General features: G+C 43.9%; 1 protein-coding gene across 2 annotated transcripts; it reads left to right on the forward strand.

The window, feature by feature from the left end:
* The first annotated feature begins 2,364 nt into the window (after nt 1-2,364).
* On the forward strand, nt 2,365-65,892 carry GRK6 (G protein-coupled receptor kinase 6). 2 transcript variants are annotated; one of them, XM_073567204.1, is made up of 16 exons: nt 2,365-2,483; nt 5,122-5,217; nt 6,578-6,690; nt 6,776-6,853; nt 15,164-15,264; nt 15,409-15,501; nt 16,002-16,065; nt 23,030-23,170; nt 27,010-27,200; nt 30,040-30,077; nt 30,425-30,514; nt 30,590-30,798; nt 38,321-38,458; nt 40,365-40,502; nt 40,881-41,015; nt 62,772-65,892. In XM_073567204.1, exons 1-16 carry the CDS (start codon nt 2,435-2,437, stop codon nt 62,820-62,822), a joined length of 1,725 nt encoding a protein of 574 aa, XP_073423305.1. In that variant the 5' UTR covers nt 2,365-2,434; the 3' UTR covers nt 62,823-65,892. The 2 variants fall into 2 exon arrangements, with proteins under 2 accessions (XP_073423305.1, XP_073423221.1); XM_073567120.1 differs by lacking the exon at nt 2,365-2,483 and adding an exon at nt 2,499-2,666.
* The last annotated feature ends 78,287 nt before the right edge of the window (nt 65,893-144,179 follow it).

The raw sequence follows: 144,179 nt of genomic DNA on the forward strand, positions 1-144,179 counted from the left end.
TCAGCACAGTGCTTCCAAGGAGCTAGGAAGAAAAGCTTTCACAGGCAAGACAGAGAAGGTCTGGCCAGGTTTTATAGGGAGAGGTAATGACCAGATTAGAAGCAGCTGAAAATGGAGCTGCAAGTTTCCGACCAGTACAAAAATGGTCATTAACGTCTTCAGTAACAAATGAAACCAAATACATTTAATATGGACAACAAACAGCAGGAATCTGTGATTCACAAAACATAGTGCTCTTCTAAACCCACATCTCCCAGTAGGATGCGACACACTTCCTCTGCTATAGGAGATGACAGTTGCTCCTGATAGCTCTATATCAGTAATGTAGAAGTCTGTCATTTATTTTACTCATTTATATAGCGCCATTAATTCAACAGCGCTTTACAGACATTATTGGCACTGTCTCCGATGGGGCTCACAATCTAAATTCCCTATCAGTATGTCTTTGGAACGTGGGAGTAAACCAGAGTACCCGGAGGAAACCCACACAAACACAGGGAAAACATACAAACTCCCTGCAGATGTTGTCCTTGGTTGGATTTGAACCCAGGACCCCAGCGCTGCAATGCTAACTACTGAGCCACTGTGTCTTCACCGAATACAGATTTTATTCGTAAATTGAAAATTTTTAGACTGAAAGGCCAATATAGGAGAAGGAAAAAAGCAGATTTCTCTGTTGAGATATATTACAAAGTTGATTATTTTAATTTGTACTATTTATTTGTGACAAGTCAGCTGTGCCCGATAAGCACTGGTATCAACCATCATAGCGTTTACCGTCTAGAATTGTGCTAATAATGAACAGTTCATACACGATGAGATGTCAGCAACATACAGAGCCATTACAGTATATACCTGCTTCAGGTTCCCATTGACCACCATTGGACGGCTATGGCTGCAAAATAAATATTACACGGTTCCAGACACAAACACTGTAATAGTTACCACTAGTGTGGAGTCAGTGGCCAAAAACACGATTTACCGTATTCAAATCTGTGAAAACCTGCTACCTGCACCCTTTGACACCAGCTGTAATGAATAGAACCCATTTCGGCCAGGCGGGAGTGACCCGAGTTTGATGTGGGGGCGCACAATTCTGGGTGTCTACAGTGTGAGATCAGCGCTCCAAAGTCATTTAACCCTTTAAAAACACACGTTTCTTATTTGAATATGGGAAAACTGACCTCTCACTAGCTCTTTTGCCTTGAATCCATTTGGGCCCGACTTGACTGAATTGACTTTTATGTGGGGTATCCCCTCCACTGTGTTTATGATGTAAGGTCCGTGGTCCAAGGTGATTTAACCCTATAAAAACACTTGTTGCTCATTCGAATTTGTGAAAATTGTCTGCCCGCTTTGATGCCAGCTCTTATTCCCAGAACCTGTTTGGGCAAGCCTAAAGCGGGCTGAATTTCACACCCTTTTGTGTGTTAGGAGTGTGATATCAGTGGCGCAAATACATTTAACCCTTTAAAAACACCAGCTATGTACTTAAATCTGTGGAAATTGGTTGCCTGCCTGCTTTGATGTTGGCTGTTATACCCAGAACACATTTGGGCTGGCCTTCTATGAACAGATCCTGATACCATGCGTCACTATCTGTGGGGTGGTCGGGTGATACTAGTGGTCTGAAGTAACTGACCACTTTAACCAGTTGCTTTCTCACAGCTGTGAATATTGGCTGTCTGCCCAATGTGATGCCAGCAATTATGCCCAGAACCCGTGTGGGCCAGCCTAAACTGAAGCGGGCTAGTCTCGCCTATGGATCAGCAGAGACCCGCGGCCCAGTCATTTTGAACCCTTGTATATTTTTTGTAGCCGCTTTCACGTGTATTCGCTTCTGAGCTCCTCTTGCATTATATTTTATTAGTATTATGATCATTAAATTTGTATTAAAACATAAAAGACCATTTCTGCCCATTAAGAAACTGCTGAATAATAAACGTCGGGGTGAGGTTCTCGCCATTCTCCGGACATGCCAATAATGTATAATATATTATTTACAGCCACTTGTGCCTGCTGTAACACTGAGCTCCTCACTAATGTGCTGCACTCCTGAGTCCTCCACACAGATCTATGTAATATTCATTACAATGGCTCCAAACACTTGGTGGAATGAAGCCCTGCAACAGGAAAAGTAAGGTGCACAGCTTTATGTGTCAGCCCGGCCACACTCTGCACATAACAGGAGACAATACACAGCACTGCTCGTACTACCGTCATCATGCCAACCATTAGCCCTTGAAACAATTCAGCACCGCCAACCAACACATGGCCGCCGTGACGTCACGCTGGTTTGAACTGCAGCCTCTCCAAGGATTCCCACAATGACAATCCCGGTGGCCAATCATTTTCCAGATCGGCCTAAAGATCCCGCCCATTCAGGGTTGTTCTTCCAATCAGCGTAAGAGCTCAATAACACTACTACGGCCGTATGAACGGGAATACAGTTCATGCCGATTGTAAGGTTCAACCAATCAGTTGTAAGTCCGGGGGTGCGGCTGATCGGTGATTGGTTGGAGTGGGTGGGGTCTGTCATTGGCAGCAGGGTGCTGGGAGTCTGGCAGAAAGTGAGTGGCCGCCCGAGGCTCGGTGTGCCCGGCCAGGCCGTCCTATGGAGCTCGAGAACATAGTGGCCAACACCGTGCTGCTGAAAGCCAGGGAAGGTGTGTATGTGCATGCACGGGGGTGGGAAAAGTGACAGGGCTGCGTACGGGCACGGCGGTGGTCGGCTGCACTGGTGATAGTTGTGTACGAGCCTGGAGTGTGCAGCCATGGATGAGGAGGACTAGTTTATGTGCTGGGTGTAATGGGGAGGATAGCCATTACCGTGAGGGAGCTGCCCTGCCAGGTCTGGGGCCAGGTCATCACTCATAGCAAGCATTCGGCTCCATCATCTGGAGACGTGTGTGGAGGTTTCCAGCCAAAACAGCTGGAGACACAAGTGACCGAGTATGCCCTTACTATATGCATCACATGTGCCCTTATGTTCTACTGTAAGCTCAGCTCCAGCCGGTATCTGACGCGTGGAGGAGGCTGGCCCACTGATCATTGCTATCTCTAAGCCAGCCTCCTCTATCACAGTCAGTGTATAGACCTGAGGAGGCTGGCCCACTGATCATTACTATAGCCAAGTCAGCCTCCTCTATCAGTCAGTGTATGGACCTGAAGCGGCTCGGCGACTGATCATTGCTATAGCTAAACCAGCCTCCTCTGTCACAGTCAATGTATAGACCTGAGGAGGCTGGCCCACAGATCATTGCTATCTCTAAGCCAGCCTCCTCTATCACTGTCAGTGTATAGACCTGAAGGGGCTGGCCCACTGATCATTGCTATCTCTTAGCCAGCCTCCTCTATCACTGTCAGTGTATAGACCTGAGGGGACTGGCCCAGAGATCATTGCTATCTCTAAGCCAGCCTCCTCTATCACAGTCAGTGTATAGACCTGAGGGGGCTGGCCCACTGATCATTGCTATCTCTAAGCCAGCCTCCTCTATCACAGTCAGTGTATAGACCTGAGGAGGCTGGCCCACTGATCATTACTATAGCCAAGTCAGCCTCCTCTATCAGTCAGTGTATGGACCTGAAGCGGCTCGGCGACTGATCATTGCTATAGCTAAACCAGCCTCCTCTGTCACAGTCAATGTATAGACCTGAGGAGGCTGGCCCACAGATCATTGCTATCTCTAAGCCAGCCTCCTCTATCACTGTCAGTGTATAGACCTGAAGGGGCTGGCCCACTGATCATTGCTATCTCTTAGCCAGCCTCCTCTATCACTGTCAGTGTATAGACCTGAGAGGACTGGCCCAGAGATCATTGCTATCTCTAAGCCAGCCTCCTCTATCACAGTCAGTGTATAGACCTGAGGAGGCTGGCCCACTGATCATTGCTATCTCTAAGCCAGCCTCCTCTATCACAGTCAGTGTATAGACCTGAGGAGGCTGGCCCACTGATCATTACTATAGCCAAGTCAGCCTCCTCTATCAGTCAGTGTATGGACCTGAAGCGGCTCGGCGACTGATCATTGCTATAGCTAAACCAGCCTCCTCTGTCACAGTCAATGTATAGACCTGAGGAGGCTGGCCCACAGATCATTGCTATCTCTAAGCCAGCCTCCTCTATCACTGTCAGTGTATAGACCTGAAGGGGCTGGCCCACTGATCATTGCTATCTCTTAGCCAGCCTCCTCTATCACTGTCAGTGTATAGACCTGAGGGGACTGGCCCAGAGATCATTGCTATCTCTAAGCCAGCCTCCTCTATCACAGTCAGTGTATAGACCTGAGGGGGCTGGCCCACAGATCATTGCTATAGCCAAGCCAGCCTCCTCTATCAGTCAGTGTATGGACCTAAAGGGGCTGGGCGACTGATTATTGCTATAGCTAAGCCAGCCTCCTCTATCACAGTTAGTGTATAGACAGAAGGGGGCTGGTCGACTGATTGCTACAACGGTTAAGCCAGCCTCCTTGTCTATGAATCAGTGGACCAAGAAAGGAGCTGGTGGATTGGTTATTACAATAGGTAAGCCAGCCTCCTTGTCTTTGAATCTAGACAGAAGATGGAGCTGGCCGACTGGACATTTTAATAGCAAACCCAGCCCCCTTCTCTTATCACTGTCAGTGTATAGACTGAGAAGGGGCCTGGCCAGCTGATCTTTTCAATATCTGAGCCATTGTTCCCGTCAGTGTATAGACATAAGGAGGCCGATTATCCTATGTAAGTGCGCCCCTTCATGCACAGTACTGGTCGCTTACGGAAGCGGGAATCCCTGTTCTGTGTCAGGCAATAACCAGAAGCGTATATGAGTGCGCCATTACCAGTCTCCGCAGCTTTACCTGCAGGTCCTTCTTGTAGCTGGAAAACCCTATAGTGAGACTGTGCGATGCCCAAGTGTTGCCCTGTGTCTCCCCTGTCAGATGTGTTGTCACACCGCCATGATGTGTCAGGATGACAAGTGCCGTGTGAGTAGGGGCCAAGTCATTTCCATTTATTTTGCATGTTAACAATATTTTTTCCTGGAAAGCGTGCATGGCCTATTCAAACGTGGCCGTGGATTTGCCTAGAGGCCTGAAGCATCTGCTCTGCGGGATGGGAGCTGACATTTCCCACCTTTCTCTATAGGTGGTGGTGGGAACCGCAAAGGAAAGAGCAAAAAATGGCGACAGATGTTGCAGTTTCCTCACATCAGTGAGTGCGAGGAGTTGAGGCGTACTGTAGGTAAGTGCGGCAGGTCACCCCCCAAACTGTCATGTCCGCCCACACCGTGAGACTCGTGAGAAGTCTCCAGCGTAGATGGGGTTGGCTAACACCATTTCATCGCTTCCTCTTACACGGTGTGCTCACCACTTCCTGCACAAATGTGCGGATTTCACAAGTAACCGAGGAAGTGAACATGCTGCATGATAGCAGGAGAAGCTTCTGTGCCAGTCTCGTGGGATGGTTCAGGGGAGGTGGACGTGGTCCTGTGGAGCACTGAGCATGTGCTTGGTTTGAACAGTCATTCTGTGATGACAATCCCTTTAAATGGGTTACCCATAGCTGGGCATCCGGAGCGTGGACATTTCAGGGTTAAATAATAAATACAATGGATACTCGCCTCCACAGATCCGCAGTTCCAGTTATGTTGACGTTACAATTCTTGGCCGATCATATGACAATTTTGTGTCACGTGACCGCTGCAGCCAATCAGCGACTGATGATTGGCTGCAGCATGCAATACTGACAATTGGCTGCAGCGGTCATGTGACACAAAATGGCACATACCAATGCTGACACTGCAGGAACTGCGGTGCGGTGGGAAGTCATTGTATTTTAAATGTGGCCCCCTAGTAATTAAGTAGGGGGGTTTCCAGTGGTAGAGCTCACTGACTGGCTGTCGTGCTGTGGCTGTGACGACAGGACCGTAGCCAATAATGGAGACCCCATGCTGGACCGGAGGACGGGGAGTAAAGCGCGGTTTGTATTCTATAATACGATGCATATAGGAGACAAGATATTCTGACAGGATAACTCCTTTATGGATAGATTGGAGGGGTGCAAGACGGTTCGATGGAAGACCCCAGAGGAGGAGGATGACGACATGTACTAATAATTTGTTGACTTGGGGTTCAGAAAAGGGTGAATTTGGGAACTGGTTTCTGAGTTGAAGACAACTTGCTGTAGAAAAATTGGATGTGTGGTTGGAGGGACAGAGCAGAGTCAGAGCTTACACCCACGCAGCAGACTTGTGAGGCAGGGGAAAGCCCACCTCATCTCTCAACAGTATTTTTTTTTTTTTTACTTTTGTTTGTCAAAGGGAATCTGTCACCAGGCTTTTTACTACCTCGTCAGAGAGCAGCATAATGTAGGGGCAGAGGCCCTGATTCCATTGATATGTCACTTACTGGGCTACTTGCACTAATTTTGATAACATCAGTGTTTTATTTGCTGAAGACCTACCAGCCCCTCTGCCCGTTGAGCTCTGTATACCCTCACTCACACTAGTCTACACACTGTGAAATAATCAGATGGAGTATGTCTTCATGTCTTTTACACGGCTGATATTTTACCTCATGATTTCTTTCTTCGTGCACAATAGAGCGGGACTATCACAGTCTTTGCGACCGCCAACCAATTGGACGTCTCCTCTTCCGCCAGTTCTGTGAGACTCGGCCGGAGCTGCTGCGTTGTGTCCACTTTCTGGATGCTGTGGTAGGACTTTAGTGGGGCCGGAATATGACGCCATAAAAGCCACGTAGCGGTGCGCCTTTCTGAACCACGTTCTGTTTGTCTCTAGGTGGAGTATGAGGTGTCCCCAGATGAAAAGCGCAAAGAATGTGGCCATCAGCTGATTGCACAGTACCTCATTAGTACGGTAAGGAAACTGATTCAGCCACGTGATGCCTTCTAGGAAACATGAGGACATGTCACAAGATGTACCTGGTCATCTTTCCACATTAGTGGGTCTTCTGCTAGATGTAGTAGATACAGCAGATAATGGGGCAGTTAAAGGATATGGACACTTTTTGGGGAAATTATTTATTTATTTATTTTAACACTTAAAGGGAATCTGTCAGCAAGTTTTTGCTATGTAATCTGAAAACAGCAGCATGAGGTAGGGACAGAGACCCTGATTCCAGCGACGTATCACTTCTTTTATATTGCTGGAATAGAATTGGATAGAATCAATTTTCTCTGCTGCAGATCTAGCTGAACAACATTGCTGAGCCGTGTATAATCTACCGACACCACAGCTTTCTGTGTAGATTGTGTAGTGACTGAGAGCTGCTGAGTATTGCTGTGAGCAAGGTTGGACTAGCAAGCACGAGGCCAGGAGTCCTGTAGTGATAATCTTCTGCTAATAAGATTGTATTGAAACAGCACAGAAAGTGACACATGGCTTTAACTAAGCTTCTCTTTCACTACATCACGATGCTCTCTGATTACATAGCAGAAACCTGCTGACAGATTTCCTTTAAATGTGTGTTTTGTTTGGCCACAAAGCATTTATGCAGTGCAGGTTCATAAAAAAAAGTGCACCATAAAGCACTTGAACCATCTCTACACTGACCGCAAAATACATCAGGGCCTCACTTTCAAGAAACTTTCATCATGTATACATTTATGGCATTTGCGGTAATTTTGCCATAATTGTACAAGGTGGGATTACCCCTTTAAATTATTGTACAGTTTGTTGTGCTATGCACTGTGATATAAAGAAGCTGGACAGTCTAACATTTTTAATGAAACCCTACGGCAAAAATGCTTTTTCTATGCATTTTGGAAAAAAATAGCCCCCAAATTTGTCTATAGAGACACTCCTGAGTGCTCTATCTGGAACAGTTCTGTAGAACCACTGCAGCCATCTTGTCAGGATTTGGGTTTTCTTGGCATGTCTTTATCATTTTTGGGAAAAAAAAAGGGAAGCGAAGATGGATACATATGAGTGTCCAGCACTAAGAAATGGTTCTTCCTCAAGATTAATCCGATATGCAGTAGCTGCAGACATCATTCTTGTCCAGTAAACCTTTCAACACATCTGTCAGATGCACACAACCTGTGGGTCTTAATCCGTAGTGGCCCGCGACCTGTGGCTCTTCAGCCGCAGTGGCCCGCGACCTGTGGCTCTTCAGCCGCAGTGGCCCGCGACCTGTGGCTCTTCAGCCGCAGTGGCCCGCGACCTGTGGCTCTTCAGCCGCAGTGGCCCGCGACCTGTGGCTCTTCAGCCGCAGTGGCCCGCGACCTGTGGCTCTTCAGCCGCAGTGGCCCGCGACCTGTGGCTGTCCGGTCATGCTGGAAAGAAGTCCTAATATGCAGTTCTTGTATAGGATGGAGCCCTATAGCCGGTGGTGCTCTGCTGCGGGAGCCATAGTACACTAGAAAGTCGCCAGTTTAAATAAGATCAGTCAAAGGTTCTGTTAGGAGAACACAAATTCACAGTAGTTACAGCCATTTCCTCTGCGCCCAGGGTTCGGCCAGCATTTCCTTCTCTTTTTCAGTTGCATGCTGGGAGCTGCGTTACCATCAGAACGTTACAGGCCGCTCTTCTGCATGTGGCATAAAGTATAACGACCTATTTCCTGTTTTCACTGTGTGTTCAGCATATGTCGGCGCTCACTGACAGCAATGTCCTTGTAACCTGACGAGAAAAACTTTACAAGCAAGAATGTTGTGCCAAGATGGCTCTACAGCTGAAATGTCACTTGCACTCTAGTTTATAGGCTACATTATTGTAGTTTCTCACGTTTGCTCCCACCCTTCCATGGATTTTTATTTTTTTAAGAGAGCATTAAAATACATTTAAGGGGTTTCACACAAATTCCGCTTACTCTATATGAGGGAAAAAAACATAATGTGTCCTAAAGGTTTTTATAAGAAAGCAGTACTACACAAAACGGATCTAGCAAATGGGTGCAAGCCTCAGGGCACCGACCCAGTATCCTCCATATACATATGGCATTGCCACTCGGCTCCCCGGGTCTACAAATTTAGATTCTAGTTTTGCTTTTATCCTAAGTCACGTGGCAAGGCTCGTTAAAGGGTTGATAGTGACTTTTAGGATTGCTACATCCGATAGGTAGCATTAGAGCTCAAGTCCTGTTGCTCTCTGATGAGACAATATTTAATTTCCCAAAGGAGCATTATGTGGCTTATAAGTCTCCTCACACTGGCATGTCAGGCCAGGCATGTCACTCCACAGTAAGAAAAGTTACACCTTAGATGCTACATGTAATGGAGTATTTTATGGAGTTTTCTAATGGAACCTCCAACAAAGTAGACACAGCCTAAACCTCAACACTTGTACCAAATGGAGATTTTAGCCTTCTAAACAAATGTAACAGTTAAGAGCAAACAGGAGTGTTCAGTAGTGCGAGACTTAAAGGGAATCTGTCACCGGAAGTCTCTGCTCTCCTGATCTCACTGCAGAGATGTGTGTGATTATTCCTGACACATCTGCAGGTTCCTCTCAGCTTTAGCTTCCATCTCACAGGCAGACGGGCTGTAATATTGTTACAATACAGCAGAGTTCAAAAGAGAATCAAAAAATGTGTTTGCAAGAAGACAAATGTAAGTTTTCCTGTTCGGTTAGTTACTTGTCTCGCACTGGTAACTCTCCCTTCATGTAAAATAAGCTCTGGAGGCAGAGTTATCTTTCAGGCAGCGTCCTCCCCAGAGTCTGGAAGAGCTCCTGTACATAAGATGTAAAAGCTGAGTTCTTAAAAAGGCATCTGCTATTGAGGCATACAGGGATGGCTTTTTCCAGTATTCTGTAACCTGTATTAATAGTTTAAATAGGTCGAATATGGTCTCAGATGCTCTTTATTTATCTTTTATAAAATTCTGTTTGCATTCAGTGAATGAAAATATTGTTGTTTTGCTCCAGATACTGAATTCTTGTATGGTTCTAGTCCTGCCCGGAGGGTTTACTACAGTGTGTGTGAATGCTGAGCAATGTAACTCGGACAACTTAGACTTGAAGCAGTGTTCGTTTGTATGTAGTTCATTAAAGGGAATCTGTCAGCAAGTTTTAGTATGTAATCTGAAGACTGCATGAAGTAGGGGTTAACACACTGAACTCAACAATTGCATGCTCTTTACTTACAATGAAGGTTTTCTCATTAGGCCATCATTGCCCAGTGCAGTGGCCTTGTGTCTAATCATCTGGCCACGCCCCCTCCTCTGATAAGCAGCTCCCTGTCTATAGACTTTTTTACACGGAGTAGAGAACAGAGTCTACACTTGTAGTAGTGTAGAAAGAGATGAGTATAATGGGCCTTAATACATGTCAATGTCCGGCCATATAGAGATCTACCAGTGGCTTACATATTATAGAAAAAGATCAGTAGGCAATATATTTTCCATGAAATTAAAAATGTGGAAACGATACAAGAGTAGAAATGTGAAAGGATAAGAGACCCATTTGATATTCCACATCAGTGACCACCACCTTTAATAATAGGGTAAATGTCATTTTATTGACTGGTGAAATCGGTTGAATTAACGTAGATGAAACATACACGAAGAAGAAATGACCACTGGAATGCTGAGATGAAATACTCTTCTTTCCACTTTTAACACTTATTTCTATATAGCCTATGCCATACATAATTCATAGGTGGCGGAATATATAACATAACATGTTTCGGGTCTTTTGAAGAGTTTTTATCTTTGACTGTTGTTTGCCTACATAGGGTCGTGATTGCAGTAATGTTCTCTTGGCCATTCTTTGTTGCGTAATGTTTGTATCCGATTTGGGGATGAGCTGTGTAAATAGCATTTGCTTATTTTATGGAGTGGGCAGGCGAAACCTCTTTGCGTAATGCTTGTAAATATCTATTGTAGACGCCATATGAAGAAGCCATGTAGCAAAGATCTTCCTTATCCACTTTGTCCTGCACACATAAATAGACATGTTATGTATGAAAGGAGTCACAGCCCAATTGATCAGATTGCAATGTTTTCATCACGAAGACCACTGTCCACATTGCACTCCAAACTAGAATTTCTGCTGAGCAACGCTGGGTACACATTCTAATTTCCCTCCCTTCATGTTTCTATTTGTGGTCAATTGAAGTGCAACAGTTAAATGGTCAAAATCCGCAGTATTCCTATATCCAAAGCTAGAACATGACCCAGCACATGCTGATCTAGTATTGGCCCAAATCGGTGCTTCTCAAATTCTAGGCCCAGCCTCATTGCGAGGTGCCCCAAATTGTTGTTGGAGGCAATTTTGATTTGAATTTTGGCCCATTATGTTCCGGATGATGAGGCATTGGTAGAGAGAGATTCTGTATGCATATATATTTACAGTACTGTGCAATCGTTTTAGGCAAGTGCTGAAAAAAATGCAACAAATTAAGGATGCTTTCAGAAATTGAAGTGTTTTGTTTTTAGCCTTAAAATGTAAAGTAAATGAACCAAAGAGAAATTTAAACCAGATCAATATGTAGTGTGATCGCCCTTTGCCTTCAAAACTGTATCAATTCTTCTAGCTGCATTTGCATAAAGTCAGGGATTTTGTAGGCATAGAGTCGGGTGTATGAAAACAGAAACTGTTGTTGTTGTAGTCTTAGAGCTTGGTGAGGAGAAGCCAAACTTCTACAAAGGTGAGGTTGTGGAAGTTTCATGTCACAGGTCATATACATCATAGCAAAACGGAGCAAAGCAATAAGACACAACAGTTATACAGCATCAGCAAGGCCTCTCCCAGGCAATGATTTTAAAACAAGTTTGAATATGTGCTGTACAAGCTCTTTTGAAGAAACGCCAAGAACTTGGCATTGTTGGGGACTGTAAACAAAGTGGTCGGACAAGAAAACTTAGTTGAGCAGATTTAAAACACGCATCATGCTTACTTCCATTTGAAATTGGTAGATGTCCAGCAGTGCCATCAGTTCAGAACTGGCAGCAACCCGTGGGACCTAGCCACACCCAACTCCTGGGTGGGAAGCCCACTAGTACTAGAGGTTAAAGGTAAGGAAGTCAGGGAAATTGCCTTCAAATGCTCTGGTACTGACCCCAGGCTCTCTTAAAGGGATCTCCTGTATGGAAGTTAGGGCAAATCCCTCAGTGCTCTGATTCTGACCCCAGGCTTCTATTAAAGGGATCACCGGTAAGGAAGTCAGGGCAGTTGCCTTCAAATGCTCTGGTACTGACCCCAGGCTCTCTTAAAGGGATCTCCTGTATGGAAGTTAGGGCAGATCCCTCAGTGCTCTGATTCTGACCCCAGGATTCTATTAAAGGGATCACTGGTATGCAAGTCAGGGCAAATCCACTCAGCGCTCTGGTTCTGATCCCAGGCTCTCTTAAAGGGATCCCCAGTATGGAAGTTAGGACCGTTCCACTCGTCACTATGGTTCTGACCCCAGGCTGACAGGATGATGTGGGATATTAGGGGTAGTAGTCTGGTGGCTCTGGCTGACGGCATGACGTGGGATATTAGGGGTAATTGTTTAGTGGCTCTGACTGAATGATGTGGGATATTAGTGGTAGTAGTCCGGCGGCTGTGACGGGATGATGTGGGATATTAGGGATAGTAGTTCGGTGGCTCTGGCTGACCGGATGGTGTGGGATATTAGGGATAGTAGTCCGGTGGCTCTGACGGGATGATGTTGGATATTAGGGGTAGTAGTTCGGTAGCTGTGGCTGACGGGATGATGTGGGATATTAGGGATAGTAGTCCGGTGGCTCTGACGGGATGATGTGAGATATTATAGTGAATGTGGCTATGAGGAGTGGACGGGGCTATACACTCGGAGATATATATATAAAGTTAGGTCCATATATATTTGGACAAAGACAACATTTTTCTAATTTTGGTTCTAGACATTACCACAATAAATTTTAAACAAAATAATTCAGATGCAGTTGAAGTTCAGACTTTCAGCTTTCATTTGAGGGTATCCACATTAAATTTGGATGAAGGGTTTAGGAGTTTCAGCTCCTTAACATGTGCCACCCTGTTTTTAAAGGGACCAAAAGTAATTGGACAGATTAAATAATTGTAAATAAAATGTTCATTTCTAGTACTTGGTTGAAATCCCTTTTGTTGGCAATGACTGCCTGAAGTCTTGAACTCATGGACATCACCAGACGCTGTGTTTCCTCCTTTTTGATGCTCTGCCAGGCCTTCACTGCGGTGGTTTTCAGTTGCTGTTTGATGGTGGGCCTTTCTGTCTGAAGTTTATTCTTTAACAAGTGAAATGCATGCTCAATTGGGTTGAGATCAGGTGACTGACTTGGCCATTCAAAAATATTCCACTTCTTTGCTTTAATAAACTCCTGGGTTGCTTTGGCTTTATGTTTTGGGTCATTGTCCATCTGTAGTATGAAACGACAACCAATCGGTTTGGCTGCATTTGGCTGGATCTGAACACACAGTATGGCTCTGAATACCTCAGAATTCATTCGACTGCTTCTGTCCTGTGTCACATCATCAATAAACACTAGTGACCCAGTGGCACTGGCAGCCATGCATGCCCAAGCCATCACACTGACTCCGCCGTGTTTTACAGATGTTGTGGTATGCTTTGGATCATGAGCTGTACCACACCTTTGCCATACTTTTCTCTTTCCATCATTCTGGTAGAGGTTAATCTTGGTTTCATCTGTCCAAAGAATGTTCTTCCAGAACTGTGCTGGCTTTTTTAGCAAAGTTAAGTCTAGCCTTTTTATTCTTGATGCTTATGAGTGGCTTGCACCATGCAGTGAACCCTCAGTATTTACTTTCATGCAGTCTTCTCTTTATGGTAGATTTGGATATTGATATGCCTACCTCCTGGAAAGTGTTGTTCACATGGTTGGCTGTTGCGAACGGGTTTCTCTTCACCATGGAGATTATTCTGTGATCATCCACCACTGTTGCATTCCGTGGGCACCCAGGTGTTTTTGCATTGATGAGTCCACCAGTGCTTGCTTTCTTTCTCAGGATGTACCAAACTGTAGATTTTGCCACTCCTAATGTTGTAGCAGTTTCTCGGATGGGTGGTTTCTGTTTTTGCAGCTTAAGGATGGCTTGTTTCACCTGCATGGAGGGCTCCTTTGACCACATGTTTCCTTCACAGCAAAACCTTCCAAATGCAAGCCCCACACATCAAATCAACTCCAGGCCTTTTATGTGCTTAGGCCTGTTTCACACATCCGTTTTTCTGCTCAGTCGAAATCTGCCAAAATGGCAGAAAACTGATCCGTAGGCGGATTTAAAAAAAAAAAAAAAAAAAAAAAAAAAACGGGTGGCACCGGACCGTTGTTTTGAGGGATCCGTGTAAGGTAGAATTTTAAAGGAACCGTGAGAGAGAGAGATTTTTTTCAGCCGCCAGAACCGGGTTTAGGGTTAAATTTCTACCAAAGGTAATTCTTCTGGGCATGTGCTGTAAAAAATGCGGATCCGGCAAGGCAAAAAAAACGTTTCATGGTCCGTCCAGTCATGTCAGCGGACGCCAAAATTTTGGCGGATCCGTAAAAAAAGGGATCCAACGGATGACCATCCGTCAAGATCCGCTGATAATGCAAGTCAATGGGGAAAAATAACAGATCCGCCAAGAAAAATGGCGGATCCGTTTTTTTTGCAAAACGGCGGATTTTGACTGATGGAGACAAACGGATGTGTGAAAGAGGCCTTAATTGAGAATGACATAACGGAGGGATTGCCCACACCTGTCCACGAAATAGCCTTGAAGTCAATTGTCCAATTACTTTTGGTCCCTTAAAATCAGGGTGGCGCATGTTAAGGAGCTGAAACTCCTAAACCCTTCATCCAATTTTAATGTGGATACCCTCAAATGAAAGCTGAAAGTCTGAACTTCAACTGCATCTGAAATGCTTTGTTTAAAATTCATTGTGGTAATGTCTAGAACCAAAATTAGAAAAGTCTTGTCTCTGTCCAAATATACATGGACCTAACGTGTGTGTGTGTGTGTATATATATATACCGTATATATTCATTATAATTTGTTATAACTAACTGCACTTAGTTACTATGCCCGGGCAGTGCATATATGTAGTTATTTTTTAATGCACATCATATGCATCCTCTGTCCTCACTTTGCCAAGTTGTTCACCCTCAGTTTCTTATTGTATGTATCTTTTAGTGTCCGCTGGTAATGATTGGCATAGGCATTACATAATTGCTTCCAGTTACTGTACCTACAATATCTCCTGATGGTGATGTTTCTTGTTCTCTCAGAGTGACGACCATATCTCAGAGGTCCCTGAGCAGTTAGTCAGCAGATGTAAGGAGAGCTTAGAAAACAATCCCTGTAAAGAACTTTTTAAAGACTGTTCCAAGTAAGTGACCTTGAACCTAATTCCAGGCTAATGTCATTTATTTCATAGCATGACCGAGGCATAACATGACGTTAGCCACAAACAGATAAGATGGTCATGTGAAAATTAAGCCTTTCTATGGTTCTAACATTTCATCTCTTTCAGACTTGTCCATGACTTCCTCAGTATGGCTCCATTTTCAGATTACCTGGACAGCCAGTATTACAACCGCTTCTTACAATGGAAATCGCTGGAGAGGTGAGCAAGGAGGATATAACAATCTAGATAAATGGGGCAGAAAAAAATCACCGCACATTATCATATGCTACAGGTAGAAATACCTAAATATATATATATTATTTGCGTTTGTTTTGTTGCATACTCATTTATTTTTCATTTTGAAACAATAGGATGATTATGTCTGAATAGTTTCTTTTTTTTTTTTTTTTTTTTTTTTTTTATTTCCCTTTCTTTTACATGAACCCTCCTTACATGTCTTCATTTTTTTGGACTGGGTGAGATCTTATTAGGCTCTTTTAGCAAGCAGTCACTCTATATTGTCTTGTCAAGTGGGTGGCCTTGCGTATGTGTGTGTGTGATTATATATATAAATCTGCCCACACAGTATATTATATTTCTCAGCAAGTATGTTTTATGTGTGTGTATATAATATATACAGCTGTTTATAGTGTGTGTATTTTTTTCATTGCTTTGGTATCTGCACATATTATATTTAACTACTTGATCACTGTACACAGGGAACCAGTCACAAAGAACACATTTCGTCAGTACAGAGTTCTTGGCAAAGGTGGATTTGGAGAGGTAAGTTGCTCCTCTTTGCCATGTTTTTTGCTGTGCTTCATGTGTCGTTTCTGTACAGTGATAAGTAATTTTCTAGAATTATTTAATTAGTTGTACCAGTTTAACTAGTTATACCCAGGAAAGGCTACTTCTTTGTTTTGTTTCTATATGCTAACCTGGTATTGTTGACATGTGAAATAATACATTTTGATAAAAATGCTATTGCTTTAATGGAGTGTTACCAGAATTGCCACTTGTCACGTACCGTATTTTTCGGACTATAAGACGCACCGGACCATTAGACGCACCCCAATTTTCAGAAGGAAAATGGGGGAAAAAAAAAATGTGTCAAATGGGGGTCCTTCTTACAGTTCGAATTCAGCTTACCTGGGAAGGGATCCGGCACAGGTGGAAAAGTAGTCACAGGGGTCACTCAGTGGTCCAGGCTCGTGCGGTGGCGGCTCTGTGCTGGGGCAGATTGGTTGTGCTGGGGCAGCTGTGCTGGGGTAGGGGCAGCTGTGCTGGGGTAGGGGCAGCTGTGCTGGGGCAGGTGGGCTCTGCGCTGGTGGCAGCGGGCGGCGCTCTGCGGTGCGGTGGTGGCAGCGAGCTGTGCTCCGGTGCAGGGGCGGCGGCTCCGCCGGCATTTCTTCACAGCCCTTGCTGGCCGCCGCCATGTTGCGGTGGCCTCCGGGAGCATGGACCCCGGGAAGATGGCCGCCGGCCCGGGGACGGCGCATGCGCGGCTTAAGATCCCATCCCGAGATCTCGGGGGACGAGATCTCGTTGCCGAGATTTGAATCTCGTCCCCCGAGATCTCGGGACGAGATCTTAGGCCGCGCATGCGCCGTCCCCGGGCCGGCAGCCATGTTCCCGGCATCCATGCTCCCGGAGGCCACCGCAACATGGCGGCGGCCAGCAAGGGCTGTGCGGGGGCCCCCGGGCTGCGAAGAAATGCCGGCGGAGCCGCCGTCCCTGCACCGGAGCACAGCCCGCTGCCACCACCGCACCGCAGAGCGCTGCCCGCTGCCACCAGCGCACCAGCCAGAAGGTTAGTACCGTGTATTGCGACCATAAGACGCACCCCCCACTTTCCCCAAAAATTTTTGGGGAAAAAAGTGCGTCTTATGGTCGGAAAAATACGGTATTTACAGAATAAGGGTCTGTTTTGTAACACCTCCCACCAAGGCTGTGGAGTCGGAGTCCTGGAGTCGGTATAAAATGGAATAACTCCAACTCCTAAAATATATAATAAATTGGGTTCAGTGCAGTATATGCTGGAAATGTTTTCATAAGAATTTAGGAAATTTATGAAATTTCCTATAAATGTCTGTTCTGTTCCTGATCTAAAGGCCTTTTTTTTGGTCGCTGGTCTTCCGCTGGCCACCACGCATCGCTGCGTGTGACAGGCGGGAGACCAGCGATCTGCTGGTAACTAATGTACACATCGGGTATCCAAGGGACGTGCGTCCCTTAGATACACGATGTGTACGTTAGTTATCAGCGCGCTAATGCAGGGAGCTGGTAACTAACGTTCACATCAGGTATCTAGGGAAGCACGTCCCTTGGATACCCGATGTGTACGTTAGTTACCAGCTCCCTGCATCAGCGCGCTGGTTACTAATGTGCACAGCGACGCTGGGCTGATCACTGGTGAAGCTGTCTGTTTGACAGCTCACCAGCGATCACATAGCGATTCACCACCGATCCTGACACATTGATATCGTTGTCAGGATTGCTGTTGAGTCGCTATGTGTGACTCCAGCTTAAGGATCTCGGCTTTTAGCTGAGATGAATCTGTGCTGCACTTTATGTACATGCTCAGTAGTGAGGCAGTGCTGTGGAGTCATAGCTGAGATGAATCTGTGCTGCACTTTATGTACATGCTCAGTAGTGACCAGTGCTGTGGAGTCGTAGCAGAGATGAATCTGTGCTGCACTTTATGTACATGCTCAGTAGTGAGGCAGTGCTGTGGAGTCGTAGCCGAGATGAATCTGTGCAGCACTTTATGTACATGCTCAGTAGTGACCAGTGCTGTGGAGTCGTAGCTGAGATGAATCTGTGCTGCACATTATGCACATGCTCAGTAGTGAGGCAGTGCTGTGGAGTCATAGCTGAGATGAATCTGTGCTGCACTTTATGTACATGCTCAGTAGTGAGGCAGGGCTGTGGAGTGGTAGCTGAGATGAATCTGTGCTGCACTTTATGTACATGCTCAGTAGTGACCAGGGCTGTGGAGTGGTAGCTGAGATGAGTCTGTGCTGCATTTTATGTACATGCTTAGTAGTGAGGCAGTGCTGTGGAGTTGTAGCTGAGATGAATCTGTGCTGCACTTTATGTATTTATTCAGTAGTGACCAGTGCTGGGGAGTCGTAGCTGAGATGAATCTGTGCAGCACTTTATGTACATGCTCAGTAGTGAGGCAGTGCTGTGGAGTCGTAGCCGAAATGAATCTGTGCTGCACTTTATGTACATGCTCAGTAGTGACCAGCGCTGTGGAGTCGTAGCTGAGATGAATCTGTGCTGCACTTTATGTACATGCTCAGTAGTGACCAGTGCTGTGGAGTCGTAGCTGAGATGAATCTGTGCTGCACTTTATGTACATGCTCAGTAGTGACCAGTGCTGGGGAGTCGTAGTTGAGGTGAATCTGTGCTGCACTTTATGTACATGCTCAGTAGTGACCAGTGCTGTGGAGTCGTAGCTGAGATGAATCTGTGCTGCACTTTATGTACATGCTCAGTAGTGACCAGTGCTGGGGAGTCGTAGTTGAGGTGAATCTGTGCTGCACTTTATGTACATGCTCAGTAGTGAGGCAGGGCTGTGGAGTCGTAGCTGAGATGAATCTGTGCTGCACTTTATGTACATGCTCAGTAGTGAGGCAGGGCTGTGGGGTCGGAGGTGAGATGAATCTGTGCTTCACTTTATGTACATGCTTAGTAGTGAGGCAGGGCTGTGAGTTCGTAGCTGAGATGAATCTGTGCTGCACTTTATGTACATGCTCAGTAGTGACCAGTGCTGTGGAGTCGTGAGTCAAGAAATTTGAGGAGTAGGCGGTTTGGCTTACTGACTCCACAGCCCTGCCTCTCACCCCGTGATCCTGAGTACAAAGGTCTATCACTTATATAATGGGTTGATTAGAAACCAGAGCAATTAAACATTCTGGGAACATTGTTAAAGTGGATCCGTCACCAGATTTCACAATACAAACTGCTTAAATTATTAAATTAAGCTTTGAAAATCCACGTCAGAATAGCTGTATAATACTCATATTGCATTTAATGAGTCCAGCTATAAATTGAAATACATAAAGTCCAAAGTATGTTCAGTCTCCCACCCCAACCAGCCTGACTGACAGATGCAGCTAGTACTGAGCATTGTGAGATCTCAACAGGGAGAAGGAACGCTGGCAAACTGTCAATCAGGCTATGTGGACAGAGATTAAATTAACCTTTCAGTAGGATTATACAGCCATTCTGATAAGGATTTCAAAGTAAATTCCGCCTTCTTATCAGGTCTAAGAGACCTATTTAGTAATGTATGCAGCTTGTATTGTAAACTCTGGTGACTGATCTGCTTTAATGCATAAAGAATACGATAATGAATGCTGTCAAAAGAATAAAATCAAAGAAGAAATATTTACATGACAGAATAAATAGAGTTCCAGAATCTATAACGAGTTGATTACCTTACTCTTCATATAAGTCTATGGTAACCTGAAAACATGATCAGTCTTGGTCACATAGAAATACATATGAAAGGTTGTGGGCACTAGCTGTGCCAGCAATATATAATAATAACCTTAATGATGAGGGGTGGACTGTGGGCATGGATTACAGAAGGTGCAATAACATTACCAATAACGAGCTGAATTTGGGCGCAATACATGAGTAAAGCATAGATATAACATCAAGGGTAGTATAGCGTAGAAAAGTACAAATAGGCTAGGGAGAGAAGTGGTGCAAATATGTGTAGAGAACAACAGTACAAAAATCTATTTTACATGGCAGCCGCAGGTCACGTAACAATTCTATCAAGTCAAAGCTGTAAATGGACACAATCATCAGCGACTTAGGATTGCATAGAAATAAAGTTTATTCTATCCCCCTAAGTGAGTGCCAAGTTCTTTGCCTGAGATCCGCTTTCATGACCTGTGCCATTTGCACATTTTAGCTTTGCCATTTTTTTGTATACTTCATTTTTTTATTGAATGGTGGCATTCAACTTGTGAAAATTGTCTAATACATTTTAGTTTTAGTACATGAATGCAACCACAGGCAAAATTATATAACAGTAGACTAGCGTGATTTCACATGACATAAATGATGTTGGGAGGAATAATCCTTTTAACTAGACCCTTTATAATTCACACACAGGGTACATTCAAAACTGAAAAAATCTGAAAGTAGTTTTCCGAAATGTTAATAAGTTGAAACTTCTTATCACTAGGAGCAGTGATATCAGAGAACTGAAAACCACAAGGTGCAAGTCGAGAACACTCTTAATTCATGGTCATAGGGCCATTTACGGTAGTTCTATAAATGCAGCTCATATTGTTGGGTGGGTAAAATGATTATTGTAGCAATTGGCCTCATATTCTAGTTTTTGTTTCTAGAACTATATCAATTAGGGTATGTGCACACGCTGCGGACCCGCAGCAGTTTTAGCTGCGGTGTACAGTACCATTCAAATGAATGGTAAAAAAAAACCGCTGTGTAGACGTTGCGGAAAAATCCGCGCGGATTTGCTGCGGTTTTGAAACCGCAGAAAGAAGTGACATGTCAATTCTTTCTGCGGAATCCGCAGCGGGTTCCTATCTCCACCATTGTGGAGATGGTGAATCCGCAGGACCAAACCGCAGATAATCCGCAGGTCTTTTGACCTGCGGTTTATCTGCGGTTTTTGCAAAATCCGTGCGGATTCCGCAGCGTCTGCACACACCCTAAATCTTTGCTAGTTCTTTGTATAATTTTGCTCTAAAATAAGGAAAATGAATAAAGATTGTGGCTTGAAGTTTCAAAGTTTTCCTTACAGCGCATATACATTACATATTAGTGTTAAGAGGATCTGTCACTTAAAAATCCCTGAGCTGCTTCTCTTCATTGTTTTGCGCTGTCGCTCCATGGCCGAGCTGTTCATATTTTTTTTGTGGCGCACACTATGTGAAATTCTGCTTTGCAGCCCAACTTGGTGTTTCTCTTTTCACCACTCCCTTCCAGATGCTGGCAATCGCAGCTCATCAGCTAATGTAGCAATCTATCATTACACAGCCAAGCTGCGATTGGTGGATTCTGGAAGAGAGGGGCGAAAGCACATGCCCCCAGAGAAGACTGAGGAAACACTCAGTTGGACTGCAAAGAAGAAATTTCACATAGTGTGCTCCAGAAGAAACAAATGCAAATATTATGTAGCCACGTAGAGCGGGGCTGGTAGGAGATCAGCACCAGACAAGTTTTGTCTCAGGCTGAGGTCTCCCGATAGAATAAAGTATATTTAACAAATGGTGGCAACAAAATTATTGTATCAACCACAAGGAAGCGAACCAATTTAATAAATTTAGTTCTTTTTATTGAAAAAATTAACATATGCGTATTTAAAATAACCACAAATACATAAATCCATAGAAAATTACCCCACAAAAGGGCAGCAACAGACCACCACAAATAGTTATTTGCTGAGCCAGAAATATAATTAATATTAAATCAGTCCATACTAGTAAATATATATCATATGTAGAAAAAGAGCATCATATAGTCATACAGCAAAATGGTTTTTAAATTAATGCCCAAACACTTGGCAAATCGCATGTTAATGAATGCCTATGCAAAATTATGCGGGCGGAAATAATCCTGCTCCTAATCAAGCCGCAGCATTCTACGAACAACCCTCATGTAAAAACATGCTTGTACAAAATTATATGGGCAGAAATGAACCTGCTCCTAATCTGACTATAACATACTGTTAAATAGCTGACCGAAGACAAGGGAGGGCATAAAAAGTATTTTACCTAATAAGGTGCTGACAATCCATGCTCCGTTACTGACCCCTGCGCCCCGACACGCGTTTCCGCCTACCGCTTCTTCCGGGGGCGTGTATCAAGTATAGTGAAGTGTTTCAGAGACAAAAATACCTGGCTGCCATCATTCAGCCAGGCTCCGATTCATGCATCCTGTGGCTTGGCTGTACGAATTCGGTGACAGGTTCCCTTTACGAATATTAGAATTTTATTTTTTCCAGCATGGATGAATGTTGTTGTTGTGTGTTTTTTTTTTTTTTTACCATCCTACCATGAAACCTGGTGTGTGTAAGTGCAGCTCAATGACTTATTGTTATGCCTGTTCCCATCTCTGCCCTTGATACAGTTTGCGCTATTGGTGTATCCTAACATGTAAAAATCAAACATAAAACAGAGTAAGATTTATTGCCCTCTTCTTCTACATGAAGGGATGATGCCCAGCTTATTGCCACCCAAATGTGTCTTGTGATGGAGGAAACTGGACATTAAGGCTGTGTGCCCACATAGCGTTTTTTAAGCGTTTCCGCGGCGTTTTTAAACGCCCGATTCTGCCACGGAAACGCTTAAAAAAAGCATTCCATGCATTTGTAATAGAAAACGCACATGTTGTGCAAATGGTGTGTTTTTTTTACCGCTGCGGAATCGCTTAGCGGTAAAAAACGCAGCATGTTCATTAATTTTGCGGAATCGCCCGCGATTCCGCATACCATCAATTATATGGGCAAAAACGCATGGGAAAGCGCATGTCAAAACTCTTGACAATCGCGTCAAAAACGCGTGTCAAAAAGCGCATGCGTTTTCCCTGGCAAGGGCATGCGTTTCTGCTCAGGAAAAAATCACTTGAAAAACGCTACGTGGGCACATAGCCTAAAACTCCATATTTTCTTTGTGTTGCTGTGAATGTGCCAAGACTTTGTTTAATATCGGGAAAATCTGAAAATGCCTTTCTTTATTAAAAGTCATCTTGTCTCTAGGTCTGTGCCTGCCAAGTGCGAGCAACAGGAAAAATGTATGCTTGTAAGAAATTGGAGAAGAAACGTATTAAGAAAAGGAAAGGGGAATCCATGGCCCTGAATGAGAAACAGATCCTAGAGAGAGTGAACAGCAGGTTTGTAGTAAGTACAGATCCATCTGTAGGTCCAGGGGCGGGCAATAGTAGCATTAACTAAGTGTTATTCGAGTTCATGTATAAATTGTCCGTATACTTAAGGGGTTATTCCCAAAATCATTATATAGCCTTAGTTTTCTGGACATACAGAATTAATCACGTGTGCCGATACAACAAAGCTGCAAATCAGTGCATATTAAAAATATCTCCCCAGTAATAATGGCCCCCTAAGGCTCTCTACACCCTCTACTGCCACTGGATCTTTCGTCAACTAATTCTAATTTTGTTGGTTGGACATTTTCAGATGCACCTAATGACTGTTTAGTAAAACATCTGTCAGAAGGGGTCGTAACACATTAGATGCAAATACAACTGAGATTAATAAACATGTGTAATTCATAAACGCAGGTGCACCTATTGCCCTATCTAATAAAACACCTCCTAGATACTATCACTACACCTTCATTGTCCCAACAGCCATGTTGAGCCTATGCTCAGCTGTGCTATGCATGGAGGAGAGAGCATGATCATGCTCCGAACATCCCCATAAACCACAGCGTAAATGTGAAGTTTGTAAATAGTAATGAATATTTGGCAAGTATCGGATCGCAGGTGTCTTTATTCAAAAATATCAAAGGTCACCTCATCCATGTAAATATAAATTGTTCACTTTGAGATCAATCTACTGTATTTTTTGGACTATATGACACCACTTTTTTCCTCCAAAAATGGCGAGTGCGTCTTATAGTCCGGATGTATCTGCTCTGTTTCTGGTGGGGAGGTGGGGGAGTGACAGCGGGTCACAGGAGGCAGAAGCCAGCAGCTGCGGCTAACTCTTGTGCTCGCTGCTAAAGAGAAAAATGAATATTCACTGCATTCCACGGAAATGGGCGTAGAGGGCAGTGAATATTCATTTATCTTTAATAGCTGACATGCTGATAACCGCAGCTGGCTTCCTGCAGCTACCTGGCATTTGTGTGTGTCCAATAGTTAAGGCAATGAATCTTCACTCCCATAGGCGTGGAATGCATTGAATATTTATTTCTTTTAGAAGCGGGGTCACGTGAACTCCTGACAGCTGCAGTAAGCTTGCGGCTAACACTGTGCCCCGCTATTAAACAGTAAAGAATATTCACTGCTCTCCACGCACATAATCCCGGCGTGGAGAGCAGTGAGTATTTTGGCAGCTGCTGGTGGCTTGTAAGCAGCGCATAACGTCACTGCCATGCACTGCTTATAAGCATAAAGCAGCTGCTGACATCGGAACAAGACACTGCAAGGGAGCGCAGGAAGGTAAGTATAATGGTTTGGGTTTTTTTAAATGTTTTTCTGATGGGGGGGCCAATCATACCAGGATAAGGATGGGGCTATGCATACCAGGCTAGAGATAAGGGGGAACCACGCCTAGCAGGCTAGGGATGAGAGGGGGGCCACGCCTAGCAGGCTAGGGATGAGAGGGGGGCCACGCCTAGCAGGCTAGGGATGAGAGGGGGGCCACGCCTAGCAGGCTAGGGATGAGAGGGGGGCCACGCCTAGCAGGCTAGGGATGAGAGGGGGGCCACGCCTAGCAGGCTAGGGATGAGAGGGGGGCCACGCCTAGCAGGCTAGGGATGAGAGGGGGGCCGCGCCTAGCAGGCTAGGGATGAGAGGGGGGCCGCGCCTAGCAGGCTAGGGATGAGAGGGGGGCCGCGCCTAGCAGGCTAGGGATGAGAGGGGGGCCGCGCCTAGCAGGCTAGGGATGAGAGGGGGGCCGCGCCTAGCAGGCTAGGGATGAGAGGGGGGCCGCGCCTAGCAGGCTAGGGATGAGTAATATATTCAGTTGGTTATTCGATGCTGAATCCATGGCAGCTGGAGGCCTATAAGAGAGGTGCTTCAATAATAAGAAAAAAATGGAAGTTTGAGTTTTCTTCTCCAGTGTAGGATAGTTTGTCATTTTTTTAAATGTCATCAAAAATTGGGCTGCCTCTTTCAAAATGGATTGTTTGAAATCTGAAAATCTGTATGTACTACCTTTGCTCTCTACCTGTGACTGAGGCTCTGTACACAGATGCATCTTACAGTACATGTAATAAATAAGCTAGAAATATTGCTAAAGAATAAGAAGTTGAATACCGTATATACTCGTGTATATGCCGAGATTTTCAGCCCATTTTTTGGGGGGGCTGAAAATCCCCCTCTCGGCTTATACACGAGTCATATACCTGGGGGTCGCCGGGGGAGGGGGACCGGGTGTGTCAGATCATACTTACCCCCCCCCCGGCACGGTCTCTGCAGCTCCTCCGCTTCTCCACGGTCTCCCTTCCTGCCTTCAGCGGTCACGTGGTACCACTCATTAAACTCATGAATATGCGCATATTCATAAGGGTAATGAGCGGTATCATGTGACCACTGAAGGCAGGAAGGGAGACTGTGGAGAAGCGGGGCTGCAGAGACCGCGCCAGGAGGGGGTAAGTATAGCGATATTCACCTGTCCGGGGGTCCATCGCTGCTCACCGCTGTCTGCTGCGTCCTGTGTCAGTGATTAGCCAGCAGAGGGCACGATAACGTGGTTAAGTGCGCGCTGCGCCCTCTGCTGGATGAACAGTCACTGACACATGAAGCGGTAGACAGTGGTGAGCAGTGATGGACCCCGGATAGGTGAATATCTCAGGTGCCGGGTCCTGAGCAGGAGAGGTGAGTATGGCATTTTTTTTGCAGCAGCATATGGGGGCATGGTCTATGGGGCAGCATATGGGGGCATGGTCTATGGGGCAGCATATGGGGGCATGGTCTATGGGGCAGCATATGGGGGCATGGTCTGTGGGGCAGCATATGGGGGCATGGTCTGTGGGGCGCAGCATATGGGGGCATGGTCTGTGGGGCAGCATATGGGGGCATGGTCTGTGGGGCAGCATATGGGGGCATGGTCTGTGGGGCAGCATATGGGGGCATGGTCTGTGGGGCAGCATATGGGGGCATGGTCTGTGGGGCAGCATATGGGGGCATGGTCTGTGGGGCAGCATATGGGGGCATGGTCTGTGGGGCAGCATATGGGGGCATGGTCTGTGGGGCAGCATATGGGGGCATGGTCTGTGGGGCAGCATATGGGGGCATGGTCTGTGGGGCAGCATATGGGGGCATGGTCTGTGGGGCAGCATATGGGGGCATGGTCTGTGGGGCAGCATATGGGGGCATGGTCTGTGGGGCAGCATATGGGGGCATGGTCTGTGGGGCAGCATATGGGGGCATGGTCTGTGGGGCAGCATATGGGGGCATGGTCTGTGGGGCAGCATATGGGGGCATGGTCTGTGGGGCAGCATATGGGGGCATGGTCTGTGGGGCAGCATATGGGGGCATGGTCTGTGGGGCAGCATATGGGGGCATGGTCTGTGGGGCAGCATATGGGGGCATGGTCTGTGGGGCAGCATATGGGGGCATGGTCTGTGGGGCAGCATATGGGGGCATAATCTATGGAGTGTTTTATGGGGCCATAGCCTTTATGAAGCATATCGGCATATCATTCTATGGAGCATCTTATGAGGGCATTATTAACCTTTGTGCATCATTATATGGGGTGTATTTTGTATGGAGCATCTTATGGGGCCCATCATGAACTGTATGGAGCATTATATGGGGCTCCTGATTCAATATGGATATTCAAAAACACTTAACCTACTGATGTCTCAATTAATTTTACTTTTATTGGTATCTATTTTTATTTTTGAAATTTACCAGTAGCTGCTGCATTTTCCACCCTAGACTTATACGTGAGTCAATAAGTTTTCCCAGTTTTTTTGTGGCAAAATTAGGGAGGTCGGCTTATACACAAGTATATACGGTACTTATCCTTTCCCATTTACACTGCAGGTCAGTCTGGCTTACGCGTATGAAACAAAAGATGCCCTGTGCTTAGTGCTAACACTAATGAATGGTGGAGATCTGAAGTTTCACATTTATCACATGGGGGAAGCCGGATTTGATCTGGAACGAGCAGTGTTTTATGCTGCGGAAATCTGCTGCGGACTCCAGGATCTACAGGAAGAGAGAATAGTGTATAGGTAATTATGATGCTTTCCATTAATCACTTGATTTAGCATAGAAATCCTGATATCTGGGAAGGTACAGATTCCTTGCCGTGGTCCAGCTGGTACAAGTCTTAAAGGACCGGCCAGTCATTACCTCCACAAATTATATAGTATGTAAGCAAGTCCCAGAGATCATTGTTACTTGGTGTTTTTCCCAGTACTTGCTGCCTGGCTGACTCTTAGGCCATGTGCACACGCTGCGGTTTTGGCCCTGCAGATCTGCAGCAGTTCCGCAGACATGGTACTTTACCATGTTAGCCTATGGGTTTTCAAAACCGCAGTGCTCACGCTGCGGTTTTTTACCTGCGGAAAAGCTGCAGGTTTTTTTCCGCAGCATGTAAATTGTTTCTGCGGATTCTGCTGCGGTTTCACACCTTTAACATAGTAGAGGTGTGAAACCACAGGGCAAAACCGCAGGCCAAATCGCAGCAAAACCGCAGGTCACTTTACCTGCGGTTTTACCTGCGGTTCTGCGGGAAAAAACCCGCAGGTGAATCTGCAGTGTGTGCACATAGCCTTAGTCCTCCAGTAGGGCAGCTATGACCTGAGACTGCTGATTCCAGTGCATGCCTGGTATGGTAAGGTGGTCTGAGACACTCCCTGTCTCATCATGGGTGCAGACTGCTGGGTTTTCCCACTTCCCGCAGCTCTGCATATGTTGGTGACCTGCCATGTATGACTATAAATTTACAGGGAAGATAAAATGATTAAACAGCATGGATCTCCAATGTGAAAAAAAAACGTTATCCGAAAACTGCCACAAAAACAAAAGCAAGTGAGGATTAGGGTGTGTTCACACTTTGCATTTTTGCAGCATTTTTTTTCTGCACCTGTTGACAGGAAAAGCGCCGAGTACAACTTGTTTTTGATGTGTATACTTATTTTTTTTTCCCCATTCATTTAATTGGGTTAAAAATGCAGAAAAAAATGATTTACAGCATCTCAACAAAAATGCAGCAGAGCTCTACATATGCGCAAGAAAAAAAGGCAAGTGTGCATAAAACTTCAGAAATCTAATTGATTTTGCTGGTGCTGTAAAATCCTGCATATTTACGCACCAAATACGCTGTGAAAAATTTGTAGCAAAAACGCCACATCATGTGAACATACCCTTACAGAGGGGGAGTTGCTTTTAGGGCAATTCTCTATTAGTGTATGTATGCAAATGGCTACATTCCAAAAGGAGGAACAGTCCCTGTAGTGCCTCCGGTACTTGGCTACCTTTTTAAAGAGGATCTGTCACCAGATCATAATTTGCCAGTTTTTGCTTTGATTTTATTCCCACTGCACCCCTGAGTTTTCAGTTTTTTAATTTTTCTTTTTTTAGATCTGCCAAACACTTGCACAGATAAAGACCTATTTTATTTTGTACTGATTTTTATAATCTTTAGCAAAGGGTTGTTGCTCTCAGGGTAATAGTGCAAAGATACCCCCCTTTTGGAACCTTCTAACATATCCAGTGATGCCTACTAAACCAGAAACATCAATAAGTTAGTGTCTGCACTGATTTTTTGGGGGGATCAAATTATGTAGATACTTTACCATTTATACATTGATGTGTTCAAGAGCATTTCTCCAAGTGCTCATTGACATGGCCGTTTTCCTAATTTACTGCCAAATATCATTTTTCAAAGGACTGAGGAAGAGCACCCCAAACACAAGATGGGGGAATATCCAATAACCTATATAAGATCACATGTACAGTACCCTGTAATTAATGGGGCTTGAAGAAGCACTCCCATCAAAGTTGTTATCCCCTTAATATATTGCAGTCATATAATATAGCGCTGCACCTATGTAGAAACAGGAAGTCTCTTTTTCCCTGCATTTATCATTCCCATCTTCAACTCCTTCCCCCGCCAGAGACTTTTGCAGTGACTCATACAGGGAAAATTGACCTCCTGTTTCTACATAAAGCTTAGAAGGATTCAGATAGTTCATTTTTAATCATGTGATGTCAGACACCTAATGGAAAAGAGAAGAATTTACCTGGGAAGAAAGACAAAATGAGCAACAGTGCTATGTAATATAATTTCTATACATTAAGGGGATAAAAACTTTGATGGGAGGAGTGCTTCTTTAATAATAATTTTCCACATATCACACGCCTGCTCTTTTTAAGCACAGCTATGTCATTACAATGACACTTTAAAGGGAATCTGTCACCCCATTTTTGGCCTATAAGCTGCGGCCACCGCCATTATGGGCTTATCAACAGCATTCTGCAATGCTGGAGATAAGCCCCCGATGTAACCTGAAAGATAAGAAAAACATGTTATATTATACTTACCGGGGGGGGGGGGGGGGGTGGTCCGGTCCGATGGGTGTCGCGGTCCAGCACCTCCCATCTTCACGCGATGACGTCCTCTTCCTTGCGTCTGTCGCAGCATCGGGCCTCTCTGACCTTTCCCAGCGCATGTGCACTGCTGTACTTTTCTCCCTTAACGGCAGATAAGTACGCCTGCGCAGGAGCCGCGACAGAAGTAAGGAAGAGGACGTCATCGCATGAAGATGGGAGGCACCGGACCGCGACACCCATCGAAATTGGACCACACAGGTTACCTCGGGGGCTTATCTGCAGCATTACAGAATGCTGTAGATAAGCCCCTAATGGCGGTGGCTGCAGCTTTTTTGCGAAAAATAAGGTGACAGGTTCCTTTTATGGTAAACCTTCACTTTAATATTTCCCAAACTGTAACCTTTCTTTATCAATTGTCTAATTACTGTTCTGATCTACAATTTCATAATCTTCCTAGGTGAGACAAATAAGTGCTTATTTGCTTTATCAAGCAAAATTTTCTTTATTTTACAGGGATTTAAAGCCAGAAAATATTTTGCTGGATGACCATGGTAAGAAAAAATATACTCTGTCATTAAGGCAAAATCCACCCAAAATGTATGGCTAAACATACTGTAGCGACACATCAAGACCTTAACATGATGAATAGTTGTTACATTATCAGTGTAAATTTGCATTGATTGGAATGGTTACTTGCCCTGGATTTCCATTAAGTATAATCTCTGTTATTCTGAATTTTCTTGAAATCAGTGGTGAACAACGATGTTTTCTTCTAACACACATCTATGACATGAAAAGCTCCGTTCTGGGTAGAGTTGCCCTTCCAGGGGGTTTCTTGGCAGGAAGGTTGTGTAGCAGATGACTACCTGATTATACATGATTTGTTTTGCTGTTGAAGGACACATACGGATCTCAGATCTTGGACTTGCGGTGCACATTCCAGAGGGTGAGACCATTAAAGGAAGAGTAGGAACTGTAGGATATATGGGTAAGGCCAAAACGCTGGATTATGGTGAGCTGGATGACTTGAAGAGTTACTATATCATGCATCTTTCTCTATTAGCACCAGAAGTGGTGAGGAACGAGCGCTACACGTTCAGCCCAGACTGGTGGGCACTTGGGTGTCTTCTGTATGAGATGATTGAAGGACAGTCTCCATTCCAGCAGAGGAAGAGAAAGATAAAGCGTGAGGAAGTGGAGCGACTTGTAAAGGAGGGCCAAGAAGAATATTCTACCAAGTTTTCTCCAGAAGCAAAGTCTCTATGTACTATGGTGAGTATATTACTAGTAGAACATACTAGCCAGAAATGAGTTGATTGTCAGCCTTTCTTTGTCTCTTCACTACTCTTTTAAGCCGTTGTCCACTACTTGAATGACCCCTTCATAATTACTATATTTCCCCATGTAAAATTATAACAGCCTGTACTCTCTTCCGATTCCGGCACCATTCCTGCTATGTCAGCACCAGAGTTCATGTGAGGATCTTATGTCACCTCAATAACTGGTTGGGTAGCACGCCCTAATGGACAGTATGGATTTGTGTAGAGTGCCAATTCCCTTGGAGCCAAATACTGAGCTCTTGTATATCCACGGTAAATAAAAGGAAGGAACTGCACACCATAAGGCACATGGAAAGGGTTAATTATAATATATTTAGAATATCTCTTATCCATAGATTACACAGCAGTCTGTATGGGAAAAAATGTAAAGTTTCATGTAAAAATCTTTCAACGAAAGGATATGTAATAGTCTATTTGCTCACAGAAAGTTCCAGAATATAGGGTGGGCTTCCCCAGGGCAAAAAAGGCAAATCAAGACCCAAGTAATGTGTAAAGCAAGCGTTGTGTGTTCTTCTGTGACATGACCCCGCCAAGTGATTCAGCTGCCTCTTCGTTCTTCTTTAGATGAAACTGGCACCCAGATAACATTTGAGTTGCGACTTCCTATGGTTGTCATTCTCATCAGAAGGAAATACGAGTGAAGCTCTTCATTAGTGGCCACTGAGCGGCTGCAGGGCTCATGTGACAATGTTTGGCAAGCCCCAGCGCCAACATTGCCGGAGTGGCAAAGAGTAGTACAGGCTGTTATTTTACATAGGGGAATATAGTAATTGAGGAGGGTGTTTTCGAGTAGGTGACAACCCCTATAAGACTATTGGGTGCACACTTTCATTACATAAGAACTAAACTGCAGCCATTGTATCATTATGATGCCATTGAGAACAGTCTGTTATGACCGGTTTTGTGAGTACTGTGAGATCTTCTCAGGGCTTGATGTTACTATGCCTATGGTTTGTCAAGGATGTAAGTGTGGTAGACCTCAGCATGAGTGAAGCATCTACTAACAGGAAGCCCGATCTGCCCAGTTACCATTATCATCTGCAATATTTATGTCATTCGAAGACCGCAGAAAAAGGAAGAATGTTTGATTGTGTAATCTTTATCTATATTACCATTATACATTCTGTAGTGAAATGAAAAGGTTGCTTAACTAATGTATAAAATCCAGTTCCTGACCATGCAGTCTGCCTTTACTAATATTTGTGAAAGAATGAATCTTTCTGAAGAGCTCTCTGAATTCCAATGTTGTCCTCTAATAGGATGCCACCACTGTAACAAGTCGGTTTATGAAATATTTTCCCTCCTAAATATTCCACCATCAGCTGTGAGTGGTATCATTGAAAACTGTAAGCATATTGGAACCACAGTAACTTGGCCATAAAGTGTCAGACTGTGTGAAATTACAGAGACAGACTGAAGAGGTGCATAGTGTATAAAAGCATCCAACGCACGTTCCCCATATCTGCAGAATCCAAACCTCACCTGGAATTAACATCGGCACAAAAACGGTGGGACTGTAGTTTCATGACTTGGGTTTTCATGGCAGAACAGTTAAATGCAAGCCTTACATCACCAAGCACAATGCCAAGTGTTGAATGGAGTGGTATAAAGCACTAGAGAGATGCTCTCAGAAGTAAAAACAAAATATGTTCTTTATCTGGCAGTTTGATTTATGAGTCTGTGTTTGGCAAATAACAGGAGACTGTGGTGTCCCAATGCTTTTGTCATATAGTCCAGCTCCAATACTAAATATGAACCAAGGGTTTGAATCATACTATTTTGTAGAATGAATCAGCCTTTGTTTTTTTTTTTTTTTGTTTTTAATTTCATAATTTTGTAAAGAGGACCTTTCACTAAGTTTTTAATGTTGTATTGGACACGGGTTGTAATAGTGGCTAAAGAACAGATACATTGCTATTTTTTTCTTTTTTGCAGGGATATTGGTGATCAAAGTATTTGGCCCCAATGAGTTAATTTTCGTTAAGTAATTACGAGAGAGTTTTCACTGGGGGCGTGAACTTCTCCCTGTATGATGCTGACCAATCGTCAGCAATCATCAGCATTCAAAGGAAAGAGCACACTCTTGCCAAAGCTTAAAGCAGCTTTCTCTCTGTGTAACATGTAATCATACAGCCCTGATCCACTGGCCTAACCCTCCTGCATGAGTCCGCGTGGAGGAAGGGACAGCACAGTTGAGTTTAGTTGTGTCACATTGCAAAATATTCTGTCAGCTCTCCTTCTTTCATAGCAGTCTCCTGTGTTGTACTGCTCCTTCCCCCACACTGACACATGTAGGATCTTGTACCAGGAGATCAGAGCTATATCCTTACATCTCTCACACTAAAAAACTTGCTCTAAGCTATGATGGGAGCATGTTCTTCTTTCCATTTGGTTTTGCTGCCAGATTATGATTGGGCAAAAAACCAATAACATTTAATTCCTCTTTGCAGCTACTTGTGCATTGTGTCCAGTTCAACATGAAAAATTTGGTGAAAGGCCCTATAACTGGTTCTTAAGTAATGACTTGAAATGATTGGTTGATTCATTTATTACCCATTTACACTATCTTTCAACTATTACCTTAGTCTTCTGGCAAAGGAAGAGTGCGTCCTTTTTTAGTTCTTTGCTATTGGATGAGACTATTTGAAACAAAAAAAAAGACAAAAAATCTAAAGAGAGACTGATGTGTACGTGGCAAGATCACATATGTGTATTTTTATTATTATTTATTATTATCTTTATTTTTAATGGGAGAAAAGTTGGGTAATTTGAACTTTTTTTATTTTCTTTTTTTCTTTTTTTTATTGCATTTTAGTCCCTTTGGGTGACTGTAACCTGCAATCGTCTGATCGCTTGTGCTATACAGTATTGCTTCATATAGTAAGATTGACGGTCTCCTATGAAGCCTAGCCACAGACCTTCAAAAGAGCCCTGGTTATCAAGCAACCCATCGGTGCTCCATGTTCACATAGAATGTTGCGTAACCATGTCGGCCCTTTGTTAAAGTCATTGTCTGAGTTTGACAGCGACACTAAACAGGCTACCGCTAATGTTAGAAGTAGGTCTTGGCTATATGTCACAGCCATACATTGTTCAGTATGGTTCTTAGATCCGATGAACCTGGTGTACTTACTTTGGAAATCCATTTCAGAATGATTGTGTAATCCTAAACTGAAGTTGAGCGGTTTATAAACCCAGCTAATGCTTATTTTAATATCGGGTAGGAAAGCTTTCAAAAATTATTCTACAAGCCATGCTGACATGGATTTTCACAGTAAGTACACTGGTCTTGTCAGGTATAAGAAATCTATTTAAAGAAGCACTCCCATCAAATTTTTATGGTATATTGCAGTCATCATATTGTATAGCACTGTGTACTTACAATTGCTCATTTTGCCTTTCTACCTAGTTACTTATCCTCTTTTATCTACGTTATGTAGAAACAGGAAGTCTCTTATCCCTGGAGAAATCGCTCCTCTCTTCACCGCCTGACCCAGCTGCTCCTCCTCCTGCCATTGACTTTTGCAGTGACTGATGAGTTATACAGGGAAAATTGACCTCCTGTTTCTACATAGAGCTTAGAAGGATTCGGCCAGTCAGTTTTTATTCACGTGATGCCATAGATCTAAAGACCTAAAACCCCTTTAACCAGTGCATGCTAAAAAATAGTGAGCTGTTTAGTGCTTAGTCTTGTGGCGATGAAGTGACATCATCCATGTTGTGCTGTCTCCATTTCTTTACTTTATTGATATAAATGCTGAATTGCCTCTTTTTTGTATAAATTGATGTAAAAGGCTCCTTTTCATCAGCCTGCTTTCATTATGTATGAAGAAGTATACAGCAGAATGGAAATTCCATTCCTTTCACTAATGACATGACAAAGCGGCAAAGGCTCTCATCTGTTAATTGCATTTTAATTGACCAGTGCCTGCGTTTCCTCTACGTTGTGGTTTCCTTAGAGCATAATTTGTGTTGGTAAGTAAGAAGGGACGGTTCCAGGCCTGAGGTCTCCCTTATACAGCAAATTTCAAGGATTTTTTTTTTTTTTTTTAAATTGAACACGTCAACAGATCATATTGATTATAGAAGTGCTTTCTCGTGACATATTGTACTTCATGATAGTGGTAAAATTTGTTCTATATGACTTGTGTTTTTTTGTGAAAGAATCAGAAAGTTGGTGACAATTTTAGCAATTTTCAAACTTTTCATTTTTATGCCCTTATATCAGAGAGATGTGTCACACAAAATAGTTAATATATGTCTACTTGACATCAGCACTATAATTGAAACATAGTTTTCTTTTTTTTCGGAAGTTACAAGGGTTAAAAGTTTATCATCGATTTCTCCTTTTTGCAACACCATTATTTTTAGGGACCACCTCACATTTGAAGTGAATTTGAGGGGTCTATATGATAGAAAATACCCAAAAGTGACACCATTCTAAAAACTGCACCCCTGAAGGTGCTCAAAACCACATTCAAGGAGTTTATTAACCCTTCAGGTGCTTCATGAGAACTGAAGCAATGTGGAAGGAAAAATGAACATTTAACTTTTCTTCACAAAAATGTTACTTTTATACCCAATTTTTTCTTTTCTCAAGGACAGCAGTAGATAATGGACCTCAACATTCGTTATGCAATTTCTCCTGAGTATGCCAATACCCCTCACATGTGGGGGAAAATCAGTGTTCGAATTTGAAATTGCCTGGAATCGAGATCAGACGCCATGTCACATTTGGGGAGTCCCTGATATACCTAAACAGTGGAAACCCCCCTACAAGTGATCCCATTTCGGAAACTAGACCCCACAGGGATGTTTTTTCCTCAAAAATATGTTTAACCCCAATTTTTTTTTCACAAAGGTAACAGGAGAAAACGTACCCCAGTATTTATTGTGCAATTTCTCCTGAGTACACTGATGCCCCATATGTGGTGGAAAACCACTGTTTGGGCGCACGGCAGGGCTCGGAAGGTAAGGAGTGACAGTTTGGAGCACAGACTTTGATGGAGTGGTCTGCGCGTGCCATGTTGTGTTTGGAGAGACCCTGATGTGTCTAAACAGTGGACAACCCCCCATAACTAACCCTGTTTTGGAAACGCCATCAAGGAATTTATCTAGAGGCATAGTTATAGTAATGATAATAATGCTTTTGGTTTTACTGGTGTATAAACTCATAATGTGATGCCATGTGTAAGATGTGCGGAGTACATTAGATAATAAGTGTGTTGTTTCAATGGTAAGAACAAATTTTATGAATTTAGACATGTGGTACTCTTTGAAGCAATTCTTAATGCAAAGGCCAGGTTTCTCAGGGCAGGTTTCCGAATGATAAATTGTGTCTTTTTGAATTCCCCTCTTGGAGCATACTCTACACCTTTTTTGACTGGGACAGGGATTGGGGAGCAGCTGCTGTGATCACAGATCAGTCACACACAGCAGGATATCGCACGACTCGAATCGCACTGGTCACCAGTAAAATTCTCTCTCTGAGGTACACAACAGGGGTCTACAACCACTCTGCATGCCAACTCTGAGGTAAAGATGGCGTGCAGAGGGGTGATTGCTATTTTAGATTAACCCCTTTGGCGCCGATTGGTCAAGAACTATTATTCAGCCAATCGGCGCCAAAGGGGTTAATCAGCGCGATCACCCTACCCAATGTGATTACTGTGATTGGTGCTGTCTCGGACAGCATTGATTACAGCATGTCACATGAATTTTTTTTTTTTTTACAACTTCTCACATCATTGTGATTGGCTGGTCAGAATTAAACAGCCAATTGCAGTGATCGCTGTTGCGTGGGGGTGGTACAGACTCCCAGGGCAAAGTGCAGGGATGGCCTGTTGTCGTAGACAGCAGCTATATTGACTCAGTGACCAGAATTGGCGTTTCTTTGAGGAAACGCAGCTCCTGCTGCAACGTATGTATACGACGCATGTCAGGAAGGGTTTAATACTTTGTACATTAGCCTTTGTTATTGATGACCGCTTCAAGACTCCTCCTGTATGGAGAAACTAGTTGCATGCATTGCTCATGGCCCATTCTTCCGCACAAACACACTATAAATCCTGAAAGTTCTATTTGCTTCTACTATGAACTCTGAGCTTTAGTTAATGGAATACATTTTTTTTATTGGATTCAGGTCCGGTGATTGGCTGGGCCATCATTACTGCTTTATTTTCTTTCTCGTTAACTAACTGAGCATTTCCTTGCCTGTGTTTGGGATCACTGTCTTGCTGAAATGTCCACTCTTGTTTCATCTTCATCATCCTGGTAGATGGCAGCATTCATCCTTCCTTCAATCATATGAGGTTTGCCACTGTCGTATGCTGAAAAACATCCCCGTACCATGATGGTGCCACCTCCAAACTACACTGTTCGTATGGTGTTTTTGGGGTGATTATGCTGTGCCTTTTGGCCTCCAGTCCTAATGTGTATTATGGCATCCAAAGAGTTCAATTTTGATATAATCTGACCAGGCTATGTTCTCATAATATTTCACAGGCTTGTCTAAATGTTGTTAAGCAAACTTCAGACATGCTTGAAAATGCCTTTTTTTTCAGCAATATTGTCTTGTATGGTGAGCATGCATACAGGCCATGGAGGTTGAGTGCATTACTTACTGTTTTCTTTGAAACAGTTGTTCCTGCTGATTCCAGGTCTTTATGTAGTTCTCCACAGATGGTTCTTGGCCCTTGAACAATTCATCTGATTCTTTTCCCTCCTCTGTCTGAAATCTTGCAGTGTGCACTTGGCCGTGGCCAGTTTTTGGTGAAATGATGTTTTTTTCATTTCTGGATTATGGCTCCAACAGTGCTCACTCTTTAGTATTTTAAAAATTCTTCTGTAACCAATGCTATCAGTATGTTTTGCAACAATAAGTTGATAGGGTCTTGAGACAGCTCACTAGTTTTAACCATCATGAGATGTTTCTTGTGGGGCACCTTGGTAATGAGACACCGTTTTATAGGCCATCAGTTGAACCAGATGATATTATTTTTCACTAAGTGTCAGGATTGCTTTCTAATTACTAATAGATTTCAGCTGGTGTCGTGACTTTTCATGGCTTTTTGCACCTCTGTTTCTTCATATGTTCAATACGTTTTCCCTGTCATTTCTTATTATTATGCATAACTTAGTTTATGGACATCAATGGTTTGATTTCTTTGCATGTGTGGATGGGATTGGTTGTTACTGACATTTGGTGAGAATTTCATGATGATAGCACCTTTCAAAAAATATTTACTAAGAAAATTGTTGATGTATTCAATACTTATTTCACCCTTTGTATTTCTATAGCCACAAATAGCCCATAACCCTCACCATTTTCTGCATACAGTACATTTGATTATTTTGCTTAATATTTATTAAAGTGACCTCATCTTACATTTTGCTAAGCCTTTTTATATATAAAACTGGCCATAATACTATATATGTACTTCTATTTTCTGCAGTTACTATGTAAAGACCCTGAACAACGATTAGGGTGTCGTGGTGGAGGTGCACAAGAGGTGAAAGAGCATGAGCTCTTCAAGCATATTAATTTCAAGAGACTTGAAGCTGGGATTCTAGAACCACCGTTCAAACCTGATGTAAGATTCTCATAGTATCTTGGAACCAGTTTGGAGAATGTATAAGATGAGGCCTATTGAGCTCCTTGTGATCAGGGTGGAGTACAAAGTATTGACTTTGGTTCTTCTATGGAGACACCATTGACGTACTTTGTTATATTGTCACAGAGTGGCATGACTGACATTAAAGGTGATCTGTCAGCAGGTTTTTGATGAATGTAATATGAGAACAACATAATGTAGGGTCTGAGAACCTGATTCCAGCAATGTGTCACTTACTAGGCTGTGTATTGTTTCAATAAAATCAGAAGTTCATCAACAGAAGATTCACTTGAGGACTAGATGTCACATGCCTCCTAGTCCAACTTCGCAACCACCAGCGATTTAGCATCTTTCTGTCAATATACACTCACTGGCCACTTTATTAGGTACACCTGTCCAACTGTGTGTTAAGACTTAATTTCTAATCAGCCAATCACATGGCGGCAACTCAGTGCATTTAGGCATGTAGACATGGTCAAGACAATCTCCTGCAGTTCAAACCGAGCATCAGTATGGGGAAGAAAGGTGATTTGAGTGCCTTTGAACGTGGCATGATTGTTGGTGCCAGAAGGGCTGGTCTGAGTATTTCAGAAACTGCTGATCTACTGGGATTTTCACGCACAACCATCTCTAGGGTTTACAGAGAATGGTCCGAAAAAGAAAAAAAATCCAGTGAGCGGCAGTTCTGTGGCCGGAAATGCCTTGTTGATGCCAGAGGTCAGAGGAGAATGGGCAGACTGGTTCGAGCTGATAGAAAGGCAACAGTGACTCAAATTGCCACCCGTTACAACCAAGGTAGGCAGAAGAGCATCTCTGAACGCACAGTGCGTCGAACTTTGAGGCAGATGGGCTACAGCAGCAGAAGACCACACCGGGTACCACTCCTCTCAGCTAAGAACAGGAAACTGAGGCTACAATTTGCACAAGCTCATCGAAATTGGACAGTAGAAGATTGGAAAAACGTTGCCTGGTCTGATGAGTCTCGATTTCTGCTGCGACATTCGGATGGTAGGGTCAGAATTTGGCGTAAACAACATGAAAGCATGGATCCATCCAGCCTTGTATCAACGGTTCAGGCTGGTGGTGGTGGTGTCATGGTGTGGGGAATTTTTTCTTGGCACTCTTTGGGCCCCTTGGTACCAATTGAGCATCGTTGCAACGCCACAGCCTACCTGAGTATTGTTGCTGACCATGTCCATCCCTTTATGACCACAATGTACCCAACATCTGATGGCTACTTTCAGCAGGATAATGCGCCATGTCATAAAGCTCGAATCATCTCAGATTGGTTTCTTGAACATGACAATGAGTTCACTGTACTCAAATGGCCTCCTCAGTCACCAGATCTCAATCCAATAGAGCATCTTTGGGATGTGGTGGAACGGGAGATTCGCATCAGGGATGTGCAGCCGACAAATCTGCGCCAACTGTGTGATGCCATCATGTCAATATGGTCCAAAATCTCTGAGGAATGCTTCCAGCACCTTGTTGAATCTCTGCCACGAAGAATTGAGGCAGTTCTGAAGGCAAAAGGGGGTCCAACCCGTTACTAGCATGGTGTACCTAATAAAGTGGCCAGTGAGTGTAGTGTGTACACAGAAAGTTGCCAATCAGAAGTGTGATTTCGGGATATTCAGGAATCAACATCTGCAGCAAAGAAAATGGTGACTGCACCCAGTAAACTAAATGACACATCACTGGAATCTGGGTCACTGTCTCTACATCATGCTGATCTCAGATTAGGTAGCAAAAACCTGCTGACAGATTTCCTTTAAAAGGACTTTCATACAAATTTATTGTAGCTCACAATGAATGATACACCTATAGCTGTTCCAATTTACGGTCTCTAAAATCTATTTGAAAATGTAATTTTCTTGTATTTCAGCCTCAGGCAATCTACTGCAAAGATGTTCTGGATATTGAGCAGTTCTCAACAGTAAAAGGTGTGGAGCTTGAGCAGACCGATAGCGACTTTTATCTCAGTTTTGCCACGGGATGTGTGCCAATACCCTGGCAGAATGAGGTAGGTTGTACCAATTTACAGATGAGTGAATCAAGTCACAGTACTCCAGTCCGTCAACCAGGTCAGTACTCTGTGGCTGCTGAATGGGAGACCTACGAATCTCCTGTTCTCCCAGCGTTCCTGCCGGGGTGACGCAACGTTATATGTGAGTCTTGCCACAATCATGATATTGCATCTAACCCGCCTATTCAAAAGAATAGCCAGTAATGCCGGGAGGCAAGGAGATTCAGATGGTCTCCAGACCAGCGGCCTCAGATTACTGACGTGGCCTGTGGACCAGAGTCATGCACATCACTTCTCTCATCTCCAGTGTCAACTATAACAAGGAAAACTTACTGAAAAACAGTTGAATCCATGTTTATATATCTCCTGTTGTAGATGATAGAGACAGACTGCTTTACAGAACTCAGTAACATTCCCATTGATGGATCTGTCCCGCCGGACCTGGACTGGAGGGGTCTTCCTTCCCCGGAACCTAAAAAGGGGCTGCTACAACGATTCTTCAGCAGACGGGTAATAGGAAAAGGAAGGTTGTAGTTTATAATTGGCAACAATCTTAAGTAATTCAAGATACTCTCGTAATAAATTAACTTGTGACGTACTGACGTCTCAACATGTAATATTTAGTGTAAGCGGGGATATTATTATGTGTATTTCTATTTCTCTAAAACATTCACATATTTGAGGTGGGGTGTTTCCCATGATGAGCAGCAGATTGTGCAGTTTAGGGAGTTGTAGACATCTGTTTTGTGTAAAGCCACCGAGGAATTCTAGCAGTACCTTACATCATGCTGACAACTTCCAATAGAGGCTATGTCTGATATACGAAAGATACAGTGGATACAGAAAGTATTCAGACCCCTTTAAATTTTTCACTCTTTGTTTCATAGCAGCCATTTGGTAAATTCAAAAAAGTTCATTTATTTCTCATTAATGTACACTCTGCACCCCAAAAAAACAGAAATGTAGAAATCTTTGCAAATGTTTTAAAAAAGAAAAACTGAAATATCACATGGTCCTAAGTATCCAGACCCTTTGTTCAGACACTCTAATTTAAGTCACATGCTGTCCATTTCCTCCTTGAGATGGTTCTACTCCTTCATTGGAGTCCAGCTGTGTTTAATTAAACTGATAGGACTTAATTTGTAAAGGCACACACCTGTCTATATAAGACCTCACAGCTCACAGTGCATGTCAGGCCAAATAAGAATCATGAGGTCAAAGGAACTGGCCAAGGAGCTCAGAGACAGAACTGTGGCAATGCACAGATCTGGCCAAGGCTACAAAAGAATTTCTGTAGTACTCAAGGTTCTTAAGAGCACAGTGGCCTCCATAATCCTTAAATGGAAGAAGTTTGGCACCACCAGAAGTCTTCCTAGACCTGGCCGTCCAGCCAAACTGAGCAGATGCAGTAGGGAGATGGGAGAAAGTTCCACAAAGTCAACTATCACTGCAGCCCTCCACCAATTGGGTCTTTATGGTATAGAGACCCGACGGAAGCCTCTCCTCAGTGCCAAACGTATGAAAGCCTGCATAGAGTTTGCTAAAAAAAAAAAACACACGACGAACTCCCAGATTATGAGAAATAAGATTCTCTGGTCTGATGAGACGAAGATAGAACTTTTTGGTGATAATTCTTAGCGGTATGTGTGGAGAAAACCAGGCACTGCTCATCACCTGCCCAATACAATCCCAACAGTGAAACATGGTGGTGGCAGCATATTGCTATGGGGGTGTTTTTCAGCTGCAGGGACAGGAAGACTGGTTGCAATTGAACGAAACATGAATGCAGCCAAGTACAGAGATATCCTAGATGAAAACCTCTTCCACAGTGCTCTGGACCTCAGACTTGGCTGAAGGATCACCTTCCAACAAGACAATGACCCTAAGCACTCAGTTAAAATAACAAAGGAGTGGCTTCAGAGCAACCCTGTGACCATTCTTGACTGGCCCAGCGAGAGCCCCGACCTAAACCTAATTGAGCATCTCTGGAGAGACCTGAAAATGGCTGTCCACCAACGTTCACCATCCAACCTGACAGAACTGGAGAGGATCTGCAAGGAAGAATGGCAGAGGATCCCCAAATCCAGGTGTGAAAAACTTGTTGCATCATTCTCAAGAAGACTCATGGCTGTACTAGCTCAAAAGGGTGCTTCTACTCAATACTGAGCAAAGGGTCTGAATACTTATGACCATGTGATATTTCAGTTTTTCTTTTCTAATAAATTTGCAAAAAATTCAACATTTCTGTTTTTTTTCAGTCAAGATGGGGTGCAGAGTGTACATTAATGAGGAAAAATGAACTTTTTTGAATTTACCAAATGGCTGCAATGAAACCGAGTGACACATTTAAAGGAGTGTGAATACTTTCCGTACCCACTGTAGTTAAGGTATGACACATACATATATGTATATATATTACATAGAAGAAAAGCCGGCAATTCAGCAGCTGCGGTAGTGTAAAATCACATCAGGAGCCAACAGGATAGAAGAGATGGATTAGTTATATATACGTAGAATAGATGTATGTGTGTGTGTGTATATATATATATAATGTCAGTGACACACATCTACCGTATATACTCGTGTATAAGCCGACCCCCTTAATTTTGCCATAAAAAACTGGGAAAACTTATTGACTCGTGTATAAGCCGAGGGTGGTGCTGCACGATGGTTGATGGTGGTCCAAAAAGATGCTCCATAGATAAATACCCCATTTAAATGCTGCAAAAGGGTTAATGGTGGCCCAACAAGATGCTCCAAGGATAAATACCCCCATATATTGCTGCACAAGGCTTAATGGTGTCCCAAGTAGATGCTGCATACATAAATACCCCCATATGCTGCACAATGGTTATTGGTGGCCCAAGTAGAAGCTCCATACATAAATACCCCCCATATGCTGCACAAGGGTTAATAGTGGCCCAAGATGCTCCATACATAAATACCCCCCATATGATGCACAGGGGTTAATGGTGGCCCAAGTAGATGATCCATGATTAAAATACCCCCCATATGCTGCTGCCGCTGCTGCTATAAGAAAAAAAAAAAAGACATACTCACCTCTCCGTCGCTGGGGGCCAGGTGCCGGTGTAGCCACTGGCTCAGGCCCCCGGCACTGGCTATATTTACCGTTCCCGGTTCCATCGCTGTTTCCCGGGTCCTGTGCAGTGACGTTAGCAAAGGGCGCGCACTGACTACGTCATCATGCCCTCCGCTAAATGTCACAGCCAGAGGACCCGGAGACAGCGATGGGACAGGGAGCGGTAAGTATTGCTCTGCTCCCCTGTCATACTCACCGCCCTCCTGGCGCCCAGTCTCTAGTCTTCAGCCCCTGCTGCTTCCAGCATGATGTCGGTGTCCCAGGCTGTTCCTGCATTCAGCGGTCACGTGCTACCGCTCATTAAATATGCGCATATTCATGAGTTTAATGAGCGGTACCACGTGACCGCTAAATGCAGGAACAGCTGGGACACTGAGATTATGGGGGAGGTAGGGGGGCTGCAGAGACCATGCCAGGAGGGGGGAGTAGGGACTATGAAATAGTATTGTTTCTCCAGCGATCAGTCCAATGGTAGAGTAAAATATAACTTATTTTTCCATTAAAAAGGTTCTATGTTTCTTCAGGCCTGGAGGAAGACACATGTAGTGTCGGAAACATGTCGTCCAAAAGGGATTGACTATATGCAAAATTGTTACTGAAGAAACATGGAACCTTTTTAATGGAAAAATTAGTTATATTTTACTCTATAATTTGACTGATTGCTGGAGAAACAATACTATTTCCTTTACGTGCAAGGATGTATCCCAATCCGTTTTCCGTGTGAACAGCTACCACGGGCTGGACTTATTCCTGGTTTTCTTCAAAGCGGTGAGCTGGCTGTGCCAAAAATTTTTATATATATATATATATATATATATATATATATATGTGTGGTAACCACTGTGTCCGCTAGGGGGCGCTGTGTGGATGTCCCAGGAGAAAGGATGAATGGCAGAATACTGAATCGCCGTTATGTATCTCAAAGTGGGTGGCTTTGAGATGGAGACTTATATGTTGTTCAGCAATGATATTGCTGAGGTGTTGTTTCAATGTGTAAGGGAGAAGTCTCCAGGTAACTAGTGATGGGTGGGCGTGGTTACCTACAAACCCACCCAGGGGGTGTGTTTAAAGCACTGTTGTAAAGAGTGTGTAAATGCCTGAAGAACCTGTGATGAGGTCAGTCATGTGACCCGGTGGGCGTGGCTATGAACCATATAATGTGGCCAGGGTAGGTCACATGGGGGTGAATGCAGGGACCTGATTGGTCTGTTTGGAAGGTCTCGTGTGGCTACCTTCCTGACAGCATGTGGACGCTGTGTTTAATGGCTGCAAGTGCCTGAGAGTTCCCTGAAGGGAATGAATGTCTGCAGTATGGAGAAGCAGCCATGAGAGAACCCTGACGGGGTGAGATATAACTGGGAGGCTGAAAAGCCTGCGTATTGGAAATTGCTAACAGAGTGAAGCTCTGTCATGGACGCTATGCCGTTTATATATTGCTGGTCATGGTTTATGATGTTTAATAAACCGCATGGACCGTTATGGTTATTGAAAAACCTGTGCCGGATCTGATTTTGTGGCTGCCAAGCGAGTGATCCCCTACTTAAATGACAGCGCTGCCTCACAATATGTATATATATATGTGTATATTGTTTGATAAATAATATAAGAAAACCCAGCAATTTAATCTTAATCTGCCGTGTACTGTATAATCACTGCAGGAGCCGACAAAACTTCATCTTTGTTAAGTAAGTTATCAAAACATACGATTACCAACCAGGTTCAAAGGGGATATTTTTACAGAGTCAGGAGTGGTAATCAATCCATTATACATACACGTGAATACATAGATGCATGACTAATCATATGATATGAATAACCAAAGAATGAATAATGCTGTATGTAAACCATCTGTGTATAAACAAAATCAGGCAAAATATAGATGCTGTGGCTCCATCTGCTGGTTATTTGCAAAATTGCATTATTACGCTAACTATCCTACAAATATGTCCCTATCAAAGATAGAGTAAATGTGTAAATGACAGTAGTGTACCACACTCACTGGCTTTTGAATAATAAATGAACTTATATACATCAGTTGTAAGTAATCGGCTTAAATATCAGTTTTTAGAAGCCAATGATTATAGTACATTTGTTAATACATAGCTTTTGTAATGAGGGGACACAGAGCAAAGATATGAGAAAGGGAAATATACAGCGATCAATGCATCACATTCATGAGCAAGGATAAACAATACAAAGTATAAGTGCTATGTAAAAAATACTATGAATATAATGCAGTCCATATAATTTCAAGGACCAAACATACTTAGAATAAATGGAGATTCGAATATCCTATTGAGGATTTGCCAATAGTATACAGATTGAGATAATATATTTACCACTGTTCCCTCTTACACGTGTTTCGCCATGTCCGCTTCCTCAGAGGGCCGTGGGCTTGATGTCACCTGACAATACAAAGGTGACATCAACCCCACAAATATTAACCCCAACTTGCCACCACTACAGGGCAAGTGGGAAGAGCCGGACAAAGCGCCAGAATTAGAGCATCTAATAGATGTGCCTTTTCTAATAGATGTGCAGCCCCCAGCTATGACTTTTGCCTGGCTGGTTATAGAAAATACAGAGGAAACCACAACTTGTTTTTTTTTTGTTTTTTTTTAAATTATGTATTTACAACGCAAGAGCGGCTGATGAATACTCCATCAGCTGCGCCTCACTCTCTTTTGCACTCTGACCGGCGGTAATCATTTCACCACCAATAAGAAGCGGTGTTTCCTGTGCTTTCATGCACATGACAGCTTGACACACACTTGGTGTTCGAGCAGCCAATCACAGTAATGTCATACCAAAGATGGTGACTGCATTACTGTGATTGGCAAGCAAGCCCAGCATGTTCATTGGTTGCAAGTAAAGTGTCAAACACTCTGGGCAGGTCACTTGAATATACCGAGGCAAATAGCAAATTACTCGCCGAGTAACAAATAGCCTGAATACAGTATTACTCGTGCTAGTAAATGTAAAATATATATACTGTATCTTAGGTGTTCCCAGTATTGCGCATTTCTGGATAGAGAGCTCAGATGTTGCTGCTGGGATCTGTTGTAGCCATTCTTCCAACTTAGGAGAACTTGGAGCAGTGACCCCTATCACCATTGGAATCACTGTTGTCTTCACCTTCCATATCTTCTCCAGTTCTCCTTTGAGGCCCTGGTATTTCTCCAGCTTCTCATATTTCTTCTTTCTGATGTTGCTGTCACTTGGCACTGCCACATCTATTATCATTGCTGTCTTCTGCCTCTTGTCTACTATCACAATGTCTGGTTGGTTAGCCAACACCTGCTTATCCGTCTGGATCTTGAAGTCCCACAGGATTATAGCCCTTTCATTCTCCACCACTTTTTCTGGGGTCTCCTACCTGGACTTAGGAGGACTTAGCCCATATGCTATGCAGATGTTCCTGTATACAATTCCCCCTACTTGGTTGTGGCGTTCAGTATACGCGGATCCTGCTTGCATTTTGCATCCTGCCACTATGTGTTGGACGGTTTCTCAGGTTTCTTTGCATAGTCTGCACCTTGGGTCTTGTCTTGTGTGGTAAATTCCTGCTTCTATGGATCTGGTACTAAGTTCTTGTTCTTGTGCTGCTATGATTAGAGCCTCTGTGCTGTCTCGGAGTCCAGATTTCTCCATGTCAGCCACCTCCATTATCTGTCGATGGTACATCCCATGCAGCGGCTTGTCTTGCCATGGCGCTTCATGTTCCTGTTCTTCATTCGAGATCTGTTGTTGTTGCTGCCTTAGGCTTTCTCTCAGCATCTTATCTTTTGGTGCCATTCTTCTGATGTATTCCTGGTTACTCCTTGTTTCATCCGTGATTGCTTGGATGCTTATCAAGCCAAGACCACCCTCCTTGTTGGTATACTATCTTTGTGTCTTTGGGTGCTAGACTTAGGATGGAGACCTCCATGCATTGTGAGGAGCTTTTGTGTCTTCACATCTGCAGCTTCCATCTCTGCTTTTCTCCAGCATACTATGCCAGCAGGGTATTTGATAACTAGCAGGGCATATGTATTGATGGTGCAGATTTTATTCTTCCCAATGAGCTGGCTCTTCAGGATCTGTCTTACCCTTTGATGGTATTTGAATGTTGCTGCTTTCCTTGCCTCCTCATCAGGCTACTGTATCCCTGTGGGATGCCGAGATACTTATAGCATGTCTGTACATCTACGTGCCCTACTGGTAATTCCACTCCATCAGTCTTGACTACCTTGCCTTTCTTTATTACCAACGGACCGCACTTCTTCAGTATGAAGGACATTTCGATGTTTTCACTGTAGATCCTTGTCAGGTGGATCAGTGAATCGATGTCTCGTTCATTTTTCGCATACAGCTTGATATCATCCATTTAGAGGAGGTGGCTGATGGTGTTTCCATTCTTGAACTTGTATCCATAGCCAGACTCTGTAATTATCTGACTGAGGGGGGTTCAAGCCTATGCAGAACAGCAATGGGGACAGTGCATCACCTTGGTATATGCCGCATATGATGGTCACTTGTGTTAGTTATCTTGAGTTGACTTCCAATGCTGTTCTCCATAGCCCCATTGAGTTTCTGAGGAAGGTTCTTAATTTCCTGTTGACATTGTGGAGAGCCAATCATTCACAGATCCATGTGTGTGGCATTGAGTCATAGGCTTTCCTATAGTCAATCCAGGCTGTGCTGAGATTGGTCTGTCTGGATCTTGAGTCTTGAGCGACTGCTCTATCTACTAGGAGCTGGTGCTTAGAGCCTCTGGTGTCAGTCCTGATACTTTTCTGAGCTAAATTCATGTACTGGTTCGTATGGTTCTGTAGCTTGGTGGCTATGATGCCTGACAGGAGTTTCCATGTTGTTGTAAGGCATGTTATTGGGCGGTAGTTGGATGGAACTGTTCCTTTGAGGATCCCTCAAGATCAGCACTGTTCTATCTTGTGTTAGCCAAGCTGGGTGGTGGCCTTCTTCTAGCAGCTGGTTCATCTGCTTTGCCATGCATTCATGTACCGCTGTTAATTTCTTTAGCCAGTAGGTGTGGATCATGTCTGGGCCAGGTGCTGTCCAGCTCTTCATGTTCTCGACCCGCTTTTGGATGTCTGCTTCAGTAATGGTGACTGGTTCTTCCTCTAGGTGGTTGCTGTGTTTCATTCTCAGATGTTACAGCCACTTTACACTGGTGTTATGTGATTTTTCCTTCTCCCATATGTTCCTCCAGTATTGTTCAGTCTCTGCTATGGGTGGAGTTGCTGCCTTTGTGCTGTTACTCTGTAATTGGGAGTACACTTTGGATGGTTCTTTGGAGAACAGGGCATTTATCTTCTTGGCCTCAGCTTCTCTATTGTATCTTCCTAGTCTTGCAGCAAGTGCTGTGAGCCTTTGTTTAGCAGTCTCTAGGGCTTCAGTTGTTGTCACACCTTTGTACTTGTCCAGCTTGGTGTTATTCTTGATCTTTACACATTTCTGTATTTCTGTTAGTTGGCTGACTTCCCTTCGTGTCATTTTGATTTTTGTCTCCAGCTTTCTTTTCCAAGGGGGGCACATACTTCTTTTGTTCTTGATGGTTGTATAGCCAAGCATTTCCATGATTGCTGAGGCAGTAGCATAGATCAGTTTATTAGTTTGAGTTATGGTGGTGATAGGTATTGATGCAAGTGCTCTATAGGCATCTTTTAGCATACTGTCTGGTGGTGTTTCTTTGCTGAGTCTTGGCAGTCAATCTCTGGTATTGATGGTATTTAGTTTATCTAAGATCTTCTGTTTCAGACCAGCTGCAGTGCTCTCTAGTTGCAGGTTTTGATCAGGATCTTCGGGGGTTGCATATGTTGTTCATCAGATCGAGGTTCTCTTGCCTTGTCTATGTATGATTTGTTCCAGTAGCCCATGTATCATCAGATTGTCCTGGTTCGTCGACATCTGACGCGGACCTTGTTAATCTGGGCGATGTCCGAGCCGACATGACTTTGTTCGTGACACTTTCATGTTTATTGAGGTATATATAAATATTTCATGTGTGTGTACAGTCATGGCCAAAAGTTTTGAGAATGACACAAATATTAATTTTTACAAAGTCTACTGCTTCATTTTTTCTAATGGCAATTTGCATATACTCCAGAATGTTATAAAGTGATCAGCTTAACAGCAATTACTTGCAAAGTTAATATTTGCCTAGAAAATTAACTTTATCCCCCAAAACACATTTCAACATCATTGCAGCCCTGCCTTAAAAGGACCAGCTAACATCGTTTCAGTGATTGCTCCATTAACACAGGTGTGGGTGTTGATGAGGACAGGGCTGGAGATCAATCTGTCATGATTAAGTAAGAATGACACCACTGGACACTTTAAAAGGAAGCTGGTGCTTGGCATCATTGTTTCTCTTCTGTTAACCATGGTTATCTCTAAAGAAACACGTGCAGTCATCATTGTACTGCACAAAAATGGCCTAACAGGGAAGAGTATCGCAGCTAGAAAGATTGCACCTCAGTCAACAATCTATCGCATCATCAAGAACTTCAAGGAGAGAGGTTCCCTTGTTGCCAAAAAGGCTCCAGGGCGCCCAAGAAAGACCAGCAAGCGCCAGGAACGTCTCTTAAGTGTTTCAGCTGCGGGATCGGGCTACCAGCAGTGCAGAGCTTGCTCAGGAATGGCAGCAGGCAGGTGTGAGTGCATCTGCACGCACTGTGAGGCGGAGACTCTTGGAGCAAGGCCTGGTCTCAAGGAGGGCAGCAAAGAAGCCACTTCTCTCCAGGAAAAACATCATGGACAGACTTATATTCTGCAAGAGGTACAGGGAGTGGACTGCTGAGGACTGGGGTAAAGTCATTTTCTCTGATGAATCCCCTTTTCGATTGTTTGGGACATCTGGAAAACGGCTTATTCGGAGAAGACCAGGTGAGCACTACCACCAGTCTTGTCTCATGCCAACTGTCAAGCATCCTGAAACCATTCATGTGTGGGGTGGCTTCTCAGCCAAGGGAATAGGCTCTCTCTCAGTCTTGCCTAAAAACACAGCCATGAATAAAGAATGGCACCAGAATGTCCTCCAAGAGCAACTTCTCCCAACAGTCCAAGAGCAGTTTGGCGATCAACAATGCCTTTTTCAACATGATGGAGCACCTTGCCATTAAGCAAAGGTGATAACTAAATGGCTCAGGGAACAAAACATAGAGATTTTGGGACCATGGCCTGGAAACTCCCCAGATCTTAATCCCATTGAGAACTTGTGGTCAATCATCAAGAGACTGGTGGACAAACAAAAACCTTCAAATTCAGACAAAATAAAAGCATTGATTTTGCAAGAATGGACTGCTATCAGTCAGGATTTGATCCAGAAGTTGATTGGGAGCATGCCAGGGAGAATTGCTGAGGTCCTGAAGAAGAAGGGTCAACACTGCAAATATTGACTTGCTGCATTAACTCATTCTAACTGTCAATATAACCTTTTGTTACTCATAATATGATTGCAATTATATTTCTGTATGTGATAAAAACATCTGACAAACACACATAAAAACCAGAGGCCAGCAGATCATGTGAAAATATAATATTTGTGTCATTCTCAAAACTTTTGGCCATGACTGTATATATTGCAAAGCAGGTCGTGCAAAGAAATGCCGTGTACAAAAATAACCATTGAAGTATACCAAAAAAAATTACAACATTTAAAAAGCATAATTATGATTAAATAGCGTTGATCTCTGAATTCCCACCATAGCCTAGCCCCTCCTGTATTGATAACCTAACTACTAAATCCTATCAAACCATGAATGTCAAAATGACATTAAAGCACCACTCCAGCTTTTCTTTTAATTTGTTTTCAGCACTGAAGTCATGCTACTAATCTAAGGTACCTGACCCTAGTCTTTCTCTTACCTGCCGCCATCTTCACCTTTTATTGGTGCCGTGCGGTCAAGGGGTGCCATCTTGTGACCACAACTTCTTACTGCACGCAAGTCAGAAGTAACGGTCACAAGTGTTTAGTGTTAGTCTATGACGGCAAGAATGAGGTTCTCATAGACTTACATTGATAAGTGACTTCTGGCTCGCTTCAGCAAACGCTGGAGCCATCTGGCAGGTCAGAACCTGCTAAAGACCCTCCGAAGAAGCGCTGATAGGTGAGGACGGCAGAGGGTAAATATAATGTTAGGGACCTTAAATTAAGAAACACTCCAGCACTGCAATAAAAAAAAATCCGCTAGAGTGGTGCTTTAACCCCTTAACGACCGCCGATGCGCGTTAAAACGGCAGGCTTTATGGGTACTTATTTTCTCATTATCGTTTTAAAATGGCGATGGGGAATAAGGGAATTGCAGCGCCAAGCAGCAGAGATTCCTGCGGTTGTCAGGTGTACATGACAGCTAGCAATATCGGCCCCAGTTGGTTTTGTGACCACTGACAATCTTGACAGTGGTATTTTAACTTGTTACAAGGGGGTCACAAGACCCTCTTGGTAACCATCAGACCTCCGTGATGAGATTTGCGGGTCCCAATGGTTATCATCGTACCTTGAGGTCATGTGATAACCCCAGGGGTACGATGGCCTGTGAGAGCCAGCAATAAACTGGCTCTCACAGGCACAGTCAATGAGGCACTGACAGTCTCCTATACTGCTGTAAATGAGTACAGCAGTGTATGAGACAAGTGTTCAAAGTAAAAGTTATACATGTCCCATAGTGAAAGTGTGTAAAAAAAAAATAAATAAATAAATAAAATAAACCACGTAAAATGAAAACACAAAAAGCACACACATCACGAAAATCTGTTTTGCCACTCAAAATGCAGCATTTCTGATGAAACAAACATAAACTAAAAAACACACAATTGGTATTGCCGCGTCCGGAACAATCTGCTCTATAAAACTCACACATTATTTATTCCGTTTGGCGAACATTAAAAATAATAAACATGCCAAAAATGTTGCTTTTTCATCATACTGACTCACAAAAAAGTGAATAAAATCGATTAAAAATTCGTATGTCAAAAAAAGGTACAAATGAAAACCCCCAAACCGTCTCACAAAAATCAAGGCCTAATATGGCTCATTTGGCAAAAAAAGTAAAAAGTTACAGCACTCTGAATATGATGATGCAAAATAAATTTATTTTGCTAAAATATTGTTCATAGTGTGTAAAAATAGCAAAGCATAAAAAATATATAAATCTGGTATAGCTGTAATCGTACCGACCCAATGAACAAAGCGGTCTTATCACTTTTACCGTACAGCAAACAGCGCAAAAAGAAATAAAATAAAAACAATAACTGAATTGCTGGGTTCTGTTCATTCTGTGTATGAAAAATCTCAATAAAGAGCGATCAAAAAATATTGTGCCCCAAAATGGTACCAAAAAAAATCTGCAACTTGTCCCGCAAAAAATAAGATCTCGTACAGCTGTGTTCGCCAAAAACTAAAGTTACAGCTCTCAGAATATGACAACAAAAAACCCCACTTTTTATAAAAAAGCATTTTTACTGTGTGATGGTAGCGAAACCTAAAAATAAGCCCGATTTTAAATCTAGTATCAGTGCAATCGCACTGACCTTAAGACTAAATCCACCTTCTCACTTGTACCGCACAGTAAACCGCGTAAAAATAAGAACTATTCCTGTACTGCTGTCTATTTGTTCATTCTACCGCCCAAAAATCGGAATAAGGGTTGGTTCACATTTATCCTGCACTCTCTGCTGAGTGCTTATGTCAGGGTTTCCGTGTACATTCCCTAAAACTGAGATTCAAATAAAACCCCGGACGGAACCACTCACTTATAGGGCAGATTGAGTCACTTTGGACTGGTCTGTGTTCTGGCGGTGTCCCTTGGTTTTGGGCGTCTTTTTAGCGCACAAGTGTGGATGACCACAGATCTGTGCACGCCTAAAAAGATGGTGGCTGGTTCCATTGGGGGTTTTGTCTGAATCACATTTTTTGGGGATTTACATGGAATCCCCGATGTAAGGGCTCAGCGTAGAACACAAGAAGGTGATCCAGCCATATTCTGGAAGCAATATTATGTACCCAAACATGTTACCAATAAAAACTCTCATTTATGCCACACAAAATCAGCATCCTCTCAGGTCCTTCATCTGGCCCTGGAACTATAGGGGGTTCCCATGTTACTGGAAGAACAAAGACTGTGTAAAAGTGACATTGCTCACACCCCTTCAAATAAAATCCTGTGATTTCCGCACTCCCAAATCCAATCGCCCCATCCTTATGAGCCTCACTATGTATAAACCACAGTAAGCAGCCACATGTTTGGCATTATTGTAGTGGGGAGAGGGCTCTTAACAATTTATAGGGTGTGTGTCACCAAAAGCACAAGCTGGGCACAATGTATGGGGGCCCCACATTGTATGGGGACACAATGTATGAATACTAGACTGGCAGATATGCAGTTCTCCAGAAAAAAAAAACCTGGCATGGATGTTACAAAATAGTAAGTTCAGCCATAGATGAATTCATTGAGGGGTGCAATTTCTACAGCGGGGTCACTTTTAGGGTTTTCTATGCTATTCTGGCACCTTAGGGGTTCCGCAAATGTTGCCCACAAACTTTTCTAGCAAAATCTGTGCTCCAAAAGCCAAATAGTGCTCCTTCCTTCTCAACCCTGACATGTGGCCTAACAGTAATTTCTGATGATATATAGGGCTGCACCACGTTTGGGAGAAATTGTGCAATAAACTGTGGCATCTAATTTCATTTATTAACCCTTGTGTACCTGACAAGTTTGCAGAAAATACAAAAATTACATTTCCAGGTCACCACCTGACAGCACGCTGGAGGACGTCCTTCTTATCCACAGTGGGACAGGAAACCACGAGAGCTTAAAAGGACCCTCCCCCCTACCACCCTTCAGTGTTTTTCCTGTCCCACTGCGGATAGGAATGGCGAGAGAAGATCCGACCGTTCCTGGCAGATGGTTAGAATCGGGGGGCCCAGCCTTTCCCTTCCTACCTCAAGAATTCTGCAGCTGACACCTGGCAGAGGGTCCCTCAGCACACCCAGTGCAGCGCTGCTCCTGGGAGATGGGGTCACTTCCTCCTGTTGGGGGCTCTTGACCCCGGACGCCGCCGCCGATGTCCCTGAGCTCGGGCCGCCTCTATGGAGTCTACTGGCCCCACAAGCGGGTCCCGGGAATAGGTCACCGCAGGGCATCCACCGCAGTCGGACGCGGCACATCGCTCCTGGCACAGAGGAGAGGAGCACGGCCACATTACTTCCGGACGCGTCATCACAGGCGGGGCGCGCCACTTCCCGGTCGCGTCATCACAGGGCGTCTCTTCCGGGTCACGGCCGACCGGCGTCACGGGCCGTGGCCTGTATAGGCCGGATCAGGACGGAGAGCGGCGTTTTCTCCAGCCGGAGCAGATTGGGCAACGCGGCGTTCAGCAGGACAGTGCGGTCAGCAGGAACAGCCCACAGCAGTCCTCCCTACCCGAATATGGAGGATCAGGCGAAGACTGAGACGGGGCCAGAGAGCCAGGGTCACGTGAGTAACCTAAAAGAAGGTCACTGCAGGGCCCCAGAAAGGCAGATCCCCACAGAACACGTATTTTATATGTTCCAGGGGGGAACCTCCACCCCAGAGAGAAAGGAGCCCAGGAGGAAAGATAAGAAGTGTCCGATTTGCTCTAAGAAGCTAAAGGACACGTGGCAGAAAGCCCTCTGTGATGCATGTACAAGACGCATAGTGGGGGAAGAACAAGCTACACTCATGTCTAACATGAGAGCGATTATAAGGGAAGAGGTGCAGGCTTCGGTGTCAGGCCTTGTCGTTCCCCAGACCCCACAGATGAACCCCCAGGTATCCAGAAAGAGGCAGAGGGAATCGGACACCTCTTCTGAGGAGATCCTGTCCGAATCAGAGGTGGAAGAGGAAGAGATCAGAGAGCACCCAGAAAAGGGAAAGAGATATCTCTTCATCCGGGGATACGGACGAGCTATTGGGAGCAGTACGGCAGACTATGCAGATCGAGGAGCCCCCGGCAACTCTCTCAGTACAGGACGAGATGTTTGGGGGGCTGCGCTCACAGACCTCGATGGTCTTCCCAGTAAACTCCTATATACGCGCGATGATATTAGACGAATGGGAGGAAGCAGAGAAAAAACTGACTATTCCCAGAGACTTCAGACTTCGCCTGCCGTTTGACCCAGAGGAGGTCAAGGTCTGGAAGGAGATCCCCAAGATAGACAGACATCCCAGTAGCGAAAGTATCAAAAAAGTCGGCGATACCTTTTGAGGGCTCCTCAAACTTAAAGGAGCCCTTGGATCGGAAGGCGGACGGGCTCTTAAAAAGGGCCTGGGAGAGTTCAGCAGCAGTCATAAGAACTAATATAGTTGCAACATCAGTATTACGCTCCATGCATCTATGGATAGATGATTTGGAGGAGCACCTGTCAGATAGAACTCTGAGAGAAACCATCCTAAAATCCCTCCCCTTACTAAAGTTAGCTACAGGGTTTTTAGCTGACGCCTCGGCAGAGTCCGTCAGATTCACGGCCAGAACTCAGTCCCTGTCCAACGCAGCCAGAAGGGCCATCCGGCTTAAGAGTTGGTCGGGTGACATGCAGTCAAAGAATAAGATGTGCTCAATTCCCTTCTCGGGGGGGGGAGAAGAGTCTTTGGGCCCGTTCTCAATGATATTTCACAGAAGGCTTCAGACGAGAGGAAGGGGTTCCCTGAAGAGAAACGGAAATGGTATCAGCCCTTTCGTAGACCCCGTTACAACCAGAAAACGGACTATAGAGGGAAGGGGAAATCGGGTCGATGGAGCTACCCCAAGGGGGGTGAGAGCAGAAGTAGAAATAGGGATACCATCTTCTCCGGCTCAGGGTCAAGCTCCCGAAGGAAATGACGCCACCAGAGTAGGGGGGCGATTGCTCAGGTTCCTGAGGGAATGGCAGGAGGTTACCACCAGCCCCTGGGTGCTACAGGTCATCTCTCAGGAATACATAATAGAGTTCGACTCCCTCCCCCCCGAACAGATTTCTAGTAACCAGCTCTCGACTCGGTTCAGCTTCCCCTATGTGGTTGGATATCCACGACCTCCTGGAGACGTCTGCAATCGTTCCAGTACCCGCCTGAGAAGAGGGGAGAGGACTCGAGCCTCTTGTCGATAAAAAAAACCATCTGGGGAATCCAGAATGATAATAAATCTCAAACCCCTAAACAGGTGGGTAACATACAAACGGTTCAACATTGAATCGATAAGATCCACGATTCCTCTTCTGGGAAAGGCTGTGGTAATGTGCACTGTAGATTTAAAGGGTGCGTATTACCACGTCCCCATCTACCCAGACCATCAAAAATATCTCAGATTTGCGGTCAAAAGGGATGGCAGGATATACCACTATCAGTTTCGCTGCCTCCCCTTTGGTCTATCGTCAGCCCCAAGAGTCTTCACAAAATTAATGGTGGAGGTAGTGGCCTACCTAAGAGGTCGAAACATCACGGTAGTCCCTTGCCTAGACGACTTCTTAATAGTAGCAGATTCAGTAGCCCAGCTCAGAGTCGACTGTCTGTCTTCAATCTCCACACTGCAGAAGCTGGGTTGGATCATAAATTGGTCAAAATCAGATCTGATACCCAAGACCAGAATAAAAGTTTTGGGTGTCATGCTAGACTCAAAGAAGAATGTCTTATCTACCAGAGGAAAAGCAAGCCAGCATGCCGAAGAGGATTTGTCAGTTCTCAAAGAACCGGGTATCAATCAGGAACGCGATGAGGATCCTGGGCCTGATGACCTCTTGCATTCCCTGCGCCAGGTGGAGCCAATTCCACTCTCGAGATTTACAACGGGCAGTCCTAGCGTCCTGGGACAGGAGGCAGAACTTGCTAGACAAGAAAATTCAGTCATGTCCCCGAGTCAGGAAGTCTCTGCTGTGGTGGACCATTCCGAGAAATTTACAAGCCGGTATCTCGTGGATTCAGTCCCCAGAAGTCGTAGTGACAACGGACGCGAGTCAACAAGGTTGGGGCGGACACGTCAAGGGAAGACACTACCAGGGACAATGGAGTTCGGAGGACAGCAACGAGTCCTCCAACTTCAGAGAACTGCATGCGGTCTGGAAGGTACTACTTGCCGCCCGGTCCCTGGTAAGGAACAGACACGTCAAGGTACTGTCAGACAATACCACGACAGTAGCCTTTCTCCATCACCAGGGCGGACCAAGACATCCAGCTACAACGCCTAGCAGAACAAATCTTCAGATGGGCAGAGAGAGAGAGGTCCTCTCAATCTCAGTGGTACATCTGGAGGGTGCCAGAAACCAGGTCGCGGACTTCCTCAGCAGGAGAAGGATAGCCGCAATGGAATGGGAACATTGTTCAACAGCCTATGCGACCAGTGGGGAAAACTGGAGATAGACTTATTCGCGGTCAAACAGAACGCAAAGGTCAAGACCTTCTACTCTCTGAACCCTCTGGAAAATCCAGCAGGAATTCGCGCTCTGTCACAGTCTTGGAGCAGAGGCCTGTTATACGCCTTCCCACCTCTCGCTCTCATTTCGCGAACTTTCAGGAAAATTTATGAAGACAGAGCCAGAGTCATACTAGTGATGCCCTTCTGGCCAAGAAGAAGCTGGTTCCCCCTGCTCAGGAAGATATCACAGGAGGAGCCCATTCTCCTGCCAAGAAGGGAAGACCTCCTCCACCAAGGTCCGGTCTTGCACCAGAGGCCAGAAGCACTCCAGTTATCAGCCTGGATCCTGAGCGGCAAGTCCTAAGAGCAAGGGGTCTATCGGACGAAGTTATATCTACCCTACAAGCAAGTAGAAAACCGGTGACCGCAGCAATATATAACAAAATCTGGAAAAGATTCTGCAGTTTTTGTGGAGAGGCGACAGTTGAGACTGACCAACCTGACATCCCAAAGATCCTTGACTTCTTACAGGCAGGGTTCAGAAAGGGCCTTAGACCCAGCGCTCTGAGAGTACAGATTGCGGCCTTAAGTGTGTTCTACGATACAACCCTATCATCGCACCCTTGGATAACCCGTTTCTCCAGGGCTGTGCAGTGGCTTAAACCCTTAATAAGGAAGACTGTCCCTCCTTGGGACCTTAACCTAGTCCTGAATGCACTATGTAGGCACCCATACCAGCTAGGGGCAGAGATAGAGATCGGTAATCTCTCACTCAAAACGGCTTTCCTGGTAGCAATTACATCAGCAAAGAGACTAGGGGAACTTCAGACCCTATCTATCCAAGATCCTTACTTACAGGTGTTTGACAACCGGTTAGTCGTAAGACTCGACCCGGCCTTTCTCCCCAAGGTTATCTCAGACTCAAATATGAATCAGGAGGTAGTGCTCCCTTCATTCTGTCAGTTTCCCAAAAATAAGAAGGAAGGTGCTTACCATAACCTGGACGTCAGGGAGATAGTACTCAGGTACCTGGACGCAACCAGGCCTTGGAGACAGGATAATAATTTCTTTGTCCAATACAGAGGTCCGAATAAAGGGAAGAAGGCATCAAAATCCACAATAGCAAGGTGGATTAGATCCATAATTAGCCTAGTCTATAGGGCACAGGGTCAGAGTCCCCCAGGGAGCCTTAGAGCCCACTCAACTAGAGCCATGGCCGCGTCATGGGAGGAGAAGGGAGGAGCCTCAGCAGAACAGATCTGCAAAGCGGCATCTTGGGCCAGTCTCAGTACCTTCTCTAAGTACTATAAATTAGACGTGGCATCCACACAGTTGGCATTTGGGAGAAAAGTGCTCCACGCAGTAATCCTACCCTAGGACCAATATCCTTTGGTACTACTCCAGCGTGCTGTCAGGTGGTGACCTGGAAAACGGTAATTAAACCTACCGGTGATTGTGTTTCCAGGAATCCATCCTGACAGCACTGTTAGTTCCCACCCTATGATATTTTCTATACGACTGTGATGTAACATGTGTATGAGGAATGTTGGTTTAAATAAAAAGTCTATTTTTCTCCTTTGCCTCATTGGGGGACACAGATACTGTGGGTGTATGCTTCTGCTGCTAGGAGACTGACACTAAGAAAAAAGAGGCTAGCTCCTCCTCCGACGTATACACCTTCGCCCCTATTGCGGGCAGAACTCAGTTTTTTGCTTAGTGTCTATGGAGGTGCACACGTCTGGTTTTGCTCCAGACTTTTTCTTTTTTTTTTTTTTTTTCCTTTTCCCATGAAGATGAGACAGGGGCGACGGACCCTATTGAAAGGGTCCGAATTCCCCAAACCAACAACGGGCGAGCACGTGCGAGTGTCCCTCCATGTATCCTCTCTCGCGACGTGGGACACAATGCCGGACTTAGCCCTGACCACCCCTAGGTACTGAAACCATGTGGGCTGTACAGAGGCATAAGACTAGTCCGTGCGGTCCCCACTGCTCCACCAATGCTTAGACTGCGGTGCTGCAAGGCGGCAGACTATCCTTCTCCTCACACCCTGAAGGGGTTAGATGGAGCTAGGGTGCCTGCACCGTCCTATTTTGTCAAGGCCCCCTCACATACCTGAGCTGGGAAGCTGAAGAGGATCGTCCGTGAGGAGAGGGCCTGGGAGGGCTCCTGCGGAGAAAATCTGGGGCTGGAGCCCTTAGCTGTCAGGCCATCACTTCCATCAGGCAGGCTTTAGAGCTGGCGACCCTATCCTGCCGAGCTCCGTTCCTCACTTTCCATAAGGATAAGGTGGTCCTCAGACCAGCCCCTCCTTTTCTGCCGAAAGTCGTGTCCTCTTTTTACATTAATGAAGATGTTGTTTTGCCTTCATTTTGTCCAGCATCGGTGCACCGTGTGGAAAAGGCTCTTCACACGTTAGACCTGGAAAGAGCCCTTCGGAGGTACGTGTCGCGGACGGCACCCTTTCGTCATGGACACTCTGTTCGTGCTCCCCGAAGGGTGCAGGAAGGGACTCGCTGCCTCAAAATCGACCATAGCCAGATGGATTCGTTTGACTATTCAGGAGTCCTACCGCATTAGAGGCACGCCGATTCCAGCAGGGATCAGAGCGCACTCTACCCGTGCAGTGGGCGCCTCTTGGGCGCTTCGGCACCATGCTTCGACGGAACAGGTTTGCAAGGCAGCAACCTGGTCCAGCCTGCACACATTTGCCAAACATTATAATATCCATGCTCAGGCCTCGGCGGATGCGATCCTGGGTAGAAGGATTCTCCAAGTAGCGGTGGCGCACCTTTTAAACAAGAGGTGCATGTAGCTTGGATCGATGAGTCAATTCTCCCACCCAGGGACTGCTTTAGGACGTCCCACAGCATCTGTGTCCCCCAATGAGGCGAAGGAGAAACATGGATTTTTGTGATAACTCACCGTAAAATCCTTTTATCCGAGACGCTCGTTGGGGGACACATCACCCACCTTATAAGCCAGTTGGCTCTGTTTTTGTTTAGTTAATACGCATTTATTTATGTGATATAAGGTGGTCCTTTTCTGGACATGTTGTACCTGTATTAAGGCTGATTTTGTTGTCCTCCTACTGCTTTGGCACCAAACTGAATTCCGCCCGCAATAGGGGCGAGGGTGTATATGGCGGAGGAGGAGCTAACCTCTTTTTTTTCTTAGTGCCAGCCTCCTAGCGGCAGAAGCATACACCCACAGTATCTGTGTCCCCCCAATAAGCGTCTCGGAGAAAAGGATTTTACGGTGAGTTATCACAAAAATCCACGTTTTGCATCCATCCAGATGTGTTACTTTGAGAAATCACTGAAGGGTGGTAGGGGGAGGGTCCTTTTAAGCTCTCGTGGTTTCCTGTCCCACTGTGGATAAGAAGGACGTCCTCCAGCGTGCTGTCAGGATGGATTCCTGGAAACACAATTACCGATAGGTCTAATTACCGTTTTTTGCCACTAAAATGTCATATTTCCATGTCTCAATGTTATAAAATTCTGTGTATAGATTCAAAATACTCACTACACCTCTAGATGAAGACCTTGAAAGATCTATATTTCAAAATGGGGTCACTAGTGGGGGTTTCTGCTGTTTTCACATGTCAGGGGCTCTTCCAATGCGACATAGCATTCACAATCTAGCCAAGACAAATAACGTTCTTTCCTTTCCTAGCCCTGCCTTGTGCCCAAGCCGAAGTTTTTGACCACATATGGGATATTGTCATGTTCGGGACAAATTGTGCAACAAATTATGGAGTCCCTTTTCTCCTATTTATTATCCATTGTGAAAATTTCAAATTCGGACCTAAAACAACATTTTCGTGAAAAAATGAAAATGTTCAAAATGACTACCTAATGTTATCAAATTCTGGGTAGTAGGTTCAAAATGCTCATTATACCCCTGGATAAAATCCTTGAGGGGTGTAGTTTCCAAAATGGGGTCACCTGTTGGGGGGGGGGGGGGTTTCATTGTTTGTTTATTTATTAACTACATAACTATCTGACTAAAGGGCATAAAAATTAAAGGGAATCTGTCAGCTATTTTTAGCCCTATCAGCTGCCGGCACCGCCATCAGGGGCTTATCTACAGCATTCTGTAATGATGTAGATAAGCCCCCGATATAACCTGAAAAACAAATTAGATTATACTCACCCTTGCGTCTGGTCCGGTCCGATGGGTGTCGCGGTCCGGTGCCTCCCATCTTCTAGCGATGCCATCCTCCTTCTTACTTCTGCCGCAGCTCCAACGCAGGCGTACTTTATCTGCCCTGTTGAGGGCAGAGTAAAGTACTGTAGTGCGCAGGCGCCAGACCTCTCCCGGTGCCTGCGCACTGCAGTACTTTACTCTGCCCTCGACAGAGCAGATAAAGTACGCCTGTGCAGGAACCGCGGAAGAACTAAGGAGGAGGACGTCATCGTATGTAGATGGAAGGCACCGGACCGCGACACCGACCGCTCCCCCCGGTGAGTATAATCTAACTTTGTTTTTCTCATCTTTCAGGTTACATCGGGGGCTTATCTACATCATTACAGAATGCTGTAGATAAGCCCCTGATGGAGGTGCTGGCAGCTGATAGGGCTAAAAATAGGTGACAGATTCCCTTTAAAAGTTTGAAAATTTTCATAATTTCTGCAAAATTTCCAATATTTTCACAAATGCAAGTCATATCGAACAAATGTTACCACTCTTATAAGGTAGAAGATTGAGAAAGGGGTTGACTTAGTAGTGGACAACCCCTTCAAGGTAAGGTTTCATATGACATGTAAACGTGTGACTTTTCTTCCAATAATATCTCCTTTTGCTTTCTTTTTCAGGACTGTTGTGGCAATTGTAGTGACAGCGATGATGAACCCACTCGCTTATAGCCCCGATGGGACAACCAACCTAAACGAGTTTACACTTTTTTTGCACATTTATTGGCCCACATTTTCCTGGCAGAGCGGCATTACAACTTATTGCTCTCTACTGTGCCTCAATCGTCTGCTAAAGAAAATGTGTTTAAATATATTGTACATGTATAAATTAACATATATATATGAGAACATATACTTTCAATGTTTTGCCGTCTCCGCCTTCAACAACTCCTTGGTTGCTGCCATTGGCCAAAGCGGGCCTCTCAGGAAGGACTGGCCAATGTGAAATCCACAATCTCAAGTGTCCTCCCTCTTTTTACTTTTGTCCAAAGAGATGTTTTTATTTTGTTGAAGAAAATGTATTTTTTTTTAATGTAGAAAATGTGTATATAAATATTTAGAGAGGAATGTGCAGATTACTGAACGCAAAGTCTTTCTCCACATCTCAAAGGAGAACTCAGAAGTGCTATGTAAATGTTATGGAGAAAAAAAGAAATGTGAAAAATTACCAATTGAAGTTCCTGGTCCAATTTCTGCAGTGTCCTCTCCAGCAGCAGTACAATATTCTTGGCCTATGTCTGGTGGGGCAGCAGGGTGTCTGGGACTTTTATGAATTTGCACCAAAGTCCACAATTAAAATCTTAGTGGTGTGGACCATGTCATTGGGACAGAAAGGCAGGAGATGATGGAGACATGATAAAGGTGCTGGGTCCATACATTTTTAAATATCATAAAGGATCTTTCTAAATACTGTGTTTTTTTTTTTTTTTTTGTTTTGTTTTTGTATTTTTATTTTTTTTAATTTTTTTATAGCACTATGTAGATTAAAGAAGAAAGGGTGAGCCCTTAGTACCCCTGTATATGATATGGACTCTGTAAGCAGTGTAATGTGTCATTTTAATGTCAATAATTTATTGTTGGATAGGGTCACACTGAGAATTGAGAGAGTCGGACATTAGTATATCTCGTCAAACATCGGAAGGGTTGAGATTTGTAGTGCACTGTGCATTTATATAGTTTCTGTTTTCAGGAAAAAAAACCCCTCATTTATTTATTACAGATCACATTTATATCCATGAACTCGACCACCCCTCTTATTGTGTATATATAGCTGTGTAGCACACGTCATTTGAAGCAATTTCTTACCTATGGTGTCTCACACTGTTAAGAGTCACCTCTCGAACTGCAGAACACTGAGTTGCATGATGCGGCAGAGCTTCTTTAGTACCTAACACTTTCTTGGCTACATGTCCTCCCAGCAGGCTGGAAGAAGGACCGAGCTAACAGTTGACCAAGGTTGTTCAATCTTTTATTCTTGGTCTGTAAGGATGTTTGGGTCTGTATCTGTGTATGTGTTATCTTTTCCCACAGCACTACTACTGTACTTGACGGCACTGAAGCAATGTCACCAAATGCCTGAATTGTTTTTTTTTCCTTTGTAACATGTTGATTTTATATATTTTGGTTTTCATACAAAAAATTGTCTTGTCCGTTTCTGTTTGGAGTACAACCATGTGAATAGCACAAAGACTATACATATTACAGTGCTGAGTTTTAAGTAACGGGTCTTTTTGATGTTTACTCTTTGTTTCAGAACTTCTCATATCCGCTAGCTTTATGCCATATTTCTTGCATAACCATTTTACTTTACAATGAGATAATGCGTCAACTAGAATATTTATTTTTTGTCAATGAAAACTGTTAATCAGGTAAATCCTAATATACTGGAATCACTGGCAGACACAATCAGGAGAGGGTCTCTATGCAAGAACAGTATATGGGCCCTTTGTAGCCCAGTAGCGCATCAGAATGCAGAAAAGAGCCCCCTTACCTCTCCGGGCTCCTGTGCGGATGCACAGATTGCACCAGTCAGTGATATGTTTGCCCCTGACTGGAGTCCAAATGATTTAACCCCCTAAAACCCAAGCCAATGTTTGTTATTTTGCACTTTTGTTTTCTTCATAATTTTTTTTTTTCTTTTTTTTTTTTATGTTTTCATCAATAGATTGTGGTACTATTCTGGGGTACTTACAACACTGGTTGCTGCAGTTTATGGAGGCAGGTAGAGCAACCATAAAATGTCAACTTGGGCATTTCAATGGTGTTTTCTCTTATGTCTTTTACTGCATGAGTTCAGTAACTTTTTATATTTTGAAACATTAGACTTTTATGGAAATTTTGCTTTTTTTAAAAATATTTTTAAAATATTAACACAGACAAGCCACCAGGATTGTGCCACTTAGATGGTGCTGTTAAAGAATCAGTGGTTCAGCAATTGGCGCTAGTTCTGATCGCTGCACTTTAACCTGACAGCTTGACTCTTACATGTATCAGACATTGGCTGTATGATTTTATCCATGTATATTTGCGGGGCTTCAGAGAAAAGGATACATGTGAAAAGCCAGATGGGGACCAAGCAGCACAGGAGATTAGTCAGACGGGCAGGTCCCCGGTGCATTACCTCCCAATGTCAATGACTTACAGGTCTCTCCCTATAGACTTACACTCTGAGAGACCTGTCACTTTAAGGATGCGAGTGTGGAGAAGTCGCCAGGGACCTACCTGTGTCACTAGTCCCCTGGTTGGCTTGGTCCCAAGTTGGATCTAAAAGTAAGTCTTCCTGAATTTGTCAGACTAATATGGCTGATGTCATGCTGCCATTGCCTGACACGTGCTGCCCTGGATCTGCCCTGCCATCAGGTTCTCTTTAAGAGGTGGGCGTCAGCTGTACAGCACAGCTAGTATCTGCCCTGTACTAACATTCTTTGCCCCACTCCTTTCCGTGTCTCCTTGGGGCAGCTCTCCGCTGAATACAAAAAAATTTAACATAGATATATCCAAGGCACCAGAAAAACTTAAGACAAAATACATATCAAGATGAAAAAGCGACACAGCAATGTTTCAGCCTCAAGACAGAACGGGCACAGCTCCTGAGCCCACTCCACGATTTAACAGTACATCATGTAGCAGGAAGGCATTAGAATATGTGGGTGCCTTAAGGGGCATTTTTATTTAAATGCATGGATTTTTGGCTAAAATAATTTGTGCAATTGGCTTTCATTAAAAATGTTGAAACATTTGAGTTCTGTGGGCTTTGTACTTTACTGATAGCTGGCTGCAGAATAAATGAATGGAGTCTGTCAAAGTTGTTTAGTGGTCTTGTTTGTAGCTCTTGGCTCTCTTCCCGAACACCCCTAAGCTGATTTATGGCCACATTAGAATTCAGCTCAATTTTGATGTGATCATAAATCCGCATAGAGAAGTTCAAGAGAAGAAGGCTCAATGACTGATTCACTACTAACTCTATGCAATCTACTATGTACAGTGAAGCATAGAGACTGCCAAAACATTTAAGATTTTTCTTGAAACATAATAGCAAAAAATATCTTTTGGCTAAAAAAAACATACATTTAAGTGAAAAAAAGTGCCCATCGAGGTTGTTATATTTATGGTTCAGTAGAGTCCTCCATAGAGCCTTTAAATAAGTCCTCCCATAAACTTAATATTTTACTCACTTACCATCCATCTCCAGGATCCAGCGTTGTTCCTCTTCTGAGTTGATGTCGCCACTCTTGGTGACCTGGAAGTGGCTTTTACTATGTAAGTATATGGAGTGGCGGAATGAGGCAGTGACATCACTCAGAAGCAGAACGGCGCTGCTGCCAGAGACGATGGCGGCTGCAACGGGTGAGCGTATTGACACACTGACAGTACACTATTGTACAGCCAAAAAATAGTTCATGGGAGGACTTCCTTAAGTTTTTTTTTTAGTTACCGTATTGCCTTTTCCTGAAAATTCTTTTTAAATGTTTTTTTTCATCATAAAACTATAAAATTCCACAGTGCTTGTAAAAAACCAGTAGCTTTGTAATTTGCGTGTTATTTTTTTTAATGAAATCTAGTTATTACAAATTTTTTATTTTATCATTTACCACTTGTAGCCTAGGTTTCCAGTCACTTATTCAGTGCTCGTAAGGCGTGCAGTGATTTCTAAGGTTTTTCCAATAGAGCTTGTGGACAGTCTTCTAAACCTGGCTAGATTAGTTCCCCTCCTCTCTTCTGATGCTCCCTCTACTTGTATCTTCAAAGAGTGCACTGTCTGGGCCAGTAGGTCAATTTTAGCACTGGCCCAAACAGTTGCTCAAGCAAAGGTACTCTGCCCCCTTCTCCCAGGAAACTGTACGCTGGAAAGCGTACCATACACTTAGTGTACGATGCTAAATGCCAAACACTGACTTCTCCTGGAATTCCTTTTTTAATGTTTGGCGCTCCGGAGGAAGGCTAGAGACAGAATTTTTCAGTTCCACAATTCGGGTCACCAATGTTTTAAATGGGGTTGAAGCTCGGGTGCTGTTCTGGTACCCGAACCAAACTTTGGACCAAAGTTCGAGTCGTGAACTTCCTTGGGTTTGCTAATCCTTTTTGTCATTATTTACAGTCCCAGCATAGACTACCAAAGCACTAGGACGTAACAAGCAAAATGAGACCCCCATTCACACGTCAGTGTGTTTCCAATATATGTGGTGGCATTTTTCACACGTACTGGAGACATGTACACACGCACATCCAATATAATTATGGGACTGCGCACGTGTGTGTGTTTTCACATGGACTGTGTGTCCATGTGACCCATATGTAGACATGTACATTTTTCTCCAGCAGTACAGTTGATAATTTGTACTGCGCATGTGCACACGGATGACATGACTGTGACACCAGAATAGAATGGAAATTACAGATGTTTAGGTGTTAAAGATATGCAAAAAGATAGATGGAAAGAAATCCCATGCAGGTTTGGCGTAGGCCACAAATTGAAACCTGAAAAATAAAAAGAGAAAAATCTAAACAAGAAACTGTCCCTTGTTCACCAATTTATTATAAAGAAAAGTTCTCACGCAGGTCCGACGTAGTACATGCCTTGCCAAAACGTTCATCTAATCCCACTCGCACTGCTCTCCTCAAGATTTGGCAGCTGTAATGAGCAGTAACGTTACTAAAATCTCGGCTGTTATATGGTTTAGTGTGAAAAAGCATGGCTTGAGATGTGATACCAGGCACCAAAATTGTATCAAATTTTGTTGTAAAGTAAGCCAATGAATAGATAGTATAAACTTTGACTTCATTCTTCACTATTGAAAATACAAAACCAAGGACAGGCTGTAAGGTTACACTAATCAATCGCTAAGATCTGCAAATGGTCTAATTCTGTAATGCTGTAGATAAGCCCCCGATGTAACCTGAAACATTAGAAAAAAGAGTTAGATTATACTCACCGAGAGGGGGGGGGCGGTCCGGTCTGATGGGTGTCGCCGTCCGGTGCCTCCCATCTTCATAAGATGCCGTCCTCTTCTTTCCTTCCTGTCGTGCGCAGGAGCCATGACAGGAAGGAAAGAAGAGGACAGCATTGTATGAAGATGGGAGGCACCGGACCGCCATCACCTGGTGAGTATAATCTAACTTTTTTTCTTATCTTTCAGGTTACGTCTGTGTCGGCAGCTCATATTCGAAAAAAGGGGTGATAGATTCCCTTTAACAGCAGGATTGGAACCCACACCTGTGAAGAGACTGAATCCAAACTGCAGTGCCTTAGACCACTCGGGCATGGTACTGCTAAAGGCATGGTTGTGCAAGCTTCTTTCGAGTTAAGTACATGTGACTATATTAAAACTTGTGCATGTTGGAAAGTGGAAAGTTCCTAACCACGAGGACAAAATAATGATTCTAAGAGCAGTCTTTTCCTAAATGGAAAACCACACACTCCTACAAATGCAGGAGAGTATTAAAGTATATATGTGCATTCATTTGTTAGCAAAATCATAAGACTAGATTCAATAGGCTGTCAAAAATCCTCTTACTCTGGAAACAGTGGAATTCAAACCCACTCCTCTGAAGAGACTGAAGGATAAATCCAGTGACTTAGGCCGCTGGGTCATGCTACTGTTAAAAGAATATGCATGCTAGCTTCCTTGGGGTAAGTGAAGTACATCTGACTATTTTAAAATCTTGTGCATATTGGAAAATGGGAAAGTTGCCACCCACCAGCACAAATTCCTTATTCTAAGAACTGTCTTTTCCTGACCAGAAAACCATACACAACTGCATCTTAAACTTTTTGGTCATGCTACTGTTAAAAAATGAAGGCATGCTATCTTTCTTGGAGTAAGTGAAGTACATCTGACTATATTTAAGCTTGTACATGTTGGAAAATGGAAACGTCGCTACCCGCCAGGACAAAGTATTGATTTTAAGAACTTTTTTATAGTGATGAGCAAGCGTGCTCGACACTGTTCAATACTCGATTGAGCATCAAGGTGCTCAGGCTCGCTTGTTACTCAATGGAGTATCACGGATACTTGAGCGCCATGCTTGAATTCCCATCCACATGTTTGGAGCCTGTTAGCTTAAAAACATGCTGGGATTTGCTGACATACGCCTTAATGCCGTAGAGGTGTTGGATACTGGCATTACTGTGATTAACCAGCCGCATCGCGTCATGGGGTCTTACAGAAGTCTTTGTAATGCGATAATCAGCACATTCTCCTCAAAAAGCAGTTCAGGGACAGTTGTTATTGGAGGGAGAGCTTATTTTAGAGTAAGCATTTACACGCTGAGGAGCTCTTTACATTTCCAATTATTGATTCTGTCCTTTGGGCCTGCGCGTTTCAAGAGGGACATGAGGAGCTCATGTGCAGTGATGTCCAAATATTTGAGCAGCCACGTCTTGGAACGCTAGCGAAAATACCCAGTCACCCAACCACAGGCCAAAACAATAAACTGACTTATTTACAGACTGCTTGCCCTGGAAATGTTGGCAAGTCTTGTGGACACTGAGGCTTTCCGCAACCTCATGGTGCCGGTCTTCACTTGGCACTTGGTCCCAAGTTGCCACTCTTTCCAGCTATACCATCCCCGTCTTACACCAGCACATGTCCCATAACATCACCCGTGCCCTGACCAATGCAATTATTGCAAAGGTCCGCTTAATAACCAACACGTGGACAAGTGCTGGTGGCCAGGGACACATTTCCCTGATGGCACACTGGGTGAATCCTATGGAGGCCGGGACCGAGTAGCACCCAGTGATGGCATGCGTGCTACCGCCACCAAGGATTGCGGGCCCTAGTTCTATCATGGATTCTTCCAGTTCCTGAACCCCCTTCATTCCATCTTTTCAGCGTGGATGGATTGAAGAGGCGGAGGAGATGGAGAGTCAGTCGGGTAGGGACAGGGAGGTCTTGCCTATTGGGAGTCTAGCACACAAGGCTGACTTCATGTCCCACTGCCTTTCAGGTGAGCCTCAAGTTATACACATTTTGCCCAACACTGAATACTGGTTGTTCACCCTTCCTGACCCACACTGCAAGGATAACTTTCACTTTCCATCTCTCCTTCCTCTTGCAGAGAGAGCTAGTAAAATGATGCAATACCAGAAGGCCCTAATCAAACAATTAGTGCAAAAATTCTTATATGGCAACTCTGGCAGCAGAGGTTATAGATCCTTGGGCAACCAAGGAGAGACGAGGGACACACACCAGGTCTAACAGAGGCAGGGGATAGCTATCAAAGGTCTGGGATAGTTTGTTTAGACCCTCCTGGCACCCAGGTCCTTATGCGTGGGGTGGACTGAGAAGGAGGGAAAACTTTTGGAACATGGTGAAGGAGTACCTAGCCAACCATACCAGCATCCTCCGTGATTCCTCTGTGCCATACTATTAGGTGTCCAAGTTGGACACGTGTTATGAATAGGAAGGGTGAGCACAAACTATAAAATTAAACTTTTTAATGTAGATTTAAGGATGCTAAGGATAGAACGCAGCTGGAGGAAGTGTTAGGTAGTGCGCTTTGCCACAAATCTGTGTGTACTCTGCACTTGACTCAGTGTGAGTACTGTGCCAAAAGCCACTGTGTGTATTCTGCAACCCATATCTGTGGTAGTACTGTGCCAAAAGCAGCTGGGTGTACTTCTAATAATAATAAATAATATTCTTTATATAGCGCTAACATATTCCGCAGCGCTTTACAGTTTGCACACATTTTCATCACTGTCCCCAATGGGGCTCACAATCTAAATTCCCTATCAATATGTCTTTAGAGTGTTGGAGGAAACTGGAGTGCCCGGAGGAAACCCACGCAAACTCCTTGCAGATGTTGTCCTTGGTGGGATTCAAACCCAGGACTCCAGCGCTGCAAAGTTGCAGCGCTAACCACTGAGCCACTGTGCTGCCCCTGTACTCTGGAACTTTGCATGTGGAAGTACAATGCCAAAAGATGCTGTGTGTGCAACCCTGTCTGTAACCCTGTCTGTGAGAGTACTGTGCCTTAAAACCACTGTGTGTGCTATGCAACCCCACTTATGAGAGTACTGTGCCTTTAAGCCACTGTGTACACTGCAACCCATATCTGTGGGAGTACTGTGCCAAATATCTCTGTGCACTCTGCAACCCATATCTGTGGAGCACTGTGCCAAAAACCGCTGTGCCCTGCAGCCGTGTCTGTATGAGCAGTGTGTATAAAATATAATTCTACTCTGCAGCCGTCTCATAGCCATTTGTAGGACAAACAAATAATTTTTCTGGACCAATGTGTCTTTTCCAGTAGTGTGGCAAATAAATCTCATCAGCCATCTCGTTGCCATTTGTAGGCCAAGAAATAATTTTATGGACCACTGTGTGTTTTCTAGCAGTGTAGTAAATAAATAAATATAAGTAGCCATTTTTAGGCCAAAGAAGTACATTTTCTTGTCCATTGTGCCTTTTCTAGTAGTGTGGCAAATAAATAAATCTCAGCAGCCGTCTCGTTGCCGTTTATAGGACAAGAAAATAATTGACCGCTGTGTGTTTTATAATAGTGTGGCAAATAAATAAATCATAGCAGCTATTTGTAGGCCAAACAAAGAAATTTCTCTAGACCGCTGTGTATTTTCTAGTAGTGTGGGAAATAAATAAATCTCATTGCCATACTTTTTCTGGACACAGTGCACATACACAATGCGCATGCGTTTATCTACCATCAACAGGTGAATGCTGCCCTGTTGAGGGCTGTACACCATGATCCTTCCAGTTGTCCTTCTTGCGACCACATGATTCAACACTGGTATGTACTTACTTAATTAAGAAATGCATATATAAGTTTGATGAGGGCTCCATAGGCCACATTCCTGTGCTGAAGCTGTGGTTGCCACATCAATAAGCATGGGGATTCTTCCACATCCCCCCATACCTCTTACAACATCTATCCTGGGCTAAATCATATAGGTGCCAGTAGGTATACCCTGAATCTATATCCTCCACTCGATCTATTATTGCTATTTTCCCTCTGTTTTGAGACTTGGGCTTCAGCCTTATCTTTTTTGTGGCTATAGCTATCATCATCTAGCTGTATTTTTGTGTAGCACTAGCCATATTCTTTGGTCAGGGGCAGACACTGACAGCTTGAGGCCCCTGTGCAAGAAATGTGTCTGGGCCCCCCTCCTTTTATGGCCACAAAGCTACATATATATATATATATACACTCACTGGCCACTTTATTAGGTACACCTGTCCAACTGTGTGTTAAGACTTAATTTCTAATCAGCCAATCACATGGCGGCAACTCAGTGCATTTAGGCATGTAGACATGGTCAAGACAATCTCCTGCAGTTCAAACCGAGCATCAGTATGGGGAAGAAAGGTGATTTGAGTGCCTTTGAACGTGGCATGATTGTTGGTGCCAGAAGGGCTGGTCTGAGTATTTCAGAAACTGCTGATCTACTGGGATTTTCACGCACAACCATCTCTAGGGTTTACAGAGAATGGTCCGAAAAAGAAAAAAAATCCAGTGAGCGGCAGTTCTGTGGCCGGAAATGCCTTGTTGATGCCAGAGGTCAGAGGAGAATGGGCAGACTGGTTCGAGCTGATAGAAAGGCAACAGTGACTCAAATTGCCACCCGTTACAACCAAGGTAGGCAGAAGAGCATCTCTGAACGCACAGTGCGTCGAACTTTGAGGCAGATGGGCTACAGCAGCAGAAGACCACACTGGGTACCACTCCTCTCAGCTAAGAACAGGCATCTGATGGCTACTTTCAGCAGGATAATGCGCCATGTCATAAAGCTCGAATCATCTCAGATTGGTTTCTTGAACATGACAATGAGTTCACTGTACTCAAATGGCCTCCTCAGTCACCAGATCTCAATCCAATAGAGCATCTTTGGGATGTGGTGGAACGGGAGATTCGCATCAGGGATGTGCAGCCGACAAATCTGCACCAACTGTGTGATGCCATCATGTCAATATGGTCCAAAATCTCTGAGGAATGCTTCCAGCACCTTGTTGAATCTCTGCCACGAAGAATTGAGGCAGTTCTGAAGGCAAAAGGGGGTCCAACCCGTTACTAGCATGGTGTACCTAATAAAGTGGCCAGTGAGTGTATATAGCCACACAGTATTACATAGTCTCCTTTATTATGTATGTTGACGTCCCTTATACAGTGCCCTCTCTTGCTATGTACAGCACCATCCCTTACATATTGGATTACATAGAGTCCTGGTTTGTATTACATACCGTCCTCTTTTGTTAGATATGTAATGCAATGATGGCTGATGGAGCATGGGAAAGCTTCTTTTCTAATGGAGGCGATAATGGACAGGTAGTCTGGTCACCGGCTCCTCCATCAGCAGTCATTTTATATCTAACAAGAGAGCGGGCTATGTAATAAAAGAGGGTGCTATGAATAACAAAAATAACAAGAATACGCTATGTAAGAGACAGCACTGTACATAGCAGTAGAGGAAGCTATATAATAAGGAACAGCACCATATATAACTAGAGAGGATGGTATGTAATAAGGGACGGTGTTATACATAACAAAAGGAAACTGTAACTAAGGATGGTGTTAAACATAATAAGTGAGTACACTATTTACTAAGGGACTGTGTTACACATAATAAGTAAGTATGCTATATACTAAGGCACTGTGTTAGACATAATAAATGAGTACACTATATACTAAGGGACTGTGCTATACATAAGTGAGTACATAAAAAGTGACTACACTATATACTGAGGGATGGCACTATACATAATATGTGAGTACACTATATACTAAGGGACTGTGCTATACATAATAAGTGAGTACACTATATCCTAAGGGGCTGTATTAAACATAAAAAGGGATAATAATGTCTTTCTAAACCTCCCCCTGTTCCTAAATCCATTATAAATCCCCCTTTCTCCCTTCTCAATTCCCCACACCCCTCATTGACCTCCCCCTGCATCCCATTATTGTCCTCTCCCCCACCCCCATCATTGCCTTCTCCCCCAGCACCCCATTGCCCATTCCACCACCTTCATCATTGCCTTCTCCCCCACCACCCCCATCATTGTCCATTCCACCACCTCCGTCATTTCCTCCTCTGTGACCCCCATCATTGCCCTTTCCACCATCTTTGTCCTTTCCACTACCACCATCATTGCCTTTTCCCCCACCATCCCCATTATTGCCCATTTCACCATCTCCATCATTTCCTCCCCCACCACCCCATTATTGCCCTTTCCACCACCCCCATCATTGCCTATTCCACCATCTTCATCATTGCTTTCTCCCCCACCACCCCCATCATTGTCCTTTTTACCACCTCCATCATTGCTTTTTCCCCCAACCACCCCATCATTGCCCTCTCCCCCACCACCCCATCATTGCCTTCCTCCCCACATCCAGTATTGCCTCCTTCCCCACCACCATCATTGTCCTTCCACTGCTACCATTATTGCCTTCTCCCCCACCAGCCCCATCATTGCCCATTCCACCACCTCCATCATTACTTTCTTCTCCACCACCCCATCATTGCCCTCTCCATCACCCCATCATTGCTTTCTCCCCATCACCCCCATCACTTCCCTCTCCTCCACCGACACACACAGACAAACACAGCACCATTCACGTCTCTGCACGTTCCCCTTCAGCGCCGCACACACACACACACAACCACTCATCTACACACGTATGTACACACACATACACACACAGCACCTCACACCTCTCTGCACGCTCTCCCACAACCGCAGCATCACCGTCAGCTTCCTCTCTCTAGTATAGCCGCGGCAGTTACGCTGAATGATGTCATACAGCCGCGTCGCTGACTGCTGGGTGAGACAAGAAGCAGGACAGATCCCTGCAGCTCCGTTGCCATTTTCTCTTGTAGGCAGCGGAGCTCAAGGCATCTCCCTGCCCGCCGCACATGAAAGGAATCTGGCCAGGGGCCCCCCAGAGCCTTGGAGCTGGATAAACAGGCCACATTGCCCTCATTATTAGCCGGCCTGCAGGGGTCCCGGTGCAGACGCACCGACTTCACATGCGGTATGTCCACCCCTGTCACAAGTCATTGTGGATATATATCACAGCATATAGTATTCTGGTTTTCCTCAATATTTGGATAAATGTTGCATTCTTTTGGCAAAGAGAAAAAAAGGGGGAAGGGGCTCCAACATTCGCTTGATGATGTGTGGGATTAAAATATCACTTTTAATTATATAGATTAGAATGGTAGGAGCAAAAACATATTGATAGGGGGAATATCAACCCAAATGAGGGGGAAGGAGGGAGAAAGTAAAAAGGACAAGGGTCTATGCATTTTAAGCTTAGAGCTCTCAGTCCTGACAATGAAAGTGTCCTTATTCAATGTACAGTATATATAGCCAGCTGAAAAGGAAGAAGCCAATCAAACACATGAATTAATTAAACATGGGCCACTCATTAATTATGTAAATGTGGCTGTGCATATGTAACAAAGGGCGACCAGGGGGAAGTTTTTGTAGTCAGAGCCGAGTTCTTAAAGGTACAGCACACAGACAGAATCCACTGAGCGAGTACCCCCCTGGTCCCCTTGCACATAAACAGATGGGACCAACACAGCCTTCCTCATGACGTATCTTGTTCTTGTTCCAGCCGCAGTAGTCCGGGTAAATCAGCGGCAGAAGAGGCAACTGTGTCCAACATGGAAAACAAAGTAATTTTTAATAGAACAGAATGGTAGGAATAAGATGACAAAGAAAAGTGCACAACTGGATTACTGTTCCCTCACTGACGCTGGCTGCGGTCATACCAACAACAGCCGCTAAAGCCGAAAGTCACAACAATCCACACGCTGGGTTCTTGTTGCTTAAAACCCCTTCAGCGTGGGGCCCTCCTATAGTCCTGGAGACCCTTATAGTCCTTGTTCCTCAGTATTGTAGAATCCAGAGCAATAGTTCCCTCCTATCTGGCGACCTGGCAGTGCCCTGTATCATGCACGTCTGTCCTGTCCAAGTCCCAGGCAGTTCTGGAGGGAAAACAGCAACTTCCTGTGGCCTTACTGCTGCTGGCCCAACCCACATTCTTAACTATTGCTGTCTTAACTAGACAGGCAGCAACAAATACAAGGGACACAGTAATATTTAAAGGGAACAACACTCAATACATAGCCATACAGGACATACATTACATTACAACAACAAACACATTTATACTAAGTGCACGGGAGGTCATACGGTGAGAGGAGAGGGCGCAACTGAGGAGACCTGCCACCTCCTTACACTCCCCCTCTCCTTAAGCATGGCTGGCCATGGCAAACTTGGCAACACATAAAACAGCAGTCCATAAAACACATTCAGTTCTTTAGTGGCCGGTCATCCTTTTTAACCTGGGCGGCCAAAGTCTTTAAAGCAGGTCTCACTCAGACCCGGCAGTCCTGAGGACAGTCTCCCCCTTCCTCCTTTTGGTGGATCACGGGTCCTTTTGACAGTGGTGGACTGCACTTACACATGGGGCCAATCCAAGGGTAAGAATGGGGACAAAATTCAGGAGCAGGCAGTCCAGCAGACACATCCGGAATCAACTGTCATTAACCCCCATGGGGTCTTGGTCCCGTGATCCAGCAGGAGGGACACCAACGGGTGTCAACAAAACTGGGAAGATGGGAAAACAAACAAATGTGGCCGTCAACAGGTGGCCACATCAGGCGCCATTGTCTTTCATGCACCATGCAGGGCTAACTGCCCTCTTGGGGACGAGGAACAGTCCCTTACTGTTGCTCCATAGAGTTCAACTGGCACCAACAATTTGTTTCTTAAAGGGGCTGCTTAGTCCATAAACGGCCTCTGAGTTGCATAATGGGCCGCATGAGGACCCTGTCCTACTACGTACACATTAGATGAGGACCCACTGGAGGAGGAGTCCCCACTATTCCGGCTCCACACTCCCTCCAGTGGTAGTCCTGCAGCTCCTTGAGCCTCTGGCTCTGTAAAACACCTCAGCGGCCACCTCCCTGCTCCGAGGCACTGCTTGCTCCTGTGCAGCTGGGACAACTGCAGCCGCAGCAGCCGGCTGTTCCACCTGCGGGGCCCCCTGCTTTGGACTGGTTTCCAAGTCAGAGGCCATCCTTATGGCCACAGCGTAAGCCCCCCTGGGTCCTTACTCCTTGATAAAGTCTACATAGTCCCCCTCCCGAAGGGGGTAATTGAACATGAGAGAGCCAGCATTTATGTAGACCTTGGCCCTGATCTCCGGCTCCTGTACAAAGTTGAAGCCTCTGCGCCAATCTAGGTACCTGATGAGGCCGCGGGTCATCTGGCCTGCAGGTGTTCCTCCGTCCAGACACTGTAGTTCCTTGTGGATGCGGTGCTCCCAGTCGCCTTTTCTCCCGAATCACTTCATGTTTCCACTCGCCTTCCGTAGGCACATAGGGCTCCTCCGCAGCTGCACGGGGCTCCTCCACACCTTCTCCACGGGTGTTGGCCGGAGCAGGTGCCGCCTGAGGGAGCACTGAGGCCTGTGCTGCCGAAGTCGATGATGTGGGACCATGGTACAGCTAGTGAGGACAGCAGGACAACAGGAAGCAGGTAAGCAGCCGACGAGATGACAGGACAGTCCGATGTGGAGGTTTTACTCACCACCTCGCCTGATGTTAGCTAACTGGCGCAGCCGCTGGGTCCAGTAATTGCAGCCGATACGATGCCTCGCAGGACCGCATCCAGCATCTCCTGTTCACCTGCCAGCTTCCGTCTGGGCACTGCTGGTCCTTCCTCCTCATAGTTCTTGGCCTCCGTGGGTAGCAAAGGCAGTCATCGGGATGAAGACCGCTCCTCTAGGCCTTCAGTCTATCAGGCACCAGGCCTCGTACTGCAGGCCCGCCTCCACCCGGACCTTGGATCGTCTCCAGTCTTGGCAGCCCATACCACCATGGTGTGATATGTTGTGTCTCTCTCTGTCAGCAGATAATGGTGCCTCATCCAATGCCAGGTAGTCTGTCTTTCCTGGGTCCAACCCATTTGTGGGTGGGGTCACTTCCTGTGGCTCTACCCATCTAAGTTCAACTGTGGGGGTGGGAGCTCTGTCTTCGCTCGCACCCATTCTGGGCGGGCATCTGTTACCACAGGGTGCGGCCTTCTCTCTTCTGGCGCAAAATTTCCCACATGACGCCCATGAAAGGCGGCGCCATCTTCAATTTCTGTGCCAACAGCTGACATTTTTGGATCTTCAGCGCCATTTTCAATTTTCGCGCCAACAGGTGCCTGCAGCACCACAAATGCGCGCAACAGCACACAAACTCCAAATTCACAGTCAAAATTCTTGGGATCGCTGTCAGCCGACAGCTTCATTTCTTCCAGTTCGGACATCACATCCCAAATCCCAGACTCGTGATCACGGTCCATCACCATTTCCACTTTTTCTATGGTGGCCGTTTCAGAATCACAAATCAGTCCTGATCAGTCCCCAGGTTGCAAGCTGCTTAGGTCCGTGCTGCCGCACTACGTCAAGTGTAACAAGTGGCGACCAGGGGGGAAAGTTTTGTAGTCAGAGCCAAATTCTTAAAGGTACAGCACACAGAGTCCACTGAGCTAACTGTCAGCGAATACCCCCCGGGTCCTCTTGCAGATGGGACCAACACAGCCTTCCTCACAACGTAAATTGTTCTTGATCTAGCCACAGTAGTCCGGGCAAATCAAAGGCAGAAGAGGCAACTGTGCCCAACAGGGAAAACAAAGTAATTTTTAACAGAACAGGATGGTAGGAATAAGATGACAAAGTGCACAACTGGATTACTGATCCCTCACTGACGCTGGCTGCGGCCGTTCCCACAACGGCCACAGAAGCCGAAAGTCACAACAATCCACATGCTGGGATCTGGGTGCTTATAACCCCTTCAGCGTGGGGCCCTCCTATAGTCCTGGAGACCCTTAATGCAAGCAGTTAGTTCTTGTTCCTCAGTCCTGTAGAATCCAGGGCAACAGTTCCCTCCTATCCGGAGGGCAGGCCCTGTATCATGCACGTCTGTTCTGTCCAAGTCCCAGGCAGTTATGGAGGGAAAACAGCAACTTCAGGGGCCTCACTACTGCTGGCCCAACCCACTATATTAACTATTGCTGTACCTAACTAGACAGGCAGCAACAAATACAAAGGACACAGTAACATTTAAAGAGAACAATACGCAATATATAGCAATTACAGGACATAAGTTACATTACATTACAACAACACATTTATACTAAGTGCATGGGAGGTCATACGGTAAGGCTATGTGCACACGTTGCGGATTTTGCTGCGGATCCGCAGCGTTTCTGGCCCTGCGGGTCCGCAGCAGAATCTGCTGCGTTGTACAGTACCATTTTACTCTATGTAAAATGGAAACCACTGTGCACATGCTGCAGAATTTTCCGAGCGATTTTGCTGCGGTTTGAAATCCGCAGAAAGAAATGACATGTCACTTCTTTTCTGCGGATTCCGCAGCGGTTTACCATCTCCATTGTAGAGGTGATAAACCACAGGGCAAAACCGCAGCCTAATCCGCAGGTAAACCGCAGGTCTTTTGACCTGAAATTTACCTGCGGATTTTACAAAATCGGGGAGAAATCCGCAGCACCTAAAAACTACGTTTGCACATACCCTTAGAGGAGAGGGCGCATCTGAGAGGAACTGCCACCTCCTTACACATAAGGTTACACTCAGAGCACAGAAACCTGTCCTATTAAATGGATTAGGACAGTATTTTAAAAAAAATATATACCGTATATTGACATAATAATTGTAGTTAGAGCATCCCCAGCTATCATGAATGACAACCACATGTGGTCTTAGGGCTAATACACATTTCCTCTCCAAAGTTCAGGGAAATACTGCATGGCATTGCAAAGGTTAAGCTCACATGCAACAATTGAATAGGATGCAAGGAGATGACGGCCCAGCGAACAAGACAGCAGACAATAGCATGTGACCAAAACGACACCACGCCAGCAGTCGCAGCAAATTTTTATTGAATAATCCATCATGTATTTTATCTTAGTATTTACCATACTGTACGTTATAAAAAATGGGCTGCATCAGTAAATGCACCTGTGTGAACAGCGGCACCAAAAAGGATGGAAGACATCATAAACAATAAACAAGCCATGCAAGGAAAATAGGGAAAGGATAGATATGTTGTACAATAATATTTAGATTGAATCATGGCAAAGATTATATTAGTGAGATGTATGGGGGTGATGATTTAGAGAAACAAAGAATAAATAAAATACAAATAAAAAACTCATATATTATAGAGTCACTACAAACAGAGTGATCTATTTTAAGTGTTTATTTCTGTTAATGTTGATGATTATGGCTTACAGCCAATGAAAACCCAAAAGTAATCATCTCAGTAAATTAAAATAATTTACAAAAAAAACAACTGCAAAAGCTTCCTAAGCATTTAAAAAGGTCTCTTGGTCTTTTTCAGTAGGCTCCACAATCATGGGGAAGACTTCTGACTTGATAGATGTCCAGAAGGCAGTCATTGACACACTTCACAAGGAAAGTACATTTTGCATTTGATTTGGAAATCAAGGTCGATTATATATATTCTTTTTGTAACTTATTTTCCAAAGTCTAATAGCTATTAGCAGAATCCAGGTGGAGTTTATAACCAATTCAAAAAACAAATTAATATGCTTTTATGTGACCAATATACAGTTCAAATTATTGTGTCCACAAACCGTGTGAAAAATTTCACATTGAATAGACATAGGGAGTTTTTCACTGACCGTGAACTACTTTCCGGTGTACTTAAAGGATAGATGGAAGTCAACTTTATGTATGAGATAGCCAAGATGATTGTTTACAAAATTATGGTAGTCCCATGTTCAAATCAGTATGGATGGTGAGATATGGAGCCTGAAAGTCAAAAGTTCAAAAACTTTTTACCCTTTTGCTCATCATTACTGTAGATACGGGACCAGAAGAGGTAAAGGCTGGAAGAAACACATTTTCACGAATAACAAGGAACAGAGGAAGAAGATCAGTGTATCAACCCAACCTATGTATCAACCCACAAATAGATTGCTCGGCTCTCACCTCTCCCAATGACAAGTATGAACAGACACTGTCGGACACACCAGACAAGTCTATCAGTGCATATTTTATCGGCTCCAGAGATTTCTGTGCAACAGAGAGACTTAACTTTTTCTCCTATGCAGACCCTAGATAAGTTTTTACTAGTCAAAGATCTATTCCTCTTTTGCATTAATCTCATATTTCATATTTTTTTTTTTTTTTTTTTTGCATATTCCCAGTGCCTTCTGGGATAAGTGAAGAGTCTCCGCGAGCTCAACGATCACTGGGTTTTGGCCGTTGCAGCTGAAAAGAGGAAATTGGAAAAACCGCGCGCCGATATTTGGCTCATCTTTCATCGTTTTTAAGAAATCTCAAGATGGAAGAGGCCAGGAGCCATTTGGTGAGCTGCATTTCTTGCTACATGTTCACAGATTTACCAGTGGAAAAGCCAAACTTCACATGCCACAAATGCAAGCTTGTGTCCCTGTTGGAGGAAAAGTTGCAAAATCTCGAAGAGAGGTTAGCTACGTTGAAGATCATTAAGGAAGGTGAAGAGTTCTTGGACAGAGCAGAATTATCTCTTCATGTTACAGAAAGAGAAGAAATTCGAAGTGCACCTGAAGAAACAGAGGAATGGAGACATGTGACCCAGAGAAGCAGGAGGATCAGGAGGCAGTCAGCACCCATACTGCTCAGGAACCAGTACCAGGCTCTCACGCAGGAAAACGATGAAGAAATACATCAGGATAAGACTTTGCCAACAAACAGCAACCTTGTACGCCCTCAGAGTCCTCCTGGATGGAGAAAGAAAAATGTTGTGAAGAAGAAACGGAGAGTGGTGGTCATGGGGGATTCCCTGCTGAGAGGAACAGAGGCCGCTATCTGCAGACCGGATATAACTACAAGAGAAATGTGCTGTCTTCCAGGTGCAAAAATTAAAGATGTGTCTGACAGGATATCAGGACTCTTCAGACCTACAGATGACTACCCATTCCTGCTACTACATGTGGGGACAAATGACACCGCAAGAAACGACCTGGAAATCATCTGCAGAGACTTTGAAGACTTAGGCAAGAAAGTGAAAGAACTGGGAGCGCAGGTGGTCTTCTTTTCCATCCTCCCAGTGGATGGCCATGGAACAAAGAGGTGGAATAAGATTCTGCAGGTGAACAACTGGCTACGTCGATGGTGCCGTCAGCAACAATTTGGATTTCTGGATCACGGAGTGAACTACTTATACGATGGACTACTTGCTAGAGATGGGGTGCACCTTACGAAGACTGGAAAGCATGTATTTGGAAGTCGCCTTGCTACACTTGTAAGGAGAGCTTTAAACTAGAACAACATGGGAAGGGAAGCAAAAGACCAGAAAAAGCCATACACCTGACAAATGCTATTGAGAACTCTGCTATTAGAAGTGGAAAGGAAGAACAAAGACTAAAGAATCTAATTAATAAAAATATTGGAGAAAGAGAAACCAATCACAAACTAAAATGTTTCTATACTAATGCACAAAGCATGGGCAACAAACAAGGAGAATTGGAACTACTAACACAGGAACAGAAATATGATGTAATTGGAATCACTGAAACTTGGTGGGACAATACACATGATTGGAATACAAGACTAGAAGGATACAACTTATTTGCAAGAAATAGACTTGATAAACGAGGAGGGGGTGTCGCATTGTATGTTCGAAACGCGTATATCTGCACAGAGATTGAAGCTTCAGAGACTGGGAGTTCTGTGGAAACTGTTTGGGTAAGAATACAAGGACAGAACAATGGAAAGGACACCATTGTAGGCATTTACTACAGGCCGCCTGTGCAAGCCGAAGATATAGATGAACTCTTTATGCATCAGATGGCCAAGTTCTCCAAAAAATATGACATAGTTGTCATGGGAGATTTCAACTATCCAGACATTTGTTGGGAATCTCTCTCAGGCAAAACTAACAGGTCAAGGAAATTCTTATCCTCTCTTGCTGACAACTTTATCTTCCAAAAGGTAAGGGAGAAAACAAGGGGAACTGCTACCTTGGATCTAATCCTTATAAACAGGGAGGAAATGGTTGAGGAGGTAAAAGTGGCTGGGACCCTAGGAGGTAGCGACCATGCTATTTTAGAATTTTGGATTACTAGAGGTGGAAGACCTGTGAAGACTCAGACGTCAAGGTTAGATTTCAGAAAGGCAGATTTTAAGGGATTCAGAAAGAGAATTGGAGGGATCCAATGGCTGGATATCCTTAAAGACAAAAATGTCCAGGAAGGATGGGAAATCTTGAAAAATGAAATTCTCAAAGCACAGTTGTTAACAATTCCGAAAAGAGGGAAGAATAGGAAGCATTTAAGGAAACCAGGATGGATGAACACAGAACTTAAGCACATGCTAAAAAGGAAGAAAAAAATGTTTATAAAATGGAAAGAGGGAGGCATATCTAAAGAAGAATATAATGCTGTCTGCAGAACCTGCAGGGCACAAATCAGATTATCTAAAGCTGAAAATGAACTGAGGCTTGCAAGAGATGTCAAAAGCAATAATAAAGGATTTTGGGGATATGTCAAAAGTAAAAGAAAAGTCAAAGATGCTATAGGATTTTTACAGGATGAAAATGATGAAATGGTAAGACAGGATGTTGAGAAGGCTGAACTTTTAAATTCCTATTTTGCATCTGTTTTCTCTCAGAAAGGTAATGCAACATCAACTGTTATTCACTGTCCTATTAAGGGAATAGAAGAATCCAGGATATCTATAAACAGAAAGATAGTGAGGAAACACTTAGCTAACCTAAATGAATTCAAGTCTCCAGGTCCAGATGAATTACACCCCAGAGTACTGAAGGAGATAGCAGAAGAAATTTTTGAACCCCTCTCCATAATCTTTGAAAATTCTTGGAGAACAGGAGAAGTGCCAGAAGACTGGAGAAGAGCAAATGTTGTTCCTATCTTCAAAAAGGGGAAGAAGGTGGACCCAGGCAACTATAGGCCGGTGAGTCTGACTTCTATACCAGGAAAGATCTTTGAACAAATTATTAAACAACATGTATGTCAATACCTGGATAAGAATGAAGTGATTAAACAGAGTCAGCATGGGTTTCTAACTAATAAGTCATGTCAGACTAACTTAATTTCCTTCTATGACGGTATCACTGATTGGGTGGATCAAGGAAATGCTGTAGATATAGTATATCTTGACTTCAGCAAAGCATTTGACAAAGTCTCTCATACAATCCTTATTGAAAAAATGATTAAGTATGGAATGGACAAGGCAACTGTTAGGTGGATTCATAACTGGCTTAGTGATCGGACCCAAAGAGTGGTCGTAAATGGCTGCACATCCAGTTGGAAGAATGTCTCAAGTGGGGTACCACAGGGCTCTGTCCTGGGCCCTGTATTGTTCAACATCTTTATAAACGATTTAGATGAAGGAATTGAGGGTAAACTGATTAAATTTGCTGATGACACAAAGCTAGGAGGGATAGCTAATACTAGAGAAGAGAGAGAGAGGATTCAAAAAGATTTAAATAAACTGGAGAAGTGGGCAGCAACTAACAGAATGGTTTTTAACAGGGAGAAATGCAAAGTACTACATCTGGGCAATAAAAATGAAAAAAGCATATATAGAATGGGAGGAATAGGGCTAAGTGACAGCACATGTGAAAAAGACTTGGGTATACTAATAGATCACAGACTGAATATGAGTCAACAGTGTGATGCAGCAGCAAAAAAGGCAAATGCAATTCTAGGATGTATTAACAGAAGCATACAGTCTAGATCACGTGAAGTCATTATTTCCCTCTACTCCTCTTTAGTCAGACCTCATCTGGAATATTGTGTCCAGTTTTGGGCACCACATTTTAAAAAAGACATCAACAAACTGGAGCAAGTTCAGAAAAGAGCGACCAGAATGGTGACCGGTCTGCAAACCCTGTCTTATGAGGAAAGGTTGCAGGATTTGGGAATGTTTAGTTTGCAAAAGAGAAGACTGAGAGGAGACTTAATAGCTGTCTACAAATATCTAAAGGGCTGTCACATTGTAGAAGGATCAACTTTATTCTCATTTGCACAAGGAAAGACTAGAAGCAATGGGATGAAACTGAATGGGAAGAGACACAGATTAGATATTAGAAAAAACTTTTTGACAGTTAGAGTGATCAATGAGTGGAACAGGCTGCCACGAGAAGTGGTGAGTTCTCCTTCAATGGAAGTCTTCAAACAGAGGCTGGACAGACATCTGACTGGGATGATTTAGCGAATCCTGCTTTGAGCAGGGGGTTGGACCAGATGGCCCAGGAGGTCCCTTCCAACTCTACGATTCTAAGTCTTTCAAAAGAAACCTGATGTGATCAGCACACTTGCCGAAGATGAACGTCATACTTTCCGGGACCTCATAGATCTTCTTCATGATAATGGTTCCACCCCAGGTAGGATACCTTTCCCTGATAGAAGTAAATCCACATCTCCACCCCTCTCTTCGGTACCAGTGATCAGAATATTTTTTGAACTCGTCAAGACCGACATTCTCCATTTACCATGCCATACAAGCAGTAATCAGAATCTTAGAAGGCTAGAAAAACATGCTATATCAGACCTCAAGACCAAAAGCACTTATTGATTAAAGAGGCAGATAAAGGTGGTAATGTGGCAGATGAATACTCCCATCCGCTGCTCTTGCTCTCACTGTTATTAGCGGAAGAAGGTGTGGGATGATGGGATCAGTAGTCCCATCAGCTGACACCAGTGACCAGAGGTAAAGTTTATACCTCTGATCACACCTAAACGCTCACGCTGTTTTTTGACAGCGTGGAAACCGCGGCTCTTTGACTCGCGGGGATGATTTCCCCGCCGATCAGAAGCGGTGTTTGCAGTACTGTCATGCACACGACAGCGTGACAAACACCCGATGTTCGGGCAGCCGAACCCGAACAGTACGAACATTACTGTTCGTGTTCACTCATCTCTAGTGAGGACTGCAGTGAAGTGGCGCAGGCCACTCTCTCTCTTTTATCCATACCCCGGGCGTCCAGGACGCATGCAGCTTGCTTCACTAAAGAGGACATCTGGCATATAAGAGGACCCCTGACTTTTGAGAAGATTTTCAGGAGTTAAAAAGTCATCTTATACACCGGAAAATACGGTATGTGGATGGAACAACTTATTGTTCCTACTTTCTATATGCTACCCAGGGTCCACAAGAACATCACAATGCCACCTGATTGCCCAATTGTCTCCAGCATTGACAGTCTGTGTGAGAAGTCCTGGTCTTATGTTAATTTCTTCTTGCAACCCCTGACTCCATTCTTAAGTTAACCCCTTTCTGACATTGGACGTGCTATCCCGTCCACGTGACCCAGGCCCGTATGACTGTGGACTGGATAGTACACCATCGCGATCAGCTGTGCTCACAGGGGGAGCGCACCTGATCTCGGCCGGGTGTCAGCTGATTATCACAGTTGACACCCGGCATTATGTGCCAGGAGCGGTCACAGACTGCCCCCGGCACATTAACCCCTGGCACACTGCGATCAAACATGATCGCAGTGTACCGGGTGCATAGGGGAGAATCGCGCAGGGAGGGGACTCGCTGCATGCTTCCCTGAGCCACTTGGAACAACGCGATGTGCTTGCGTTGTTCCGAGGGCCTCCTTCCTGCAGGCCCCCGGATCCAATATGTCAGTGGGGGCCTTACAGGTCCTGCAGGGAGGCGGCTTTCTCAGTGCCTGTCAGATCGTTGATCTGACACAGTGCACTGCAAAGTGTCAGATCAGCGATCCGACGCTATACAGTACAAAAACAGAGATTGCGGACGGCACCGCTATTACCAGATGTCCGCTGGTGGTGTATGCCTGGCAGCAAGCTGTCGTCCAGAGCTCCTGTGTGCTTGACCTCGCAGCGATCAACTCATTGAATCCATGTAGAGGAAAGGTCGCACTCAACAGGATAAATGTGGCTCATTTATTGACATATAATTACATGTCAGGTCAGAGTGGAAATACAAGAGTGCTCACAAGCTGTCAGCTTGTGAGCACTCTTGTATTTCCACTCTGACATGTAATTATATGTCAATAAATGAGCCACATTTTATCCTGTTGAGTGCGACCTTTCCTCTACATGGATTCAATGACACTATACAGTGATGTCCCACACTGGGACAAAGTAATAAAGTAAAAAAAAAGTGAAAAAATAATTTTTTAAAAATTCCTAAATAAATAAAAAAAAGTTCCCTAATAAATTCTTTTTTTTGTAAATAAAAAGAAAACAAACAATAAAAGTACACATATTTAGTATCTCTGTGTCCATAATGATCCGCCCTATAAAATTGTCCCACTAGTTAACCCCTTTATTGAACACCTTCAAAAAAACAAGGCAAAAAACAATGCTTTATCATCATACCGCCGATCAAAAAGTGCAATAACACGCGATCAAAAAGACGAATATAAATAAACATAATACCACTGAAAACATCATCTTGTCCCGCAAAAAATTAGCCACCATACAGCATCATCAGCAAAAAAATAAAAAGTTATAGTTTGCAGAATAAAGCGGTGCAAAATAATTATTTTTTATATAAAATAGTTCTTATTGTGTAAAAGCACCAAAGCATTAAAAAAGGATATAAATGAGGTATCTCTGTAATCGAACTGACCCAAAGAATAAAACTGCTTTATCAACTTTACCACACGCGTAACGGTGTAAACGCCCCCCCCCAAAAAAAAAGAAATTCATGAAATGCTGGTTTTTGTTCATTCTGCATCCCAAAAATCAGAATAAGAAGCGATGAAAAAATGTCACATGCCCGAAAATGATAACAATAAAAACGTCAACTCGTCCTGCAAAAAATAAGACCTCACATGACTCTGTGGGTCAAAATATGGAAAAATTATAGCTCTCACAATGTGGCGATGCAAAAACTATTTTTACAATAAAAAGCATGTTTTAAAGTGAGACAGCTGCCAAACATAAAAACCTGCTATAAATAGTAAATCAAACCCCCCTTTATCACCCCCTTAGTTAGGGAAAAAATAATAAAATTAAAAAAATGTATTTATTTCCAATTTCCCATTAGGGTTAGGGTTAAGGCTAGGATTAGGGTTAGGGCTAGGGTTAGGGCTAGAGTTACGGCTAGGGTGAGGGCTGAGATTAGGGTTATTGGTGTGTTGGGGTTAGGGTTGGAGTTAGAATTGGGCACATCAGGGGCTCTCCAAACGCAACATGGCATCTGATCTCAATTCCAGCCAATTCTGTGTTGAAAAAGTCAAATGGTGCTCATTCCCTTTCAAGCTCTGCTATGCGCCCAAACAGTGGTTTACCCCCACATATGGGGTATCAGCCTACTCAGGACAAATTGCACAACAACTTTTTGGGTCCAATTTCTCCTTTTACCCTTGAAAAAATAAAAAATTGGGGGCAAAATTATCATTTTTGTGGATAAAAATGTGATTTTTTTTTATTTTTATGGCTCTACGTTATAAACTTTTGTGAAGCACTTGGGGGTTCAAAGTGCTCACCACACATCTAGATAAGTTCCTTGGGGGTCTAGTTTCCAAAATGGGGTCACTTGTGGGGGGTTTCCACTGTTTAGGCACATCAGGGTCTCTCCAAACGTGACATGACACCTGCAGACCATTCCATCAAAGTCTGCATTCCAAAACGTCACTACTTCCCTTCCGAGCCCCAACGTGTGCCCATACAGTAGTTTTCTCCCACATATGGGGTATCAACGTACTCAGGACAAATTAGACAACAGCTTTTGGGGTCCAATTTCTCCTGTTACCCTTGGGAAAATAAAAAAATTGGGGACTAAAAGATCATGTTTATGGAAAAAATATGATTTTTTTTTTATTTTCACGCCTGGGCGTTATAAACTTCTGTAAAGCACTTGGGGGTTCAAAGTGCTCAACACACATCTAGATAAGTTCCTTGGGGGGTCTAGTTTCCAAAATGGGGTCACTTGTGGGGGTTTCCACTGCTCAGGCACATCAGAGGCTCTTCAAACACGACATGGCACCCGATCTCAATTCCAGCCAATTTTGCATCAAACGGTGCTCCTTCCCTTCTGAGCTCTGCCATACGCCCAAACAGTCGTTTACTCCCACATATTGGGTATTAGCGTACTCAGGACAAATTGCACAATAACTTTTGGGGTCCTCTTTCCCTTAGGAAAATAAAAATTGGGGGTGAAAAGATCATTTTTGTGGAAAAAATATGATTTTTTAATTGTACGGCTGTACGTTATAAACTTCGGTGAAGCCCTTGAGGGTTCAAAGTTCTCACCAAATATCTAGATAAGTTCCTTGGGGGGTCTAGTTTCCAAAATGGGGTCACTTGAGGGGGGTTTCCACTGTTTAGGCACATCAGGGGCTCTCCAAACGTGACACGGCGTCTGATCTCAATTCCAGCCAATTTTGCGCTGAAAAAGTCAAACGGCGCTCCTTCCCTTCCGAGCTCTGCCATGCGTCGAAACAGTGGTTCCCCCCACATATCAGGTGTCACCGTACTCAGGACAAATTGCACAACAACTTTTGCAGTCCAATGTCTCCCGTTACCCTTGGTAAAATAAAAAAAATTGGACCTGAAGTAATTTTTTTGTGAAAAAAGTTAAATGTTTATTTTAAACATTCAAAAAATTCCTGTGAAGCACTTGAAGTGTTAATAAACTTCTTGAATGTGGTTTTAAGTACCATCAGGGGTGCAGTTTTTAGAATGGTGTCACGTTTGGGTATTTTCTATCATATAGACCCCTCAAAGTGACTTCAAATATAATGTGGTCCCTAAAAAATAAATGGTGTAAAAATGAGAAATCGCTGGTCAACTTTTAACCCTTATTACTTCCTAACAAAAAAAAATTTTGGTTCCAAAATTGTGCTGATGTAAAGTAAACATGTGGGAAATGTTACTTATTAAGATTTTTGTGTGCCATACATCGCTTTTTTGTCCGAATCTGCCAAGATGTCACCATCCCTGCCGAAGCACATCTGGTCACTTGTGATTTCGAATTTATAAAATTGTCTCAGATCTTATGCATGACTCGTTCATCATTGACCTACTAGATTTCATCCTTTGACATAAATATTTTTTATTTTTTAATAGACAGATCTTTCTATCGGCAGATTTCTGGGGTTTCCATTGGAACCCAATGTGTCCCTGCCTTTGTAAGCCTATTTCTTAGGTGGCAGAGGTGCCAGAACAGCTGAGACCCCATTTTACAAACAACACCTCTCAATGAATTCATATGGGGGTACAGTGATCATAGGTGGGTATCAGAATTTTATACCATTGGTCTGTGAAGAAAAAAAAATTACATTTTTACCACCAAAATTTTGTTTTAGCCCCAGATTCTGTTATCATCAAAATTTGTCCCAGAATTTCTGCTAAACGTAGAAAAACCCCATATGTGGCTGTACAGTACTGCTTACTCATATGGTAAGATTCGGAAGGGACGGAGCGCTATTTGCCTCTCGGAGCGCAGATATCCCTAGAATAGTTTGTCGACTCCATATACATACAGAGTTCCTAAGTGCTAGAAGAGCAGAATCCTTCTACAAGTGACCCCATGTTTACAAATCATACCCTCTTGGGAATTTATCTACAGGTGTGGTAATGATTTTGACTCCATTGACGATTTCCAGAAACAAGAAGCAGTGGATGGTGCTGAGTGACAATTGCAAACTGCCATTGTAGTGACCAGTATGTTGTAGTGACCAGTACGTTGTAGTGACCAGAACATTGTGCCCAAACTCATGCTTATGGAAACACGCACCTGGAAATTAGGTGGGCTCTCATCGCTACAGAAATGCCAAACATCTGGATGCTAAATGTGGTTTAGGCATACTGGGGCTCAGAAGGAAAGGGCACATTTAGATTTGGGAGCAAATAATTTGCCTGATTTCTTTTGGGGACGAGGAACCATTTTGCCTTTCCAGAGCCTTTGCACTACTAGTAATTGGAATCCCCCTTTATTTCCATTGGTGAAACCGGGTATATGTGTCCAAATCTATGCTGCTGACAAAAATGGATCACAGACAATATTCATTAAAGATTTATTTCAAAACAGGATAATAGTAACATAGTAACATAGTTTTGAAGGCTGAAGGAAGATCTTATGTCCATGTAGTTCAGCCTATTTTTAGTGCAGCTGTTCTGCATTGTTGATCATGGGGAAGGCAAAAAACCCACAGAGTAGAGGCCAATTTTCTCCATAGGGAAAAAAATTCCTTCCCCTAAGCTGGGTCAACCATCTACCTATAATACTCTGTTATTCGTAACCTTCTATACTGTTACTCACAAGAAAAGCATCCATTCCTTTCTTAAATTCATTCAGTGAGTTGGCCATCACCACTTCCTCAGGAAGAGAATTCCAGAGCCTCACTGCTCTTACTGTGAAGAACCCTCTTCTATGCTGGTGCAGAAATTGTCTTTCCTCCAAACGAAGAGAATGCCCCCTTGTTCTTGTCACAGTCCTTGGTACAAACAGTTCATTGGAGAGATCTCTGTATTGCCCTCTGATATACTTGTACATATATATTAGGTCTCCCCTAAGTCTTCTCTTTTCTAGAGTAAATAGACCTAATTGTGATAACCTTTCTGGGTATTGTAGTGAACCAACTCCATTTATCATTTTAGTAGCCCGCCTTTGAACCCTTTCAAGTTCAGTAATGTCTTTCTTGAGCACCGGCGTCCAAAATTGAACACAATACTCCAAGTGTGGTCTGACGAGTGATTTGTACAGAGGGAGAATTATGTTTTCATCTCGTGTCCCCAGACCTCTTCTAATGCGTAATAGGTAACATGTTTCGATGTCATGCATCACGTTTCAAGGTCATGCATAACCTCGTCCTCAGGACTAAATCTTACATAATTGTAAGGTTTAATCCTGAGGTAGAGGTCCTGCATGACCTTCAAAATGTGTTGACTATTAACCTGTTTTGGAATAAAGCTTTTAAGAATATCGTCTGCCATCTTTCTTTCAGCAGTGCAAATTTGGACACATACACCCGGTTTTACCGGTCTTTGGACCCGTGTTCTGCATCAGCTTATCGATGCTTTGTACATGTTGCGTAGTTGCAACAAAACAAGGTGAGCGTACCTCTTCCCGGTGCACCCTATTTGTGCTTATTTTGCTCTCCAGATTTTCTACTTTTATATTTCCATTGTCATATGACAAACCTGAATGAGACTTGCTTATTTTTGTGGATGGTTTGAAGCTTTTTTGGGGAACATTTTACATAATGTTTGGAATCACAGTTATCCGGCACTCTGCGCTGAGCACTTACATCTGGGTTTTCATTGAAATCTCCCAGTGATGTGATTCAGATGAAACCCAGAGGGATCCATTCACAGGCAGCAGAGTTACTCTGGGCTCAGTCTGGCCTCTGTTCAGCATTGTCCTTCTTTTCAGAGGTGCACAAAACTGTGGCAAACGACACTTTTATGCACGCCTAAAAAGATGATCACTGCTGGATCATAAGTCAGACAATGTTCACAGTGCTCCATCTGCCTCATTATAGGGAACGTTCCACCGGGAGTTCCATCTGAATCCAGTATTTCAGAGATTTACATGGAAACACTTGTCTAAACAATCAGTGTAGAGCACAGGATAAATATGCACCGAGCATTATTGCGATATTTGGGAAGCAGAATGAACAAATCAACAATAGGTGAAAAATTAACTTTATTTATTTTTTACTCTGTTTCTCGTGCTGCATAAGTGATTTGGTGACTTTAGTCTTCGGATCGCTACGATTACAGCGATACCAGATTTATATCAGGATTTACGTTTGTCTGCTGTCACACACTACAAGACACTTTTTTGAGAGCAATAATTTTTCAATATTTCTGCCGACAGTGTCAAATGGTGGCTTATTTTTTGTGGGATAAATTTTAATGCTTTCATTGGTACAATTTTCTGGGACTTGACATTTTTTGATCACTTTCTATTCCAATTTTTCTAATGCAGAATGAACAAACACCAGTAATTCAGGAATTGTTTTTTGAGGCTTTTATTAATGCAGTTAGCTTTATTCTAAGAGCTATAAGTTTTTTATTTTTCCGCTGATTGAGCTGTATGGCAGCTTGCTTTTTGCGGGACAAAATGACCTTTTCAGAGATGTCATTTTTAATTTCAGTCATCTTTTCGATCGCATTTTGCTCCACTTTTTATTTGGCAATGTGATGAAAAAAACATAATTTTTTGTCTAGTTTTTTATGGTGTTCACTGAATGGGTTAACTGGTGTTACAGTTTTATAGGTCAGGTCATTCCGGATGCGACAATGCCAAGCATGTGTATTTCTGATCGCAATTCTAATGCACTGCAATGTACGAGCATTATACTGCATTAGAGCTGTCCGACCTGCAGACCCAAGTTATTTAGATCATGCACTGCGCATGATCTAACTCACTTGCTAATGCCTGGTGATCCAGATGTCGTCATGGTGACATTGGGCAACAATGGCAACAATCGGGCCCCCGCGATAATGTGGAATGCATAGGGGTCTCCCTCCCTCTGCATGCCTGCTAAATGCGATCGCAGAATTTGGGGGTTAAAGTGCTGGAAGTGGTGCGGGCACCACTTCTGCACTGAGTGTCAGATGTCAGCTGTCAGAAATAGCTGACGCACGGTGGCGATCGTGCACGCGCAGCCTCTGTATGTGCAAAATCACCTTGACGTATCTATACATTCAGTTTCGGTAAGTACCAACCAACCTGGACGTATGGATATGTCCAAGGTCATAAAAGGGTTAACAATTAGCAAATTAGTTAAGTGGAAAGTCAGGTTATATCAAAATTGACTACCTGGCTTCGCTGCTTTTTAACAATTAGCAATGCAGTTAAATGGAAAATCAGGTTAACTCAATATTAGCCACTTGGTGTCGCTGCTGTTTAACAAGCAGCAATGCAGTTAAATATAAAATCAGGATTTTTCACAGAGACCTCTTGATGTCGCTGTTTAACATTTAGAAATACATATTGTCTTGTCAGAGAAGAGGACTCTAGTGCCCCCTATTTATCCTAAGTCATATTGCTAAGCTTGTTAAAGGGTCTAAATTGAATTGTAGGATTGCTACTTCCAATAAGTGGCACTGGAGTTCAAGTCATGATCCTCTCTGGAGAAATAATTTTCATATTTAATTTCCCAGAGGAGCATGCAAGGTGCTTAAGTCTCCTCATACTGGCATGCCAGACCAGGCATGTCACTCTCCATAAGGAGAAAAATTACCCCATAGATAACATTTAGAAATGCAGTGAAACGGAAATTCAAGTTCTAGCTAATTTGGCCCCTTGGTGTCGCTATTGTTAAACAATTAGCAATGTACATAAATGAAAAGTCAAGTTACCTAAGAAAATAAGTCACTTCAGACCACTCAATGCTGGGCCAGACCCTGATGATACCTCATGCATGGTTCATGGCTGACTGCTGCTGTGCCGTTATAAAATTTCTACTATGGGTCAATTGATGACACTTTTCCTGGTTTCTGCCCCTAATTTTTGGAAATGTTTGGACTCCAAGTTGGGTCTCCTTCATGTGTGTTGCCAGAATTTGGCAGGTCTCTCTGGCACCAGGCCTAGACCTGTCACTCATCTATCATACATACAAGTTTCCATGATAGTCTCTCCTGAGATTCAAACTTAAGATCTCATTTTTACGAAACAGGCACTTTAACACACTAAGGCTACTTTCACACATCAGGTTTTCGGCGTCAGGCGCGATCCGGCGTCGTGCCGGAACGCCGGATCCGGCAAATGTTTTGTAAAACCTGATGTGCCGGATCCGGTTTTCTGCCGGATCCGTCTTGTTCTTGACAGACAAAACCGGATCCGTCTCATCCGGTTCATCCGTTTTTCTATCCGTTTTTCGACGGATTACGCCGGATCCGGTTTTTAAAATTGACCCTTGTGGCCTTCCGAACGGGATTGGCTACTGGAAAACTATATATAGCGTGTTCCTACAGCCCTTCTTTGACAGGTTGTAGAGGAGAAAGTGCAGGTTGGAGAGAAGAGCAAGTTACTGGCGAAGATGGATGTTGTGATTGGAAATATTTTGAAGAATTTGGCGGATTTTATAGCAGAGGCGAATCGTTTGAGGGTGATTGTTCTGGAGAAGGAGAGAGCGAGACAGCAGCGCATCAGGCATCGTAGACGACGTTTGTGGATCCACCCCATCACAGCCAAGAGAATGACGCGTGGGGTTTATTCTACACTCTGCATGGACCTTCGACGAAACCCGGATAAATTTTTTGGATATGTTCGGATGAAAATGGAGAATTTTGATTACTTGGTGGAGCGCATTGCACACCTCATAAGAAAAGCGGACACCTATTGCCGCTTCTCTGTTTCACCCGCAGAGCGTTTGATGGTGACTTTAAGGTAAGCCACATTTATTGGATGTGATCGCATCAGAGCACACTTTCACTGCAATCTTGTTGGTGGTAGTTTGTATCTCCAAGTGTTATAGCTGAGTTTTGGTATGTAATGCTGTGATTTAAAACTAATTTATTGTTTTTTAATTCCCCACAGATTTCTTGCAACTGGAGAATCCCTTTCGTCACTGCATTTCCAGTACAGACTCGGGATTTCCACCATATCTGGAATAGTGAAGTACACATGCCGTGCACTGTGGGACTCCTTAGCTGAAGAGTTTTTACCAGAGCCCACAACAGAGAGGTGGATTGAAATTGCTGACAAGTTTCAACAGATATGTCAGTTTCCCAACTGCTTGGGCGCTGTGGACGGGAAACATATCCGCATTGTAAAGCCAGCCGGATCGGGATCGGAATATTTCAATTACAAGAAATATTTTTCAATTGTCCTCATGGCCATCGCTGACTCGGAATACAAATTTATTGCTGTTGATATTGGGGCCTATGGCCGCTCCGATGACTCTCAAGTTTTCAAACTGTCTGCCATGGGGCGTAAACTGTATGGAAACACCTTCCAGTTCCCACCACCTAGACCGCTGCCGCAAACATCTGGTCCACCTATGCCATTTGTCTGTGTAGGGGATGAAGCCTTCCAGCTGTCAGAACACCTTTTGAAACCGTACTCTAGCAGAGGATTGACAAGACCAAAACGCATTTTTAATTACCGCCTCACAAGAGCAAGAAGAATGGTTGAATGTACCTTTGGTATTCTGACAGCCAAATGGCGGGTCCTATTGACTGCGATCAACCTCAAGACAGAAACTGTGGACGAGGTGATCAAAGCTTGCGTGGTACTCCACAATTTTGTTATCTGCAAGGAACCCATTTCCATTGAGGACACCTCTGAAGAAACCACCTTGCAAGATTACCATGACATTACCACTAGAAGTTCTGTGACGGTTTCAGTAATGAGGGACAATTTTGCACTATACTTTATGTCACCTCAAGGCAGAGTACACTGGCAGGATGACAGAGTGTGAAAGATTTGTGCCCTAACCAAACTTGTGTACCTTCTGTACCAACAGTATATACCTTTGCCAACCAAAGTTGGCTATCTTGTCATGGTCTCTATTTTTAGCTTAGGCCACAGGTGTGTACCTGGTTGTGTTTTATGCAAAATATTTCACCTTTTAACAAAAGTTGTGTACATTGTTAGGAAATCACCAACAATAAACACAACTTTTTAGGTGAAATACTTTGCTTCAAACACAACCAGGAACACAACTGTGGCAAAAAGCTAAAATTTACCCACAGTTATATACCTGGTTTTGAATACCTTTTTACCTTTTAAATACCCTGTATTTAACCTTTCTTTTAAACATATTTCGCCGCAGAAAGAAATGACAGACAACCAGTGTAAACAATAATTTAACTTTTATTTAAAATATTTTTTTTTTGTAAACTGTTTTTAAAGTTAAAAAAACTTTTTTAATAAAGGTTTGAAACCAACTGGGCATTTTTATTACAAAACACATCATAAATCTGTGTAGTGTGGGGTGGAAATACTGCTGGAGGGGCTGCGGGACACTTCGACAATGGGAGTGTGGAGAGAGGACTGGGATCGTGGTGGGGAAGGAACAGTTAGAGGTGATGGTGTGGAAAAAGCTACAGAATGGGTGGACATGTGGGAGGCAGAAGAGGTGGTGGGCGGTGGAGTGGAGGGTTGGGCAGGGACTGTAGGAGCAGATGATGTTGATGGAAAGTTGTATGGGGAAGGAGTTTGGTACGGGGAAGGAGTTTGGTACGGGGAAGGAGTTTGGTACGGGGCAGGTTGCTGGAAGTGGGGAGATGTCTGGTACTGGGGAGGTTGCTGGTACTGGGGAGATTGCTGGTACTGGGGAGGTTGCTGGTATGTAATAGGAGGGGGAGGATGGAAAGTGGCTGGAGGGGGTGCAGATGTAATAGGAGGGGGAGGATGGAAAGTGGCTGGAGGGGGTGCAGGTGGAGGAACTACAGTGGTGGGAGGTGGAGGTTGGGAGGTAACCTGCTGTAGAGCACCGTGGCACGAATGCATTACATGCATCTGCTGGGTAGGAGATAGTGTTGCCATGCGCTCCACAACAGACCTGAAAAAGGTGTGGTTTGGCGAAGATCTTGCTTCTGAATGCATGGTTTGCAGAAGTGTCTTCACCTCCAGAATGCTGGAGTTGATCTGCTGAAAGCCTGCGGAGATTTGCTCTGACAAGACTTTTAGACAGTTCTGGAAAGATGCATTCAGATGCAAGAACTCTGGCGCATAACTCTTTTCCTGACCCCTCTGCCACTGCCGCCCAGTACCCGCAGGTGTACTAGAGGTGGCAGGGGCAGAAGGGTGGGGTAAAGGGAAAGCGATCTCCTCACCAGCAGCTTCATGTAATGTAGGCGGCCATGATGCTCCTGTGCTGGTGGATGGGACAGATGGGTCGAATGTGTGGGAAGGCTGGGAAGGTGCAGATGTACCGGGGCGGTCGAAGTGCCCCTCGGTGCCGGTCTCCTCAGGGATCGCCTCAGAAGGGTCCAATCGTGCAGGCTCCCGAGTGCTGCTCACCGTGCTGTGGAATAAAGAGAAAAAAAAACAACTAAAATAGTGACATGGTATGGCCCTGGCTGAAAAAGAAAAGTTACATCTAAACATTTTTTTGTCACATGTGGTGTGTAATATTTACCTTCTGGTGAGCATTGTCTCCCGGAGGAACGACAGGGCTCGTGCGTACTTGTACTTCCTCCTGCGTCCTCCAGATCCACTCGGGGCCCGCATCTCTTTATTGAACTCCTTCTTGAAACGATCCCTCACAGACCGCCACCGCTTCACAATTCTCTCCCCTGAAACGAGAAAGGACAAAGTGGTTAGTATACAACATCAGTGTTTCCCAAACTCCAGTCCTCATGGTCCCCAAGGGGTCATGTTTTCAAGATTTCCAAAGTAAATAGAAATCCTGAACACATGATCCGTGGGGACCACGAGGACTGGAGTTCGGGAAACACTGGCTTAAATCAAGCAACCGGTACTGTATATACTTACGCTCTTTAATCTGGGCCCGAGCTTCGAGGTCCTCCCAGCGGTCCACAAGGAGCGAACAGATTTCCTCCCAGAGTCGTCGGGTAACGATAAGGTCAGCATGGCGGCGGTCAGCCATATTCCAGAGCGGCTCCCTTTCTCTGACGAGATCGATGAGGTGGTCCACATCGATTCCTCCATCCTCACCGTCAGAGTCGGGAGCACGCTGTGAAGGCTGTTAAAGAAAAAAATAACATAATTAGCCTCCACAAAAGAAATGAAATAAAAAGTGCAAAAAAACAAAGCAAAAATATTTATACTTACACGCTGGTGACAGCCGCGTTGCTGTCGCCGACGACCCTGGGAGGCACTGCGAGGACCTCTTGGCCGAGCACCAGATTGGGAAGACTAGAGAAGAAAACAAAAAATGTTATGTCTTTGGATGTAGGCATTTGTTTGCTGTGTGTGGTCTGCAGAACATTGTTTTCTATGTGTTGTGTGTAGTGTGATGTTGTGTTTCTGCGTTTGATGCAAAAAACTTACCAATTGTGAGCCCACTCCAAGTGTCTGTCCACCCCTTCCTTCTTCTTCTGGGAGCTCCTCTTCATCTTGTGATTCCTGTTTTGAAATAAAAGGCAATGAATAGACATATATTACAGAGATGATGGATTTTGGAAATAAAAACTTACCGTCAAACGCTGACGATGCGAGGGAGGGCTCCCAGAAGAAGATGTGCTGTCTTCCTCATGGCCAGACTCCATGGCTGTGGGTGGTGTTCCTGCTGCTGCCATTGCTGCTGCTGCTGCTGCATCTATTGGGCGGCTGTTGAATAAAGAGAAACAAAGGGCCAATGAATATCTTGATATTCCATAGCCCTAGTTTGGAGGAATGGGGGATTTGATAATTACCGTCTCTCATCTGCTGCTGGACTCCCCTCCCGTTGTTCAGCATGCTGCTCCATTTGGGGTGGTGCTGATGGTGCTGCTGCAGATGTCTGCTGCCTTCTCCTGCTCCTGGTTCTTGGCTTGGGTGGCATGTTGGGTGTGGCTGAGGGTCCCACTGTCTTGCTTTTATATATGTCTTGTGGGCAGAGCTACTGAGCATGCTCAGACCAAAAAAAACGGATCCGGCCACCGGATCCGGCTGTCGCCGGATCAGGCGCATTGCGGCGCTCATAGGCTTTCATTGTATGAAAAAGCCGGATCCGGCGTGTCCGGCTTTTTCGCCGGAGACAAAAAACGTTACAGTAGCCATTTTTTCCAGACGCCGGATCGCGTCACATTGCCGGATCCGGCGAAAATTGGATGAAACGCATGGCCATCCGGCTCTAATGCAAGTCAATGGGGGGGAAACCGGATCCGGCATTGCATTTCACCGGATCCGGTTTTTGTCAAAAGCGCCGGATCGCGCCTGACGGCGAAAACCTGATGTGTGAAAGAGGCCTAAGCCACAGGAACATGGCTACAGGACACTACAGTAAGGGAGGCCAGTGAACATTGACTCGCTAATTGGGAAGATCAATTGGCTAATAGAGTAAAAAATTGGGCTTGATTCCATAAAAAGCACAGCTGGAGCACAGAGCAAGATGTTGTTTTCAGTTATGAAAATTAAGAAACTATATAATTTTTTTAAAAGCGTTCTTAAAAAGAACAATGAAAAATTTGTAGAATGCTATGGAAGCTGAATTGAGGTCAAGGGCTAAAGACTTGAATCTCCACAATTCATAGAACTACATTTTAGCATCAAATTAATGAAACATAGGACTTGTTCCTACTATGTTACTCAGGATCATACATTCAAAGTGACCAAAGGGTTGATTTAAAACTTAATGTCTATTTCTTTATAAATAAAAACTTTTCAAAAAAATTTCAGGAATGGATACCGGAATAAGAAGGCATAAATGCTAACAACAAGAAGAAGCAGGGCGAAACGCGCACATTGGGGCCAGGAGGCTGATGCTCAAAGCATTCTCACTCACTGCAGCTGATCATAGGTATTCTAAACATATTTATCTTACGCTCTTTTGATATTTCTTTCCAGAATTCTTTTTCCAGGATATGGGCTGCCATAGATATAAGAAATTGAAATACCAAAAAAATAATGTTGGATATTTGTGGCCTTTACAGAGAATAGTTCTGGAATATTATCCAAAATCTTGTTCTCAAACACACGTCTCAGGGTTCTTTTTCCTATGCTCATGCACGTTAGTTTTATGGTATGCTGTAGCCATCTAGTGGCCAACACACAGTGACATTATTGGACTCATTTTTGCTACACGATAGGTTATTTTTGTGAGTAATTTATGAATATTTTCTTTTTTGAGTTTAGTATGCACCAGCACTTCAACTTCAACAGTTAATTTTCAAATGACTCCATAATCATGTTACTGAAATCCTGAAATTGTTGTTGAAAAAAACTTTCTGTTTGATATCTTGCGGCTACTTTTTACTTTTGTGAGCACTTATGTCTTCTTATTCTGGCATCCATTTCTGAAATTTTTTAAAATTTCTTATGTATAAACAAATAGACATTAAATGTTAAATTAACCCATTGGTCACTTCGAATGTATGTTCCTGATTACCATATTAGGAGAAAGTCCTATGTTTCATTAATTTTTTAAAGACGTGCAGCCCACTGTTTATGGGCAGAATACAAATTATGGACAACTTGTGATTAATAACTATTTTAGCATCAAAATCAACATCAGATCTGATAGGACTGGTTTCTATGTTTTTATGCAGACAAGATGGCTGTGTACTTAAGGTGATGCATTAACAATGCAATCAATGGATTGGCTATGCATGCATGGCTTTGAATGTCATCTTTGTTGTTGTTTTCTTGATTCTTTTAAGTTACCTCATTCTTTTTTTAAGAATAACAAAAGTTTACTCTTTTACAGTTCATGAAGGCTGCTATCAAACTTTGTTAAAAGTGTAAGCTGCATATGAAGAAGGCATTTTAATCTGGCAAAATGAAATCCTTTGGTTTTACTTTGTCATGCTTAATGCCAGCCTATACAGAATATGATGATATTTTGTTCCCTATGAGTGGAGATGAGCGAACCTTTTAAGGTTAGGTTCGGATTGGCAGACGTCCCGATGTTCGCTGAACAGTTCATCGAACATATCCGATCCCCATTGAATTCAATTGGAGGGAAAACCAAACACATAGACAACACCTTCAAGAGGACCAAAAAGCTGCCCAAGCAGCTCAAATTAGGGGCAAACACCAGTAAAAGTGCATCCTGAATGCATGGGACAGGGCCTGGGAAAGGGCTTGGACCAGCATTTCTAGCTTAAACATTGATCGGTAACAGGTGGATGAGTGACAGATGTAGGCCTGGTGCCGGAGAGACCTGCCAAATTCAGGCAACACACTTGAAGGAGACCCAAATTGGAGTCCAAACATTTCCAAAAATTAGGGGCAGACACGAGGAAAAGTGACATCAATTGACCCACAGTAGAAATTTTATAATGGCACAGCAGCAGTCAGCCATGAACAATGCATGAGGTATCAGGGTCTGACACAGCATTGAGTTTTGAATTTAAGTTTAAATTAAGACGAGGTGGGTGAGGGACCGGTGTAAGCCTGCTGTGTTGGGAGTCCTTATACCTTATGTAACAGTTCAAGCTGCTTTTTTGCTCAGCGACATTTAAGTGACACAAACATCATCTTGTTAGACCAGTAATATTAGAAAAAAATAGGATAATAACACAGGTAGTTGACTGATCTATTCAGCCACAGTAGAAATTATAGAATGGCAAAGCAGCAGTCAGCCATGGGCCATGCATGAGGTATCAGGGTCTGGGTCAGCATTCAGAGATGCAAATTTAAGTTTAAATTAAGACGAGGTGGATGAGGGACCAGTGTAGAAGCCTGCTGTGAGGAGCCCTGATACCTAATGCAACTGCTTTTCTGCTTAGCCACACTCAGGTGGCACAAATATCTGCTTTGTAGACTACTATTGTTAGTAACATAGGATAGTAACACAGGTAGATGACTGAAAGTAAGCGTAGGCCTGCCGGTCTGGGAGCCCTACTGCTACAGGCAGCACACATGAGGTAAACCCAACTTGGAGTCCACACATTTCAAAAAATATTGTCACACACCACAAAGTGGCATCAATTTCCTTAGAGTAGAAATAGTGTTATGGGGCTCACACATCCCTTCTAATAGAGGCATCCTACAAGATGGAGATCCAACTTGGCGTCTCCACAAGTCAAAAAATTTTTATAACAGCAGTAGTAGCAACAGCAGGCACGAAGGTGATGACAAAGGTGTCACAGACTGCAAAAACGCGAGATCAATGCAGTACACTAAAACTACACTGAAGACATGTTCTGAGAGATGGCTGGCTGCTGGGCATGACAAAACCTCCAAGGTGTGACAAGCAAGCTCAAGCCACTCACCATTTTTGAAGACGAAAATGCAAAAGAGTCAAAATCCCTCCTGATGGCATTGATATTGAGCTCCAGATACTCCTACACCGTCCCTCCAGTCATTCACAACGTGTCAGATTTGGAATCTGTTTTGCTGGTGCATGGACTGATCTAAAAAATATATGAAATGACACACAGAAATAGTTTCTACCACTTACACTGCTGCTGCTAATGTTTTTGCTTTGATAGCTCGATGTTCTTGCTGTTGGAAGTCTAAAACTGATGCACAATGTGTGCCTCACTTCTGATTTGTGGAAAACCGCTCTTATGATTGTCTACAAGCGTATTTTTATACTCAAGCATGCCCACATCCCTTTCCAGGGGGAAGCATCTGTCAACCCAGTAGTCAGCACTATTTCTAAACCTAAGAATACGGGAATCATGTTGCAGATAGTGCAGCATTAAGGCAGTCATGTGTCGGGCGCTTCCATGAGGTGCAAGTCCATGGTGTGTTGGTGGCGATGTAACATTCAAGCATGCTTCCTCCCATTCCCTCTCGCCAACCACGCACAACAGAGAGGAGGTCATTATCTCCTGACTTTTGTGCGCTCATCACCTCTTCCTCCTCATCCTCCTCCATTTGTTCCTCGGTTCCTGCATCTTCTCTAATGGTTTGTCTGGTAACTAGTGATGAGCGAACATGCTCGCCACTACTCATTACTTGCCCGAGCACCAAGCATTTCCAGGATTATTCGGTGGGAGCTCGGGTCTGCGCCCTGCAAGTTTGGCGCTCTTTACATGCAGGAATTGTCTGTCACACACTGTAATGCTGCAGCTGTCTTTGTTGTGGTATTACAGTGATTGGCTGGCCACACAGCGTCATCAGTTCGCCCTGCTCGTCACAGTCATGTCCGGTATCAGACAGTGTAGGGAGAACTGCTGCTGAGATAAGGAGAGATTTGTGCTTTTAATAGTTAGTGTGGGTATACCATCGTTGAATCCACATATCCAGCTAAACCAACAGTCCTTCTAGGGACTAATTACGGGTTTTATAGATTGCAGTGCTAGGTAGGCAGGGAGTGTATGTGCATATATACACAGCTGTGCAAGGTATGCAGGCACTGTATGTGGGTATATACAGTTGTGGCCAAAAGTATTCACACCTCTGCAATTCTGTCAGATAATACTCAGTTTCTTCCTTAAAATGATTGCAAACACAAATTCTTTGGTATTATTATCTTCATTTAATTTGTCTTAAATGAAAAAACACAAAAGAATTGTCCTAAAGCCAAATTGGATATAATTCCACACCAAACATAAAAAAGAGGGTGGACAAAAGTATTGGCACTGTTCGAAAAATCATGTGATGCTTCTCTAATTTGTGTAATTAACAGCACCTGTAACTTACCTGTGGCACCTAACAGGTGTTGGCAATAACTAAATCACACTTGCAGCCAGTTGACACGGATTAAAGTTGACTCAACCTCTGTCCTGTGTCCTTGTGTGTACCACATTGAGCATGGAGAAAAGAAAGAAGACTGTCTGAGGACTTGAGAAACCAAATTGTGAGGAAGCATGAGCAATCTCAAGGCTACAAGTCCATCTCCAAAGACCTGAATGTTCCTGTGTCTACCGTGCGAAGTGTCGTCAAGAAGTTTTAAATCCATGGCACTGTGGCTAACCTCCCTAGATGTGGACGGAAAAGAAAAATTAACAAGAGATTTCAATGCAAGATTGTGTGGATGTTGGATAAAGAACCTCGACTAACATCCAAACAAGTTCAAGCTGCCCTGCAGTCCGAGGGTACAACAGTGTCAACTCGTACTATCCGTCGGCATCTGAATGAAAAAGGACTGTATGGTAGGAGACCCAGGAAGACCCCACTTCTTACCCCGAGACATAAAAAAGCCAGGCTGGAGTTTGCCAAAACTTACCTGAAAAAGCCTAAAACGTTTTGGAAGAATGTTCTCTGGTCAGATGAGACAAAAGTAGAGCTTTTTGGGCAAAGGCATCAACATAGAGTTTACAGGAGAAAAAAAAGAGGCATTCAGAGAAAAGAACACGGTCCCTACAGTCAAACATGGCGGAGGTTCCCTGATGTTTTGGGGTTGCTTTGCTGCCTCTGGCACTGGACTGCTTGACCGTGTGCATGGCATTATGAAGTCAGAAGACTACCAACAAATTTTACAGCATAATGTAGAGCCCAGTGTGAGAAAGCTGGGTCTCCCTCAGAGGTCATGGGTCTTCCAGCAGGACAATGACCCAAAACACACTTCAAAAAGCACTAGAAAATGGTTTGAGAGAAAGCACTGGAGACTTCTAAGGTGGCCAGCAATGAGTCCAGACCTGAATCCCATAGAACACCTGTGGAGAGATCTAAAAATGGCAGTTTGGAGAAGGCACCCTTCAAATATTAGGGACCTGGATCAGTTTGCCAAAGAAGAATGGTCTAAAATTCCAGCAGAGCATTGTAAGAAACTCATTGATGGTTACCGGAAGCGGTTGGTCGCAGTTATTTAGGTTAAAGGTGTGCAACCAAGTGTTAGGCTGAGGGTGCCAATACTTTTGTCTGGCCTATTTTTGGAGTTTTGTGTGAAATGATCAATGTTTTGCTTTTTGCTTCATTCTCTTTTGTGTTTTTTCATTTAAGACAAATTAAATGAAGATAATACTAAAGAATTTGTGTTTGCAATCATTTTCAGTAAGAAACTGAGTATTATCTGACAGAATTGCAGGGGTGTCAATACTTTTGGCCACAACTGTAGATATCATTGCATACATCAAAAGGGTCCATTACAATCTGCTGCTGCCTATTACATATATACCTTGCTCAGTGGTATCAGTGGTTAGAAATAATTTTTTTTTGCACCTTAATCCTGATTATTTTATTCCAAAGCAATCCAGAACCCCTTTTTTCTCCATTTGCTTGTTGACACTGCAGACTACAGTTAGATCCTTTTAATACTACACCGTGAAAATCCAGCCATTTTAAACGGCTTTGCCCATCCCAGGCATCATATCTGAGTGCGCAGAAAATTCTGTCATTTTTTGCGGTACTGCAGTATTTTTTAGAACGTCTTATAAAAATTTTTGACACCATTTTACTGACAAAATTTTTTTTTAGCTGGCCAAAAAAATATTTAGCTGCCAAAAAAATATTTATGTGCCAAAAAAATATTTAGCTGCTCAAAAAATATTTAGCTGGCAAAAAAATATTTAGCTGACAAAAAAATATTTAGCTGCCCAAGAATTTAGCTACAGTTCATCTATTTAACACTGTGTTTTGTCCGCCACATGCATCGCATATCATTGCGCTAAATATTTTACAATTTCAGTCCTTCAAAGAATTTTTTTTGTAGTGTCATAGCCTACTTATTGACACAATTTTGGTGTCAAAAAAATACAGGCCACATATTTAACAGTGTGCTATCTCTGTCAGACGCCTGATCTATCTCTGGGCTACAAATTGTGGCATTTCAGGCCTGCATTCACCTATTTTGGCTGTGTCTTACCGTAATTCTATACAGTATTTTTCTGTAAAAAAAATCAAATATACAGGCCACATATTGAACAGTCTGGTATCTCCGTCAGACGCCTGATCTATCTGTGGGTTACAAATTGTGATATTTCAGGCCTCCATTCTACTGTTTTTGCTGTGTTTTACCCTAGTTATTGACACCAGTTTGATAACCAAAAATAAATTTTTTTGTCATGATCCAGTGTTGGATCTGGCGGTATTAAAAGCACAAAGTGAACTTTTTTTACTTTGGTTAAGTTCAAAGGTGTTTTGACTGTCCCCGGTGGTGGTTGTGGTATTGCACTTTGGGTTTTTGTGCACTTAATTAGGTATCAGGTGTGACACCCTATAAAGGTGTGCTAGAGGTGTGCAATCACTGCCTGTGATATTGTGAGTTTGTGTTCACTCTGTTTTTGGAGAGCCTGGAGGAAGGATGGAGCTGGTGAGGAGTCCTGCGCAGCTTAGCCAGGGGGGACGTGTTGCAGCTATGGTGTCTGGACGAAGGGCTGGCATGGCGTGGTGGGGTCGCAGTGATGGAGTCAGCGGGAAGTGTCTGCATGGTCTGGTGGAGTGGCTACTATGGAGAGTGGCACTCACCATGTGGGACTTGGCCGCTGAGCTGGACTCAAGCATGCTTGACTTCGTGGCAGAAGCTGAACACTTCCTTGGGACTCTGGTACTAAGCAGCTGCAACTGGTGTTGGACTCTGCTCCAAGGCTGCACTAAGGTGAAGGGTCCTGTTATGGTGATGGATCCGGGTGGAGGAGAAGACGCACGCAGGTGGTGGGCTCTGTTGCTAGGAGCGCACGCAACAGAGCAAAGCTAAGTGGTGTTTCCCCTGTATTGTCTCTTTCCTCATGTGTGTTATTAGTGCAGTGGTGGGATTAGTCTCCGCACCGACCCATTCCCTAGTGAGGGTTTAGGGTCAGGGTGAGCAAGGGCGTTAAGGTACGCGTGCGGCGACAGGTGCGGAGCCTGTTTAGGGAATGTAAGGAGTGCAGGGACACTGGCTCAGGGGAGCTTAGGAGGTCTCCATGTCCCCATTCCCTATCGCAGGGCCCACCATTGTTAAAGTTTCCCAGGTTCCCCCTTTATCATTTGATTTATTGTATAACGTGTAATACCTAAATTCGCCAGGTGGAGGCGGCGTATCCACCTGCACGTTTTATTATTTAAATGCGCCCCACTGGAGGCGGTGTATCCAGGGTCACGTGTGTTATGGGTCCGCCTTGCGGTATCATCTGCGTCCTGACACACGTGACCATGACATTTTTACCTAGTTCAGATACTTTAAAGTGTGGTTTTTGCACACACGAATAACATACAAATTCTCTATCAATTCAGCCATTTGTAGTGAATGTGGAAAATATTGTAGTCCATTTAAAATGGGCAAGGCGCGTGGCAAGGGATGTGGAAGTGGACGAGATGGTGATGGTGCATGCCGTGTCTGAGGCCATGGGCAAGCTCAAATTATGCCACAACAAACAATGCCCTGTCCCCCTCCCACACCTGAACACCCACAATACCCCCATCCTCTCACATTCACACCCAGTGCCCTGTTGCCCCTCCCCCACTTCAGCACCCACAATACCCCATCCTCTCACATTCACCCCCAGTTCCCTGTACCCCCTCCCTCACAATACCCCTATCCTCTCACATTCACCCAACAGTGCTCTGTCCCCCCTGCCTCACAATACACCCATCTTCTCACATTCACCCCACAGTGCTCTGTCCCCCCTGCCTCACAATACCCCCATCCTCTCATATCACCCCACGGTGACCATGACATGCCTAAGCTGAATGAATTTAATAAATACCATCCCCACTTACCATGAAGCTTGCAGGCAGTAACTAAGGCAGGACCAGGAAGTGTCCAGTGTATGCACACAGAGGACACTAGGACCCAGTGTGGCTGTGACAACCGGAGCCTGCAGGCCAGAAAATGCAGCTGCTGGCGAGGAAGGAGCTCCTTGGGTGAGACAGCAGCACCTTACACTGCACAGACAGAGGCTCTGCCGCTGTGCAGTCTGTCAGACAAGGGAGCTGGCATTGTGCTGCTCTCTCCCTGACACCTCAGATACTGGCCATGTCTCCCAGTGGGCCCCTGCATGTGACTGGGCCTGGGGCAATGGCCCCCACTGGCGCCCTACCAGCAGCTACGCTACTGTTTCTATATGCTTTAATTGTAATTTTGCTGTGTATTTTCACAGAACAGTCTTTGGTTAACAATGGATTACAAAACCAGGGATACAAGCTGGCAGATGCAAATTGCTCGGCATGTCAACAATGAATCTACCAAAATTGTGGCAAGTATTCAGGGTAATGTCAATGGTTTACTACAGAATAAACGTTTACTACATAAACGCACTAGGATGTGGTGGAACAGAGCCTTCGTTGAGAACTTTTTGAGGAAGAAACTCATTCCACGTGGATTAAGGATTCAGGTTTTTCCGTCTTTTCCTGTTGACGATGAAACATTTACTAGCAAGTGGGAAGATGTGTGTACTAAATCATCCTTCCAATTCATGGAATTATTGATTGATTTAAATAAAAAATCCAGTGCGTGACTGGAGATTGAAATTGATGAACTACCGTATATAATAGTTTTGAAAAAATATCTACACCAGAAGCTCTGTCAAACTTTAATACCACCATGGATAAAATTTCTGATGAATAGGAAGCGCAAATTAAGACGGTACAAGCTAAAAAGCTACTCCGTGATAACACCAATTACCAACAGGGTTCTGTTTATAAATGGAGACGTGCTCGTTCCTCTAGTAAAATACAGAGATCATCTTCTTTTTCTTCTGTCTCGTCCTCTGATGAAACATCATACCCCTCACAGCATTCCAAGAGAACCCAGTTTGGGAAGGATAAAAGAAGGAAATGGGAACACAAAACAAATACCAATAAACATACACCGGGTCCCAATTTGAAGAGTGACACATTAAGAGTCTTAAGGATATTGTTTACAAACCAGCGGACAAAGGTGGAAATATTGTGGTATGGCCCTCTAAATTTTATGAAGCTGAGGTGAATCGCTTGTTGAGGAATTCATCCTGCTATAAGAAGTTAACCTTTAACCCTCTGTCTTTTTACAAGGAGGCGTTACGTAAAATTCTATGGAAAGCTGAAGCAAGTCAAGTCATCACTGTTGTACGTAATGTACTAATGACAAAGGACCCTCGTGTTCCATCTATGCACCTGTGGGGAAGGTGACTTGATGGACAGACATGACTGGAAGTAGGAGGGGACGGTTTGTGCACTAGAGGCGGAGATTGACAGGATAGAAGGGTTACAGCTGGGAAAGGTGGATAGGAGAGTGCAGTACCTAGAAATGACCACAAGATGTCAGGGGGGAGTAGCTTAGGACTCAACATCAGCTTATGGCTTGAGAAACGCTTAGTCATGGGGGGCAGGGAGATAGGAACCCAGGAGGGGAATTCCCGGTGAGAGAGGGGATAAATAGAACAGGGTAGGGTTCCAGGCAGGCTAGTCCCGGGAGAAGCTTGGTAGAAGATGGTGAAGAGAGAAGAGCTCGACCAGGGGACGGACAGCAAAGAGACAGTCAGGGGAGTGGCCCTGACCCGACGGACCGCAGGACAGACGAGGCCCCGGGGGTACCGATTGGACGACGACCTTGGGCAGGCGAAGCGCTGGCGGTAGATTGGTCTAGGACAGCCCCAGTGCAAGATCCGTGAGGGACGTTACTTCGACTGGAGCAAAGGTGCAGGTACCCGGGCCTGGAGACAGAGAACTGTAAGGAGGCTGCGGTGCGTGGTTGTGGTCGTCAGGAGGACGACAAATAAATCCAGAACTGTTACTATTGAAATCTGTCTCCTTGCATCGCCTGGTGTCTGTGTCATCCGGACAGGGTAAGCAGTGGTCCACCCCCCAATCCCGGCCCCCTACAACATACCTTCTACCTAAGTTTCACAAGAACATACAAACTCCCCCAGGTAGGCCCATCATCTCTGGGGTGGGGGGCCTTACGGAGGGCATCGAAAAGTATGTTGATTCTTTTCTCAAACCACTCGTGGAGACGATTGCTTCATATCACAGGGACACGTCTGATTTTTTTTAAAAAGATCAACTCCATTCACATTGATGAAGACATGTTTCTTGTGACGTGTGATGTGGAGTCATTGCACACCAATATTCACCACCAGAATGGTTTGAGAGCTCTATCGACATACCTGGCCATGAAAAATTATCCACTATTTGTACTTATATCTTACTTTTATTTTCCATCCTTCCTTTTCTCTGTAGCCCTGCTCTGTTGATGTCTCATGGTTCTTGAATATTGATCCCGGAGCATGAAGAGGAACTGCTTTCAAGGGCCAACTTACCCGAATTTATGCAATATGGTTTCAAGATCTTTTTCTTTTGTGCAATTCTTATATTATATAACAATACATATTTACCTAAAAAAAAAATTCTGGCATTTTTCACTCAATACACATGTATTTTACTTCTATTTTAACTATTTGAATATGCTAATTGATTTTTTTACCATTTTATCAATATGCCACTACTCCCATGGGATCATCTTAACAATGTTTTAGTCACCATATCATGTAATGGCACTGTATTTTGGTCTTTTTTCCAATATGCCCTAGGCACTTTATTATCCCTTAGGGCGTTTCTTTCTCTTGAAACTACAATACCTTGTATCATTTCCCTTTCTTCTTATATTTATAATTATATTTTTATAATTAATAGAATATGTAGGCACGTTAGCTTTTTTCAAACTTGTTTAGGTATTTAACTCCTGCTGTGGGCAATTTTTGGCCCTCTCCTCTTTGTTTCCACATGAATGTAGAAATACTACTTTGCCATACGGAGTGACTCGGACGGGACAGAGTGCCATTTGCCTCCTGGAGCGCAGATTTCCTAGACTAGGTTGTGGATTCCATATAAAGAGCCCCTAAGTGCTAGAAAAGCAGCAGAATCCCCCTCAAGTGACCCCATTTTGGAAATTATAACCCTTTGGGAATTTATCTACAGATGTAGTGATGATTTTGACTCCATGGGTGTTTTCCAGAAACAGGCAGCAGTGGATGTTGCTGAGTGAAAATTGCAAACTGCCGTTTGTAGTGACCAGTACGCTATAATGACCAGTAAGTCGCAGCCAGTAACCAGCACATTATGCCCAGCATATGCTCCTGGAGACACCACCTGTAAATTAGGCGGGCTCTCATCACTACAGAAATGCCAAACATGTGGGCGCTAAATGTGGTTTAGGAACACTGGGGCTCAGAAGGGAGGGGGGCATTTGGATTTGGGAGCGGAGAATTGCTGAATTTCTTTTGGTGGGTGAGGAGCCATTTCATTTTTCCAGAGCCTTTGTATGACCAGTAACGTGGAAGCCCCCTATATTTCCATTAATAGATGATGGATCTGAGTGGAGACTTGATTTTTTTGTGGATTGAGTGAAAGCTTTTATTGGGAACATTTTACATAACGTTTGGGATCACATTTATACGGCACTCTATGTTGAACACTTACTTTGGGGTTTCCATCTAAATTTCTGAGTGATGTGATTCAGATGAAACCCCCGAGTGATCCGTTCACTATAATGAGGCAGGAGATTTTTCTCTGGCCTCCATCTGGCCTCTATTCAGCGGTGTCCTTTTCAGAAGCACACAAAACTGTGGACTACGGCACTTTTATGCAATCCTAAAAGGACGGACACCATCGGATCACAGGTCAGATGGCGTCCACAGTGTCCATCTGCCTCATTATAGGGAAGCTTCTGCCGGGGTTCTGTCTGAATCACATATTTCAGAGATTTACATGGAATCCCCGGTGTAAGCATTCAGCGCAGGGCAAATGTGCGCCAAGCTTTACTGTGAGCTTTGGGAGGCAGAATGAAAAAATCAACAGCATGTGAAGAATTGGTTTTATCTATTTTTACGCCGTTCCTGGTGCGGTATAAGTGATTAGGCAAATTTATTCTTCGGTCGGTGTCAGATTTATCGGGTTTTTATGTTAGGCAGCTGTTACACTTAAAGAATATTTAGAATTGAGAGTCCTCAGTGGTTGATACCTTTTAATGGCTAACTAAAAAGATGGTAACACATTGCAAGCTTTCGAGACTACTCAGGTCTCTTCATCAGGCTTGACTAAAACAACATCTGAAGAATCACATATTTATATACAAAACAGCACAGAAATAACGCCATAGATAAGACAAGTGATGTGAAACAGAATTGTCATTATGGGAGAGGGATAAACATAAATATTGGAACAGTTCATAGATAAGGAGTGTGAAAGTTTTATTGCCCTGATTGGGGTCTGGTTATGTGTTGTGTGATGACCCCAGAAGGTCTGAAGAGCAAATTCCTAAATTGATGTAAAAAAACATAAATCCATGCGACACATTTATTCCTGCATTGAGTGTGTCAAAAGTTGTCATAAATTTATACTCCTAGACTCTTCTGTCTCTCTGAGACTTGAAGTTACTTTTTAATACAAGTAATTTAATGTCCATCATGCTATGACTGGGGATACAAAAATGTTTTACCACAGGTAGAGCCATTCTTTTTTCTCTTATTGTGTGACGATAAGAATTCATCCTTGTTCTCAGTTTTTGCCCTGTCTCCCCCACATACAGACCCCCAGTTGGACATTTAGTACAAATAATTAGGTACACCACATTAGATGTGATGCAGCTGAACGTACCTGGGATCTTATAATCCTGATGTGAGTTGGGGATCTTTATTTTGTCTGTGGTCATTATAAATGGACAGGTTTTACAGTTTTTCTGGTTGTAAGGAAAGGTTCCTGCAGCTGTTGGGGAGAAAAGGGAGCTTCTGACAATGAACGCGATCGCATCGCATTGTCCTGATGGAAGTGCGCAGGGAACTGATTCCCTGCGTGATGCTCCTCTATGCCGCTGTCACTACTGACAGCGGCATCAGAGGGGTTAAATGCCTCGCCATACATATACAGTACTTCTCTTTGCGGGAACGCAGCTCCCGCAGAGCAGTATATATATGGCGCATGTCGTGAAGGGGTTAAAAAGGTTTTCATTGAATATGTTATCCAACATTTGAACAATTTTTGCAGTGCAGTAATGATCCTGATATATTCTGTTACATTTGTGTTTTTTTTTTACAACACCCAAATAAAGGACTTAAAACCTATCATGCATATTTCACGGTTAAACTAGTTGACCAGAAAAAACCTTGGGCATCACATAAAGCATGAAGAACATGCATTGAAAACTTGCAATTGTGGACTAAAGGTCAGAGAAAAAGTCTAAGCTTTGGAGATCCAATGGTGTGACGTGAGCCTCAAAAACCATGTTGCTGACTCCTTTATCTGCATGGTAAATATTACAGGTATGAACACAAAGACAAAATCTTACATCCAGTACCCAATTGAACGAAGTTCCTGTAACCAGGGCCGGTTCTAGGCAAAGTGGGGCCCTAGGCAAAGTTTAAAATGGGGCCCCAAATGCTAGCATATTGCACATTACACAGAAGCATTTCGATTGTATTTATATGCGCTGAGTTCAGGCCACTAAATGAGTGTGATCGACAATATTGAAATCGTTCAACACTTGCTTCCCGGCCTCTTTCCACGTCTGAGAAAGAATGATGGGGACAGAACGATCACTAATGGATCACTAACAGATCACCATACAGTATCATGTTATCAGCAGCACATCTACAGTTGACACCCCATAGTCCTCCATATAATATAATGTGCCCCACAGTCCTCCATATAGTATAATACACTCCCCATAGTCCTCCATATAGTATAATACACTCCTCATAGAGCTCCATATAGTATAATGTACTGCCATAGTCATCCATGTAGTACAATTCACTTACCATAGTATAATGCACCCCATAGTTCTTCATATAATGTATTCCCCATAGTCCTCGATACAGTATAATGCAGCCCACATATAGCATAATGCAGCCACCCCATAGAGCATAATGCAGCCACCCCACAGAGTATAATGTAGCCCCGCCATACAATATAATGTAACCCCCATAGAATATAATGCAGTGCCCCTCTTATAGTATAATGCAGCCACCCCTTAGAGCATAATGCAGCTACCCACGGAGTATAATGCAGCCACTCCACAGAATATAATGTAAACCCCCCATAGAATATAATGCAGCCCCTCCATGGAATATATGGCAAACCCCTCATAGAATATAATGCAGCCCCTCCATAGAATACAATATAGCCCTCCTTATAGTATAATGCAGCCCCCATAGAATATAATGTAGCCCCCTCATAAAGTATAATAAAGCCCCCATACAATATAATCTAGCCCCCCATAGAATACAATGTAGCCTCCTCATATAGTGTAATGTAGCCCCCTCAGAGTATCATGCAATCACTCCCCATAGAAAATAAATATAATACAGCCCCCCATAGAATATAATGTAGCCCCAAATAGAATATAATACAGCCCACCTCTGTTATGAATGAGTTACCGTAGGAGGCAAAAACAGAAATACTAGCTAAGTCCAGAAAACCAGAGACGTTGGCAGCTATCGGATTGCAGACCCCTGAACCTAACAACGACAACTAGCAGTAGCCGTGGGGAGTTCCTATGGTGCCCTAGACCCCTCGATCACAGCCGGAGATCTACATAGCCTAAAGACAGAAAGGGAAATCTAAACTGCCCCAGAGCAGACCCCAAAGCAATAGGCAGCCCCCAACATATAATGATGGTGAAGCAAGATGAAAAAACACTCACACAGAAAGATAGGCTGAGCAAATGATGGGGCCCAAGCTAACTATATAGGACAGGATAGAAAAGCTGCTGTCTGCAATCCGCCAAACCCTCTCAAAAACAAGAGCCAACAGACTGATAGGGAAAAAAAGCCCTGAAGACGCTTGGCTTCAAAAAGACTACATCAGTACTCAGGTGTTTTCTGAAGACAGAGCAAAAAGGAATTCAGCTCACCCAGCAGGGAAAGGCAGAAATCAGAAAAACAAGGCAAAACAAAACCAAAACACAAATGCAAAAAGCAGAGCAGAAAAACTTAGCTTTTGAGGAGCAGGAATCAGACTGGTCTCCAAGAATCCCTCAGAGAAATCACCCACAAGGCAGAAGGGCGTCGGCTGCCTTATATCCAGTCAGCAATTCCAGTCACCCAGTCATCATCATTCTGCTTAGGTGCTTTGTAATCAGCCTCACTACCTTCCTTCACCAGAAGAGGGAGTTCATCAGACCTCAATGGTGAAGGGGAAAATGAACTCACAACACACCTCCCCATAGAATATAATGTAACCCCCCATATTATATAACACAGCCTCCCTCATAGAATATAATGTAAAATGTACCCCCTTGGTATATAACACAGCCGCATAGTATATAGCCCAGCCCCACATGGTATATAGCCCAGCCCCACATGGCATATAGCCCACCATGGTATATAGCACAGCCCACCATGGTATATAGCACATTACCACTGTGCTGTTCCATCTAAGGTTATGATTGTATGCTTATATAATTGTGTTATGTTACCTTTCTTTGTGTTCAGTTTTGCATTTGGTCTGCTGCCACCTGCTATCCTTTTCTGTATAGCAGACAGCAGCTAATTGGTACTAGTACATGCCCCCCACTTCCAGGTCAGGTGACTCCTTCTCTTCCTGCCGGTGGCCATTACTAGTTTCTTTTTAACCCAGGAGAGACACGCTTACCAGGCTGTGTAAGGCATCCGTTTTTTGACCACACACAATTTGCTAAATTTGCTGAATCATCTTGCTGCACACACATTGCTGTACCACCTGGGTTGTTACACCTGCATTTCTGGAGAAGTACTGCAGTACCAATCATACGCTGTATGTCCAGATTTCCAATAAACAAGTCTGGACTTCACAATATCTGGTGTGTATCATCTCTCCGGACGCATGAACAGCAAAACAGCAACAATGGTCCTGTCTGCTCTGCATTGAGGAAACGGAAGGTAGGAATCTCTCCCAACCCCAATCAACTACACCTCCATTCGCCTCATGTGGGGACAGAACAACCACACTGTATATAGCACAGCCCCACACAGTATATAGCACAGCCCCACATGGTATATAGCACAGTACCACCATGGTATATAGCACAGTACCACATGGTATATAGCACAGCCCACCATGGTATATAGCACAGCCCACCATGGTATATAGCACAGCCCACCATTGTATATAGCACAGCACAGCATGGTATATAACCTAGCAAGGTATATAGCCCAGCACACCACATGGTATATAGCCCAGCATGGTATATAGCCCAGCACACCACATGGTATATAGCCCAGCATGGTATATAGCCCAGCACCACATGGTATATAGCCCAGCACACCATATGGCATATAGCCCAGCACCACATGGTATATAGCCCAGCATAGTATATAGCCCAGCACACCACATGGTATATAGCCCAGCATAGTATATAGCCCAGCACACCACATGGTATATTGCCCAGCATAGTATATAGCCCAGCACACCACATGGTATACAGCCCAGCACCACGGTATATAGCCCCCCCAGAATGGCCCCACAGTCCAGTCCTCTGATATATTTAAGAAAAAAAAACCTCTCCTCACCTTCTCCTCACTCCCGGCTCCTGTCTCCTGCTCTGCCTGGCACACAGTGAGAGCGCGATGACGTCATCGCGCACCCGCTGTGTCAGAGGCAGAGCGGGGAATGATGGGAGAGGGAGCATCAGCTGATGCTCTCTCCTCTATCACTGCGGCGGCGGCGGGGGGGAGTCGGCACTGGGGGCAGGCGGGTTCCCCTGCCTCCCAGGAGCCCATAGCGGCTGCATGATGTGCCGCTAGCTGGGGGAGCGGGGGCCCTAGGCAGCTGCCTGGTCTGCCTGCCCCTAAAGCCGACCCTGCCTGTAACTATCTACACTAATCTGTAACTTTCTGAAGACAGTGAATGCTGTCAGTGCAATTTTTCCAAAGATACCAATGATGATGATTTTGTAGCCTCAGAAGTTAATGCCATAATATTCCAGCCATTCACTCAAGCTGAGTTGAATGATCTAGTAAGAGATCTTGATCTGCCAAAGTTGTCAGGAGAGTTGCTTGGGTCAAGGCTAAAGGAAAAGAACCTGCTGGCTCCCTCACCACTTTTATGTATTACTAGCTGAAGAGCCCGGCGCTGCCCGGGCATAGTAACTAACTACGGTTAGTTATAACAAATTATAATGATCACATCTATATATAAAGTTGAGTGTATAGCCCCGCCCACTCTGCATAGCCTCATTCACTATGATATCCCACATTATCCCATCAGCCAGAGCTATCGGACTACTACTACTAATATCCCACATCGTTCCATCAGCCAGAGCCACCGGACTACTACCCCTAATATCCCACATCATCCCGTCAAAGCCACCAGACTACTACCCCTAATATCCCACATCATCCCATCAGCCAGAGCCAACGGACAACTACCACTAATATCCCACATCTTCCCATCACAGCCGCTGGACTACTACCCTTAATATCCCACATCATCCCAAAAGCCAGAGCCACCGGACAGCTACAACTAATATCCCACATCATCCCATCAGCCAGAGCCACCAGACTACACGACTACACAGACTACACCAGACGTTCAGCAACGATTTGGATTTCTGGATCACGGAGTGAATTACCTATACGATGGACTACTTGCTAGAGATGGGGTGCACCTTACGAAGACTGGAAAACAAGTATTTGGAAGTCGCCTTGCTACACTTGTAAGGAGAGCTTTAAACTAGAACAATGTGGGAAGGGAAGCAAAAGACCAGAAAAAGCCATACACCTGACAAATGCCATTGAGAACTCTGCTATTAGAAGTGGAAATGAAGAACAAAGACAAAATAATCTAATTAATAAAAATATTGGAGAAAGAGAAGCCAATCACAAACTAAAATGTTTCTATACTAATGCACAAAGCATGGGCAACAAACAAGGAGAATTGGAACTAGTAACACAGGAAAAGAAATATGATGTCATTGGAAACACTGAAACTTGGTGGGACAATACACATGATTGGAATACAAGACTAGAAGGATTCAACTTATTTGCCAGAAACAGACTTGATAAACGAGGAGGAGGTGTCGGATTGTATGTTAGAAACGCGTAAATCTGCACAAAGATTGAAGCTTCAGAGACTGGGAGTTCTGTGGAAACTGTTTGGGTAAGAATACAAGGACAGAACAATGGAAAGGACACCATTGTGGGCATTTACTACAGGCCGACTGTGCAAGCTGAAGATATGGATGAACTCTTTCTGCATCAAATGGCCAAGTTCTCCAAAAAATATGACATAGTTGTCATGGGAGATTTCAACTATCCAGACATTTGTTGGGAATCTCTCTCAGGCAAAACAAACAGGTCAAGGAAATTCTTATCCTCTCTTGCTGACAACTTTATCTTCCAAAAGGTAGGGGAGAAAACAAGGGGAACTGCTACCTTGGATCTAATCCTTATAAACAGGGAGGAAATGGTTGAGGAGGTAAAAGTGTCTGGGACCCTAGGAGGTAGCGACCATGCTATTTTAGAATTTTGGATAACTAGAGGAGGAAGACCTGTGAAGACTCAGACATCAAGGTTAGATTTCAGAAAGGCAGATTTTAAGGGATTCAGAAAGAGAATTGGAGGGATCCAATGGCTGGATATCTTTAAAGACAAAAATGTCCAGGAAGGATGGGAAATCTTGAAAAATGAAATTCTCAAAGCACAATTGTTAACAATTCCGAAAAGAGGGAAGAATAGGAAGCATTTAAGGAAACCAGGATGGATGAACACAGAACTTAAGCACATGCTAAAAAGGAAGAAAAAAAGTTTATAAAATGGAAAGAGGGAGGCATATCTAAAGAAGAATATAATGCTATCTGCAGAACCTGCAGGGCACAAATCAGATTATCTAAAGCTGACAATGAATTGAGGCTTGCAAGAGATGTCAAAAGCAATAATAAAGGATTTTGGGGATATGTCAAAAGTAAAAGAAAAGTCAAAGATGCTATAGGATTTTTACAGGATGAAATGATGAGACAGGAGAAGGAGAAGGCTGAACTTTTAAATTCCTATTTTGCATCTGTTTTCTCTCAGAAAGGAAATGTAACATCAACTGTTCTTCACTGTCCTATTAAAGGAATAGAAGAATCCAGGATATCTATAAACAGAAAGATAGTGAGGAAACACTTAGCTAACCTAAATGAATTCAAGTCTCCAGGTCCAGATGAATTACACCCCAGAGTACTGAAGGAGATAGCAGAAGAAATTTTTGAACCCCTCTCCATAATCTTTGAAAATTCTTGGAGAACAGGAGAAGTCCCAGAAGACTGGAGAAGAGCAAATGTTGTTCCTATCTTCAAAAAGGGGAAGAAGGTGGACCCAGGCAACTATAGGCCGGTGAGTCTGACTTCTATACCAGGAAAGATCTTTGAACAAATTATTAAACAACATGTATGTCAGTACCTGGATAAGAATGAAGTGATTAAACAGAGTCAGCATGGGTTTGTAACTAATAAGTCATGTCAGACTAACTTAATTTCCTTCTATGACGGAATTACTGATTGGGTGGATCAAGGAAATGCTGTAGATATAGTATATCTTGACTTCAGCAAAGCATTTGACAAAGTATCTCATACAATCCTTATTGAAAAAATGACTAAGTATGGAATGGACAAGGAAACTGTTAGGTGGATCATAACTGGCTTAGTGATCGGACCCAAAGAGGGGTCGTAAATGGCTGCACATCCAATCCAGTTGGAAGAATGTCAGAATGTCTCAAGTGGGGTACCACAGGGCTCTGTCCTGGGCCCTGTATTGTTCAACATCTTTATCAACGATGTAGATGAAGGAATTGAGGGTAAACTGATTAAATTTGCTGATGACACAAAGCTAGGAGGGATAGCTAATACTAGAGAAGAGAGAGAGAGGATTCAAAAAGATATAAATAAACTGGAGAAGTGGGCAGCAACTAACAGAATGGTTTTTAACAGGGAAAAATGCAAAGTACTACATCTGGGCAATAAAAATGAAAAAAGCATATACAGAATGGGAGGAATAGGGCTAAGCAACAGCACATGTGAAGAAGACTTGGGTATACTAATAGATCACAGACTGAATATGAGTCAACATTGTAATGCAGCTGCAAAAAAGGCAAATGCAATTCTAGGATGTAGTTTCCAAGAGAAAAAGGTCGCACTCTGCGGGATAATGATGAATGTTTATTGACACTGAATTACATGTCACGTCGGAGATGTGAAGGAGAGTGTGTCAAATGGCTGACTACGGCCGTTTCACGCTACTCGAGCGCTTCCACGGGTCAAAGTGCAGGAGGAAATGACGGATACTTATGCATACCAATCACTCCTCCTGCCAGCCACTAAAAAAATAACAAGTGAAACAGACAAGTGTTACGTGCAGACATATAAAAACATACAATTTACCGCCTCAGCGGGAACAATACCTTTACATATAAAATTACAAAGATTACAAGGAACAATAAATCATTATCAGTGTTACTGGTTAACCCCTATAATTAAGTTAACTCTTCTGGATAATCTATTCCGGACCAAATATGTGCTCCCATTAAATATAATATAATTGTGATATATTGCGACTATGTCGTAGCTTCTGTCTCCAGGATAAAAATCACTGACACCTATCTTATTGCCATTTATATTATAATAATATCCTAGAAAAACTATTTTCTCACGATCGAAATGGATTAAGACAAATTTAACTATGTAGTACAAAATTAAGCGAATAATAAACTGCCCCAATTTTATATAAATTTTTTATCAAGCAAAATACCACGCCGAATGTCATAAATTTATATACCTCCCAGACATGATTCTTGTGTTATAATCTCATAATATTAAGCAAAATACATTTATATGAATCAATTATCATAAAAAAATAGCCATATCTACTTTATCATTGAAACCTGCGGGACCCGTCGCCCGTGTATCCATGATCCATTTCGATTCCCGCTGCAATAATAATTTATGCAAGTTCCCCCCTTGTGGGGGTAACATCACTTTTTCAATACCCGCAAAAGTAAGGACACCCGGATCCGTCCCATGTACAGTCCTGACATGGTCAATGAGACGTGGCACTCCTTTCCCAGATTTTATCGACTTGAAGTGCTCCCGAAATCGAACATAAAGCGGGCGTATTGTCTTTCCTATATAAAAAAACCGACATATACAGAAGATAACATAAACCACATGATCAGTCTTGCATGTAATAAAGCTGGACACCGTATGTCTAACTGCACCCATTTGCAGTGTACGATCAGTACAATGATACCTACAATAGGGACATTGTCCACATTTATAATTACCTTTAGGTATTCCTTGATTTAACCATGTGTCACGTTGAGTTATTAAACGATTCTGGACTAAAACGTCCCTAATCCTTGTACTGACTGAACTCCTGGTGTTTCCTCCCGCTACTAATGCACCTATACCCGACATTGCTATTTCTGTGTGTGGTTCCACTATTACTCCCCAGCAACATGCCCGCTGTGTTGGGGTCATACTTGATTCCGAGCTTTCCTTTGCCCCCCACATTCGATCACTGGCTCGCTCTTGTCATCTGCACCTCAAAAACATTTCTAGAATTCGACCTTTTCTTACTTTTGACTCTGCAAAAACTCTTACTGTTTCTCTTATTCATTCTCGTCTCGACTATTGTAACTCTCTTCTAATCGGTCTCCCTCTTACCAAACTCTCCCCTCTCCAATCTGCCTTGAATGCTGCAGCCAGGATCATATTCCTCACCAATCTTTACACCGATGCCTCTACCTTGTGCCAGTCATTACACTGGCTACCCATCCACTCCAGAATTCAGTATAAACTTATTACCCTCACCCACAAAGCCCTCCATGGCTCAGCACCACCCTACATCTCCTCCCTTGTTTCAGTATACCACCCTACCCGCGCCCTCCGTTCTGCTGATGACCTGAGGTTAGTATCCTCAATAGTCAGAACCTCCCACTCCCGTCTCCAAGACTTTACACGTGCCGCGCCAATTCTTTGGAATGCACTTCCCAGGTCAATACGATTAGTCCCCAATCCCCACAATTTTAAGCGTGTCCTGAAAACGCATTTATTCAGACTGGCCTATCGCCTCAACACATTAACCTAACCTATCCCTGTGTGGCAGAGCCAAAAGTTTTACCATAACCAGGTTCCCAGCATCATGTTCCCACATGCTTTATGCATCCATTAGCCCTCTGTGTCTGTACTGTTACACACTTAACATTATGGCTGGTCCATACAATCAGAGCAACTGTTACCACCCACCTTTCGTGTCTACCTCTCTCCTCATAGACTGTAAGCTTGCGAGCAGGGCCCTCACTCCTCTTGTTATTTGTTATAATCTACTGTATGTGATTATTGTTATGCTGTAATGTCTATTGTCTGTACAAATCCCCTCTGAAATGTAAAGTGCTGCGGAATATGTCGGCGCTATAAAAATAACATTTATTATTATTATTATTACTATTAATGCGTCTATTGGAAATCAAAGGTCCTCTGGACACTATATCAATCAATTCCCTGTCTTGTTCCAAAACATGCCAATGTTTCCTTATTACGGATCTGATTTGTCTATCCATGGGGCCATAACGAAAACAAAAGGTAAATCTTTTTTCTTTCTTACTTTCTTTACTCTGTTGATTTATTATGCATCTCCTGTTATCATCCCATTGTGATTTCACTTTTTGAAGTGTAGTATCTAATAAATGGTCAGGGTACCCTCGTTGTCTCAATCTCTCATGTAATTCTCTGGATTGTCGTTCCCGACCCTCAACTGTATTATTGACACGAAATATTCGTAAAAATTGACTATATGGTAATGAATTAACAGTATGTGTGGGGTGATATCTGTCAAACCGCAATACGGAGTTGGTGGCTATAGGTTTCCTAAAAACCGATGTACATATAGTATCATCCTTGATCTCCAAAAGGACATCAAGAAACTCCAATTTGGTACCTCCAAAATTATATGTGAACACCATGTTCATGTGATTCATGTCATTTAAATAGTTAACAAATTCAACAAATGTCTCTTTTGTACCCTCCCAGATTATGAACACATCGTCCACATATCTGAGGTATAATCTGATATGTCTGAAATACCTCTGCATATTATAAACGTATTTCTCCTCAAGAGCTCCCAAGAACAAATTCGCAAACGTGCAAGATACCGGCGTGCCCATCGCAGTTCCCACATTTTGACAATACCATTTTGAATCAAAAGTAAAAGCATTGTGTGTTAGAATAAAACTCAATGCATCACAAACGAAATCTATGAAACCTTGCTCTTTCCCTGTCGTACCTAAAATTTCCCTAATAGTGTCAACTCCCAATTGTTGAGGAATTCTTGTATAGAGACTTTCTACATCTATTAATGTTAAAAAGAAACCAGGTTGCCACCCAAACCCATGTATTACTTCTAGAAAAGCTTTAGTGTCTCTTATATAGGACGGGATCTGAATAAGCAATGGCCGTAATAGCCAATCTACATATTGTGAAAGTGCCTCCGTCACTGATCCTATCCCAGAAACAATGGGGCGACCTGGAGGACAAGATAGGGATTTGTGTATCTTAGGTACATGGTACCAATGGGGACGCGTAGGAAAATCAGGCAACAATTTTTCTGCCTTTTTTTCAGAAATAATATTTTTTATGACATATTGCCTGAGTAAGGACCTCAAATCTTTTATGAATTTGTGGGAAGGATCCCCCATCAATTTCATATATGTGACTGTATCTGATAGATGTCGGTGGGCTTCTGCTAGGTACATATCTCTCGGCAATAACACTGTATTCCCTCCTTTATCTGATGGTCTCACTACAGTGTCTGTCCATTCTCTAATTTCTCTCAATGCTGACTTCTCTGCCACTGTCAAATTTGAGGGAGCTGTGGGATATACTAATGCCTCTACATCTTTAATGACTAACGTCTCAAATAAATCAATAAGATTTCCTGGGGAGACAGGGGGCATATATTGTGATGTTACCCCCCCTAAAAAAGGTGTATAAATCGTTTGTGGGTAGTCACCCCTAGATTCAGTGATACTCAACAATAGGGCAGCATCTTCATGCACTTCTGCCAATGTACCTACTCCTGCCATAAATCCCAAAGGACCCACTTCACATTGTACCTCCCCTCATAATGGAGTGTTAATGGGGGTTTTTTGTAAAAATTGCTTATGCAGATGCATCTTCCTAATGGATTTAAATAAATCAATCTTAAATTCTGTCAAATCAAAACTATCTGGTATACAAAAATTCAGACCCTTGGCTAATAATGAATGATGTGAATCATTCAACACATGATCAGTTAAATTTATTACTGCATGCGACAGTGTGTCCCTTATCGTCTCGATCTCCATGAGACTTGCTTTCTCTTGCGGTTTTGTCCATACAGCCTTCCTCCTTCCTCTTCTGATCCTCCGCCTAAAGGGATATTATGTCCAGACACACCTGCTTCTGCTGATATCTGCTGGTCAATTGCAGACATGGATAAACTGGCTCCCTCTCCCATGCTTGAATCAGAATCCGTTGTTAAATAATCTCTCCTGTTTGGAGCCTGATTCTGTTTACGATAATGGCGCTTACATTTCCCTTTTCCTGATTGTCCAGTATGTACATTCATTCTTTGCTTATTCCAACTGAATATCTGGCCATTCAAAAAATCATGTTTGTCTCGTAAAAATTTGTCTCGTTTTCTAGACTTAATCTCTGCCTGCATTGGCAACAATTTACTGTCCATTTTTTTATTAAATGTAAGCCACTGATTATCTGTCATTCTCGATTTTAACTTTTCTTGTGATTTCATTAAATCCTCTGTAACTGTGTCATAATTACGCAAGTTGGTATCCAAGACCAATTGCAATAAATCTTGCGAACATTTAAGTAGAATTTTCTCCCATTCCATTCTAAAGGAAGCATCACCTTTGAACTCAGAAATTTCCTTCCACACTCTCAATCCGCGAGGTACACGTCCACAGTCTCTGTAGGACTTCAATGAATTATTGGTCCAAAATAACTTTGTTTCCCTCTCAGCCAGATTCATTAATTTAAATTCCAAAGCTTTAGTGCTTAAAGCCTGCACTTCATCACACGTTTCACACTCTTTGAAGTAATTATCAACATCCTCCCGACCAGCCTGTAAGCTCTGTCCCAGTGTAGCTGTATCCGCCTCCATGTCCAAAGACATGGTTAAACTACTTCATGTGCTGCGTCTGGATAATCCAAACTAACAATCCGGTAACCAAGCGTGCTCAGTCCAGAAACAAATAATGCTAATGAAGTCAATGCAAGAAAGCGGACGGCACCGCTGTTACCGTGCTAAGGTACACTGATAATGAGTTATTGTTCCTTGTAATCTTTGCAATTTTATATGTAAAGGTATTGTTCCCGCTGAGGCGGTAAATTGTATGTTTTTATATGTCTGCACGTAACACTTGTCTGTTTCACTTGTTATTTTTTTAGTGGCTGGCAGGAGGAGTGATTGGTATGCATAAGTATCCGTCATTTCCTCCTGCACTTTGACCCATGGAAGCGCTCGAGTAGCATGAAACGGCCGTAGCCAGCCATTTGACACACACTCCTTCACATCTCCGACGTGACATGTAATTCAGTGTCAATAAACATTCATCATTATCCCGCAGAGTGCGACCTTTTTCTCTTGGAAACTACATTCGTCTTGCTACGAGGTCAAGCACCCAGGAGTCCTGGATGTGAGCTCTCCGCCTGCTGCCAGCCACGGACCTTAGTACGGTAACAGCGGTGCCGTCCGCTTTCTTGCATTCAATTCTAGGATGTATTAACAGAAGCATACAGTCTAGATCACGTGAAGTCATTATTTCCCTCTACTCCTCTTTGGTCAGACCTCATCTGGAATATTGTGTCCAGTTTTGGGCACCACATTTTAAAAAAGACATCAACAAACTGGAGCAAGTTCAGAAAAGAGCGACCAGAATGGTGACCGGTCTGCAAACCCTGTCTTATGAGGAAAGGTTGCAGGATTTGGGAATGTTTAGTTTGCAAAAGAGAAGACTGAGAGGAGACTTAATAGCTGTCTACAAATATCTAAAGGGCTGTCACATTGTAGAAGGATCAACTTTATTCTCATTTGCACAAGGAAAGACTAGAAGCAATGGGATGAAACTGAATGGGTGGAGACACAGATTAGATATTAGAAAAAACTTTTTGACAGTTAGAGTGATCAATGAGTAGAACAAGCTGCCACGAGAAGTCGTGAGTTCTCCTTCAATGGAAGTCTTCAAACAGAGGCTGGACAGACATCTGACTGGGATGATTTAGCGAATCCTGCTTTGAGCAGGGGGTCGGACTAGATGGCCCAGGAGGTCCCTTCCAACTCTACGATTCTATGATTCTATGACTACTACCCCTAATATCCCATCCGCCTGGAGTCAGAACCAGAACGCTGAGTGGAACGGTCGTAACTTCCATACCGGGGATCCCTTTAAGAGAGGCCTGGCGTCAGAACGAGAGCGCTGAGTGGATTTGCCCTGACTTCCATACCAATGATCCCTTTAAGAGAGGCCTGGGGTCAGTACCAAAGCACAGAATGGATTTGCCCTAACTTCCATACCGGGTATCCCTTTAAGAGGGGCCTGGGGTCAGAACCAGAGCATTTGAAGGCAATTGCCCTAACATCCATAGTGGGGATCCCTTTAAGAGAGGCCTGGGATCAGAACCAAAACACTGAATGGATTTGCCCTGACTTTCATACTGGAGATCCCTTTAAGAAAGGCCTGGGGTCAGTACCAATGCGCAGAGTGGATTTGCCCTAACTTCCATACCAATGATCCCTTTAAGAGACCCTGGGTCAGAACCACAGAGCTGAGTGGAATGGTCCTAACTTCCATGCCGAGGATCCCTTTAAAAGAGGCCTGGGGTCAAAACCAAAGCGCTGGATGGATTTGCTTTGACTTCCATACCAATGATCCCTTTAAGAGGGAAGATGTGACTATAGGATAGAGGATGTGTGATGGGTATATGGGCACGGGAGGGGGTGATTCATTTCTGTTATGTGCTCCCTGCTCCTTTCTGGGGGCAGACAATGGCTGGGAGCTTATGTTACCGGAGGTGCTAGATTTCTCACACCATGTCAGTGTCTGCTGAGGTGTTGTCAAGTGGGACAACTTGCTCATAGCAACCAATCACAGCTCAGCTTCTTTTAACCAGCTCTGGTGAAATGAGAGATGCTTAGTGATTGGTTGCAAGGAAAACTGTTGCTCATAGCAACCAATCACAGCTCAGCTTCTTTTGAACAGCTCTGGTGAAATGAAAGATGCTTCATGATTGGTTGGTGATACACACACACACACACATTCAGTTTTATATATAGAGATAACAAAGAGAAAGATCTTTGGAAATATTTCCATATGGACAATGAACTTGTGTATGGCACCAAAGTCAAAGGACTTATTGAATCAATGTGATATGATAGTTATCTAACTGAAGAATAAAAACTTTTTATTGACAGTTTAACCCCTTTCCGACATCAGGTGTAATAGTGCGTCAATGTCAGATTCCCTCCCTTTGATGTGGGCTTTGATGGTGAGCCCACATCTTTCCCAACACATGGCAGCTGTTTTGAACAGCTGACATGTGCCTGGAACAGCCAAGGGTGGAATCGCGATCCACCCTTGGTTATTAACCAGTTAAATTACACTGTCAAACACTGACAGTGGCAATTAACATGCGCTTCCGTGAATTGCACCGGAAATCCGCACACCGGAGGTCTCCTGGAGACCTCTATGGTTGTCACTGCCAGCTTGCTGTGAGCGCCACCAAGTGGTCAGCGCTCATAGCAAGTGAGTAATTCAGCTATATATAGGCGATCTGATCATCGCCTATATGTAGCAAAGCCGATTGGGTTATGGCAGCTTCTAGTCCCCCATGGAGACTATTAACGCATTCTAGAAGTAAAAAAATATATATATTTTTAAAAATATAAAAAATTTTTTAAAAATATAAAAGTTCAAATCACACTCTTTCGCCCCATTCAAAATAAAACAATAAAAAAACAAACATACACATATTTGGTATCACCACATTCAGAATCCCAGGATCTATCAATAAGGAAAAAGGATTAACCTGATTGCTAAACGACGTAGCATGAAAAAAAGAATTACGTTTTTTGGTCTCCAGGACATTGCATTAAAATGCAATAGCGGGCGATCAAAAAATCGTATCTGCACCAAAATGGTATCATTAAAAACATCAGCTCGGCGCACAAAAAATATGCGCTCACCCAACCCGAGATCACAAAAATGGAGATGCTATGGGTATCAGAAAATGGCCCTTTTTTTTATTTTTTTGCTTTTTAGAAAGTTTGGAATTTTTTTTTCACTACTTAGATAAAAAAGAACCTAGACATGTTTGGTGTCTATGAACTTGTAATGACCTGGAGAATTATAATGGCAGGTCAGTTTTAGCATTTAGTGAACCTAGTAAAAAAAGCCAAACAAAAAACAAGTGTGGGATTGCACTTTTTTTGCAATTTCACCGCACTTGGAATTTTTTTCCCATTTTCGAGTACAAGACATGGTAAAACCAATGGTGTCGTTCAAAAGTACAACTAGTCACGCAAAAAAACAAGCCCTCACATGGCCATATTGATGGAAAAATAAAAAAGTTATGGCTCTAGGGAGAAGGAGAGCGAAAAACGTAAATACAAAACCGAAAATACCTCAGGAGGTTAAGGGGTTAAAGAGAAGTCAAAAGTGTTGCTTCACAATGGGAATAAACTAGCTTCCATTCCTAATGCTCACTCCGTAAATATGAAAGAAACTTATGAATGCATAAGAACCATTCTAAAAAAAGGAATATAATGATTAAAAAAAAAGTATATTAAGAATGATCCACACACAGCGTCCAGATGTTATAGCATAGTGGAGGGGACTTCATGAAATCCCGTCTCCACTATGCGATAAAAGATGCAGGGGCAGACCCGCGTAAACGGATATGTGGCGCGTCTTTCCAGAATGCAGCATGTCTGTTTACAATGCAGCGAAGCTCCGTCACCACACTGTAAATTTACCATAGACAATCATTAGATGCGGTAAAACCGCATCTAAAGATTAGTCATATGTGTAATAGCTTGTAAACGCAGCTTACTACGCATGTCTACTTATTAAAATAAAGTTCTTACCTGTCCCGCCGCCGGAAGACCGCGTCCACTGCAGTTCTCATGATAACTTAGCTTATCATGTGAACTGCCGTGTTATCGCAAGAACTGCCATGCACATGACTGGGGGTTATCTCCAATCACTAGGCTAGTTCTCACAGTCAGCTGACTGTGAGAACTACAGTGTAGGTGACTGCCTGAGATGTCCGGTGGTCATCTACAAGCTCTGCTATATCCGGATGTCATGCATCCAGATGTAGCAGAGCTGGACTCGTCGTGGGACACTCGTGATTAAATGGACTACGTCGGAACAGAGAGTATTTGTGTTGGTTTGTTTTTTTATTTTTTTTCTTCAGGTGATCGAGGGCTTCGCTTGGATTTGGGCATGCAATAAAAATATGGAAAACTGTGTAGCGTTTTATTTCATTAAAATACTTTTTTCTGGCTGTGTCTTTTTTTAACCCTTTAACTATAGGATTAATAATGGATAGGTGACTTATTGACACCTCTCCATTATTAACCGGGCTTAATGTCACCTTACAAAGGTGACATTAATCCCTTATTACCCCATATGCCGCTGCTACACGGCAGTGGGAAGAGAGAGGCGTTTTGCAAGCATTTTTAGCCTGAAGAATGCTAGCGCTTTTCCAAGCGATTTGAAGCATCGCTTGGAAAAGTGATTGACAGGTTGGTCACACTTGTCAAGCATAGTGCTTGACAAGTGTGACCAACTTTTTACTATTGATGCTGCCTATGCAGCATCAATAGTAAAAGATAAAATGTTAAAAATAATGAAAAATATGGATATACTCACCTCCTGACGGCCCCCCGATCTTCTCAGCGGCGATCCCGGTACTCAACGGCGCTGCCGGAAAGTTCTGTTCCCAGGCATGCTTTGCGAGAATGACCTTTGTGACGTCATGGTCGCGTGACCACTACGTCATCAGAGGTCATTCTCACAAAGCACGCCTGCGAATGGAACTTGCCGGCAGCGCCGCTGAGGACTCCGGGGGCCGACAGAGGGTAAGTATATCTCTATTTTTTATTTTAATTCTATTTTTTACAGGAATATGGTACCCAGGGCATGGAGGAGAATCTCCTCGCCTCCATACCCTGGGTACCATCCGCACATTAAGCGCTCACTTTACGCATGGTGGGCATAGCCACATGCGTAAAGTGAGCGTTTCTATGCAATCCTATGGCGGCGGAATTGTCACGATTCCACAAAATTAATGGACATGCTGCGGATTTTTCTGCTATGCAATTTCGCAGAGTTAAAATCTGCAGCATTGGCACAGCAACTGCGGAATCCCATAGGATTGCATGGGATGCGTTTTGTTAGCGTTTTTTAAGCGTTTCCGCAGCGGCAAAAACGCGGTGGAAACGCTTAAAAAATGCAACGTGAGCACACAGCCTTACATTTAGTTTCCCCCCTCCCATCTGGGTTGGTCACTACAGTTAAACTTTTCCCAGATAACTGCAGCCCAATGGGATATTCTACCTGCACCACATACACAAACACATGTAAACCTTGAGGGTCTGGAAGCCATCCATGAGCTTCCGCCATCATTACAAACACACGCTGGGATTAGATACAGGGCTCAGTGCACTTTATTACATGATGGAATTAGATATTGAGCTCAGCAGAGTGTATCACACAGGATGGAATTAGATAGGCAGTATCTAATGCACTGTTTCCCAACTCCAGTTCTCAAGAGCCACTAACAGGTTATATTTTCAGGATTTCCTTACTATTGCCCAGGTGATGGAATTATTGCCTATGCACATACTGCAATTTTCAAAAGGGCCATAAGTAGGAAATCCTGAAAACACAATCTGTTGGTGGCTCTTGAGGACTGAAGTTGGAGAATGCTGATCTAATGTATGTAATGTGTGGCCCGCGCCTTCCATTTCTATGAGAGCAGTAGTGCAATGTGTGACCCCGCTCCATCCACTATATTACTACTCCCATAGTAGTAGAGGGAGCAGGGTCACACATCGGGTCCCGCTGCAGTCTACAAGTCCCGCGGGTTTGAACAGAGGTGATGTCATCAGAGTCGCGTAGTCACACTGCCTCTGTATAGTGGACTGACATAGTGCGCCACAGTTTAATGGCCCCATATAGTACCCCACAGTATAATGGCCTCATATAGTGGCCCACACTATAATGTGTCCCACACAGTCATCCACAGTATAATGGCTGAATATAGTACCCCACAGTATTATGACCCTATAGTGTTCCATATAGTATCATGGCCCCATATAGTTCCCCACAGTTTAATGCCCCATATAGTTCCCCACAGTATAATGGTCACATATAGTGCACCACACTATAATGTGCCCCACATAGTTCCCCACTGTAGAATAGCCACATAAAGCACCCCACAGTATAATGGCCCCATACAGTGTTCCATAGTATAATGGCCAGTATAATGCCCCCATATAGTGCACCACAGTATAATGTGCCCCATATAGTGCATCCTGGTATATGTCCACAATCTTGGCATATGTCCCTCCTCCTGGTATATGTCCCTCCATCCTGGCATATATCCTTAATCCTGGTATTTGCCCTCATCCTGGTATATGTTCCCAATCCTGGTATATGTTCTCACATCCTGGTATGCGTCTCCCATCCTGGTATGAGTCCCTCATCCTTGTATATGTCCACATCCTGGTATATATCACCCATCCTAATATATGTCTCCCATCCATGAATATGTTCCCCCATCCTGACATATGTTCCTCCATCCTGGCATATGTCCCTTATCCTGGTATATGTTCTCCCATCCTGGGATCTGTCCCCCATCCAGGTATATATGTCCCTCCATCCTGGTATACGTTCCCCCATCCTGGTATATGTTAACCCATCCTGGTATATGTCCCCCATCCTTGTATATGTTCCTCCATCCTGGTATATGTCCCCCATCCTTGTATATGTTCCTCCATCCTGGTATATGTCCCCCATCCTGGTATATTTGTATTCATCCTGGTATAAGTCTCCCATTCTGGTATATGTTTGTTCTCCCATCCTTATATATGTTCTCCCATCCTGGTATATTCCCCCCCCTCCTGGTGTATGTACCCCTTCATGGTATATGTCTCCATTCTGGTATATGTTCCTTATAGTGGTATATGCTATCCCATCCTATTCAGGCCCCCGCCCCTTGGCTTTTTTCTCATTTTGTAACATTACAACCTGTGTATAAATATTTTCGTAATCTGTTTTTTTTGTGTTGTGCATCAGCACTAAATAGTCTAAGTTGGTGGAGTGAAGTGAGAAAAATATAGGAATAAATTAAATTTATATAACTAAAAATTGGCATGTGCATGTTTATCCACCCCTTTTTTGGTGCAAGCAATTATCTTCATAAGTCACATGCTTAGTGAAAGGAAGTCCACCTGTGTGCAAGGTGTCACATGGTCTGTCAGTATATACACACTTTTTCTGAAAGGCCACAGAGGCTACAACACCATTAAACAAGAGGCACCACTAACCAAACAACACCATGAAGACCAAGGAGATTCCAAACAAGTCAGAAACAAAGATGTTGAGAAGAACAATTCAGGGTTGGGTTATAAAAAATATCCCAATCTCAATTGTGAAACTGTGATCAAACTTGAGGATTGCTGTTCACCCAAGAAGTAGCTGGAGCAGTTTTGCCTAGAGAAATAGGAAGATATCCCAGTGGCAAGATGTGAAAAGCTCATAGAGACTTATCCAAAGCGACTTGCAGCTGTAATTGTTGCAAAAGGAGGCTCTACAAAGTACTGACTTCAGGTGGGTGAAAAGTTATGCACACTGAAGTTTTCAGTTATTTTGTCCTATTTATTGTTTGCTTCAAAATAAAAAGAAAGCCAAATGTTTACAATTGTAGGCATGTTCTTTGCAGGAATTAATGCACACCAGCTAAAAAAACAAACTGTGAAATTCCAGGTTATGAGGTAGCAAAACAAAGTACCCAGGAAGGGGGTGGGTGGAGGAATACTTTTGTAAGCTACTGTATATGCCTCTCATCCTTGTATATGTCTCCATCCTGATATGTTTCCCCATTCTGGTATATGTCCCCCATCCTGGTATATGTCACTCATCTTGGTATATGTCCCTCATCCTGGTATATGCTCTCATTCTGGTATATATCCCCCATCCTGGTATATGACCACCATATATTCAATTAATAGAAAACAATAAACAACTTCCCTTCCCTCCCCTGCATCGTGGTGTTCTACTCTGTGTGTTCAGAGCACAGTAGCATGATGATTTCCCTGCTGTGCTCTGAACAAGTCGACAGTGAGCGGTGATCTCCAGCCTCTACTATACTGATGACAGGCTGCAATCACTGCTCCCCGACGCAGATACTCACCTCTGCCCTGACGGCCACTCCTCAGCTTCTCCCCGGCAGCTCCTGTCATTAAATGCACTGAGCAGTGTAGCCAATGACAGGGGGGAGAGTGGAGCCCGCAGAATATATTTCGGGCTTCACAAAGATGGATAGAAAAAAGTAGATTCAGCTCACCCTTATTTTGATGTCCACACCGCACATGAATGGTTTTGTCCGAGCAAGGAAGGGTCTCTGCTTGACGTTGAATACTTGTAGAAAAAAGAAGGTATCCAGCTCAGGAAATAAAATCCAAAATCTTTATTGAAACAAATTAAAAAATAAGCTGCTTGATAACCAGTATATACTGAAGGAAGGAGTGTCCTGAACGACTGGACGCGTTTTGAACACGTTTAGTGCTCTTAGTCCTCAGTTTCACAATGAGCAGTCTTGCAAAAGTTAAAATACGCCCCAAGCAGGTTGTAAACAGATGAACATGATTGCTCCACAAAAAAAAAAAAAAAAAAAGTTTGACACTTAAATGACGATTGCTCCACAAAAAAAAAAAGTTTGACACTTAAATGACATGGCAAGAAACACACATAACATGTTTAAATTGCAACAATGCATGACACATATAAGAAATACAGACAATAGTCAGTAGTGCAACCTAAATTCCTTCTTCAAATTCAGACCCAAAGGTACTCGGGTATTTAATAAATAAATCCAAAATGCTTCCCTATCCCGCAATTTCTTTTCTCTATCTCCACCATGTATATTACCATGCACCTGTTCTATTGCATAAACATTAAAATGTGCAACTTGTCTATTGTGCAGGTTTACAAAATGATTGGATGCATTAAATGAATGACGTGTTGTGGGCTGAGTAATATCATAAAGGTGCTCCCTAATCCTGTCTTTTAATATTCTGATCGTGGAGCCCATATATAGTAGTCTGCACGCTGAACACTCTATTATGTATATGTGGCGCCCCCAGGAGTATGGCCTCCACAGTAATCTTGCCTTCCTCCAGGGAGGGTAATGCCAGGCTTGGAAGCAGTGAAGGGTCTCTCTCGCAGTTAACCTATTTGTGCAACACAGTTCCAATCCAGGCCAGCAGGGGGGACTCTGAACCGGAATTGAAGGGAGGAGTGCTCTCTGAGGGCCAAGAGGAAGGAGTGGTCAGTTAGTGTGAGGAGGGCCACATGTGTAGACGTGTGGAGAGAAGCTGGAGGTTGAGCTGAGGAAAGAGAGCTCCCTCACAGCAAGAGCGCATGAACTGGAGCCTGGTCTCCACGGTTGTACGGATACTAATGGTCCTGCAACAGACACCAGAGGAGTAGGAGGCTGTAAATGCCCTACCCCCATCTAAGACTCGGAGGCACAACAGCACGGAGTGAGCCAATAGAGGAATAGCGGCTACAGCTGTCTGCCATACGAGGAGTGCTAGTAGAAGAGAATTAGGAGGAACTTCAGTGTAATTCAGTACTAGGAGTACTTCACTCAAATAAGCGCTAAGAAGGAGACTGCACAGCCCATCTGCTGAGAGAGAATCCCTGAGTTGCTTCCAGGCTAGCCTGCTCCAGTACCATCTGTAATCAGGACCCTGGACTGCATTTATCAAGTAAAGGTACAGAAATTGCACCCCGCTGTGTCTTTGTCTGCTTCCTACCCTTCCGGCACTGCTACATCCCCATGCCCACCACATCTACACTGCCCTGGGACTACAGCTTCACCTGTGGGGAGCTTTTACATCTTTGCTGCACCATATCATCAGTCCCAGTGGATCTGCATGCAGCGTCGGCTTAACATCTCACTTGCCAAACACCACAGGTGGCGTCACGAACTATTCATTCAATTACATTCCATCATTTCCATTCCCCCATTACTTGGGCGCCCAGGGCCACTGACCGGGTCACCGCCGCTGTGACACATCCCGCTGACACCGGCCCGGTACCGAGTATCCCACAGCCCTGGGAGGGCAACCCAACTTGGCGTCACGAACAGGATAACGGAGCCCGGTACCCCCCGGGTCCTTTGTGCCATAGACTGTGTTTGTGTAAAAGACTGTGTGTGAAATTGGCACCAATTGCCGCCATTGCTGCGCTGCTTGGCGCGTGCGGGAAGAAAAAGGGACAAGCCTTCGTGGGCGGAGCCTGCCGCAGAGCGTGAAGAAGTGAAGTGCAGGGTGGGAAGAGAGGACAGCGCGCGAGAAGGGGAGGAGCTGAGGCCTACAGCCCGGAGCATCGGGCCTGTGAAGCGGCACTATGCCCTACCTTCCGGGAGTGGCCTGGCTACCGCAATACTCGGGTGAGTCCCATACCCTGAGTGAATTTAAAGAGAGACTGTGCAGTTTGTTTAAAGTATACCCTCTTTATGAAAGCCAGAAAGTGAACATCCTTATTGGACAGCTAACGGGTACAGCACAGAGAGAGGTGAAAGCCTGGCAGGACACTGACAAAGAGACTGTTAAAAAGATTCTAGCCAAGCTGAGAAGCACCTTTGACACCAGCACTGCAGCGGAAATCAAGATGCGATTCTTTGGATGTAAGCAGAGAACGCAGGACAGTATAAGGGACTATGCTCTTAATCTGCAGGAGGCGCTGCGAGCAGTTAAGAAAGTTGATCCTGACAGTGTGAAGGAAGAAGATAAACTGTTAAAAGAGCAGTTCATTGAAGGACTCCTATCCAGTACCCACAGAGGACAGTTGCGCATCATAACCCTGCAAAACCCTGATCTGGACTTTGCTGATTTTAAGGACAGGGCTATTCGGGTCCTGCAGGAATCAACTGACAGCCGTCCAGCGCCCCCTAGGCTCCCAGCGATCATCTACCATCAGGAAGCAACATCTTCTCCCTCCATCCCTGTGGAGGCTGATGCACAGACTCTGGATAAAGATCCAACTGAGGAGCTGCGTCTTCAGGTCCAGGAGTTGACCAGGGGAATGGCTGTACTTACTAAAACCGTGCAGTTCCTGCAGGTGTCCTCCAAAGAGAAGATCCAGCTTGCTTCTAGTCCAGAGGATGTCCCATGACTCCGGAGGAGTAGAACCCCGCCACTCCGAGGAAGGAACAACGACCGCTATGACCAGGACGGACGTCCCATCTATCGTCGCTGCTACAAGGCAGGTCATCTTGCAAGATTTTGTCCTTCAAATGAGCAACCCCTGGGGCAGAGGGCCAACCCCCAGGAGTAGGACCACAAGGCCCAAGGAACTGGCGAGCCAAGTATGTTGGAGGGAGACCGGTCCTTCCTGTGGTGATTGACGGTATCCCCATGAACGCTTTGCTGGACACTGGCTCCCTGGTGACCACTATGCCCTATATCCTCTACAAGCGGTATTGGGCTGATTCTGAACTCACCCGTGGCCCAACTGATGAACTAACAGTAGTTGCCAGTAATGGTCTGTCTTTACCACAAGTGGGTTGTAAAGAAATTACTGTTAAAGTGGGGAGGGTGGAGTTAAAATCTCAAGGTCTGATAGTTGTAGATATTGATCGACGTGAATGTAATCCCATGATGACTCTTGGAACAAATGTAATTGAAAATTGTATTTCCGAGGTTATTGTCTTGTTGCAACAGGTGGCTGAGACTGCTGGTTCCAGTGAACAACGAGTCCTGCAGAAGGAGATCAAGGCCCTGATGCAAAGACAACAGGTAGAACTCTCTGGTGGAGAAATTGGTAGTGTCAGAGTGAGTGATGCTTTCCCCATTGCAATACCCCCCAGATGTGAAATGTTGATTTGGTGTCCGGCAGCCATAGGCCTCAGAGGGAAGGATTACCAGGCATTGGTAGAACTGGTATATTCTGATAGCAGGCCCACTGTCCTGACAGCCAGACGGGTGGTTGATGCATGTAAAGGGAGAGTACCTGTACGCCTTTTGAATTGTGGGGAGGAGGAGGCCACAATACCTCGGTACGCCACAGTTGCTAAGCTGCTCACTGTTAATAACAACTCTTTGCAGGCAGCAGAGCCCTTGGTCTCATCCGATCAGGTGGAGGACGATGGCTCTGTGAAGCAGATGGAAGAGTGGTGCCAGCAACTGCAGGTGGGGACTGACTCTACACCTTCATACCAGAAAAATGGGGTTTACAGAGTGACACAAGAATATGAGCGGGTATTCAGTAAACACCTACTAGATTTTGGGCAGGCAAAAGGGGTGCAACATCATATCCCCACAGGAGATCATCCACCCATTAAAGAAAGGTACCGGCCTATACCCCCAACACAATACCAATGTGCCAAAGGTATGTTGAGAGAGATGAGGGAAGCAGGGGTCATCAGAGACAGTTGTAGCCCCTGGGCAGCTCCAATAGTTTTTGTAAAGAAAAAGGATGGTACCATGAGAATGTGTGTTGATTACAGGAAAATTAACAGCATTACACATAAAGATACCTACCCATTACCCAGAATTGAAGAGTCATTAGCTGCACTTAAAACTGCTAACTACTTTTCCACCTTGGATCTCACTAGTGGGTATTGGCAGGTTCCCGTGGCAGAGGCAGACAAGGAGAAAACAGCATTTACCACTCCAATGGGTCTCTGTGAGTTCAACTATATGCCATTCGGACTCTGCACTGCCCCAGGAACATTTCAACGGCTGATGGAGTGCTGCCTGGGACACATGAACTTTGAGACAGTCATGTTGTACCTTGATAATGTCATTGTTTTCTCCAAGACTTATGAAGACCATCTGGAGCACCTGGCTGAGGTGTTTGAAGCCTTGTCCAATTTTGGCCTAGAGGTGAAGCCTTCCAAATGCCACCTCCTGAAGCCCAAGGTACAGTACCTCGGTCATGTAGTGAGTGCGTGCAAAAGGTGTGGCACCAGATCCTGACAAAATCACAGTCATCCGGAACTGGCCGAAGCCCCGCAACCTCCATGAAGTACGCCAATTCATCGGGTTGGTAGGCTACTACCGAAGGTTCATCAAGGGCTTCACTGAAATAGCCACTCCTATGCAAAATCTTCTGGTGGGGCAGTCCAAGAAGGCCAAACAGAAGAATTCCACATTTGAATGGACTGAGGAGTTGGAGAGGTCCTTCACCAGATTGAAGATGGCTCTCACAGGAGATGATGTTCTGGCCTACCCAGATTATGACAAACCCTTTGTGTTGTACACTGATGCCAGCAACGTGGGACTAGGAGCAGTACTGTCACAGGTACAAAATGGCAGAGAAAGAGTGATCTCCTACGCTAGCAGGAAGCTTCGACCCACTGAAAGGAACCCAGACAACTATAGTTCCTTCAAGCTGGAGTTCCTCGCTGTAGTCTGGGCTGTGACTGAAAGATTCAAGCATTACCTAGCTTCAGCCAAGTTTACCATCTTCACGGACAACAATCCATTGACTCACTTGGACACTGCAAAACTAGGTGCACTGGAACAGCGATGGATGGCTTGGCTGTCAAACTATGAGTTTACCATCAAGTACCGGGCAGGACACAAGAATGCCATTGCTGATGCGCTGTCCAGAATGCCTAATCTGCCAGATGCAGGAGAAGACCCTGAGGCTCTTGAAGAAATAGAGTTACCTCCCTTCCTCCGGCCACTTGCAGCCCAACGTGCTCAAGGAGTGAGAAACAGACGGTCTGGCTTGAAAGAGGTCACTCTAAATCCATTGCCCCATCATGACTGGGCAGAAACTCAGGATAGTGACCCCGCAGTCCACCTGGTGAAGGAGCTACTGTCACAAGCTGACTCACGCCCAGAGTCAGATGCTCCTGAAGAAACCCAGCAGTTGTGGAAGGAAAGAGGTCGGCTGTTTATCTATGCATGAAAGCTGTGTCGGAGGAGTATCAATGCCCGCACGCATGAGCTGGTCTGGCAGGTAGTAGTCCCAAAGAGGGAGGCAGCAATGGTCTTGAAAGCATACCACAATGGAGCTGGGCTGGTATGAGGAAAGCCATTAAGAGGTGGTGCCGGGAGTGTCGACAATGTATCCTGCACAGAAAGGATCGAAACAGCCAGAGAGCTCCTCTACAGCCAATCATCACCAAACAGCCACTTGAGTTGGTAGCCCTGGACCATGTGAAGCTGGTTCCAAGCCGGTCGGGCTACATCTATGCTCTTACCATTGTGGACCACTACTCAAGATTCCTGGTAGTTGTGCCTGTCAAAGATCAAACAGCCAGGACAGCAGCCAGAGCATTCCAACAGCTCTTCTGTAGACCACATGGATATCCTGAACAAGTGCTTACAGATCAAGGTCCCGCCTTTGAGGCAGAAGTGTTCCAGGAATTCTGTAACTTGTAAGGTTGTAAGAAGATCCGGACAACACCGTATCACCCACAGACCAATGGCATGTGTGAGAAGATGAACCAGGTAGTGATTGACCTACTGAAGACCTTGCTTTTGGAGGAGAGGAATCTGTGGCCAGAAAAGTTGCCAGATCTGGTAGACCTCTACAACCACATTCCTGTGAATTCCACCAACTGTACTCCAGCCTACCTAATGAGAGCAAGGCCTGGGAAACTGCCTATTGATTTGGACATGGGAGTCCTGACACCTGAAGTAACATCACCAGATGCTGACTGGGATACAGAGAGGCAGCAACAGTACAGAAGAGTACAAGAATGTGTGGAAAAGAGTTTAGCTCAGGCAAGACAAAAGCAAGAAAGGAACTACAATCAGCATGCACCTGCAGTTCCCTTGTCACCAGGAGAACAAGTCCTCAAGAGGAAAAGAAGACTGCATAAGCTGGATGATCAATGGGACACTGAACCCTACACCATTCTACCCTCAAACTTTGACAATACCAAGGTGTGTCTTATTAGCAAAGATGGAGGAGAAACCTCAACAGCAATATCAAGAGATCATTTGAAATTATGCCCTGATCAGCTTAAAGAAAGAATGGAAGGACAAGATAACATCCAACCCATAGAAGAAGAAAAGGTCGGCACCATGCTTGGAGAATTCCCTGCAAAGTGGACTAAAGTAAATGATGCAATAGTGGTGCCAATGTTGACCTTTCCCCAGCTGATAGTACAGGAAGAAGTGACTCAAGAAAATCCTGAAGATCAGGAAAATCAGGCAGCAGATGCCACACCAGCAGTGGAGCCAGAGAATCCTCGCCCTGCCAGTGGTGAACCTGTTGTGCCCCTGGTGAGTCTAAGAGTTCGCAGACAATCTAGTATCCCTGTGCCATGCAGAGCCACCAGTAGTGTATCCTGTACATTACCCACTACACCAGTATTACGCAGGTCTACCCATACTACACAAGGTATACCACCCATCAGATATCGTATATAGCTAAAGTTAATGTAAATGTTGAAATTGAATGTATATATGTAACTGTTTTCAAGTTTTGTGCCTACAGGTAACCTGTAAGAGTTTCCTTTGGATTTTCTAGTTTTGTTTTATGGACATTGCACCACAGGACTTGTGTGGTCACCAATTTGTATATAGTTCACCATTTGCCCAGGAATGGGCCATGGACATTGATGCTTGGACTTGTCATCATAGGACTGTTTTTGGAGCATGTGGTTTTTGTAAATTTTTCATTTTTCAAAATCTTGTAACCTTCATACTGTTTACATGGCTATATGTTATTCATGTTTTCTTTTGTTCAGCCCAGGAGTGCTGACTTGCACTAGGGGGGAATGTGGTGCCCCCAGGAGTATGGCCGCCACAGTGGCTTTGCCTTCCTCCAGGGAGGGTAATGCCAGGCTTGGAAGCAGTGAAGGGTCTCTCTCACAGTTAACCTATACATGCAACACAGTTCCACTCCAGGCCAGCAGGGGGGACTCTGAACCAGAATTGAAGGGAGGAGTGCTCTCTGGGGGCCAAGAGGAAGGAGTGGTCAGTTAGTATGAGGAGGGCCACGTGTGTAGACGTGTGAAGAGAAGCTGGAGGTTGAGCTGAGGAAAGAGAGCTCCCTCACAGCGAGAGCGCATGAACTGGAGCCTGGTCTCCACAGTTGTACGGATACTAATGGTCCTGCAACAGACACCAGAGGAGTAGGAGGCTGTAAATGCCCTACCCCCATCTAAGACTCGGAGGCACAACAGCACGGAGTGAGCCAATAGAGGAATAGCGGCTACAGCTGTCTGCCATACGAGGAGTGCTAGTAGAAGAGAATTAGGAGGAACTTCAGTGTAATTCAGTACTAGAAGTACTTCACTCAAATGAGCGCTAAGAAGGAGACTGCACAGCCCATCTGCTGAGAGAGAATCCCTGAGTTGCTTCCAGGCTAGCCTGCTCTGGTACCATCTGTAATCAGGACCCTGCATTTATCAAGTAAAGGTACAGAAATTGCACCCCGCTGTGTCTTTGTCTGCTTCCTACCCTTCCGGCACTGCTACATCCCCGTGCCCACCACATCTACCCTGCCCTGGGACTACAGCTTCACCTGTGGGGAGCTTTTACATCTTTGCTGCACCATATCATCAGTCCCAGTGGATCTGCATGCAGCGTCTGCTTAACATCTCACTTGCCGAACACCACAGGTGGCATCACAAACTATTCATTCAATTACATTCCACCATTTCCATTCCCCCATTACTTGGGCGCCCAGGGCCACGGACCGGGTCACCGCTGCTGTGACACATCCTGCTGACACCGACCCGGTACCGAGCACCCCACAGCCCTGGGAGGGCGACCCAACTACAACATAATCTGAGTTGCAATTCAGAAAACTCTTTATTTTAAACTTCTTTAGATTTTTTGTCATGCATTGTTGCAATTTAAACATGTTATGTGTGTTTCTTGCCATGTCATTTAAGTGTCAAACTTTTTTTTTTTTTTGTGGAGCAATCATGTAATTTTAAGTGTCAAACTTTTTTTTTTTTTGTAGAGCAATCATGTTCATTTGTTTACCACCTGCTTGGGGCGTATTTTAACTTTTGCAAGACTGCTCATTGTGAAACTGAGGACTAAGAGCACTACACGTGTTCGAAACGCATCCAGTCGTTCGGGACATTCCTTCCTTCAGTATATACTGGTTATCAAGCAGCTTATATTTTAATTTGTTTCAATAAAGATTTTGGATTTTATTTCCTGAGCTGGATACCTTCTTTTTTCTACAAGTATTCAACGTCAAGCAGAGACGCTTCCTTGCTCGGACAAAACCATTCATGTGTGGTGTGGACATCAATATAAGGGTGAGCTGAATCTACTTTTTTCTATTCAGTTTTCTGCTTTTTCGTGCTCCCCTTATCATAAATGACTTTAATATACACAGCCGCTCAATAAACAAGCTGCTTTGTTATACACAAGAAGGACATTGTTCTTCTGAAATTGGGAAGGATGTCATTGATTTGGTTTTAAACATTATATTTTAACAATATTTTTTGTTTGCTCCAAGAATATTGTCTTTCCCGACCCCATTTTCTTTCCACATGGAGATATTAATTGATCCTTCTAGAAGAGAACGTGCTGCACAAGTGGTCAATTCAGTGAACAAAAATGTAGACACTTCACCTGACACATTGAAAACTATGCTTGCAATAGAGAAACTTTCTCTTAATCAGACACGCATCTGGTGGGACCAAACCACACTTGAGAATTATATCTCACAGAACATTATACCAAGAGGATTAAGAATATAGAAAATCCCAACTACGGTATACAATGATGCTTTTGTGTCTGACTGGAACATCATATTATCTGAGTGCTCCAGAAAATTATTGCAGCTTATAGTTAAATATGAAAATGGAGATTTGTCTACTATTAAAACCAATTTAAACAAGGATCTATTGTCTTTAAAAACTGCTGTCACTGTGGAGGAATATGAAAATTTTCAAAAAGATCTGAAATCTAAGATACATTCCCTGGAAGAATCATTATTTCTATAAAGAAAAAGAAATTTAGCAGGGATGTATTTGATTATACCAACAATCAAGTTTATGAATGGGGTAGATGGGAAAGCCAACCTAGTCCACCCAGATCGATATTAAAGAAACGCACTCGCACTTTTTTTTTTCCTTTGCACATCGAAATCAAGTAACTTTTTCCTCCTCGGACTTGGAATCGGATGTTTCTGTGGAGTCTTCCAATAACCTTGAGGTTAACACACATCAAGTAAATCATGGTAATAAACCTCAAATGAGTTATTACCACAAGCAAAAAAGGTCTAACAATGTGCCAAAAAACGCACTAGGAGAAGCGGCAGGAAACACCGCAAACATTCCTTCGATATTCAAGAACAGATTGAGAAGTCAATCCAAGACAACTCGTTAGACGTAATTAATTTATCTTCTATTGTTCTATCTGAAACTAGAGTGTTATCTTTGGGGTTGAATTTTGCTCCAACAAATACAGATTTGAATATTTTTTATACCTTAAAAGACAT

The sequence above is a fragment of the Dendrobates tinctorius genome, unplaced genomic scaffold, assembly GCF_039654945.1.
Source record: "Dendrobates tinctorius isolate UK_male_01 unplaced genomic scaffold, ASM3965494v1 ptg000001l, whole genome shotgun sequence".
Taxonomy (NCBI): Eukaryota; Metazoa; Chordata; class Amphibia; order Anura; family Dendrobatidae; genus Dendrobates; species Dendrobates tinctorius.

Excerpts from the sequence above, each read along its gene's own strand:
- GRK6 (XM_073567120.1), top strand. The coding sequence starts at position 2,615 with ATGGAGCTCGAGAACATAGTGGCCAACACCGTGCTGCTGAAAGCCAGG. Across the intron at positions 23,171-27,009 it reads GAGTGAACAGCAGGTTTGTA|GTCAGTCTGGCTTACGCGTA; the intron begins GTAAGTACAGAT and ends TTTACACTGCAG. Across the intron at positions 30,515-30,589 it reads AGGAACTGTAGGATATATGG|CACCAGAAGTGGTGAGGAAC; the intron begins GTAAGGCCAAAA and ends TTTCTCTATTAG.